The following is a 140,929-nucleotide window of genomic DNA, read 5'->3' on the forward strand; positions in this document are numbered from 1 at the left end:
TTCCTAACTAACAGTGTGGTGTAGCATGCACTATGCTTCATGGTAGAAGGACTACTGAAGATCGATGAATTGAAGTTAGTTCTAGATTGCATTTGTTTAATTGTATTCATTAATTTAATTTGTTTAATTACGGTGTATAATGCATGGCTAATTGCTTGAAAAAGGGCTAGGAAATCCTAGCTTTTTCAGTTAATTAGTTGATCATACCAATTGTTCTAATGGTGGATGTTGGAATCCCCACTTATTTGTTTGAATTTACATGTGTGTTTTGTTTTCTTTAATTAATGTGTTTATCATTGTATTCACATCTCTTCATGATGGTACTACAAAAATATTTTGTTTTGGTCACTAATGTGGCAAACTGATCGCAAAATTATGGAGAATACTACTTATTACGAAATGAATAGTAAGAAATTTGGCTTGGATTACTATTAGGGGTGTAATCGGATCGGATTAGGTTCGGACTGAACCAATTAAACATGTTCAATTTAGATTGGTTCAAATTTTTTGACTTTTGTTTCTAGACCCGAACGAAACCAACCTGATTTCAGTTGAATTGGTTTGGTTTGGTTAGGATCATCAAATTCGGAATAAAAAATTACTTCTTTGAAATTTGTACGAAATTTATTCAAAAAATGTGAAAAAGTAAAAAAAAAATAGAAACTCCATATAATTAAAAGATAAAAAATACATTTAATAATCCATGTAATATAACACAAACAAGGAAAAAGTAAATATGCAAATGTGTTAGGGTGTAAAACCTAAATGAATAAATCTATTTTTTTTCTATGATTGGAGCGGGCTTAGCAGCCCAAACAAAGTGCACCCGAACCTTACAAGCCCCTAAAGAAACTTGTGGAGGCACTTTCGCTACAAAAGCAACTGAACAAAAGCTAGGAAGCGACTCAAAAACACAAAAGTCGAACCCCAAACTCATACCATGCTTCGCCAATGCATCATCAACCGAATTTGCCTCACGAAAGACATGACCCTAACCATCTTGAGCGAAATCTTGCAGCACACCACAAATCTAAATTATGTAATGGACTGGAGCTCTTGGGGCTGAATGGTATAAAAATTTATTTGCAAATTATTGGGTTAGTTCGGGTTCATCAGATATTCAATCTTTAAATCTGATACCCGAACCGATGGTAATCGAATTCAGTAAAAAAATATGAACCGAACCAATGACCAAAATGAGATGTACCAAAGGTATTGTTTGGTGCTTAAAGAAAGTAACTTCATTGAAGTAATTACCGGTGAAGCATTAAAATAAAGTAAAATAAAACTATCTAACGATTTTTTTTTTGGTCCTATCTAACGTACATGTTTATTATTATCTTTTAAACTTGGTAAAAAGTAATTTAAAAAAAAAAAAAAAAACTTGATAAAAAGTAGCATGTAAACCATCAGCTCGACTTGATTGGCATTTTACCTCATGTGTGAGGCTAGAAAAGAAAAATACTCAATCAGAATGCTTATTTATTTCAACTTTTCACTTTTTCTTAAAAAAAATACAAGTCTTAACTTTTCTTTAGAAGGTAGTAGCTTCGTACAAGAATATTCTGTCGGAGTGGAAAAAACTTCTTTGAACACCTAAGGCTGAAACATCAAACATGTAATCATTTTCTATTTACTCGATAGTGCATTAAACAGGTGGTAAAAACTGAGAATATGTCAGGATAACATCATGTTAAAGTGAAACTAAATTATTAAGGAATATTGAAATAATAATGACAATCGATTGTTACTTAAGTACAAATTTTTGGTACTCATAATGGGGAAAAAAAATGAATACCAAGTAGCATAGAAATTTTGTAAAAAATGACTGCTACACAAGCACAATCTGGGGATTGTAAAAAATTACAACCATTCAGAAAGCGTTCAATTGATATAGTCACTCACTAGAATAATATGAAGCATCTCAAGAAAATCTGTAAATAACATGTTTTATATTTTCCTAGTGGTTCAACAGCAATTTTATGACAACTTAATCTTGGACAAGCTAACAATAACAACTACATCTTTTCATTGAAGTATTTGACTACCATAATCAGCATTAAACTTGTCATATTTGTGGGCATGAAGATGAGCTGATGGCCTTGTGTTCTTCAAAGCTGCCTGTATATCCTCAGGTCTGATTGGCCCAACTTTTGGTAGCTCTGCAATCCAACAAAATACTTTTATTTCATAAGGAGTAAAATTTAAATTAGTATGTAAATAGCCAGCACATTGTTTCAAATGCAATGAGAATTTTGCTCATATTTGAAAATCAACTTAAAAGAAACAGCTATAAGTGTTCCAATGTAGACAGGGTAGATTCTATAATCGAGATACTTACCTTCTTCAGGCACCAAATCTTCTCTCTGTTCAAGTTGTGACATCAAACGTCTTAAAGGCTGCATTGCTACCTCTTTACAAAGCAATCGGATATCCGAGCCAGAATACCCCTCGGTCTGGTTGACCAGCAAATCATAGGGGATTGATTCCTCATCAGGCTGCGGGGGAAGGAGTTCCTCAAACATTGCTACTCTCGCCTCTGGTTCAGGAAGTGGTACAAGGATCTTTCAAATATAGTCAAAGGACAACCATTAACAAGGGTTAACAGAGCTTTCAATTGCAAGATCAGATAGCTTATTGGGCATCATCTAAATAAGCTTTGAACTATGATCTACTCTCTACAGTAGTTGGCAATGAACGGGTTTTAAAATGAAGCAGCAACATTTTCATCTTACAAAATGGATATAAGATAGTAAATTCCTGCATGTCCTGAATATCGTGGATAAGCAAAAAGATTAAGAGCATGTTTGGATACATACTGTAAACCCACAGTGAGCCAAAATCACAGTGCATAAAAGCAACTTGCCTTAACTCTCGTGGTTATCCACCATGATATTGGCTTCACCATGGTTTTCAACCGGTGTATCCAAACATGCACTAAAAAAACAGATACAGTGAGTTTCATGCAAACCAAGTTTACAAAGACTTCTCTATCAATGGGTGCCTGCCTACACACAGTCAAATTAAAATGGAAATTGAAATTTGAACCGTCAAACCAAGCAACCTAGGTAGAATGCCAGGTTCATTTGTAAAGAATAGAAGTTCAAATTCTATAGTCTATAAAGCATAAGCAATGAGGTAAGAGAGGAAACGCCGAATAATTTATTCCATTCTCTGAAAAAGAAAATGAAACCTTAAGATAGATCATACATGTTTCTTCCCCAAGATGAATTTCCAAATGCATGAAGATGAAGTAAAATGTAATTTGAGGACTAGAACAATTTGACCTATTCAATTATCATTAACACTAAGCATAAGCTTATATTTGAAGGATACTCGCTTCTCAAGACGTCGAAGCATGGCTGCATCCAATTCCCAGGGAAGATTTGTTGCAGCCAAAACAAAAACAAGTTCATCTGTCCGTGTTAAGCCGTCCATCTGCAATCTAATCGAAATGATTAATGTCCAACAAAGCACAGCAGAAAACATATGCCGTTCCATTGTAAATAAATTCATATTAACTTATTAAGATGAACTGAGACTGAATTTTCAGAGGGTACAAAGCTCCCGAATTAAAAGAATGATCTTTCAGTTTCAAATGCCAACCACCAAGGGAAGCTTATATCTCAGCTAATAGAACAAAGAATGAAAGCTAGGTTCCAAAGCAATTTTTTTTCAATCTATTTGGATATTTTTCTTAAAAAACCTATCCAAAATAGTTGTTTGCTGTTCAAAGTACGTGAGAGAGGTTTAAGGACCATCCTACATCCTGCAAGGAAGCTACAAGAAATGCATGATTTTGAGATTACTACCATCTAATTAGTAACTCAATGACTATGAAAGGATGCTTCGACATAGGAAACAAGCATCACCTGAATGAGTAGCTCAGTTTTCAATCGTCTACTTGCTTCATGTTCACTGCGTGCTTCACCACGTTGACTAATGATTGCATCAATTTCATCAAGAAATATTGTTGAGGGTGCATGATGCCTGGCAAGCTGAAATAACACCTTCACTAATTTCTCTGAATCGCCTGAAATCTAAAATAAGTTTTGTAAATGGAAATGTTGGCAAACCACAATAAATAGATAGAAGAATGAGGAGCACTTTAAAGTTCTCTTTTATCAAGAAAAAGAAATGGTGGCAGACAAGCGAGCAACTAAAATGAAGTAGCCAAGAAAACACATCTTTACAAAACAGATTAATGATTTAATGGTTTTGGGGAAATACAGGGATTTAGACAGTGGACATATTTTGCAGTGAGAACACGAATGATTTCACTTCCATGAATTTTTTTCTTTTTCATGTGAACATGATGTTGGAAATATAAAATGGACAACTTAATTAAGTTCTAATTCAAAGTCTCTTCGTAAAAAAATTAATGTCAGAGTTTTATATAAGTAGCTGCACCATAATCTACAAAATTCAAAATAAAATTCTAATGACATAAAAATAATATTACAACATTTTATCTTTTTGCATTGTAATTTCAGAAAAAATTAGTATTGAATTAGCTCTCAACATCTTGTATGCGCCAAATATAATGTCATTAAAAAACCATGATATTATTCAAAGAGATTAATTTTTTAAGGCTATTATTAAATGTTAAAGTAGTGTCATCTATAAACACAGACTCTTTTCTGACAAATCATCTGTACACAATGAGATGTAGAGAAGAGGAACAAGTGGTCCAGGTTAAACAGTGCCTAAAGAGTTGTGAAAGCAGCTCTTTTCAAAACCATCAATGCTATTCAAAGTTGTGTGAGCAGCTCTTTTCAAGACCAGTGTTTTAATATGATACATTGTGTGTGCGCCTGTCTGTATCTATTGCGCTAAGTAAAACAGAGGATGAGGGTATTAAGCAAATGACATTTAGTGCTATCATCAACAGCTGAAAAATATTATTTTATTTACTCTCAAAAATAAATTTATACTACCGTTATCTCATACTGATGCATCAGCAAGAGGTTTAAGTCACTTTCTCCAAAAAGTGAACACTTTCGAGTTTCATACCTAGATTAAGATTTGCATAACATAAATACTCTAAAAGAGGGGGAAATGTTGTTAGTAACTTGCCTCGCCATTTGCTGACAACAGATGATGCTGAAATATTAAAAAATGTAGTCTTGCACTCTGTTGCAACTGCCTTTGCAAGCATTGTCTGCAACATTTGAATGAACAGTACAGTTATGCATTATTCGAAATATAAAAACTTACATTCACAATCATCAAAATATAAAAATAGAAAAGCTATATATTATTATCTGCAACAGAATTTATTTAAAAACATGTAATTTTATTCATGCACAAAAATAACATTCTGTTACAATTTTTACAATGACACTGAGGAGACAACAATATAAAATTTTCTGAGGGAATATTAATACAAACCTTTCCTGTCCCTGGGGGGCCAAAAAGGAGAATTCCCTTCCATGGTGATAACAAACCAGTAAAGTACCTACACAAATGAGAAAGATCAGCTTGACCATGAGAAAAGATTCCACTTTGTATCTGAGGCAAATTTTTTATCTGCAGATATGCAAGTGTAGCGTAGGAATCAGTCAATTGTCCGTCTAAGGACAATATCTTAAATCTTGCAAAACTATTTTTAGCATTACTATATGCTTGAAATCCAGCTCACAAATTTTTTTTTCTGAAACCGGTGATGCTTGTGGTTAAAATTGTGAAACACCAAATTTTGAGGCCATAAGTTGCTTTCCTATCTTCAGACAAGCAGCATTGATAACATGAGTCTGAATACAAATGCATTTGCTCATAAGAGCTGTACAATCCATTTGTAAATCGCACAGTTGAAGAAACCATGAGATAAAAGACTAAAACCCATAAGTTAAGAAGATGAGAAAACTACTCTATCCCCGAAAAGGTGTGAAGGGAGAAGCATCTGATCATGACTCGGGTATTTTACTCAGTAGAGGTACCAGACCCCACTAAGATAGAAAAATTCCAAAAACCCTTGCTTGCATGCTGCAAGTGCAACCTACTATAGGTTCAATCTGAGGTAAAGTTGCAATAGAGAGGCCATTATACTATTGTCTAAGGACTCATTCAAACCAATATTTTGATGCTGCAAAAAGCCATATAAATGCTTGAGCTTGACAAATTAAAATATGTATGATTTATTCACTAGAGATAGTAAAGGAGGATAGACATATAAGTGACCCAAAATACAGGAACTTCCATCTGTTTGTATATCGAATCTAGTTCCAGACCATATAACATCATGAAATATATAATGAAATTTATTTCTTGGCAAGTTCGTGTAAAATATTGGTTCATGTAGTAGAATAAAACACATAAGACACTGCTTACAAAATTAAAGCAGTATGAAAGCCATCACAGTTAAATTAAAATGAGAAAAAGTCAATCTGATTTCTCAATGTTTGTAATATCACTTCTTTCATCTGAATACATTAAAAGAAAGGGGAGTCTATTTATTTATCAGCGTAGATGAACCACTGCATCAAACAAAAAGGTCTCATTTGTAGCATATACAAGAATATCTTGACAAGTAGTGAAACAAAGTGAATTCCCATAGCCCTAAGGAAGATTGCGCGTAGTTAGTTTTCAATTAATACTTACTTGGGATATTTAATTGGCATTACAACAGCTTCTTTAAGTAAGCGTTTTGCATTCTCCAGCCCCTTTATGCTTTCCCACTTCACATCTGGACTCCCACGAATGATATCCCTGCCCATGATATGATGTGCAATGATGAACATGCATGAAAGTAGAACTTACAATATAGAATCACAAGTGAAAAAACTTGATAAAAACAGAACGTCCACGTATCCAACAGCTGTCTCAAGGGGGTGTCAAAGACCGAGAGGAGAACATTTACCTACTTAAGCTCTCTGCTAAAGTACGCATTTCTGCAGATTCAAAAGGTGGAAGCAAAGACTTCTGCCTGAAAATGTTAAGGATAATTATCAGTTGTTTAGAGAATGAAGAATTAATCTGTCTTCCAAATAGTCCCTTAGAGTCACAGAAATCATAAGATGCTGCTATCGATGGTTACAATTATGAGCAAAGATCAAAGGAACAATATCAGTTGTGGCTGCTTAAAGATGCACATATGTATGACATTTATCTGTTTCTTCCCTTTAGAGTCAGAGAACTCATGAAATGATACTACTAACGGTTACAATAACGAGTTAATATCAAAGTACCAGTTTCAGTAGTGGCTGTTCGAATATACACAACTATATGTTTTGGGTTCATGCACACATTATCACTTTGGTGAACGATCATAGTGCAGAGAACAGAGAATATAGTATTATCTTGAGCAATATTTATTTGCATTGTTAGCATGAACAGTTACATGGCTTTGGAAATATACTACAGAGAACAGAGCGATACAAAAAAATAGTACACCACTACCAGTCCATTACCAAATTAACAAACTTCCAAGGGCTAATTAATTAACAAAACAACGGCTTTTTAATAGTTGGTCAACTAGCTATTGAATATCCAATCATAAACCTGATTCACAACTCAAGTATGCTAATACTGTTCCTTTGATTTGATTTGATTAATTCTCACAGCAGAACAGAAGTATCCACTAACTACAAGCCCCAAGAATACAAAGTAGTGGATCGAAGATACTTACGGCCTCTCATCCATATTGTTTGGTGAAACATCATTTGTGTGGATCCCATTCTGCCCCTGAAACACAGAAAATTGAAGCATGATAAATCACATATCAGTGAAATTTGAAGTAATATCATCAGTGACAGTTGATGATGTATGACACACGGTAGTACTACCTGGCTCCGAAGCTGCTCGTAAATTGCCATATCCGATGACCTTTTGGAATGCACATTACCATTCGATACTACGCTCATCGAACTTCCATTACCAACAGCTTTATCAGCATTCTCACCATTCTGCACAACCTTCTTCCTCCCAAACTTCGAATCATAGTACAATTTGAAGTCCTGGAGATCAAAATTGAGAACGAACAACGTAAATTCTCGGTAAAAAACTAAAATCCAGTCCATCAGATCAAGATTATTTAAGATCACATCAAATCAACAAAACTGAAAACGAACGAAACAAATCTAGATATTACAAAGCAAGTATAATTTCAACTAAATTTCACAAGCTAGTAAGAAAAACAAGCGAAAATCGATCGGAAAAACTAGAACAGTTCTAATTGAAAAGTAAAATCACCATTCCATTGCTGAACAGAGATTCAATTTAGTGTAGCAAGTAATTCTAGTAGAATCGTCGGTTGTAGTAATTGAATGAGAAAAGAAGTAATTGAGAATCGCGTTTGGAAATTTTCTCGGGAAACAAACGGAAAAGGAGAGGGAAATTGAACCTGGAAAGACCAGCGAGTAGGCATTGGTTCTTCATCGGCCATTTTAGAGAGAGAGAGAGAGCGCGAGCGTTGAGAAAGTGTTTCTCTCTCTAGAAACACTTTCGCGTCTGTGAAGAGTGAGGACAGCGAAGAAATGATTGTCAGCAAATATATTACTCCGCAATAGTGGAGGCTGAATCACGTGTGGCGCCACGTGAGTTAGACAGCTATTTGCTCCATTCCAACTCATTCGGAAAATTGCACTCAAATATTTTGAGGATTATTATTATTGTACTGACTTTCTTTCGATCTAGTTTGAAATATGTATTGACCCCCTCCCTCGTATTATTAAATAATAGATAAATGTTAATTGTTGTAATGATAAATCTTAGGAAAGATCGGTATAATAATAATAAATTTTAGTGTCTTGTTATATAATATCGGGAATTTCGGTACAATAATGTTAAATTTAAGGGAGGTTTGTATAATGTACGCTTATTTCTAATGTAGTATTTCATACAAGTTTCATTAAATACCAAGTTATGAATGGTTAATATTAAAACATTAAATCATATGCTTATTACATCTAAGGGGTGAAGCAATTCCAACCTGCAATTGGCCCGTCAAAATAAGAGTTGGGTTGTGTTGACCAACTTTTGACATTTGAGTTCAAAGTCTCAATCCAACTCATATTTGGCGGGTCACCCTGAAAATGTGGTGAAATAAAAAAAATTTGTGTTATGACCAATTTTAAGAAGCCCTTCATTTTTTGTATGTTGACACATCATCACAATGATTATGAGCTCCACAAGAAAGCTACACTAATAACATTTTCACACAAATATTTGATATGCCTTGTTATTAAAATTGTAGATGTAACTTCAATAGAAATCATCAAGTGTAAGTGATAATAACCTTCACCAAATTATTGGTAAATATCAATTTTTATTTGATATGCATTCACTTAATCTTCTTAACATTAGTAGATGTTATCTACAATCATTCGTAAGATTTACTTCAGCCAATAATAGTCAACCAACAATTATAAACGATTATGCCATGCAATCATGAAAGTTTTATACAAAGAGTAACTTACAAATAGGGGTGAGAAAATATGGGCTGACGAGTTGGCCCAACCCAACCTGCCATTAATCCGTCAAAATGCGGGTTGAGTTAGGTTGACACACTTATAGGATTAGGGTTCAAATTCTCAATCCAACCCTCCAAGAAATGTAGCTTAAGCGGGCTGGCCCAGCCGGCCAAATCCATTTTGTCACTCCTAATAATCTAATAGTGTCATTGTCATATGACCACTTAAAAAATGTATGTAATGTGATTTTTTTTTTAAAGTTACATCACTTAAATTTCAATATTAACCATTACAATTGTGAGTTACTATAATGCTCAATTCTACTTAAACTTGCATAAAATATATTTTGTAGTCAAAATTTTAAAAATTACTATAATTTTTCATATAGGAGACAAAAGCATCACTCTCAATGGCATCTCATATATCTAGATATTAAGACTCTATGAAAATCTTCATTCTATTCTTTCTATAGATCTTGTAGTGTTATTGCAATGCAACTAACTCCAGTAGATGTATAAAAAGTAGGGGTGGCAATATGGATTAGCGGGTCGGGCCGGGCCTAACCCGCCGAAATGCAGGTTGGGTTGGGCTGACTCACTTTTGACATATGGGTTCAAAGTATCAACCCAACCCATATTTTGGCGGGTTGGCGGGTTAGCCCACTTAGAAAATGAAGTGAAATAAAAAAAGATGTGCAATGAGGAATTTTAAGAAATCTTTCACTTTTCATATGTTGACACATGAAAAAAATTAGAATTATACTTGTTCTTTATATTTAAAGGTTATGCGTTCAACTAGAAAGTCTCACCAATAGCAATACCAAAAAAGTATTTATCATTCGTTGTTATTAAAAGTTGAAACTGTAACCTCAGTAGCAACTATCAAATGTAATTGTGTAAGTGTTAATAACTTTCACCAAATCATTTGTAAATGTAATTTTTTCTTTGATACACACTCACTTGATATTACTTATTAACATCACTAGATGTGTTTTACAATCATCAAAAGAATTTACTTCAGCCAATAATAATCAACCAACAACAATTATAAACGATAATGTCAAGCAGTCATGAAGGTTTTAGACAAAACATAACCTACAAATAAGAGTCACAGCTTATCTAGGTGAATTCATGAAAAGTCATCATTGACTAGATTTCAAAATAGTTTTTTTCTTTAGTTTAGGTTTGTCGTGATATATGCGCATCATACAATAATCTACTTAAATAATAAAAATTGAAAGAAATTTTCAAAATTTTAAAAAAAATGAAAAATGGGGCTGACCCAACCCAACCCATCATTAACCCGCCAAAATACGGGTTGGGTTGGGCTGACCCAACGGGCCGAGCCCATTTTGCCACCCCTAATAAAAAGCATTACAAATGTTAACAGAAAAGTTTCTACCTGATTAGGGCTCTCATCTATATCTATCTATCTATATATATATATATATATATATATATATATATATATATATATATAGATATATAGCACACTTGAACTTTTGCATTGATTACTTTACATTTGTATTAAATACATTAGATAACTAAATACAAAACTAAAGAAAACTACATCTACTTTATTATTCATTATATTAATTAGTAATTCTTAAAATTTTCAATTTCCCATATTTAAAAAAAAACTTTTAATATTGATTAATTTTTCATTATTATTATAACTTGAGGAATTTTTTTAATAATAATAATAATTTAAATTGACTACCTTTACATTAATAAAAATATATAGTAAAAATAAATTTTACATTTATAACTAATTGTAAAAAAATTCAAATTTTTATATGTTAAAATAAAAATTATTATTTTAATTTTAATTATTAATCATAAGTTGATGAATTTTAAAAATTAACCAATAAAACTCATTACTACTTTTTACGTATAAATAACAAATTAAAAACTAAAGTTAGATTGATTAATTTAGATTTCAGAATATATTTAACAATATATTTGACTTGAGTTCTACATTACTGGCAAGACTAATTAACTTTTTATTTACATTTTTATTTTAACTAATTTTCAACCTAAGGTTGAAAACAAATAAAAGATACAAAAATAGCACAAAACAATATCTTTTATATAAAATTGACATGTTAAATATTGAAATTAGTTAATTTTAAATGATTTTTGTAAATATTTTCTTTTGAAATTTACTTTTAAAATATGAAATGATTTTGTATGTTGTTTAAATTAACTATAATGTAGTTTCGTGTTATTTAAAAAAAATTAAATTTACTTATGATTTGTCTTAATAATGATATAATAGTGAAATTAGTCCATGCGTTTATAAGCGAGTTTGATTTTAGTTTCTCTGAGGATAAATGACGTTTAGTGGTAGTAAAAAACTGTCAATGATTGTAAAAATGATTACCACTAAACGTAATTTTTCTTCAGAGGTACCAAAATCAAACTCGCTTATAAACTTATGAACTAATTTGATCATTAACCCAAAAATTTATTAAATTTCACTAATATCATTGATTTACATAAAGAGAACTCTAATACAAGTAATTTAATGCATAAAAAAACTTTAATACTCTCTATTTAGATGTCTAAACACAATGTTTTTTTTATTATATTTATATTGAAGAAATATTTTAATATTTATTATTTATATAATACTAAAAAATATTGTAAATAAATCTGTGCAACGCACGAGTATAATAACTAGTATAGTCGTATTTGTAACTCCCTACAATTTTACATTTGCCATTCATGCCGAATCACCACCTTGTTGAGAGAATATAAAAAGTTATTTTGATATATTGTAGGCGTGGCTTATAATTTGATGCAAACGGGCTTGAATTTCGGCCACAATTGGATAGAGGAATAGATTTACAATTTAAATCCAGGTATTTTGAAGGTTGGATTCATCACGACGAGCAAGCTTGGACTTCAAAATTAGAATTCCACATTGTCAAATTTTAGAAAGGTGTTTACCAACTTGATTATTTCATACGATCAATCTAATAAGCAGATTGAATATGAAAAAGATCTAGACTACGCAACTGGAATGATAGAGGTGCGCGCTAAGCTGTTTATAAGCTCAAGAATGTACCTTTGCATCTTTAAATTGTATCTTTGAAAAGTGCTATATATGGTGGTCAAGTGACAAAAAATTCAGTGATAAGAAAGATCTCTTAGGTCATGTTTGTTCTTTGTCATAAACTATTTTCAAAACAATTTTTATTTTTATTTTCACAACTAAAATCTCAAAACGAGTTAAAAAATGTTTCTGTCTCGATTTGTAATTTTTAAATTATATATAGTTTTTTAAACATTGTAAAAACTCTTATTCAAACGGGGTTTTTCTTTTAAAAAACACATTTAAAAAATTGTTTTAAAAAACCAAACAAGCTCGTTTGCAAGCATGCATGGGAAGAGTACATGTTCAATGAATTGAACTTGGCAACCAAGGTCAAAAGCAACATGATATTGATGAAGAATTAATCATCAATATTGTCCATGCATGCTTTCTCATCTGTTAATGGCAAGGGATGGTGAGCAAAATCCTTACATATTAATATCCCAATTGAAGTAATAATTAGTAACCTACTAACATGATTAGCCCTTGAAAGCTATATAATCTGCTTATACACGCAGTAACCACTTGGTGAATTAAGATGTTGTCGTTGAAAATAATCACCGACCATATAATTGAAGTTCATTAAACGCGCAAATTCGTGTATTCTTGATTCATGTTAGAACTTTCACCAACATCACTCCCTAGTCCCTACCATTTCATGTGAGGAATGGAAAATCATAAGACGAAGTTTCCCCGTTCACATTTCTGAAGAATCAGCAAACCGGCCACTCTTTGGAAGAGGGCACTTGATTCTTAATATTCATTAATAAATTTTCAATCATATCATCAATATCATATTCTTTTTTATTCTCATTCTTCAACTTCTCTCTTTCTCAACATGCAAATAGATTAGACAGGAGCACGTTGATCACCAGGAGTTCATGTACCCAGAAGCCTCTTATTCTTCGTCCATTACTACTGTACGTGCTATCCCCGTGGTGGTCTGCACCGCCATTGGGTTGTGTCACCTTGAATGTTTATAGATCCTCCTTTAGTGCGACTAGCCATGAAATGTGCATAAGAGGTTTGATTTGGGATAGTAATGGAGATTGGAACTGCAACCGATGTTAAGGGTGGAGATTTTGTTTGTGCCGAAATTGGTATCTTAATTAAGGTGTGGTCTTGATTTTTTATGGGACGTGAAATTTAGGCACGCTGTGTGAAACAGACTGTTTGGAAATTGTTGATTATCTAGATAAAAGGATACTTTCATGCTCCACACTTATGTTAGGACCTTCTTGAGATTCATCACATTTTAGCCTGAAATTATGAAGTTCGCCCTCGTCATGTTCATAGAGAAGTTAATGTCCCCGCTAATTGTCTTGTTGGAATTGGATCGACGTTGTAATGTGTCATCACTATTATTTTGGATACACCTTCAATTTATAGGTTGTAGTAGTTTCGTTTTTTTTTTTTATTTTCCCATTCACAACAAAATGTACATATTTGATATATTCACATCATTCATGACACTCTACATTCGCATTTGTTAGAATATAAAATAAAATCATTCATGTAACCCTTACCTAAAAGCTTAAGCTTTTTGGATAATCAGTCGGTTGCTTGACATGGTATCAAAGCCTATATGACTAAGTGGTCTATGATAAGTGTCAAATCTACTTAATTTTCATATCATTCTTGGGCACTTATTTAGGTTAGAAATGTTAAATAGCTATCAAATTTACCCTCAATTGTGAAGATATGGTTTACTAGAATTCCATGTAGAATTTAAGTGTTATTTATCAAATTTTGGTGTAGGAATGAATTGGGAATGAAGATTTGCTTCAAAGAGGCTTGAATCATAAGAAAGCATCAAAGAATAGTGCTTTGCTCAAAAGTTCGCTCAAGCCATCTTGCAACAGAAGGTTTTGAGTGCTTGGCTCAGAAGTTTGCTCAAGCCATCTAGCAACAGAAGGTTTTAAGTGTTTGGCCCTGAAGTTGGCTCAAGCGAACATTTGGTCGCTTGAGCGGTTGAAAGGCGGTTCCTAGTTCTTCCTTCACGTTGAAGAAAGAGTTCGCTTGAGCGAACTTTGGACCGCTTGAGCGAACAAATCTGTTATAAAAAGAACATACCATCGTATTTTGCAGGGGGCGGAAAAATTAGGGAAACAAAACAGAGAACTCATAGAGCTGAGGAGAAGAAGATATTTTTGGACTTCTTTGATCATCCATCGAGGTGGGAACGCTCGGCGGACGTCACGGATCGTCATCATCTTCTTGTTTCTCTTTGTAAGCCTTAAAGCATCCATGAAAATGGATTGCTAAACCCTTTTTGTTGGATTTGGATGTAGCCTTTAACTATGATGTGTTTCTCTTGATTTCTATATGAAAATATCGTTTCTATTACATGATTCAATGATTTTCTCTTGTTCTTAATGTTATGTTTTAGTTGCGCACCTAGAACATATCGCTTGATTCGGCGTAAGAGCGGAAGCTACGACGTCTAGAGTCTGACATAGAGTTAATCATCTAGTAATCCTAATGTCTAGGAATGGAATTAGGCGTTGCTAGTCACTGAAACACCTAAGCTTAAAGATAACTTAACTTTGCTATGCATGTGAGGATTCAATGTTTAGGAAAGTAAGTTATAGATATCCAGTCATGTGAGGAATCAATGAAGTAGGGTAGAATTGGTGTAGATGAATCATAAATAGGAATGAATTTCCATATAGAATCATAGGACACTAGTAGTTAAACGGTGAAGTCCAATTCCAACAGCTTTCTCATCTTGATATCCAATCGTTTTACTCTTGCTTTGTTTAATTTGAATGTGTTTTGGTCACCGAAACAATTATCAACCTTTTGAAAATCTATTGCTTGGGTAATTTTACTAGAGAACGACATTTGTATTAGCAATTCTCTGCGGATACGACAATAACCCTATGCTATACTACAATTGAATCTTGAAGGATTTTAAAAGTAGTATCGGTGTAGAAAAATCTTTCAACAAAATGGCGCCGTTGCCGGGGAATTGCGTCAATACAAAAGCATTGCTTTAGTTTTCTTATCTTGAGCAATTGTGAATATAATATATAGTTTTATTTTATCTTTTTATTATCTTGTTGATTGACTTTCTTGGCTAGGTTGTATTTTCACTTTGTTTATGCGAGGTAAAACTCTAGCTGATCAACTATTGTTCGATCCAGAGATCGAAGCTACAGCTAGGAGAAACAATAGCAAGACAAGGAGGAGAAAACAATTAGCTGAGCAAAGGAGGGAGCAAGAAGCATCGTCTTCCTCAATCTCTTTAGTAAGACAACAGAAAGAGACCATGGCTGCAGAACCAGCTGGTGGTGGAAATGAGGATACAAATGTAGGATTTGTGAACTTCACTCCAAGGAACATAACCAGGATTGGTAGGCCTGCAGGTGCTGCTAGGCCACCTGAAGTGAAGACTGGATTGGTGCAGCTGATGTATGCTAATCCTTTCGCTGGCTTGGATCATGAGAATCCTTACACTCATCTGACAAAGTTTTATGAACTTTGTTGTACTGCTGGAATTAGCCAAGCTGAGGAAGAAGCTGTATTTCTGAGGCTCTTCCCTTTAACTCTGATTGGGCAAGCTAAAGACTAGTTCTTGGATCAACCACAGACAACTTTAGCTGATTGGAATGAATTGGAAAAGAAATTCATGACCAGGTACTTCTCTGAATCAAAATATATGGATTGTAGAACTGCTATTTCTACTTTTTCCCAAAGTACAGGTGAAAGTTTGCGTGAAGCTTGGGAAAGATACAAATCCATGCTGAGAAGGTGCCCGAATCATGACTTTGATGCCAAGACGCAAATCCATCTTTTCAGAAAAGGTCTTCAACAACAGAGCAGGATAATGGTGGATGCAACTTCAGGAGGTTCTTTGATGACAAAGTCTCCAACTGAGGCCATTCAGATCATTGAGGCTATGGCTCTAAATGACCACCAAGATCAACATATTAGAGGACCACCAAGGAGAGGAGGCGTTCTGGAATTGGGATCAAGTGATGCTATCTTGGCCCAAAACAAGCAACTGCAGCAACAATTGGATGAAGTGAAAAAGACTCTGAGTGATCTTCCCAAACAACTTCGGGAGATGCAAGATTCTTCTTCCAGGAAGAAGGTGAACAGGTGTGATGTGTGTACTAAGGATCATCCAACAGAATCCTGTCAATTACAGGAAGAGGAGGTTCACTACCTAGGAAACCAGCAGAGGCAAGGGTACCAGAACAACTATCCCAGGGGAGGTAATCAACAATACAACCAACCTTGGAGGCAAGACACAGGACCATCTTCCAACAGGGTACCACCAGCACCGTACCAAAATCAACAATACCAGCATAATCAACCATTTCAACAACCATCGCAAGATAGGACTTCCAAACTGGAGGATACACTAACTCAATTTATGCAGGTTTCGATATCCAACCAGAAAAATACGGATGCATCCATTAAAAACTTGGAAGTACAGGTTGGACAGATGGCTAAACAATTGAGTCAGTTGACTACTGAGCAGAAAGGGAAGTTCCATGCCAATACAGAAGACAATCCCAGGGAGCATTGCAATGCAATATTCACAAGAAATGGGAGAGTAGTTGGTGGAGAGATTGATGTGGATGAAGAGAAAAATGAAAGCCATGATCCAAAAGAGAGTGAAAAAGAGGAAGGGGTTGAAAAAGAAGAAGAAAAGAATAAAAGAGAGGTTGTAGATAGAGAGGAAAAGAAAAAGAGTGAAAACCATGAGAAAAAGAAAGAGAGTGAGGAAGTCAAGTGGAGTCCGCCTATCCAACGCTTGTCATATCCTCCGAATTCTAAAAAGATTGATCATGAGAGGCAAAAGAGGAGATTTCTAGATATTTTCAGGCATTTGAACATCACAATGCCATTTTCTGAGGCATTGGAGCAAATTCCATCATATGGCAAGTACACGAAAGAGCTTTTGAAGAAAAAGGACAGGTTGAAAGCACTGCATGAAGATGAGGTGATCCAGCTCAATGGACGTTGTAGTGCAATTCTACAACGCTTACCACCTCCAAAGCATAGAAGTTCAAGGAGTCTTGTCTTGCCGGTTAAACTTGACAACAATCAATCATGTAATGCACTGATAGACTCTGGGGCTACCATCAATTTAATGCCTCTTTCCTTGTTGAAAAGGTTGGGAGATGTGGAAATAGAGCCTACAGGGATGACACTGCAACTAGCTGACAAATCAATCAAATTACCTCAAGGAGTTGCAGAGAATGTGGCTGTGATGGTTGAGTAGTTGAACTTCCCCATAGACTTCGTGGTTGTAGATGTGCCTGAAGACAAAGAGGTCCCAATCATTTTAGGAATGCCATTCATTATCACTGCCAGGACTGCGTTTGATGTGGATACTGGGATCCTGAAGGTGAGACAAGGAGAAGAAGAGGTACATTTTAAATTTAATGGTAATCATCATCAACAAGGCAAAGGTATGGTTTCACTTGTAAAATATGTTGATTTTGATCTTAAAAGGCTGTTTGATGAATATGATCCATCATCATCTTCAATCGATGCATTGAGTCATTTGTTTGAGCTTGAAAATGCAAAATCTAAACTTCCTGAAAATAAAAAATGTGATTTTGATGCTAAAGAGGATGTGAAGGACGGATTAGGGAAGAAAAGAAGGATAAGAAAGAAGAAAAAGTTTTCTAAGATATGGAAGGTTGTTACTACTTGTGAAAAGTGCTTCAAAGAACTTCTGAAAAAAGAGAAGGAACCAAAGAGGAAGAAGGGAACCATTCTCTCCTCTTGTCTTTGGTCTTCTTGACAAATTTAATTTCAAAGCGTCAAGCTATTGACGTTAAAGAAGCGCTTCCTGGGAGGCAACCCAGTGTTTTGATGTGATTTTCTTGTTTTTAAGTGTTTTAGTAAGTTTTTGTGTAAATCTTTGAAGTTGTGCTTAAATATCTGTATTTGTGTTCTTCACAAGTTTAATATAGTGTGTTGAGTGTGCTCAAAGGCTTTGGAACCAATGAAATTGATGAATTTTGAATTCAAGGAAGTGACTTGTGAAAATGCATGAAATTTGAGTGAAATTTGGGTCTTGAGAGATTTCTGTGAATAATCTGCATTTGAGAATTGTAACAGGTCCTAATAGTGATTTGACATGCATATGAATGATTGGTTTGTATGATTTGAGCGTTTTGCAAAATTTGGGGTATGAGGTTGTAAGCTTCAGGTGAAAAACTAGTCCTTTTGAGCCATATTCTGCATAAACAGTAGAGAATTTCATTTCAACCCATTGATCAAGCTCAATTGTGCACCTAAATGATTATATTTTAGGCATTGGGACAGTTTTAAAATGAACTTGGTGATTTTGAGATGCAATGGATTGGTAATTTTTCAAAGTGAACAAGTTTTCAAATCCTAAGAAAAGTGAGAATGATTTTTACTCATCTGTGTATTTCAAAGGTTTCCACAAATTTTAAATGGTCTAACTAGAGGGTAGGAGTGTTTAGAGAGCAGGAAAAGTGAGAGATACAAAATCTAAGGTGTTGAGTTGTGGAAAAAGCTGTTAAAAGAACATGTAAAGTGAGTTTTGCAGAAATTGTGATCTTTTGCATGATTGTTGGATCTATACAAGTTTCTTACAAGTATATAAAGTGGTTTGATCATGAGAAAGATATTCAACATCATTGAAATTGAATTGGAGGCATGCACTTGTTGAAAATGCACAGTTGCTTATGAATTAAGCTTTTTCCTTGTGAATCTCATGATTTTGGTTAGTAACTAATTGAAATTGAGTGTGTAACAGGTCTGAATTGAAGGGTGCAACATTGAGAGATTCATGGAAAATAGTCAAGGTAAGTATTATGAATTTTAGTTGTGAAAGTTTGGAAAAAGAAATAAAAAATTGGCAAAATTCTGAGTTCCAGTGAAAATCTGTTTCTGTTTTAAAACTGTAAAGTGTTTGCTTGGGCGAAGCTTTGAGCGAACTCTACCAAAGAAATTGCATTTTCTACTGGAAAAGGATTGCTTAAGCCAAGGTCTGGGCCAAGCAAAGTTCGCTTGAGCGAACTAACGACGGCTTAAGCAAACATAACACCTATAAAAAGAAAAAAAAGAGAGACACAATACAGTAGCACCGATTACGTTTCATCTCTCAACCCTCGTTCTCACTTTCTCACTCTCTTACCCTCTCTGAACCCTCGTGCTTCATCTCTCACCCACGTCCCACCCTCACCAAGAACAACAAGTAAGTTCTCTTTTTTCCTTTGTTTCTCCATCAATTTTAGGTTTCAATTTGGAATCAATTTTGGGAATCAATTCATGTTGGTTGGATTGGTAAGAAATTATTCAGAAAATTGGACCCTTCTATCTTTGTTTCATGCTGGTTCCATTCTAGTTATTGTTGCTTCTTGAACCAAAAGAACCAACATTTTGTTTGTGTATCAACATGTTCGTACATGGTAAGGCTCTTTGATATTGTTGTGTATGATTGTGGGGTCTTGAAATTTGTTTTGAATGGATTGATTGATTGTCATGCTTCATGAAATTGAATGTGCATATGAGATTAATTGTATGAAATATGATGAAGTTACGTGAATGAAACATGAAGTTTAGAATTTTTGCACACCACATGTTTGAAAAAAAGGTCTCAATGATATTGTGAATTATAAAAGCATGTGTAGAATGAAAAGCTAGGCTGGTTGGGGCTGATTCTAAAATTAAATCAAAGATCAGTGGAATTAACTACTTGCTCATAAATTTGTGCAAAATGAACATGTGAATTGAAAATGCTCATTTGTTTTGAACTTAAACTCACATGAATATTGAATGTCAATTTTCAGGATGGCACCTCGAACAAGAAATTTGAATGTCAACTTGAATAACAAGAAGAGAAAGCGAGCTCAACCACCACCTGAACCATCATCTGAATCTGAAACTGAGTATGAAGCTGAATCAGTTGCGTAGTGCTATGCACGATCAGTTATATGTCAGATGGCCTGAGGACAGTCCACGTCAAGGGGAGGGAGAGAGGCATGGTGCTGATAGAGCTGGTGCTGGTTTAGCTGATGGAGATGGAGCTGATGCAGCTCATGGATGATTGATAGAGCTGATGCACGCCATACAGTGTTCATTTTATAATTCTGTCATTTTATTTCAGTTTTAGTACTTTATCTTAGTTTGATGTTGGTTTTAGTAGTTGTTTTAGAATATGCTACTTTTTGGTTTGATGGTACTTGGTTTAGTTCTTTTGGTGTGTTGATACTTGGGTTTTGAGTTTTATTTTCTTTCTGTGTTTGTCCAATGATGAAATTGCTAGTGCTGGTTTGGTTTATAAATGAGCATGGGATCTGAATTTTTTTTCAAGTTGAGCATGATTTTGTGTTTTAAATCCATGATCATTGTGTTTTGCACTCACATGATGCCATGACATGATATTAATGCATCATTCACATGAGGTCATAGGCTCAATTTGTTTGAAAATGCTTGAAATCAGGGATATATACCTAAGCCATGAGAGGGAGTGTGACTAAACACTAGTGAGATGAGATGAAGAGAGAATCATCATTGTTTTACAAAGTTAAACTTGCTTGAGTCTCTAATTGTTTGGAATTGCATGGGAATGAAAGAAAATGATCAAGGCATTTTGTTCTTTAGTGTAAATAACTACTAAGCCATATAGCCTACCCTTATTTAGGAAATCACTTGTTTACCCCATTTGAGCCAAAAATTTAAAAAAAATATTCTTGTTTCTTGTATATGATCCCAAGCTTAAAAGAAAAAAAAACAATGTCTCTTCCTTACTTTCTAAGTTGAGAGAGCATGCATGATTAGATTGTATATAAGTGTGCAAGTTGAGGGGAGTGGAGGCTATTAACATCTTGGTTTGAAATTATCAATTTCTCAATCTTGTGTGTTTAAAAAAAAAGAGGAAAAGAAAAGAAAAAGAAAAAAAAGTGTATATACAAAAAATTGAAAAAGCAAAAAGAAAGATTGAGAGGTTGAAAGGGAATGAAAAGGGGTAAAGTGTGATACAAATGAAAATAAAATAGTGTCAAAAGAGAAAGTTGGTTGAGGAGAGAATGGAAGGTTATTAGTTGCGATACATGTCATTTTGTGCTCTCTTGGCTAGAAAGTGTTTGATTATCCAGAAAAACCAATGTTCTTTTGAAACCATGCCCCATTACAACCCTAGAAAGACCTCTGTGATTCTGGATTAACCATGCAGTTTAATGATTACTGAGACAGGTACCAAGTTTGATTTATGTGATTCATTGATAGATTTGAGTGAAACACTTGCCCTTGATCTCTTGAGTTGTTCAGCTGATAAAAAGTTGAGTAAATCCTTGATTGAAAGTAGGAAATTCAAATTGTTCTTAGAATCTCATGTTGAATATGCTCTTGTATCATGATCTTGGTAAATTGTTGTGGGCATCACATGATGTTGTCTTTGAGAAATTTGTTTTCATAAATTGGGAAATCATGTCGTGTGTAGAGTTTTGAAACCATGCTTGTTGAATGAACCTTGTCTATAGCTTTTTGATAATCAGTACCATTTGTTTGAGGACAAACAAAGTTTCAAGTTGGGGGGAGTTGATAAGTGTCAAATCTACTTAATTTTCATATCATTCTTGGGCACTTATTTAGGTTAGAAATGTGAAATAGCTATCAAATTTACCCTCAATTGTGAAGATATGGTTTACTAGAATTCTATGTAGAATTTAAGTGTTATTTATCAAATTTTGGTGTAGGAATGAATTGGGAATGAAGATTTGCTTCAAAGAGGTTTGAATCATAAGAAAGCATCAAAGAATAGTGCTTTGCTCAAAAGTTCGCTCAAGCCATCTTGCAACAGAAGGTTTTGAGTGCTTGGCTCAGAAGTTTGCTCAAGCCATCTAGCAACAGAAGGTTTTAAGTGTTTGGCCCTGAAGTTGGCTCAAGCGAACATTTGGTCGCTTGAGCGGTTGAAAGGCGGTTCCTAGTTCTTCCTTCACGTTGAAGAAAGAGTTCGCTTGAGCGAACTTTGGACCGCTTGAGCGAACAAATCTGTTATAAAAAGAACATACCATCGTATTTTGCAGGGGGGCGGAAAAATTAGGGAAACAAAACAGAGAACTCATAGAGCTGAGGAGAAGAAGATATTTTTGGACTTCTTTGATCATCCATCGAGGTGGGAACGCTCGGCGGACGTCACGGATCGTCATCATCTTCTTGTTTCTCTCTTTGTAAGCCTTAAAGCATCCATGAAAATGGATTGCTAAACCCTTTTTGTTGGATTTGATGTAGTCTTTAACTATGATGTGTTTCTCTTGATTTCTATATGAAAATATCGTTTCTATTACATGATTCAATGATTTTCTCTTGTTCTTAATGTTATGTTTTAGTTGCGCACCTAGAACATATCGCTTGATTCGGCGTAAGAGCGGAAGCTACGACGTCTAGAGTCTGACATAGAGTTAATCATCTAGTAATCCTAATGTCTAGGAATGGAATTAGGCGTTGCTAGTCACTGAAACACCTAAGCTTAAAGATAACTTAACTTTGCTATGCATGTGAGGAATCAATGTTTAGGAAAGTAAGTTATAGATATCCACTCATGTGATGAATCAATGAAGTAGGGTAGAATTGGTGTAGATGAATCATAAATAGGAATGAATTTCCATATAGAATCATAGGACACTAGTAGTTAAACGGTGAAGTCCAATTCCAACAGCTTTCTCATCTTGATATCCAATCGTTTTACTCTTGCTTTGTTTAATTTGAATGTGTTTTGGTCACCGAAACAATTATCAACATTTTGAAAATCTATTGCTTGGGTAATTTTACTAGAGAACGGCATTTGTATTAGCAATTCTCTGCGGATACGACAATAACCCTATGCTATACTACAATTGAATCTTGAAGGATTTTAAAAGTAGTATCGGTGTAAAAAAATCTTTCAACAGTCTATAGTTTGATCTTTGTTGCCTCCAATTATTCTAATAAACAGTTAAATTTTACCACATACATGGTATAAATGTACATGTGCATTGTCCATGCTTCAAGCCTAAATGGGTTCTTACATGAAAGGCGTTTAGAGAATAATATAAAATCATTCATCATGAAATACATCATCGTGATTTATGAAACATCTTTTTGGCTTTAGAGTTATTAGACATTCTTCTTTTTACAACAAGTTTTACTTTCATTCCCTCTAGTCACTAGTAGAGGGCTAGAACAAGAGCTCCCATAACAAGAAGATTTTATTATCCGCTAATATTCTCTATAATTGTTGTAGTGTTGTTTACTACTAAGAATTTTAATTCTCGCATACATATATGATAGGAAAATGCGAAATTCATCATCTAAATAATAGACAAAGAGAATGTTGACTAATTAATAACTATGAGTTCATTGAAAGATAGAAGAGAGTGATATCCACGTTCTCCAATTAGAGACACAAATTAAATTAATGTAATAGTGTTGAATTCAAATGCAATCAATACTCATATCACACAAAATACAGAACTAACTGAATATATTCAATCTCCAGGTATTTGAACTCAATTTTTTTAAGGAACAGAAATAGAAAAAATTATTAACATTCCTTGAATTGTTTGAGCTTTAATTTGTCTAAGAAGCTTGGCTGCTGACTTCTATGCGCAGCCATACATGAGCATATCTGTCTTGTTCAATCACAATCGAAAGGAACATATCTATAGCAGGTGGATCATTTGGTAAGTGATAAATTGATGAGGTTGTTGTATTGTATTTGTACATGAATTTTGTAGATAAAACAGCAATGTTTTTCTCTGTCTTTGCCATATATGCCATTAATATTAAGTGCGCTGCACCTCCAGGTGCCAAATTAAGCCCAACAGGATAGGAATCACTGAAGTAGAAGACTTTTTTTGGTGAATAATATTAGTGCTATATCTACATGTTGGGATTTAAAATGAAAACATGGCAGGGTGTAAGCATGTCGAGTTAAATACGGTTTTTGTTTTTGTTTTTGTTTTTTTTAACCAATGGGTTACAATACGGTTTCAGAACGAAAATAAATCTGAATCAATTTTAATTTGGGCATTATTGATGGCAGTTCTTTTGAAAACTTCTGTTTTTAAAAATTGTTTTAAAAAATAATACTTATTTTTAATTTTCAAAATTAAGATACTAGAGAAAAAAAATTGTTTAATAAGAGGCTGGCCAAGTAGTATTTCTCGTCCATAAAAACTGAGAATTGAATCTTCAGCCCTTTTGTTTCAATGATGAGTTATATTGTTTCAGTGATGAATTATATTGTTGAAGTACATCAAACCCAATTTGATTAAAGAACTAAAATGTAACTTCTTTCTAAAAAAAAAAATTAACCCAAACACTAAACCACTACAAAAAAAGCTAATTCTAGTGGCATACGGTTTGTGGCGGTCTTTTGCAGACCGCCAGAAATTGCGCAATCTTTTCAAAAAAATTAGTTGAAATCTTTTTTTGTCACACGATCCTTGCCTCTTCTCATTCTGATATCTGCGATTCTTTCCTCCACCGACGAAATTCTCTTCCATCGATGAGTCTTCTCCTCCATCGATGACCTTGCGCGAGTTTTCTCCCTCCATTGCCACAACCCGACTCTGATGATTTCACTCTCACGCTCTCACTCTCGCATGCGCAAGTTTTCTCTCAACCTGGTTCTTACTCGCACTCTCGTCTCTGTTCTTGCTCTCGCTCTTGCGCTCTGAAGGATTTTTCTTTCTTTCTTCGCTCTAGGTCTTCCACATTCTCCACGGTAAGTTCCATTTCATCAACTTAATTTCCCAATTTCATGTGATTTACCGATTCCATTCAGAAATCATTTTGAATGATTGAGGAATTGTCAATTTTATTGTGTTTAAATCTCGATTTTGTTGGTTTAGGGTTCATTTCTTAAGACATTTGTTTAGTTCTTCTATGAAGGAAATTCTCTGATTCTATATCCTTGTAAGAACGAGTAGTCAAAAGAGGTGTTAATATTCTTGCTAGGTTTCTCTTTGTTTGATTCTCTGCTTTCGTATTCCTCCCTGTTTTCCTGATTTCCGCAAACAATTAGGGTTTATCAGGAGCTGGAACCATGAGATTGTTAGGAGCTGGAACCCTGGTAAGCTTATCTCCTTATTGTTCATCAGTAATTGCAAGCTGGAATCCCAGTAGTTAGTATTAGTAAGAATTAAGAAAGGAACCTCAGAATCAATTAGGGTTTATGAGGTGCTTGTAATTAAGAATCTGCCCTGTATCAATGTCCATTCCTCTCTAGTATATGAATAATTGAATATGTATATATCCATTTCAATTTTACAACTAATTTCAAACTAATTTATTGTTCTAATCTGTGTCTCTTTGTCTTTGATTGTGCTTGGTGTAGGGTGATATAAGTGATCATGAAAGTCTGGTTAAGACATGAAGCAAGTTGATGTTTTTATCTGCAAAACAGGTAAACTGCTAATAGAAGCTCAGGTCCAGATCTAATTATCTACTTCTAATGTTAACTAATTTTGTCAAATCCTGGTGTATATATTGGACAGAAGGTTAAGTTTTGATGCTATGTGAACTATGTCGTTCCACTGTTTGCTAGTATGTCACGTGCTCATAATTATATTTAGGTGGTTTATTAAACTATGTTATTGAATACATCCTTATGGGTCTTTTTAATTATTGTTATTTGATATTTGGACTTTGTTCGGTCTCACAAACATATGCGTAGGAAATATTTGGACTTATTGTTATTAATTAAATCACTGTGTGGCACATATTGAGATGGAAAAGGGTTGTGACTGGTGTTGATGGCCCTGTTGTCTTGTATGTCAGTGGTGGCAACACTCAAGTTATTGCTTACAATGAGGGGTTGTACCGTATCTTTGGGGATACCATTGATATTTGCTGTGAGGAATTGCTTGGACCGCTTTGCAAGGGTGTTGACGCTTTCCAATGATCCTAGTCCTGGATATAACATTGAGCAGGTGCTTCACCAACTATCGATTTTACATAGATTATGCTGCTTGACTAAAGGATACCCCTTTCTTGATTTCTATTATGAGGTGTTTACATAGTTTATGCTGCTTGACTAAAGGATACCCCTTTCTTGATTTCTATTGTTAGGTGGGTGAACCAAGTTTGACCTTTTTTAGTTTCTAAGTTGGCATTCTTTGTGAAAGCTTTTGGTGGCTAAGTTATGAGCTAGCATGTAGAAAACTTGTTGTTTTGTGCAGTTGTATTTCTCCCAAGTCTTTAGCTCCTGTCTTTTAACTTGTTATTTATGTAGTCTTTAGCTCCTTTTGATAGGCAAATGTAAACTAATATTGATTCTTCTCTTCAGCATACTGATTTTACTCTTTTTTTACACTTGTACAGATGTGCATCCTATGGCTTCAGCTCCACCATCTAGTACACAACGAGAGTCCAGTCGATTATGAACTTTACAAGCTATAGGTAGTACTTGTTTTCAATTTTAATTTTTAATTTATGTTTTTCCTATATATTCATGCGTTCTGACATTAACATATTTTTAATAGATGAACAAGGAAACCAAAAGAAGATCCAATTGTCAATAACAGATGTCTTTGATAAGCCTAAAGGCCAGTTCATAGTTGTATTGTTTGATAGGCAATTGCAAGCTTGTGGAGAAGCTGCAGCACTCATATAGAATATGGAAGCTCTAGAATCCACATCTATTAAGGTTTGTTTCACAATTAAAAAGGATATGACCAGCATGTACATTTAGTTTTGAACTTCAGACTCTATATTCTATCTTCTATTTGAAGACTGATCTTTATTTATACAATATATGAGCTGATTTTGTTTTCTTTCTTTGTATTGATTTTACTGATTCTGTTTAACTTAGATTGATTCCGTGCTTCTTCTCTTTGTATGAGATGAATCTACTTGTGCTTTGAATCCTTGTTAGAGATGATCTGTTTTGATGTGGCATTGGTTATGTTTTACTTTCTTTTTTCTTGAAAGTGTTCCTTATTGTTTGACCTGTTGTATTTGTAGAGGGGGAGGTCTTCGTGTTTGGTCTCTTAGGGGTGTTGGGTTCTGGTTTGGATTCCCTTGTACCCGTGAATAACCTTGCTTGTGCGATTGCTCCTTTTTAATTCTTTTCCAACACCAACTAGTGATTTCTTCCATCTGCTGATTTTGCAATTTCTAAAGTATGACACTCTGAATTGAGCAACTGTACTTTAATGTCATTAATTTTAAATATATGCAGGTGTTGGTTGAGTAAGAGCTAAGCCAAACACTTGATTCCTCTTAGGTTTCAAAATATGACGCCCTTGCCAAAGTTTTGGGGCCAGATCATTCTGCATGTGTGCGAGGACTAGGTGTAGGAGCTCTTCATAGTTTTGAGTTTTAAACTTGTATAGAACATAGTACCTATGTATCTGTAGTTCATACTTAGAAAAAACTATGAACAAGGTGTTCTTAACATTTTGTGGTAACATTTTGTATTATAAAGAATTTAATTGTGACTTCTTTGACTTTTATATAAGTTTATCATATGAAATTTATAAAGAATAAAATTTCCTCTTTTTAAGGTGATTAATATGATTCAAGAACATGAATTTCAGCTCAAAAGTATCCATTTGTAGTTAAAATATTTTGTGGCGGTCTGGTGGCGGTCTGCAACCGCCACAAATGGTTGTGGCATGTAAAACCAGCGGTCGAGTGAAAACCGCCACAAGTACGTTTGTGGCATCTGGGAAAGTGGCGGGCAAGTGACCGCCACGTAATCAATTAGTGGCGGTTAAAAACCGCCATAAATTGCACAAAAGACCGCCACTAAAAAATACGTTTTTTGTATAGAACAACTGACCGTTAAACCTTGGTAAATTAATCATTGCAAGTTATAAACCTATTTTTGAGCCCACAGAGAACTCTAAACCTTGTACCAAAAGGGAGAACTCTGAACCAACAGATCTTCCTCTTGTCATTCTCAAACGAATTATTAAACTACGAAGCTCATCAGCTAAGCCCCCACCACATGCAATCTTTAATAAGATATCACTTTCTCGTGTTGGAAGTATTTTTTAATTATCTCATCACAGTAAGTTTTAGGATCACCAACTATAAACGCTATGTTTGGTATATTTAATCGATAAACTAGCGGAAAGCTTATTAGTTAGATGATGCCTAAAAGTTACTTAATTGAAAACAAGTGTTTGATAAAATCACATGTTGAACAATCTGAAATTGTAAAATGACATATTGTATAATTTTTTTTATATTTAAATTTTACATATCACAACCTATATGCTATTAAAATAATTGACACTTTAAATATTATAATTTAATTCAAATTATTTATCATTTCAAAATTATAATATAAATTTTTAATTTTATTTTTTTCATTCTTATATTTTTATTAATTTAAATAGAATAAAAAACATAATTTCATTTTTTTTATGGAACACATAATTTTATACTTTAATTTAATAAAGTAAACTTATATTTGTCTAAATTACCAAAATATTTTTTGAAATTTTTATATTAACATATGAATAGTAATTATTTCAAAATAAAAATAATTAGGGTTTAGTGTTTTTATTAATATAAAAAAGGTAATGATAGAGTTTTATTAAAGTCATTAGGTAAAAATGAGAATAAATTCAATATGTTTAAGTTATAAGCAACTTCACGTAACTTATTGAATAAGCTTTTAGCCACTAAAATATGTTCATTTACAAAGCACTTAAGAGTTCTTAAGCTAGTCAAATAAGTTTTAAATTAGCTGAAATTATATGTCAAACATAGTCAAAATGTATTTGTTTTTAAAAAGTTTAAGGTGAGTAGGGGATGATACTCTCAGAGATGGTAGAAAAATTTAATATATAGAGGAGTATCTAATGAGAGGATGGTTTTTTATATGAGAGTAAGAGAGGCAATTTCTATCCTTTGGACTCAAATATGAGATTTATTTTATTTTTTTAACCCTAAACTCCTGTTTTCGTGCACCCGTTTTTCTTCGGGATGGTGGTGGATGGCCTTTGCAATGGAGCAAAGCGAGAAAAAGGCAAACAGTAAGAGGCTATTTTTTAATTTTTCTTTTTAATTGTTATTTAATTTATTATTGATAATAACATTTTTATTGATAGATAATCTAATACATTAAAATATTATATTAATATATCTTGTGGTAAAAAAAATCAAAAATTTATATTGTGGGCCACCATTGACCGCTAGAGAACATGGTGGACCAAGACCACCATAGAATTCGTCGAAAAGTTACATGTGACACCTAAATGACTTGATGACTCATCTTTGGCTCCAATACTCTTTTACTCTTACAAGACGTTTGGTTTGAGAAAACATTTCTATTTTCATTTTCTTTAAATAGTTTTAATTTTCAAAATTTATAAAATGTTTCTTTATACTTAATGTTTTTATTTTCACTGTCGCTACCATCACCAACCTTCCCCACTCTGTTGTCATCGTTATAACTGCCACCACCCTTACCACCGCCACCGCCATCACCATTGCCGATCTATGTCACTACTACCACCAACCTCCACCACCACCGCTTTTCATCTTACTACTTTCAATCGTGCAAATCAAAGTGTCTTTCTTTAGGTTTTTTATTTCGATTATATCTTAGAAATTATTTTAATTTTTTTTACTAAATATCTGTCAAACATATTTTTTATTTTATTTTTTCTCTTTAAACATGTAAATAGAAAATGAGCATATCAAACATACCCTTATTTTTATATTTCACTCCGGATATTTATACATATGGATTTTTATTCAACACTTTGCGTTTGTGACTCAGAGTGGCCTCATTGACCAGCAGATTTCTCGAAGGGAGTGAGCCTGTTATCAGCCAGCCTCAACTTGTACGCAGCTTTCTTATATTCTCCCCATGTGAATTCTTTATACAAACTATCTTCTTCCTTTGACACGAGTGAAGGCAAAGGTGCTAATTTTTCAGTCAAGGGTGCTCCTCCAAAGTAGATCATTGAAACTCTTGACATGGCCGTGTCACTCAACACTCTGTGCTTTACACTTCTGAAGCTCCCATTGGTCATCACCTGTAGTTCAGAAATTCAATAAAACAAGAAGATAGAACAATTAATAGTGAACATCCTTTGATGAAAATATTGATATGCCTTTTTCTTAACCGTAGATGAGAATATTAACTTTTGACATATAGTCAGAGATCAACTCATACAGGAGATAAGGATCATCAAGCCAAAATGAAATAATGTGTATCTCTATTTACTAATATTCAAAAGGTCTCATTTATTTAACAGACTCTATTTATTTCAAAATAATTGTTCATTTAGTGAGATAGAATTTGTTTCATAATAATTATTTATTTAGAATTGTAATATAGTATTAGTTAATGTTTTTTCATATAATATCCGTATGAGAAAAATAAATAAATAGAGATAAAAATACATTTTAAAAAGTAAAATAAAAAATATATTATTTTAAAAAGTTAATAATATTAATTAAAATTTTTAATATTTGTATTTTTTCTTTTTATATACCGTTATTTTGAAGCGGATAAATAAAGTATATGTGAACCTATAAATATAAGCAAGTTTCTATTTGTATTTTTTTCTTGTCTTCTTTTTCTTTGTATTGGGTTGAAGTACCCTTTATCTTTCTTTTCAACATATTTTGGCTTATAAAAAAACTATATGAAGTTTTTATTGGTGAGGAAGTGAGAGAGAATGGGAGAAAAACAACAAAATTAATTGCTGGCAGGTTATGAGGAAGAAGATTGACTTTTAGGAGATACTAATAAAGAAAGTGAATTGTTTTCTTGTGAAATGTGAAGTGATATTTATGTGTACCTGCAAGGAGTCACCAACATTGATGAAGAAAGAAGTCTGATCAGGTGGGATTGAAACCCAAGTACCATCTCTGAGACAGATTTGCAGTCCTGAAGTGTTGTTGGATCTCAGGACAGAAATCATCTGTGGGTCTGTGTGCTCCCCAAACCCAATCAAATTTCTTCCACCAATTGCTTGAAGCTCAAGCTCTCCACATGCAGGATAGTGATTCAGCCTGAAGATACAATCACTTTTCTCATCCCTTATCAGCCTGCTGAACACATTCCTCTGTTCAATCCCCAACCCATCAGCCATTAATTCCAATATTTCACAGCTCAAGTTCTTAACTGCCAGCGTGTAGTCATTCACAGCAGAGCTTCAAAATATAAAAAATTACATGTAAAATATGTCAAAATTGCATCTTTTATTTGTTTAGGTTGATGGGTACATAAAAGAAGACAAGGGTTATTAAAAACAGGGGACTCTGTTTTTGTTGAAAGCAGGGGAATCTGTTTTATTGGAATCTTACCTGAAAACATTCTGGTTTTGCTCTAGAAGAAGAAGTGGGTTAGGGGAGATGACATCAGGGTTAGTGTTGAAGAGGAGATACTCAACCCAACCCACATCACCATTTTTGCCAATTCTCTTGCTTCCATAGCCAAAAGGATCATCAAGACTTGCCTTCTCTTTTTCAGACTGTGGTTGCATGAAAAAACTGAGGGCTTCATTTTCCAAATTGGATATCAGCTCCATTGGAATGTCATGGTTGATGATCTTGAAGAAGCCAAACTCTTTGCAGGCATTGACTATGAGTGTTTTGGCCTCAGGGTGTGAGAGGTCAACCTCTGGAACCTCTGTGAACAAGTTTGTGGGCTTGCATGTCTTGATGAGGAATAACTCGTTTAATGCACCTTGCTGGGAATGAACAACCATCTTTGTTCAATTGTTCTTACTAGCTATTATTACCACCACAAAATGCAAAACAAAGAGAAGAAATGTGTGAGAGAGAGGAACGAGACAGAGAAGGAGAGAAGATTGATGAGATAGATGAGAGTGTGTTGATCACTTGGGGGTTTAGGGGGTTTATATAGAGAAATGAGTTATAAGTTGTATGGTGACCCCTAATGTGGACCACTTTTAAAATTGTCTAATTTTAGACCACTTTTTTAATCCGCTATAACAGGTCAACACATCTTTTTTTAAAGAAATTTAATATATGACAAATTTTTTATGATATTTTTTCTTAAAAAAAATAATGTGTTGACCTGCTATACTCGGTCAAAGTAGGTGGTGTAAAATTACACCACCTAAAAATGGTGCATATTAGGTTCTCCCTATAGTATTCTATGACGACGTGGAAACTTCTTCCCATTAAATTCGTGTTTATCTCTTTTCACATGTATTAAATAAGTGACATAATTTTAATATATATAAAAAGAAAAGTAAATATAACATTTTGTGTTTCACTTGACATTACCATATAATAAACAATCTCAATGTGAAAACTTAGTCACATTAAATTTGTGTTCATCTCTTTTCATGCGTATTAAAAAATAATTATTTTTCATAATTATAAAAAAAATAAGCATAATGTTTAACTTGATATTGTTATATGACATGAGATGATCTTAATTCCACAATGAGAGTGTAATCGATGGAGGTTCTATGATAGAAAATTAGTTACAAGCTATAAACTATAAAGGTACCCATCAAACTCTTATCATCCTCTTGCATTTAAACCATCAAGTGAGCTGGATAACTATTGGCACCAAAGTAAATGGATATCAGACCAAAATCTTAGGTTCTCTTTTGATGTGTCTTACACATCTTAGTCTCATATACTAATATAATTATATCATGTCAATTAAAAAGAGTTTAATTAATATGAACTGACAGTATAAAAAAAATATATATAATCATCCAATTAAAATTCATCAATTTGTCATGTCATAAATTTTTTTTGAAGTTCAAATATATTAATAAATATGTAGGAGACTAAGCTCGGGAAAAAGGATAATGGGATAACAAAAATCTCAACAATTCTTAAGAATACACAAAAGCTTAATCACCCTATAAACAACATGAACTTCTAATAAAAAGGAAAAACCAAAGGAACCAAAGAAGAATATATAAACCAATGCCAAAAGCCAACACCAAGAGCAACCTCAACACTTAGGGCCGCCACCAATGTCATAATTAAATTTAAATTTAAAATTATTTAAAATAAAAAATAAAGAAATGTGATTTGATGCATGTGTAAAATTCTTTACGGTGTCGGTGCATACAAATTAAATCTATTGAAAATGACACAATCATGATGTGTGTTTTTTAATTAGGATGATAAAACACGAAGGTGGACACTAATTCAGGACAAAAGATTTCAAGCCTAACACTTCCTTTGAAATAAAAAGTAAACAATTTTGTTTGTCTTAAATTGAAATAAAATTTTATTCACGTCTTTTTCTCTTGTAACAAAAAATAATAATTTATTCACGCTGCACTCAATTAGATAAAAACATTCTAACACTTATAATTATCTATAGTTTTTGTAATATAAAAAAATGTATTTGTTTTAATTTCTTCTTAATGTTATGAAAAAAAATACTATTCAAAAAGCAACTTCAATGAACTTGGACTGCTTTTGCTGATCCAACTCCAGCCTCACTATAGTTTCAATGAGGAAGTAACTGATAACCTTCATAACTTCATTTTTCAACGAGAGCATTGATATCATTACTGAGCTTTTTTTGGGGTGTTAATGATATCATTATTGAGTTGATGTCCATGTTCATATTACAAATTTAGTATCTCAATATAGTACCATTTTAGGACATGTTTAGAAGTGACTAGTGAGCCACTTATTCACTTTACTTTTTCTGACCATACTTTTTCTCTAATTAACTTCACACAATTCTCATGAACTTGATGTTTTTTTTTATAAATCAATATTATCCAAATCTAAATATTTTTAAATTTTATAATTTATAGTCTTTCTTTTTTGAATTTTGAATTCAAAATATTATTCTATTTTTTCTGAGTCTTATTTTAATACAAATTCTTATCATATAAAAATTTAAATCTTTATCATTAATTATTATTTTAATTTGTTTAAACATATGTGTACAACTATTTTTTTGTCTTTGATAATTGTCGTCACTTGTTTTGGAAGTCCCTTCCGACTAATGTCTTTCTCAGAATTCAAAGTGCTCATTTTTAAGGTCTAACCGGGTTATTACTAGAATAACATCTTATTGGTAAAATTAAATTCTAATTATCTTAAACTATATATAAATATTATCTTTAATATATTTTTATGATATAGTTAATTCAAATTATCATCTTCATCTTATTTTTCCTATTTTGATCCTTTTTTTTAATTTCATTTTCTAATTCTTTTCTTAATTTTTCATTACTATGATAATATATTTTGTGTATGTATATGTGAAAAGAACTCCTTACCTAATGGGATTTTATATTAGAGCATTATGCATGTATCAATCACAAATGGAAAAGTTTTTGATTCGTTTTTAATCTGAATGTCACCCTTGATTAAATTAATATTTCTTTGATATATAGATTCCAATGAAATCTCTTATTCATACTAGTAATTTTTTCATATATATATGTTAAGTTAAAAATAATTATATTTAAATATATAAACAGAAAATTATGTTTATTAATACAATTAATCAAATACAAAACATAAGTATATATTTAAAGAATAAAATTATTTTGTTAAAATTTAATTTTACTTGATATAAAAATAAAAATGCTTGTACTATGTGTGGGTAAATGCTGAACTGGAGTGAGTAATTTTGGGAATTCAGAATCTCGAATTCTAAAGGCTTAATGTGGAAGAGTAAACCAAATGTACTTAACCGTAGTTCAAATAACATTTGGGATCTTAGATTATTAATTTGATAATTTCCCTTTCATTGTGATGTTGGAAAAGGATGGTGGAAGAAGCTATACGTGACTAGTAAGTAGAAACCGTGATATGGGGAATCGTCCTCGACGTGTTTTTCTATATATTGACTTTGCTCTGATGTGTTCCAGCCACATTGTGCAATTAAATCTAGTCACCCTTTGAAAGGATTGATGCACCACGTTTGTCTTCTTTTTTTTTTCTTTTTTACTACTAGTACCGATTATATACTGCCGACATTAGACATTAATGATTAATTCATTGTTTTACTGTGAGTACTTAGAGCATCTACATCCATCATACTTATTAAAATATCTATATTTCATTTTTTACAATTTCTCATCATGACATATCATCTACACCATTTTACTAACTTTTTACTCTAACCCAACAACTCTTAAAAGTTTTTATAGTGGATTCTATCATCAACATCACATTTGTTTATTTTATTATTTATCTTCATTTTAATCTAATTATATTAATTGTAAGTGCTTGTAATAGCTCACTTTTCAAGTCTAGTGTAGAATATCTATTTTCACATACTCATCTTTGTCATTTGGAATTGAATATGTATTCCAATAGTAATAGATATTCATATGAGTATGTATTTAACATTAGATACTACCATTGAAAGTTCATCTTGGTTCTTAGTAAGGGGTACTCTTTTTCCTTCACTAGGTTTTCCTAGTGGGGCTTTTCCTAGTAAGGTTTTAATGAAGCATTTTCCTTAGATCCTTCTTCCAAGGACGGGGAGGGGGTGGTTTCATTTAGCTTTTTTTCTGCTCTTTGTATTTTTTTCCTCTTATTTCTTCATTTGTATTGGGTTGAAATGCCCCTTGTACTTCTCTTCAATATATTTAATCCATTGCCTATCAAAAAAGAAAAGATACTACCATTGAAGATGCTCTTACATTAAGTGATAATTAATAATCTTAATTTGCATTCCATTTTTATGAATAAGAATCGGACTTCCAACCTAAATATAATTAAGAAACGAAGTGATTTTCACATTTTTCTTTAAGAGATAATGAGGTGTAAAAATACATGTAATTTCAAGAGGCAAATATATTAATTTGGGAATATCTATATTATGCTAAAATCAGCTCTTTAAGTCAAAAATATTATTTACAAAACTCGAATATGATCATATTATTTGAGAGAAATGAAATATGTATTCTAAAACCTTTTCCTTGTTTATAGCTATTTTTTTTTATCTTTTTCCTCTTATATTGGGTTTAAATATTCCTTCTATTTCATTTCAATATATATATATATATATATTATTGCTTGTAAAAAAGTCGTACTACCTCCGTTCCTTATTAATTGTCAACTTTGAAGAAAAATATTTATTCATATATATATGTTCACTTAGAGTTTAAAAAAACATTAAATGATGAATTTTCAAGAAATGTCATTGCAGGAATAATAAATGAGGGAAAATAAAATACATTTTAAAGAATGAAATAAGAAAATAAATAATACTCCCTCTGTTCCTTAATATAAGGCACATTTTTTGAAAAAAAATTTGTTCCTAAATATAAGTCACTTTCTAATATCTATGAAGCATTAAATAATTTTTTCCAAATTTACCCTCATATTTAATATGAAAGAGATTATGAACTTTTTGAATATTAACTTGAAGAGAAAAAATAATAGGAAAGTAAATAAGGGTAGTCTAGGAAAGCTAATCATTTCCTTTACAAATTTATTGTTACTAACTACTTTTCTTAATCTAAGAGAATTAGTTATTTGTGACTTATAAATAGAAACAGAGGGAGTATTTTCATAAAAATAATAAAATTAATTACATTCTTTAATATGTGTGTTTTTTCTCTTCCTGTTCAGTTATATAAAAACGGAGGTAGTATCCTAAAACCAATCATCACTAGTGTGAAACATTTATTGAAAAGAATAGACCACTTGAGTTTGCTAATTAAAATGATAAATAGTCAATTCAAGAAAGATTCCTTAGACCGTCTTAATTAGTAAAAAGCATATTTGTAGATGGGGAAGTCAAATTTGAACTGCAATTGCGAGAGGACCATGTGGCTACTGAATACTGATATCTGCATTCTGCAATTGCAAAGAGCACATATGGGCTATGGCTACCAGCCTACTACTCTATGCAGCTGCAAAACCAATGACCTCTCTCAATTCATATGTTCCTTTCTTGTTCTTCTTTTCTAATATTGCGGCTTTTATATATTTTCATTTTTGTTAATAAAAGAGAGTAAATAAATAAATAAAGAGATGAGAGTGACAAAACAATGTATATTTCATTAATATTTATCAGCATACATATCTCAATTACAATCAATATATATGGAAAATGGTTTGGACTGGAATGTGCACTTCCACTTGGTCTGATTACCATTAAATGCTTATAATCTGATTACCATTAGATGCTCCACCCTTCATCGTTGTGCTGATCTGAGCAATTTTCTGTTAAAGCTGGTTTGGACTGGGATATGCATTTCCACTTGGTCTTTAGAGAAGCAAATAAATGTGTTGATCATTTGGCTGATCTTGGGCATAATGTGCAGCGTGCGTTTGATTTTAGTAGTGAATGTGTTCCTCATTCAATGTTTTCTCTATTAAGAGATGATGTGAATGAGGTCTCTTACCCTAGGCTTATGTAATTTGTTTTTCTGGCTTGGCCTCTTAATATATCAAAAAAATATATATATGTAAAATGAGTTTAATTTCTATGCAATAATGATGTAAAGTTTTTTTACACCGTTAACCACACAGATTTCAAGGATGTGAAAAAATTTATTTTTTCTTTAATTTCATTAGTTGACGTGGTACATCCTTACAATCTGGTCCGTTGATGGTGTAAAAAAAATTACACAGTCAGTGCATCAACCTTTTTCTCATGTAAAATATACTTGAACTATTGCATTAAATAATTGAGCAATAAAGTTTCGTTTGTGTTAAGTAAATTAAATAGTAAATAAAAAATTGAAAAATACCTCCAAAATATGATTTATTATATTACTTTTTAATTTTTAATAATTTCAACTTTTCATATTTAAAATTAGATTTTAATATTGTTTAAATTTTACTTATTAATCAGAACTTGAGGAAATGTTTTAAATAATAATAAATAAAATTAACTACCTTTACATTAATAACAATATTTATTAGCTATTAATAATTATAAATGACTACCTTTACATTGATAACAATATTGATTACTTATAAATAATTTTATATTTTTAAATAATTATAAAATTTCCTATATTTTATATATTAAATTTGAATTATTAATTACAAGTTGAGAAATTAAAAAAATAATTATTAATATATTTATTTGATAAAATATATATTAATTATTTATTTTATAAAAATATATCCTAGTTCACCACTTTTTTTTAGAACAAAAGAGAGATTATTCATTAATAATCAAAAGACGAAACAACCAAAAAAAAGGGCAAAGAAAACCGCCAAGCCTAACAAGAAGCAAAAAAGACAACCACCCAACAAATAAAAGAAACAACCACCCTGACCCTTAGAGGGAAAATTTTCTTTAATAACTGCTGCCAACCCTCGCACAACCTCTTCATCACTACCCGGGAAGGACATGCCTAGGCTGCATCCATTTCTTGGTCTCTTACCAAGATTATCCACTAACTCAAAGAGGTATTCTATAGGACTTCTCCTCTTACAAGTGTTCTCAGTGACTTATTTTTTACAAGTATTCCTTTACAAATTTAAGGTGAGTTTCTACTTTGAGTTATCCTGAGAGATGATAGTAAAAAATGTAAGTTAAAATATTCTTGCGGATAGATTTAGTGTTTAAGCTTGAAGGACACACAAAGAGTGAAAGACTTGAGAATATTCAATAGCTCGTAGGAAATGTGAAAAGTAAGAACTTAAGGAATGGTCTTTAAACTTTCTCCAAGATCTCTTTATATACCTATATTAAAATATGAGTGTTGGGGAATTTGAGTTTTAGGACTAATTTTTGGATTTCGGGTCAATTTTATGGTTTAGAGTCGATTTTAAGTCTTAGGACTGATTTATTAGGATTTCAAGCAAACTTTAGGGTTTAGAATCAATTTTTAGGGTTTCAGGTTGATTTTAAAGTTTACGACCAATTTTAGGGTTTTGAGTCGATTTTAGGATTTACATACGATTTTAGGGTTTTGTGTCGATTTTAAGGTTTAGACATAATATGATTTTCCCCTTGTTCTACTAGATTCTCATTCATGAATCCCAACTTATATTTTCGTGATCAAGGCTCATGTACGTTCATCGCTCGTAACCAACTGTTATAGTTCCCTTTTGAAAGATGAAGGAAAACAAGAGGATGGGTGCAACATAGCTTTTTTTAGAGGAGCTCTGACAAAAAGCTCAAACAAAATTGAAAAAGAGAACTCAATTCACCGATTCAATTAATTATAAGTTACAATATGTAATTATACAATGTTGATTAAGTGCTAATTGATATAACTAACCAAAACATTTGATACTTGCATGGCTTAATTGCACTTTTCATCCCTTATGTTAGGCCTTTGTGCAATTTCAATCCCCTTTGTTTAAAAGGAACAATTTTGGTACACAGAAGATTAATTTGTGACAATTGGGTCCTTCTGTCAGATTCCAGTTAGTTTCAAACGGATTTTACATAGGTGTCACTCATTAATGACGTGGCCTGACACATTTTACCACTTAGATGCCACTGGACTCCACGTAATTAAAAATAAAATAAGTTTTTTTTACGTTAAAAATAAAATAAGTTAAAATTTTAAAAGTAAAAAAATTATAATTTATTTAACTTCATTGCTAATCAAATCATTTATCTCTATCTGGAAATAAAATACAGAAGCAACAAAAACTTCAGAAACAATAAGAAGCTAAATAAATTCCAGAAACAAAAATCATCTTTTCTCTTTCCTTCACCCAAATCCAAAACAACAAAAAAGAATAATCCAGAAAGAACAACAAATCTAATATCAATCATGATCTTCATCTTCATCCCCAAAACACCAAAAACCTCTTCCCTTTACCCAGAAACCAACCTGATATACCGCTGCCCTTTACTCAGATGGCAACAACTCAAACAAAACAAGCATAGATGTCCAGTAAGGCAAAGAGGAAAAGAAAAAGAAAAAATGCACACGCAGGTGCTTAGGGGAGACTAGAAGAACAAATCCAGTTCTACCATTAGGAGAATCATCAAGTTGGAGCCATAAATTACCGCTCCACTCCGCCGTCACACGACCTCCGAAGCCCTGTTCGCATCAATCGCTCTGCATCCATACCATTTCCCCTCTTCTTGTTATCTTTCTTCGATCTAGCTTTCTCTCAATCTGGAGACGCGCCACCGTTCCAAAGACAACATGGATCTGTCTTTCTCTCGATCTGGAGGCGCATCACCGTTCCAAAGATAACCTCGATCTAAAATTCTCTCGATCTGGATTCCTTTCTTCGTGTGTGAAGATGAAGGGGAGGAAGATGATGGTGCGCAAAGGAAAATATCAGTGTGGATTATGGTGAGCATGAGAGGTCATGTCCGGTGTGGTTTGATGTGTTGGGTTGAGGATTCAGGAGAGTTTGGACGGATGGTGGCTGTAGCCTGTAGGCTGCCATGAAGGTTCAGATGTGAGATGTTAAAAATTTGGGATTAGGGTTCAATTGGTTTTAATTTCATTTTTTAATTAAATTGTTTTATTTTTCATTTTTCTTTTATTTATTTATTTACTGATGTGTCATCCATGGTGGTGTAATTAGTAAAAAAGAATCTAAATAAGAATATTATGTTTGAAATTTAACGGCAACTAACGGAAAGACCTAATTGCCACAAATTGATCTTTTATGTACCAAAATTGCTCCTTTTAAACAAAGGGGATTCAAATTGCACAAGGACCTAACATCAGGGATGAAAAGTGCAATTAAGCCTATTTGCATGCATGTTAGCTCAGAACTAACATCCAATTTTGTTAGTATAACAAAATGAGTTTTTTTTATAACTACTAACAAACTATTTACATTGGATTGCTATTTGAGAAAAAAAAATATTCACAAGACTAATATCAAATTTAAAGATGGTGACCTCTTGGGAAGTCCTCCTTTGCATTCCATTTTAAAAAAAATTCGATGTACTATAAAAACAATTTGAAGATTTTATTTCAGAGAAGTCTATTATAATTTCTATAATAACCTCATAATCATATTTCAACCAGAAATTCATCCCTTCCCCTGAAATTTCCCCAGAAAATCATTCAAATCCCAAAATCATATTTCAACCAGATATTCATCTTTTTTATTTATTTATAATAGAAATGTACTACCACCATTAACAAAAAGGAAAATTCTTCCTGCTTTAATTACATTCCTAAAAATAAGCCGTCTTCTCTCTCAAATTAATGGTACCATTTATTGTATGACCATAATGACTGTGAAACAGATAGAACAAAATGAAAAGAAAAAAAAAAGGAAGTGAGAAATTAAACTCCATGTTTCAGACATATGTTAAAGGGACCAGCAACTGTACATTGAGCCTAGATCGAAATAGAAACCAACAAGCGCTGCAATTCCCACAATAGTTGCAATAGGAAGTGCCCTCCCAATTGCTTGATCTTCATCCAAACTCAACCCCAAACCCAGAAATAAATCCAACCCAAACAACATACCCAGCAAGCCCAACCCCCTCCCCGCCCATTTTATCCCTCTCAATCTCCCTCCACACCTCCCACAACCAACCATAGCAGAAACTCAAACCACAACCCAACCCTTTTTCATAAGAAAGTGGAAACTGCCATAGACCTGTCTTACTTCTGAAGCAAAATCAGAAACCAAACCCAACAATCACCAAAAAGAAATTCCCATCATGCTCAAATACATGCAAAGGAACGACAACGACAGCGAGCAAGGCAAAGGACCAAAACCTCAAACCCACAGAACAACAGATCCGATCGATTAATGCTAGTGGTGCGAGGGAGATGGTGGCGGATGATCCAGGGGGATGAAGATGCAACACTTGTCCTTGCGGTGCAGGAAATTGGCGAAGCGAAGAGCTTCGAGTGTTCCTCAGCCTCACGCGGTGGTGAGGGAAGTAGCCCAAGAAGCAGAGGGAGGATCCGAGGATCTGAGCGAACTCTTGAGAGAGTGTGGGATCCGGAGATTGGGCTTTTCTTCCACCATGAATGCAAATGCAGAAGGTTTTGGAGAGAGTGAGAGAGAGTGTGTGAGGTAAATAGATTGAGGTGAGAGGTAATGGGATGAAGGTTTGGATAATTTTTTGGATGAAGAGTCCAGATGATGTTTTAGAAAAGGGAGAGTGGAAGAACAGGGTCATAACAAAAATTAGAAACCTTCATGATCAACTTTGAATTATCTGAAATATTGCTTGAGGTCATACTAGAATTTACAGTAGATATGGGCCAAAAGTGTAAAAAAAAAAATGACCTGCTAAAAACCTACACTAGCAAGTAAAATTAGGTTTGTGCAACCTTATACAAGGAAATCCTTGTGTACAGTAAATGAACCCGAAGTCTAACACATATTACTTGAAACAAAAGTAGATGATGTTCAATTCAAAAAAAAGTAGATGAAGTTTGCAGGGTTTAGATATATATGCATGTTGTATGCAACTTTTTACATAAGCTGACAATGGTCATATCATTTTATCATAGCGTACTGACAGTAGATATATAAAGTGAAAGCAATTGACCTCTTAAGAAGGTTCTATACAATCATGTGACATTTATCGTTACACAATTAATTAAACTAACCACTAAAATCACATTATTTAAAGTTCAATACAAACTAAATATTTAATCAACTACATGGCAAGGTTGGAGGTCTTTTGCTTTTCTCCTATAAATTTGCATAGATTCTATGAACAATGATAAAATGAAGAATGTTTCAGAACTCTACTTAGGCTGCTAATGGTCCATGATTGACGACAAAAGTATAAGAGTCATGCCTTTGTGGGGTTTCCAGAAAAGTTTTGTCCACCTTTGAAGACAAGCAACGTGGGAGAAGATTTCAGCCATGGCACAGCTGATCAAGATTAATTAAGTGGAGAGAAAGGAAGTGACAGGAAAAAAGAGCATACTTCAATACTTCATAAAGTTTCTTAAATATTATCAAGTACTTTTAAGGGGAGGAAACTATGGTTAATCTCCTTGCAAGTATATTTACAACTTTGATAGTTTTAAGGGGAATAAAATATTGCTTTCATCTCATTAATTCACTGTTGACCCGGGGATATAAGGGTATTTTTGTGGGTCTTTTATTTTATTTTTAATTTATATTTTGAGTTTTAATTAGCTTTTATGGTATTTTTAAGTAATTTTCGTATTTTTAATTATTTTAGGATTTTAGGAGTTTTTATTTTGATTTGTTAGATTTTAGTAGTTTTTATCTTATCATTAATTAGTACTTTTTAAATTATAGATTTAGTTAGGATTTAAGTTTTTATTTTTGAATTATTATCTTTCTAGAATTTTATTTTGAGCTATCTTGTTATTTTATTTAGGATTTTCGGAATAAAAAGAAAAGAGAAAATCAGGAAAAAGGAGCAGATCCTGCACTGAGGATCCACACAGCTATCATGCACCCGCAGGAGATCCAACGACTGCTGCTTTGTTCTCTGACACGTGGCTTAATCTTGCCTGGGGTCTACCATAAGACCGTGACCCGTGAAGTATTGGAGTCCACACTTAAAGCTTGGTCCAATTGGCAACTGACACGTGGCAACTTTTAGTTAATTTTGATTTCACCTTTTGTGATAAAGGGGTCACGTGAAGGAACATCAGATTTTGGGAATAAAATATACTAGGTTTCTTTGCTAGATTGAAAAGATTTGGGATGACAATTTTGCCCAAATGCATGGGTACCCGTCCGAACTTGATCCGATTTGACGGGCAAAATCTAAGTTGACTGGATTTGGGTTTGGGTTTGGGTTTTGCTCGTTACTATAGCCATTTATGGGTTTGGGTTTGGTATTAGTTAAATTCGTGCCTATACCCGCCCAAATCCGAACCCAAAGATACCCGAAACATAAAATTACAAAAAAACCCTCATACATATATATATATATTTATAAACTTTGTTCTTAGTGTTTGATGATTAATTGTACTTTTGTATGTTTGAGAAAGTAAACTCTAAACTATTGTTGTCTCACTTTAGTGATGGATGAGGATGATGAATAGTATTTGTTTTTTTTTCTTTCTATGAATTTCACTTTATTTTTATATGAAAGTAAGTTATGGATTGAGTTGCTACGTAACTAATGGGTATGATGGGTTTGAGTTTCGGGTAAATCCGAAACTCAATGGATTTAGGCATGGATTTCATTTTATCGCCCATAAGGTTAGTGTTTGGGTTTGGGTTTGGGTTCTGGGATTTGGGTTTGGGTTTGGTAATTGTAAAACCCGTGCCCGATCCTACCCGTTGCCATCCCTAGAAGAGATATATATATATATATATATATGGGACCGGTACGCATAGAAGAAAAGAGAAAAAAACGGAACAGAGGCAGGAGAACGACGTGAATAGGGAAGGAAGAAAAGCTTCAATTCACCATTGAGTTATTAGGTTCTTCCTTTATTTCTTGGTAATTTTCATGCCCATGTTTGGCTAAACTTTTTTTAGTACTTGGGTGTGGAACCTTTTTAGGATTATGTTTTGATTCGAATCTTTGCTTCATATGAATTTTATTTATTAATCTACGTAGTTGTTTCAATTTATCTTGATTATACTTGAATGCATGCGAGTAATTTACTGATTCTTATGAGAACAGAAGTTGATTAGGAATTAGAGAAACAAGGAAACAATTAGATTAGGCGTTCCCTACTGCTTGATTCAAGAGTAGAACCTAATTGCGTTGGCTAGTTTAAATAGAACTTAATCTTCAATTCCCTGGTCTAGGTGCTCGTAAAACAGACTTAGTAATTGAATTGAAAGTCTAGGGCGTGTGAGTTATCAACATCTTAGAACATAGGCTAAATCGCCGTAGAGGAGTTTATTAAATTCATATGAACATTGTTAGAATAAAGGCATAAGCCGAATAGGTGAAACAGGACCCAAGTACTATCTTTCTCATCTGATTTCTTAAACTATTTGATTTTCGCTTTTACTTTTTATTAGTAATTGATACAATCTTCAAAATTCTTAAAATTGGTTTTTATTTTCATAATCTAAATACTAGAAGTTAATATAATTAGTATTGAATCACAATCCTCGAGGGATCGATAATTTATTGCTACGGGCAACTTTGTACACTTGCAAAGTAGCTATCAAGTTTTTGGCGCCGTTGCCGGGGCATGTCTTTCCAATACTAGTTTTAATTAATATATTTTGTCTAGATTTTTTGTCTTTCAATTTTTTTTTTGTTATTTCATCTTTATTGAACGGGTGCATCTAATTAGTGTGTTCAGTGTATGCGAGGTACAGTTGATTTAGAGGCATTGCTTTTTGATCCAGAAATCGACCGCACCTTTCATTACCGGTTAGCACAACAAAGAAGAGCCCTTGCATCTGCAATGGCAGCTGAAACAAATGCTGAATTGGAAGCGCGACTTCGAGCGGAGTTCGCAAGGACTCAAGAGGAACGGGTGCAGGAAGCCGTGCGCCGAATCCAGCAAGAAAGAGAATTAGAGGAGGCCAACCGCCCCCTCAGGGATCTGAATGTGCCTGTCATGAGTTATGATTACCCAGGAAGTATAGCCCCTCAGAATGCCGAGGCTCAGAACTTTGAACTCAGACCTGCACTCATCAACCTGATCAGTCAACATCAATATGGAGGATCTGCCACTGAAGATGCACATGCTCATCTAGAGCGGTTCATCAGAAACTACAGTACTACATGTCTTCCCAACCCCGAGCTTGTTCGTTTGCAACTTTTTCCTTTTTCACTAAGGGACACAACTGAGGAGTGGCTCAACTCCCAACCTCAAGGCAGCATAACAACTTGGGAAGATTTAGCTAAGAAATTCATTAAAAAGTTCTTCCCTCGTACCTTGCTGTGGAAGCTGAAGAACGACATCCTGGTTTTTAAACAGGAAGATACTGAGAATCTCCACGAAGCTCTAGAGAGGTTCAAGAAACTGTTAAGGAAGTGCCCTCAGCACAACCTCACATTGGGAGCACAGGTGGAGAGGTTTTATGACGGCTTGACTGATTCTGCCAGATCAAACTTGGAAGCAGCAGCTAGTGCCGAATTTGATGCTCTTTCAGCTCAAGCAGGTTGGGACTTAATCAATAAAATGGCTGAAAGTGCAGTGAACTCTACCAATGACCGCCAAAACAGAAGGGGTGTACTGGAAATAGAAGCGTATGATAGGATGATTGCTTCAAACAAGCAATTATCTCAACAAATGACAGCTATGCAACGACAGTTCCAGGCGGCCAAGATATCTAATGTGGATAGTATCCATTGTGGAACATGCGGTGGTCCTCATGCCAGTGAAGATTGCGGTGCAGATTTTGACGAGGAAGTCAAGGCTTTGAGAAATTCCCAAAATAATCCTTATTCCAACACCTACAATCCGGGGTGGAGGAATCATCCTAACTTTTCCTGGAGGGAACAGAACAACTTCAATCAAGGAGGAAATAATCAGAGGCAATATTCAAATCAAAGATTCCAGTCTCAGAATTCAGGACCTCAACAGAATCAGGATCAAGGCAGTGGCAATGGGAAGAAGAGCTTAGAAGAATTGATGGAGAATTTCATTAACAAAGCATATACTAGTTTCAAAAATCATGAAGCTGCTATAAAAAAATTGGAGACTCAGGTGGGACAGATGGCCAAGCAAATGTCAGAAAGACCCCAGGTATGTTTCCTTCAGATACTGTCATTAATCCTAAAGAAAATTGCTCTGCCATAACTCTTAGGAGTGGTGCTACCTTGAGTGAGCCTAAACAGAAAATTGTAGAAAACAATAATGTCAATGATGAGTTTGTAGGAGATATTGAACCTTTAGGAGAAAATAAGAAAAAACAGAAAGAAAAAGAAGAGGAAAAGAGAAAAGTAGAATTAGAAAAAAAGTTTACAAAAGTCCCTTTTCCCCCTTTCCCCACTAACATAGCAAAGAGGAGGTTGGAGAAGCAATTCTCCAAGTTTATATCTATGTTCAAAAAGTTGCGTGTAGAGCTCCCATTCTCTGAAGTTCTGGAAAAGATGCCTCAATATGCTAAATTCATCAAGGAGATACTCTCAAAGAAAAGGAGGTTGAGTGAAGAGAATGAGATCGTTGAGCTTACTGAGGAGTGTAGCGTTATTCTACAAAGGAAGCTTCCACCCAAACGAAAGGATCCAGGTAGTTTCACCCTACCTGTTAATTTTGGGGCTTCAAAGCAAGTGAGAGCCTTATGTGATTTAGGGTCAAGCGTCAACTTAATGCCCCTATCAATGTTTGAGCGACTTAATGTTGGAGAACTGAAGCCGACAATGATGATGCTTCAATTAGCGGATCGCTCCATAGTGACTCCATGGGGAGTTGTTGAAGATGTGCTAGTAAGAGTAGGAGAGTTCGAGTTCCCGGTGGACTTCGTGATAATTGATATGGATGAGGACTCTAAAATACCATTGATTCTGGGAAGACCGTTCCTAGCCACTTCACAAGCGAAAATAAATGTGGGGAAAGGAACAATATCTTTAAGGGTAGCTGATGAGAAGATCGGTTTCAACATATTTGACCTGAAGCCAAAACCAGTTGAGAAGAATGATGTATTTTTGGTGAAAATGATGGAAGAGTGGAGTGATGAGAAGCTGAAGCAGTTCTTCCTTAAAGAAAAAGCTGGAGCATCAAATAAGAAGAAAAAAGAGGACACACAGATCAATCAAACTGAACAAGTCTACTCAATGAGCATGGTTGTCAACTCCGAGCTGAAGGAGAAGATCAATACCAAGCAGAAGGAGGAAATGAAGTCAGAGCAAAAGGAGAAGATCTACTTAGAGGAAAAGGTAAAAGGTGGGTGCTTCCAATGGAAGCCAAAGCGTAAGAAAGAAGAGAAATCTTTGATCCCTCTTAACTCTAAATTTAATGATTGTGTTTTAGCTCTTGAGGTTGCATGTAAAAATCTGACTAAGGTGTGTACTCAACTGAAAGATCCTGAAAGTGCAATGCACTATGGGATAAACCCTGGATGACATTCTGAGTCCAGGGGAGTCTAGCAAAGACTATAAAATTGTGTTTCTTGGGAGACAACCCAAGTGATATTTTTAGTTTTATTTCATTAGTTCTAATTTCATTTTTATTTTCCCTTCTTAGTTTCAATATTTTTCTGCATTTGTTTCTTTATTTATCCTTAATGTTAGTATCAATTTAAAGAAAAAAAAACAAAAAAAAAAGAGGAACTGGCAGATGCAAGCCAACGGGCTAAGCATTGCCACTGGAATTTCCAGCACTAATTTGGCGCTATTCCTGTGATGAATTGGTGTGACAGCACCAAGTCTGAAACTTTAAAAATAAAAGATTTTGTTTTCCTTTACACTTATCTTTTCACCTTATTATTATTTTTAAAAAAAAAAAACAAAACAAAACACAATCTTTTAATGTTTCACGTGATTGATAAAGCAAAAGTTGATTTTTAGAATCTTGCCGAGGTAAGTTTTCAAGTTCTGTTATTATGGAGTGATTTTTAGTTGAAACTATATGCTTAAATGTTATGCTCACCAAGTATTTTATTTGATGTAATGTTACAACAACAAAAATATGAACTGGGTATACATCTTTTTGGTTGATATCACTCCTTGATTGTGTTTTAAGGTGTTTTTATAGGATGAGCGTGGATAGAGAAGACCTGAGCATTGGAGCTGGAAAGCATTATGACGATGAGTCTCGGAGTTCAGATTGAGGGAGTTCTTTCCCTTTCCCTTTCCTTTTACTGTTTTATTTTAGCTTTCGTTGTTTCTTATTTAGTTGAGTCTTGCATGCTAGTTAGTTTGTGTTTTGTGGAGTCAGTGTACCCTTATATGCTTGTGTTGTGCACCATGTTACTTGCATGTCTCAAGCGGTTTCACCCTAAATTTAGATGCTTGTTTTGTTTGTGAAAATTGCTGAAAATAAGTTATTTGGGGCGATTCACATGTGGGGAACTGTTTGTGTTAAGAGAATGAGAGCTGGGTAGCTTTGGGAACCTGAGTTGAGTTGCTTGGAAACACTGTTTCGAATTCTGATTATGGGTACACTTACCCTTTTGTTTCTGAGTGTTGAGTGAATATTCTGACATACTTGTACCTGCTTGAACCTGTCTTGATTTGCATCTCGGTTGAATATGTGTAGTTTTGTGATTCAGAGAGAGACTTATAGGAATTTTTGTTGGCTTTCAGAATTTGCTTTCATATTTCCCTTAGTGGCCCCTTTGAGCCTTAATGATTATTTATTTGGTGCCTTGCTTTGGTGATTTTTTTGGTTGTTAAGTGATCTTAGTTACTTAAAAATTGGAAAGATCTTAAAAATGGCAGGCTTCTATTCTCCAAAAAAAAAATAATAATAATAAAAAAATAATGAAAAAATTTGAGGTATGTGCCTCGAACAAAGGAAAAAAAAAAGATAAAATAAGTGAGTAAGGTTATGGGGGTGGTCATCCCACTTTCTAAATTCCTCAATCACTTCATTGCTTTGTTCCAAATGAAAAAAAGAATTAAGAGAGAGAGAGCCTAAATGTATTGAATCTATTGCTCTTATGTGCTTCATGAAGAATGATCACTTAACTAAATTGGGTAGCCCTTTGAGTTGTCAATTCTTTAACTTCCATACCTACATTGCACCCTTGGCCACGTAACAACCTGATGAGATCTCTCCTGATTGCTTTGCTGTCTTATTTGATTTTGAGTTGAAAGATAGCCAGGTTTGATGCACTGTACTTGTTTGTTCATGAGCTGAGAGATGTGTGAGCCTAATTGTGTATGGACTCTTGACTTTGTTCCCCAGCTGCTTGTAATTCTCACTTACTGAAGTTTATTCACTTTCCTATTTTAGCACTTGCATGAACTACTGTGATGAACTCTTGGTTTTTAGACTTAAAATTTGGCATCTGATTTAGGGGTGATTAGTTATGAGCTTGAGGACAAGCTATTTGAGTTTACGCTTGAGGACAAGCTGTCGTTGAGTATAGTGGTGTGTTGACCCGGGGATATAAGGGTATTTTTGTGGGTCTTTTATTTTATTTTTAATTTATATTTTGAGTTTTAATTAGCTTTTATGGTATTTTTAAGTAATTTTCGTATTTTTAATTATTTTAGGATTTTAGGAGTTTTTATTTTGATTTGTTAGATTTTAGTAGTTTTTATCTTATCATTAATTACTACTTTTTAAATTATAGATTTAGTTAGGATTTAAGTTTTTATTTTTGAATTATTATCTTTCTAGAATTTTATTTTGAGTTATCTTGTTATTTTATTTAGGATTTTCGGAATAAAAAGAAAAGAGAAAATCAGGAAAAAGGAGCAGATCCTGCGCTGAGGATCCACACAGCTATCATGCACCCGCAGGAGATCCAACGGCTGCTGCTTTGTTCTCTGACACGTGGCTTAATCTTGCTAGGGGTCTACCATAAGACCGTGACCCGTGAAGTATTGGATTCCACACTTAAAGCTTGGTCCAATTGGCAACTGACACGTGGCAACTTTTAGTTAATTTTGATTTCACCTTTTGTGATAAAGGGGTCACGTGAAGGAACATCAGATTTTGGGAATAAAATATATTAGGTTTCTTTGCTAGATTGAAGAGATATATATAATATATATATGGGACCAGTACGCATAGAAGAAAAGAGAAAAAAACGGAACAGAGGCAGGAGAACGACGTGAATAGGGAAGGAAGAAAAGCTTCAATTCACCATTGAGTTATTAGGTTCTTCCTTTATTTCTTGGTAATTTTCATGGCCATGTTTAGCTAAACTTCTTTTAGTACTTGGGTGTGGAACCTTTTTAGGATTATGTTTTGATTCGAATCTTTGCTTCATATGAATTTTATTTATTAATCTACGTAGTTGTTTCAATTTATCTTGATTATACTTGAATGCATGCGAGTAATTTACTGATTCTTATGAGAACGGAAGTTGATTAGGAATTAGAGAAATAAAGAAACAATTAGATTAGGCGTTCCCTACTGCTTGATTCAAGAGTAGAACCTAATTGCGTTGACTAGTTTAAATAGAACTTAATCTTCAATTCCCTGGTCTAGGTGCTCGTAAAACAGACTTAGTAATTGAATTGAAAGTCTAGGGCGTATGAGTTATCAACATCTTAGGCTAAATCGCCGTAGAGGAGCTTATTAAATTCATATGAACATTGTTAAAATAAAGGCATAAGCCGAATAGGTGAAACATGACCCAAGTACTATCTTTCTCATCTGATTTCTTAAACTATTTGATTTTCGCTTTTACTTTTTATTAGTAATTGATACAATCTTCAAAATTCTTAAAATTGGTTTTTATTTTCATAATCTAAATACTAGAAGTTAATATAATTAGTATTGAATCACAATCCTCGAGGGATCGATAATTTATTATTACGGACAACTTTGTACACTTGCAAAGTAGCAATCATTCACCTTCCTTTATTCCGAAGCATTCCTGTTGGCTATGTGCACTATAATTTCAAAACATAGTTTTGAGTTTTAAATTTTTAACTTTAAAATATCAATAAAGGTGATTTTTTTCCACAACTGATATTTATGAGACTAATCTTCCTTAAGACTCAAATGATTTTACTCTTTTACAACACTGATCACCGTATTACCAAAAAATTACATGATACATTGAATATTTTTACCAAAGCTGATCTAAGAGTTCTCCATTTTTGTTTTTTTTATAGAGATGCCTTGTAATTCTCCATATTTGTTTGTATTTTCAAATGTTTGTATAGATTACAATAGTGCAAACAACATTTTATATTACAAATAATAAACGAATATTTTTTTTATTAAAATAATAGAATTATTCTTGACTTATTCAAGTTTGTTATGGAACCAGCTAGCAAAAAGGTCCCATGAATGGATGTTTGTGGGTTTTAATAGAAGAATGAAGATCATCATGTCACTTCTCTATCCTTGTTCCATGGATAAAGTGAAATGCAAATCAAATCTAAGGAACAGAAATCAAAGCTAAGCATTACTATATGGGGAAGCTAATAACAATCTCAAAACCTCTCATTATCCAATCAAAGCTCCTCTGTTTTTCCCTGTTCTACCTCTTCACATCTCTGTTCCTTGCTCTTTACACTATTTCCTTCCAATCCAAATGCCTCTTCAGATCATCCCCATTTGATCCCATTCAAACCTCTCTCATCAGTTATCCTTCTTCCTATGGAGAGCACAAGTATGCTGTCTCAACCACACGCTCTTCCTGCTCTTCCCCTGTTTTATTTTCAGGTATTGGCCAGAAAAAAGTTGTTGAATTTTCTTCGCCTTTGGATAAATATCGTATCTTTTGGCTAATGGGTGTTGGTTTTTGTGTTTAGATTACCGGGATGTTTTGAAAGAGATAAAGAATTTCCGCAAGAGCTCTACATCTTCCACAAAGATGTTGGGGTATATGCACGGGAATGCTGATAGTTTTGGTGGGAATCTCAGCACCCACTTGAGATTTTCTTATTTTGATCATCAAAATGATAGCACAGAAGTTCCATGTGGGTTTTTTAAAAAATTTCCAATTAGTGATTCAGGTTTGTTCTGCTTCTTCTTTATGTGTGCATGAATGAGAGAGGGTGTGTGAATGATTGTGTAAATATTTGATCGAACAATGCCGGTCAAATCACCTGTGAAGGTGTTGATTGAGGAGGAAGCGGTGAAGCCTTGTTGTGGAGAGCTTTGCTTGGCGGGAGTGACGAGGAGGGGTTGGAGTTCCGAGCACCGTGTCTGAGCCCGAGAGGGTCCCTAAGAAGGCACTCTGATGCCTAAGTAAGTGGCTGAGCCATTTAGGGAAATCTCTAAGTTACGAAGATTAGACAATGTACCTAACTCCTCTTATAAGAGAGCTTTATATGCAATGTTCGTAGGCCGAAGTAGCCCAGGGGTATCATGAGTGCCTATAATTTGGGTGCACCTACTCAATAACCTTAACCACCAGCTGTCCGCAATGATCAAACGACGAACGGTTTTTTGTTAGTGAGGACTAGACCTTGAGCCTCACACCTACTCCCCTACCGCTAGGTCATAGAGTCTGTGATTAGATGGGGATCTTACCCTTGCGGGTGACCGGTTAGTATGGTCAAGTCAAGCCCGAGCTTAGTTGGTAGAAGATAATCGACTTTATGTATGATCGGGAGGGGACGCAGCTCAGTCGACCATGGGAGCGATGGGCTATGGAGCCTCCCGGAATAGAGTAGCCTTTCGAATTACCTATTTTGTTGGTTATATGTTCCCACTGAAAGTAATGGATATTGAAAAACCGTGTTTCCAGAATTACTGATATTATGAAGATCAAAAATATTATTTGATGGCTGAGTGAATAGACATTTTGTCCCTTGAAAGATATGCGGTTGATGAACTCAATCTCCGAAAAGATGAAAAAATAGGTAAAATAGTTTGTGAAAGATAAAATGCAATCCATTTGGTTATTGAAAAATAAAATTTTTAATGTAAATTTTAAAACATGAAAAAAATGATTCGTTTTAGTTCCCGCAACACTAAATTAAAATTCAGTTTCATCGTGCAGAGACTATTTTAACAATTTTCTTAGTAGGAGATGATAGTGGCCGAACCTATATTGTTAAAGACTAAAATGACTATTCACTCTTCCGAATAAGATCAATCGTAATATTTTTCCTGTTCTTTTATATTTGATTTGTATCTTTTATTGCTGGATGCAGATCGAATTGCCATGGAAAAGTGTAAAAATGTAGTTGTTGTTTCAGCAATCTTCAATGACCATGATAAAATCCGGCAACCGAAGGGCCTTGGATCCAAAACATTAGAAAATGTGTGTTTCTTCATATTCATAGATGATATTACACTCAAACGGCTTGAGCATCATGATTTGATTTCCAGAAAATCAAGTGAATACAAGATTGGTGTATGGAGGGTTGTGAAGGTCTCAAAGGAGTATTTGTATCTGAACCCAGCAATGAATGGGGTTATACCAAAATATTTAGTTCATAGACTTTTCCCAAATTCCCAATTCAGTATTTGGATAGATGCAAAGTTGAAGCTAATGGTTGATCCATTGCTATTGATTCATTCATTAGTTATATCAGAGAATGCAGATATGGCTATATCAAAACACCCATTTTATGTTCATACCATGGAAGAAGCAATGGCAACTGCAAGGTGGAAGAAATGGTGGGATATCAATGCCTTGAAGATGCAAATGGAGACATACTGTGAAAATGGATTGCAACCATGGAATCCTAGCAAGTTGCCTTATGTCTCAGGTAACCAAGCAACACGAATCATTATCCTCTCATGTAAAAATTTCACATGACACGGTGAAATTTTGTATTTATCTATATCTTTACATGTGTTAAACATGTAGAATCCTCTTAATATTTATAAAGATATAGATTGACACGGTTTCACTTTATAATCTCATGTGACATGAAATAATTGTTATTCATAAATTGAGTGCTTATATTTAAGGCTATGCTTGGATTGATTAAACATAACAAAACGTACAAAATGAAATATAATGGAACTAGTGGAATAGGACGGAGCGGAATAAAAATCACTTTATATTGTTTGGATATTCTATTATGGAACAAAACATATTTGTCCACCTATTGTTTAGATAATGGATGGAATTGAATGAATTATATTTTTTTTATCCATATATTACCTTTATTTTAAAAACACTAGTATTAAATATATAATATATATAGGGATTGAAAAATAATTTTATAAATTTAGTATTATGAGTGTTTAGTTCCACCCCTTTCTATCCAAAGTATGGGCTGTAGGACAGCTCAAGTGGTAGGAGGCTCGGAGCAGGGTGACATATGGGTTGACTAGGGGAGGTCCAAGGATCGATTCTTGGCGGGTGCAATTTATCTTTTCGATGTACCAAAAAAAATATGGGTGCACAAAAATTGATGGGAGTAATGGAATGTAATGGAAAGATTTCATCACCTTTCAATTCTTTCAATCTCTCATCAATCCTTCCATTCTGTCCTATTACACTCTCTCATCAATCCAACCATAACATAAGAATGTAATTATGTTAATTTTCAGGTAGGTTTACTGATCCAACCCAAACTTACAATGTTAACTTCAGAAAAGCTTTTATACCATATGATATATAATTGACTTTCTTTTATAGATGTTTATTGAGGATATATGATTTGCAGATGTGCCAGACAGTGCTCTGATCCTAAGGAAACATGGACTGGGTAGTAATCTCTTCTCATGTCTTGTATTCAATGAGTTGGAGGCTTTTAACCCAAGAGACCAATTGGCCTTTGCATTTGTCAGAGACAACATGAACCCCAAACTGAAGCTGAACATGTTTGAGGTTGAAGTTTTTGAACAAGTAACAATGGAATTCAGACACAATCTCGGGCTAAGTAATGGGTCCACTGCTAAGAAATTGTCAAGGACAGGAAAAACTAAAAGGGCAGAACCAAATTTGATGTATGTAAATGGTAGCTGTTGCAGCAAGTGCCAACAATATCTTTCCATGATGTGGGGTGAATCTCATTAATGTTGCCCCAGAAGTAAAGAAATGATAATAACCATCTCAAAAGGGAGGCCATAAAACAATCAAAGATAAAATTGGAACATCTAGGTTGGATTTGTTTTTAAGACAAAAAAAAACTCAAGGACACTAGCAATTAAAAATGTGGAATCAATCATCATTTTGATCTAAAGATAGTTCTGTTCACTCTAATTCCTTAAATATGAAAACTATTTTTTATCCCTCTCAAAGATGAAGGACTAAATTGATGTTGCAAGGACACTGTAACATAAGTATATAGTATGTACATAATTAAAGATCCTCAAAATACACAGTAAGAGGAAAATAAACTAATTAATGACTTGGGTTGCCCCACCTGGGAACCCAAAATAAAGTCTGCACAAACTAGTACACCGCCAGCTGTAGAAACTCTAAGAATTGGGACCTGATAAACACTGCTTGAGTTAGTTGAAACTTAGTGAATATAATAACCAGGATTCATTTCCGGCATCAAGCTAAGGCATAAGACGCGTAAGGGAGTTGGATAAGACCTTGTCTTGGTACAAACTATATAAGTAGTCCGTTAAGATGACGGAAAACATATTACTGTTGCTCATGTGTTACTAAATGCATACTTGAATTATGATAGTTGATTGTATGAATGTGAGAAGTTGATGTGCCTAATATTAATATCTGATGTTGGAATCATTGTGCATGATTGTCGTGTTGCACTATTAGAAAGGGTTAAAAGTACACTATGAGATATAGTGGTACTATGAATAATAGTCTTGTGGCTTGGTATCACAATTGTCACGAGGCATTAATACATATGCATCTGGTAAGAAGGGAAGAGGGAAATGATCACCCGACATAATGAGTTACTGATACACGTTTTGTGAAATAGCCTACCAATAACTCACTAAGAATCAATTCCTAGGGTTTTACACGAGGGTACTACCTCTATGTTGGTCACAGCAGGATCCCTGAGGTCGACGATGACATGAAGTTTAAGACTAAGAGTTGAGTTGTATATTTCTGTCTGAGAAGCTAATGAGCGATCATATCCGATAAAGAGTGGACTGTTATGAATGTCCATGTTGCTGAGATGGTTTTTCGAAGAATGTGGAGCTAATGCTTCGGGCCCTAAAAACACAATGCATATTTAATGGCTTAAAAATGCCAAGTGAATACCCTCTTTTTCAATGAAGTAGGAGAAGTCTGACACAAAAGGAGTAATAAGGCAGAAAACACTCATGACAGTCACTTAACAGATTCGAGATTTAGTCATAATTAAAACTCATCATCTCTCATCCAGAGTATATTGTGTCAGGATCGAACCTGAAAGCTCTTCTCACGCACTCAGTTTGAGTTGTCAATGAGCTACCCCATCCTGGGTCAGATTGAAAAACCTTTAAAATTGGTTTCAATTTTCAATTTTTTTTATAAAATTAAAAAGTTCCTAATATTAATATATATATATATATATATATGGACCCTTCATTTAATCCAACGGCCAGGATCCAAGGATTCAGAGTGATTAAAACTGTGTCGTTTCAGGTCAAGTTTTGTACCCTTTTATACTTCTTTCATTCACGCTTGACACTCCTTTCCTCTCTACCAGTATTCCGCCGCCGTATCCTCTGCCCTGTGACCATCCTCCTCCGCCGTTCACAACGCCGCCTCTTTCACCGCAGCAGCTTCTGTCCGCCATAAGTTCCCCGTGCTCTTTCACAATGGGGTCGGGAAACGCAGACATGAAGAAGAAGAACAAGGGAAAGGGGAAGAAGAAGAAGGGTAACGATGATTCAAACTCAGAACCTTCGCCACCACCCAGTCATGGCAAGGCGGTTATCGATGACCCTCGATTCTCACGGGTGCACACCGACCCTCGGTTTCGCGATGCTCCGAAGCGCAAAACCAAGGTCGCCATTGATTCTCGCTTCGACCGCATGTTCACTGAGAAGAATTTCTTACCTTCTTCTGCACCAATCGACAAGAGGGGCAAGCCCAAGAACAACACCAACGCTGCCTCACAACTCCACCATTACTACAAAAGGGAAGAAGAAGATGAAGAAGAGAAAGAAGACCATGCTTGTAGTCATGACGAGGACGACGAAGACGGCGAAGAAGAAGAAGAAGAAGAGGGATTGATTGGAGTTAATAATGATACAGAAGATGAGTCAGAAGATGAGAGCAATGAATCAGAATCTGCTGTAGATACAGATACTGATACTGGTTCTGATACAGACATTGATGAAGAAGAGGAAGTAGATGAAATGCAGGTACTGTTATCTATGTGCTTTATTTGGAGTTTTTCTCATTGTTAATTGTTTGATGTGATGCTGTTTATTTTTTTTGATTGATTGGGTGGTGATTTTATTGGATTATTATTATGGGCAGGAAGAGGTAGCTGAGATTGAGAATGAAACTCATAGGCTTGCTGTGGTTAACATGGACTGGAGATATGTCAAGGTGGGTATTTCAACTCTAATGTGGAGCTGAATGATGTGATTGATAAAATTTTAATTTAAGTGCTTGGAGTTGGAATGTTATGTTAGGTGAAGAGAAAATGGTGTCTGTGTCATTCTTATTTTCTTGTATTTTGGGTTGCAGGCTGTTGACTTGTATGTATTGTTAAGTTCATTTGTTCCGCCTAATGGAATGATTAAATCGGTGACTGTCTATCCTTCTGAGTTTGGCATTCAACGGATGAAAGAGGAGGAAGTTCATGGGCCCGTTGGTCTATTTGATGATGAAAATGAAAATAGTGATGAAGATAGTGGCGATGAGGATGTTGTCAATGAGAAGCTGCGTGCATATGAGAAGAGCAGGATGCGGTAAATTACTGCTACCTTAATGATGTATTGACAATGATATTCTTAATTTTTTGTTTCCTCCTACCTTTATTGCCCCCTTTTGTTTCAACGCATGTATGACACCAAAATATTGTTGAACACACTGATCCCGCACTAGATTATAAGCCCCTTTTCTTATAATCTAGTGTGGGATCAGTATTTTCAACAATATTTTGGTGTGCATTTTGATGGAGACCACACTTCCCAAAATACATGGGAACACATTGTTGTTCACTTGTATTGTATGTCAAGGGTCATGAACCATGTCTCACGTCCTATTCATGTCATTATATCTTTTATGTGATGAGTGGGTTTGTTAACTGTTCTGCTGATAGATACATGTATCCATAATGTATAACAAAGAAAAGTTTTTTAGGATTCCAATATTTTAACAGATGTGTGTTAACTATGTGATATACTCCTCATTTTTTCCTCTTTTATCACTCTGCATTTTGATTCTTTCTGTGGCTCTCCAGGTACTATTTTGCTGTGGTGGAATGTGAATCAAGTACCACAGCAGGTTACATTTACAAAGAATGTGATGGTCTTGAGTTTCTACATTCATCTAATCCACTTGATTTAAGATTTATTCCAGACGATATGGAATTCAAACAGCCACCTCGGGATGTTGTGACGGAGGTATTTAACATTTATATATGATTTTATTTGTGCAGTATAATGATAATTGGCAGATATTGACTCTTTTTTCTCTGCTTAGGCACCTGCAAACTATGAGTGCAAAGATTTTTATTCTCGAGCGCTTCAGCACAGTAAAGTTCATCTTTCTTGGGATGAGGATGAACCTCTTCGAGCAAAGACCTTGAAGCGGAAATTCACTGATGAACAGGTCAGCATGCTTTGTCATAAACTTCTATTATCTTTGTGGATCAAATCATTTTCTTGACAAAAATCTTGTGTAGGCTAAGTTTGTGACTTTGAGTATTCACAGCTTCTGTCGCTGTTTGGTCATTTCCATGTAACATGCATGTCTTGCACATACATATATGCTCATGAACTATGCTGTTATGCATTAATTAACATACTTGCATGCCTTAATAACATGCAGTACCTATGTATCCTGCACATGTGTCTATTTTTTCCCTTGTTATGTATTTAGGAATCAGAAGAACTTGACAAGCATGGATAGTCTTGTTGTACTCTTGTATGTCGTTTTTTATTTATTGCAATTTTCTTCATACTTAACTGTACTTTTTTCTTCTCTTCCCTTCTTCTCTACTAGCTTGCACAAATGGAATTGAAAGAATTCTTGACTTCTGATGAGAGTGAAAGTGATGGTGGTGAGGATAACAATGAGACGGATGATCAGCCTGATAAAAAGGAGAAAAAGAGAGATAAGTATCGTGCTTTGCTCCTTTCAGGCGATGGTTCAGATGAAGATGGTGAACACGATGATGTCCAGGATATGGAGGTGACCTTCAATACAGGTTTGGAAGATTTAAGCAGACATATTATGGAAAAGAAGGATAAAAAAGCAGAAACAGTTTGGGATGCATATCTGAAGAAAAAACGTGAGAAAAAGAAGGCCAGGAAAAACAAATCAAAGTTTTCATCAGATGATGATGATGGCGATGATACAGATCAAGAAGCTGCTGAAGATGCCGATGATTTCTTCATTGATGAACCTGTAGTTGAGAAGAGGAAGAAAAGTAAAATTGACAAAGATCATGACCTTGAGGATATGGATGGGGTAAACGAAGCAAGTAAAGAAGAGCTTGAACTATTGCTTGCTGATGACAAAGGGACAGATACTGGTCTCAAGGGTTTTAACCTAAAACATAAAAAAGGAAAGGGCAAAAATACGGAGAATGCTATTGATGAAGGGAAAATACCAAACAGTGCGTATGAGGATCCACGTTTTGCTGCTCTTTATAGACCTGACTTTGCAATTGATCCCACCAGCCCACAGTTTAAATGGTATGTTCTGTTATATACTGCTTGTTATTCTAATAAACAGTTCATTGTAAATAGCAGAGAAACAGTGAGAAAGTGCTTCAATTTTTCATCCTGACTATTTCTCTCCCATTGGGTAAACCTGGATAGTTTTGTCTTATATTTAAAATGTTTTTCTTGGCATAATAAATCTACCATCTATTGGTAGGTTCCAAAATATATTGAATAATAATCACCCAACCAAATTACAGAACTTCTTCAATGGATATTAACTGCCTGACATCAACCTATTTATAAAAACTGTACTTTTTTCCATTAAAGAAGCCTGTATATGCTGTTTTTCATGTATTGTAGCCAGTTAGTTTTATTTTTTTATAAATATAATTGTGGATTCTTGCAGGAGTGCATCATATGCGAGGCAGCTAGCACAGAAGCAGCAGAAGGGTCATATGGAACCGCCAGCAGAAAGGGAACCTACAAAGCTTCCCAAAGGAACACAGTTGCCTTCTGATGATTCTGGCATGATGCAGAAGGGTGAGGAAGGATTAGATGTTTCGAAATCAAAGAAAGATGAGTATGAGTTATCATCTTTGGTTAAATCCATTAAGATGAAGTCAAAGCAAGTTCACTTATCATCTGATGGTAAGACAAGGAAAGATGGAAAATCACATCGTAAAGCTATGGAGAAAAAGAGGCACTAGTTCTCAACCTCGTGGTTCAATCCACACCCTTGAATGCTGGAAACCAACGAAATGCTGGTTATTATGAATGAAAAGTTAGATAGAAAATGTGATAGAAGATTGAGATTAAATTAATAGAGGTTCGGCTAGTTTGAGTTTTTTGTTATGAACTTTCTTGAGTGTCTCTTATTTGCGACCTAATTATTCATTTGAAATTTTGAATCCATATAATGCTTATTTTTTTGTTATAAAGTAGGTGGATATTTATCAGGCACAGTTGAAATTTGGAACTCCTTTTGGTTTGTACCATTGGAGTCATTTGTGATAGGTTCTGATGAAGCTAACAGGTAATTTTAGAGATGATAAAGACTGAAATACACTTGTATTGATTGATAAGCAGCAATTACAGTAAGGAAAAAATAGAATGTGCTGTTAGAATACTCTAACAACCCAGAGCAGCTCAAATGGCTATCTCCCTCAGAAAGATTCCTATCTCTCTCTCTATAACAGAATTGTAATCCTCCCTTCTCTCACCCCCACACCTCATTATTCTATATACTAACTAACTAACTCGCTCCTTTCTTCTGGAACTTAGACACCTCAGCACCTTTCCCTTTCTTTCTCACATAAACCTTCCATATCTTGGGCTTGCCTAGGCCCATTCCCCATTTAGTATTCGAGTCTCTATCAATTCCCCCCTCTTTAGAAACAGCCTTGTCCTCAAGGCAGAATTCAGGGAATTGACCAGCTAAGACCTCATTATCTTCCCAAGTAACATCATCTATAGATCTGTTCTTCCACTTGATTAAACTTTGATGGACCTCGCTGTCACCTTGTCTGATGATCCTGGTACCTAGTATTGCCTCAGGATAAATGTCAGTAGCTTCCTCAATACCCAAATCAGTAGGTAGCTGTCCCTGCACCTGATAGTTGCCTATGGCCCTTTTTAGAAGGGAGACATGGAAGACAGGATGAATCCTTGATTCCACTGGTAATTTCAGTTTATAGGCTACAGTTCCAATTTTGTCTTCAATTTGGAAAGGTCCATAGAACCTAGCAGCCAGCTTCTGATTGATTCTCTTGACCACTGAATGTTGCCTGTGGGGTCTGAGCTTGAGGAATACCCATTCTCCTATGTCAAAACTCAAGTCTCGTCTCTTCTTATTAGCGTAGCTAGCCATCTGTTCCTGAGCTCTTTGTAAATGTGTCCTGAGTTGCTTTAGGGCCTCATCCCTCTCACTTAACTCCAAAGCAACAGCAGCTACCTTTGTCTCATTGGTAAGAAACCTGATGATGGGTGGTGCTTTTCTGCCATAGACCACTTCAAAGGGGGTTTGGCCAATTGAGCAATGGAATGTAGAATTGTACCAGAACTCAGCCCAAGGAACCCAAAAGGACCAAGTTTTAGGATGATCTGAAGCAAAACATCTTAAATAACTTTCCAAACATCTGTTTATGACTTCTGTCTGACCATCAGTCTCAGGATGATATGATGAACTCATTTTCAGTTTGGTCCCCTGTAACTTGAAAAGCTCAGACCAGAAATGACTCACAAAGATGGGGTCTCTGTCACTTATGACAGTATTTGGAATGCCATGAAGTCTTACTATTTCTCTGACAAAAACCTCAGCAATAGACTTAGCAGTGTAAGGGTGTTTAAGTAAGATGAAGTGGCTGTACTTGGATAGCCTATCCACTACCACCAAAATAGCTTCATAACCCTTAGACTTGGGTAGGCCAATGATAAAGTCTAAGGATAGATCCTCCCAAACAGCATTGGGGACAGGAAAAGGTTGGAGTAACCCTCCTGGTGACATTGCACTGTACTTCTGCCTCTGACAGGTATCGCAAGCCCTGACAAAATCTCTCACTGTCCTTTGCATTCCCACCCAGTATAGAGACTCAGCCAACCTTCTATAAGTCCTTAAGAACCCTGAATGACCCCCAGTAGGAGAGCCATGATATTCCTGCAGTAACCAAGGAATTGAAGGTGATGTAGGGGATAGAACTAGCCTGCCTTGATATAGTAGCACCCCTTGCAGGACAGAGAAACCCGGTTTGGATTGTGGGTCTTGCTGTACGTCCTGTAGCAGATTCTTGATGTAAGGGTCAGAGGCTATCTCTTCCAGTAGCTTCTTCCTATCATCCCACAAGGGAAAAGACACTAGGCTAAAGAAATCACTCTCATCACCGCGTCTAGAGAGAGCATCTGCAGCCTTATTTTCCTGGCCTGGTTTGTACTTTACTTCAAACTGATAGCCAAGGAGTTTTGCCAACCAACATTGTTGATCAGGAGATGATATTTTTTGTTGCAAGAAATGTTTCAGGCTTTTGTGGTCAGTGTACACAGTGAAAGCTTTCCCCAACAAATAGTGTCTCCAGTGTTGTATGCATAGAACCAAAGCCATAAGCTCCTTCTCATATACAGACTTGGTTAAATTGCCATTGGATAGGGCCTTGCTGAAGTAGGCTATTGGCTGTCTTTGTTGCATCAACACAGCCCCAATGCCTCTCCCAGCTGCATCACATTCCACTTCAAAAGATTTGTCAAAATCAGGAAGAGCCAACACAGGTGAGCTTGTCATGACAGTCTTCAATTTGTGAAAAGCTTGCTTTGCCTCTTCTCCCCAAGTGAAATTGTCTTTTTTTGTCAACTCTGTGAGGGGTTTTGCCATCTTACCATAATTCTTAATAAACTTCCTATAGTACCCTGTTAAGCCCAAGAAACCCCTTACTCCTTTTACATTTTTGGGCTCTGGCCACTCCACAATGCATTGGACTTTCTCAGGATCTACTGAAACACCAGCCCCTGAGATGATATGGCCCAAATAATCTATTTGTGCACACCCAAATTTGCACTTAGATTGGTTGGCTACAAAACTGTTGGACAATAACACTGTCAAGACTAGCTTCAAATGATCTCGGTGCTCCAACAAACTCTTACTGTAAATCAAGATGTCATCGAAGAAGACTAACACAAACTTCCTCAGATATGGCCTAAAGATGTCATTCATGATGGCCTGAAAGGTTGTTGGGGCATTCATCAACCCAAAAGGCATAACAAGGTACTCATAGTGACCATTATGAGTCCTAAATGTCGTTTTAGGTATGTCTTCCTCATGAACTCTAATCTGATGGTAACCAGATTTCAGGTCAATTTTTGAAAAAATGACTGCTCCATTTAACTCATCTAATAGTTCATCAACAATAGGGATTGGGTACTTATCTGGAATTGTGGCCTTGTTCAAAGCTCTGTAGTCCACACACATCCTCCAGCTCTTGTCTTTCTTCTTTACTAAAATGACAGGGCTTGAGAAAGAACTCATGCTAGGTCTTATGATTCCTGCCTCCAGTAATTCAGTCACTTGCCTCTCAATTTCCTCTTTCTGATGATGAGGGTATCTGTAGGGTCTGACATTAATTGGTCCATGTTCAGGATTTAGAGTAATCTGATGAACTCTGGACCTAACAGGGGGCAGTTGGATTTTCTTTGTGAACACTTCATGGAAATCTGCTAGCACAGCTCTCAGTTCCTGAGGAATTTCATGGCCTTTCTTGGTTGCTTCCACAACTTGGAGTTGTGGCCCCCACCACTCCATTTGCTCCCTGCCATGAGTGTCACTCAAGAAAGAGTGGAGATTACTCTGATAGCTGTCTTTTCCCCTCATACCCTGCAATTGAACCACCTGCTCTCCATACACAAACTGCATGGTCAAGAGCTTCCAGTCCATGATTACCTTCCCCAGTGTACTGAGCCAAGACACCCCCAGTACCAAGTCCAGTCCTCCTAATTCCAGTACCAGAGCATCTATTGTGATCTCAATGCTTCCCAATTTTGCTTTGATTCCCCGACATATTCCCCTGGTTACCACTTTGTGCCCATCCCCAAGCTTGATGCTCCTAGTGGTGATCGGAGTGATTACCAAACCCAGAGCAGAAGTTATCTTTGGGGAAATGAAGTTGTGGCTTGCCCCGCTGTCAATGAGGATGAGAAGTTCCACATTGGCCACCTGCCCAGCTAGCTTCATCGTCTGAGTCTGATGCTCTCCCATACACCCCAAAACTCCCATCAATTTGCATTCTACAGTCTCTTCTTCTTCGATCTCCTCAGCTTCTTCTTCTAACATCACTATTTCGCCATCCTCGTCCATGGTTTCCCCATCTCCCAGAATTAAAACTCTCATAGCACGTTCAGGGCACTTGTGCAAGGTGGGTGATATTTTCCCCCACACTTGAAACAGAGCCCCTTAGCCCTTCGTTCAGCGATTTCGTCCACCTGGAAGCGTCTGACCCCATTCCATCGCTCCGACGAGCCAACACGGTGATCGCCGTCGCTCTTCCTCGCCGTCGAACCCATCGATGAAGAGGAATTCGCATGGGACCCAGCAGAGCTTAGGGATCGGGTTTGGTTAGACCCGCTCGGTTTGGTGAATATGGTTATGTCCCTATTGACGAGCCCACTCTTGTAATCTTGTTTGAGGCTGACCCGGCCCAATCCTTGACCCGAATGTTCATACCCGCTCTTCCTTATCACCCGCTTCCCTTCGTCTTCGTCTTCTTCCTTGAGTTCTTCCTCAACATCCTTGGCGATTCTCATCATCTCCATACGGGTACTGGGATTCAACGTTCGCACCCGTCGCCGGATCGGTGGTTTCAACCCACTCATGAAATACCCCAAATACTGATCTTCTGGTAACCTTCCTACCTGAGAAGACAGCAACTCGAAAGCCTCCACAAATTCCTCCACACTTCCGCGCTGCCTCAGCGTCGACAGTTCTTCGAATGGGTTTTCTAGTCGTCGTCCTCCATAGCGTGCGATCAACGCTCGCTTGAGTTTTTCCCAGGAAAGTTCATCCTCTGTTTCCATCAACAGATTGAACCAATGGATCGTTGATCCTTCCATACTCAAGCGTGCGAGCTTCACCCGAAGTTCATCGGGGGTTCCTTGCACATCAAAATAGATCTCCGCTCTCGTGATCCAAGCTACTGGGTCGTCTCCTTCGAACACTGGCAGCTTCACTTTCTTCCCGGCGAGACGTGATTCACTCACATTGGATTCACCCGTCGAGACCTCGCCTTCGTGGACTACTTTCTTGCCCATCTGCTTACTCAGTTCGGTCAAAACTAAGCTCTGTTGCTGCATCTGGAGTGCAAGCTCTTGCAGCGTCGCGGTCACCGTACCCATCTGAGTCTCCAGCGCTTCCATGCGATCAGTCATCTTGGGTGGCATCTACTAACACTGGTTCCTGAGGAGCGTATTGATCCGGCAGGTCGGACCAATTGATAGGTTCCGATGAAGCTAACAGGTAATTTTAGAGATGATAAAGACTGAAATACACTTGTATTGATTGATAAGCAACAATTACAGTAAGGAAAAAATAGAATGTGCTGTTAGAATACTCTAACAACCCAGAGCAGCTCAAATGGCTATCTCCCTCAGAAAGATTCCTATCTCTCTCTCTGTAACAGAATTGTAATCCTCCCTTCTCTCACCCCCACACCTCATTATTCTATATACTAACTAACTAACTCGCTCCTTTCTTCTGGAACTTGGACACCTCAGCACCTTTCCCTTTCTTTCTCACATAAACCTTCCATATCTTGGGCTTGCCTAGGCCCATTCCCCATTTAGTATTCGAGTCTCTATCAATTTGAAAAGCTTTGTAATCAGCAGATGAGAGATTTCCAATTTGGGTTGTAGAAGAGTGTTTTCAGGTTAGCTTTTGCACAGATCAATATTAGGTGGTTCTTTTGGGGGATAATTTTAAGATGGTGGTATTAGTGGGAGTCGCTGAGAGTTGGCATTTCTTATCAATATCATTCTTAGATGATCCAGACTATTATAATTCACACCTGTTATCATATCATATTATACTGTGACATTGATGAGCTATGTTAGCCATATCAACTCCTAACAGAACAAGACTAACAGGAAGAACTAAAATGGTGTCATTTTGTGAAAAAGGGCTAAAGCCGTTAGAACTTTATGCGAGAGACTAATAGTAAAGGACTCGATATTTTTAAGAATAAAAAACTAGAATAGGACTATGAAATGGTGAATGTAAAATCTAAACAAGTGGAAAACAAAATTATAAACAATATATATATTGCATCACAGGACACAGGTGACCCAACCGAGTTTCCTTCAAGTGATAGTGAAATAGCATTAAGAATAAAATTGTGGAGTTTGATTTATGTTTTATAAATGACAAGTGAAAAATATTTAGTTTACTTCAAGTGATAGCATTCAGAAATTAAGGGTGCAAACTACGCAGCAGGATCAATAAGATTGTGTATACATTGTCTGAGGAACTAATCGAGCATGCATATACCACGAATCAAAGGACATTCTCTTTGAGTGAAAAGAATTCATTGCAACCCTAAGTACAACTTAAATACAACATCCTACCACCAAGCACATAAAGTTTAATCAATAGTCTTCTGAGTATGCAATTGACTTAAATACTTTAATCGAGAGCTGTATCGCTCATAATAATCTTGTTGAGTCAAACAATGTTGCATGATACCAAACAAAAAACAATAGGCCATATCTTTTTCTTTTGTAACAAAACCAGCGGTGGTCAAAAAACAAAGGTGTTGTCCAAGGATAAAGATACTAGAGATTTTTTTTATTTTTTTTTTTGTCAAAGGTAAACATTTCATTGATAACATGGGCCAGCCCTTAACCCAAAAGGGTAGTACAACTGGTTAGGCAAGCCCACATAGAATTACAGGTCAGTTTCTTACACTTGAGCACATGACTCCTATACACCTAACTCAAAGTTAGAACTAGGAGGTTAATAACAAAACAAACAGGCCCAATTGCACTGAGCCCATGAAGACTGGGCCAGACAAACCCCAGCCTTCAGGGTCTCCAAACCTATCCAGGGTAGCGGAACAGTAGCGGTGGTGGAGGGGATCAGCGGCAGCTCCATGGCTCAATTCCAAAGTAGATCTGCTGCAAACAGAAGTGGAAATTTGATATGTACAGCTTTAAATGCCACTTCTTATACCTTGCCGGCTCTGCCGTCAGCAATCTCTGCTACAAGGCTATCATCAACACAGGTGTTCAACACCTTTAAGACAGGGTCAAGCCCCGCAACAAACCAGATCTAGAGGAAAGAAAGGATGAGACCAAGATACTGTCATGAACGATGGAATCCGCAGTTGGTGGATGGTGGTGGAGGTTACAGAGCATTGAGACTTGGTAACTTCAAGGCATAAGTGGTAGTGGAGGTGGCCATGATGGAGGAAGGGGCGGCGGGGGCGGAGGAACATGGTGGCCAGAGGAACATGAAGCCCCAAACACAAAAAACCCACTTATTTAGGGATTAAATCCACCTACTGTGGAAGAAAATCCACCTATTGTGGAAGAAAACCCACCTATTGTGGGGAAAACCTACCAAGCAGGAGATGAAAACACCCTAGAGGAGGAGAAAAGGCTCCCCAAGGGGGAGGAGCCCCCAAGGAGAGAAGACCGCACTGTGTTCTCTGAAACCCTAGCAGAGGATATTTTTGGTTCACAGTTTCCTATACTAGAGATTTTGTTGTTAAGATACCCACATGTTGGATATGGAAAAATTAAAAAGGATGCTACACATAAAATTCAAGCTGAGTGGTTAAAGTGGAGAAAAACATCAGTCACATGTGACCGCATAGTACCTACAAAGCTTAAAGGAAAGTTTTACCGAATCACGATAAGATCTACTATACTTTATGGTAGTAAATGTTGAGCTTTAACGAGACAACATGAGAAAAAAAAGTTAGAGTAGCAGAAATAAGAATGTTAAAATGGATGAGTAGGCACACTAGAAATAATAAGATATGCAATGAGTGGATTAGATAAAATATTAGAGTGGTGCCTATTGTAGAGATGGTGGAAAACCGACTAAAGTGGTATAGACATGTACAAAGAAAACTCATTGAAGCACCATGAGAAAGAGTTGGTAACATGATTTTCAATCCTGCAGAGAGAGGTAAGGACTAAGCAGAACATAAAATAACATGAGAAGATATTGTCAAAGATAATTTCATTACCAATAGTTTTTCTCATAATTTGGTTTTCTATCGAGCTCAATGATATAGTGTGTTTCATAAAATCAACATTATTAAGTAGGAAAAAACTTTTGTTGTTGCAATTGTTGTTAAGATACGTTTCTTTTATTAATTGGAAGTCTAGCATCACTTAGGCCATGAGAGTACTTCATCAATCTTAAGATCGTGATTTTTATAGGTAAAAACAAATATTAAAAATTTGAAATGTATTGTACACATTTTTCACTTTCATCTAACCATTATACAGCTCCAGTATATTAAACTTCCTTGGGATTGCAAGAAACAGCGAAATAATAATTTCATAACTAAAATAGCAAATTTCCTTTCTCTAGCTATACAAATTCAGAGCAAGATTTCTTAACAATCTCAAATCTTGGTATAAATTGAAACGAAAAAAACTCTTTTTAAGACTTAAGTTGAAGTAAATATAATCTCAATGACTTTAAAATATATTCATTCTATAATGATAATAATCCTCCTAATCACTTATTCTATTTCGTGACTATTCCGTAAGTACCATAGTTTCAAATAGTGTTTCACCAAGTTGTGATCTTTTCTTACTTTAGCAGCTATTGCAATACTAAGACAGATTTTCCTCATGCAGTTACTACTCCTACTCCTACTAAATACCATTGCAAAAATATTTAATGGCAAGACGAATGAAGATTTATAGGAAATCTCGAAGCAACACGAGTAATTGTCTGACTATAATAATATCTAGATGAATTCAAGAGTTGGGAGTTGGCTAACACAAAAGTCGTTCAAAAAAGTTGCAAAATCCAACTTCGACTAGATTTCAATTTCAACATGTCATAATACAGCCCGGAAAAAGAAACAAAACAGTGACAAAAAAAGTAGCTCCAGCCATACTCCAGTAGCAAACTCCAGTAGCAAACTCAGAGCCTCCTACCCCTTCTACCACTCTTTCTACGAGTGCTATCTGAAGGAATTGGGGTCACATCCTCTGAAAATAAAAATAAAAAATTTACTCAACAAAAGTCATAAAAATTAAATCAAATAAGAGAACCAAACTCTAAAATGCAGTGACAAATGTAAAGTTTCAGGAAAAATCAAGGAAAACAGGAAACTAACACTTCATACAAATAAATCATGCAAGATTTACATACACAACATAGATTTAAAAGAGAAGTGAAGACTATAACAGAGTGCATAACAGCTGTTTAACAAAGGAGGGAATTCAAGTTCACAGAGTATCCATAAAACAGCATACCTATGCGACCGATTTTCATTCCAGACCGAGCCAAAGCACGGAGAGCAGCTTGAGCACCTGGACCAGGTGTTTTGGTCTTGTTTCCGCCAGTTGCGCGGAGCCTGATATGAAGAGCTGTTATGCCCAACTCCTGCACAAGAACGCACAGAATTCAAAACAACAAAATTTGACAGTAAAGAAGAAAATAAACCATGAGAAAAGGAAATTGATACTAGGACTAGGACAATAAACTTTCTGGTATTCTACCTAATTTATAAACACAAGCAGCATCTTATCATGAGCTATGAAAAACTAGGTTAGAATAAATCCAAATACCTTGCATCTGGTAGCAACATCTTGAGCAGCAAGCATAGCAGCATATGGAGATGACTCATCTCTGTCAGCCTTGACCTTCATTCCACCTGAACATAGACAAAGTTGAAGTTACATAAGAGAATGCCAAACACTACACACTAATAAAAAAAATCAGACTCTTGAAAATGTTATCTTCCCATATATAAGTGAAAACTAAGTTTTTGCAAATATGGAATATCAAAATATCAAAATCCTCAAGACAACGTAAAACTAAATTTGTAACTGCAAGTCTTCACATCTAAGATAATCAGCATGTGTCAATAAGTTGAAAGTCAAAAAAGTTTATACATCTAAAAATCTGGCAAACAAGAGATATATTGTTAGGAAGGAAAAGCAAAGGGGAAAAAATGAAAAAAAGAAAATTTTCATATAAATTATGGCATTGCACTCATCACATCAAACAACTTTTCAAGTAAAAACTTCAAAATTTGATTCCTTAAACTGTGCCCTTAGGTCAAAGGTTAGCCAATTCCTATTTCAATATGCAAAACAAAAAACTAAAAACATAAAAAGTGGAAAACAAAAGGTAGACAGTCAATGAAAATAATCAATGGACTATTTCCTGTTCCACCAACAAGGTTAAGATAAACACACTTACCGGTAATGCGGACAAGTGTTTCTCTCCCAGACAAATCAGTCACATGCTGCACTCAAACAAACAATCCAATTAAAACAAGAATTCCAAAAACACTAAGCCACAATCAGGGATACAAGGAAAACAGGTTTTACTCACAATGAAGGTATCATTGAATGATGCAAAAATGCGTGCCACGCCAAAAACATGCTCTCCATCTCTAACAGCAGGACCAAGAGTCACGTTATCCTCCTTAGGCTCTCTAACCTTTCTCTTCGACTAAAGTAGGTAAAAACCAGAACATGTCAGCAATTGAATTCGTATACCACCTAAAACTACACAAATCCAAAGCTAAACTCTTAACAAAACAGATCACCATTGTTTCACTCTGAACTATTTCACAAGACCCATTAATCAGAACATGAAAATAACAACAAATAGAGAAAAAAAATTCTGAAATCGAAGCAAGTTAGGTTATCATAACGGAAAATTAAGATCAAAAGCAAGGAGCGATTCGAATGTAAGCAGAATCGGCGTACCATGTTGTTGGTTGGAAGCTAGGTTTTGGAGGTCAGATCGGAGCAGCTGGACAGAGACTCTGAATTAGGGTTCTATAGTAGAGTGAAATTTATGACTAACTTTTTCTGTATATGGGCTTTGAAGACTTGTTGGGCCATATGAAACCAAGAGATGAAGCTACAGATTCAAATGTTAGAAAAAACATGTTTGTCCAAAAAAAAATGTTAGAAAAAAAAGACAAAAAAAAGTTTAATAACTTAGTAACTTATGCACAAAATTTACTTTTCCGATGTACCAAAAAAATAATACATTTAAAAAAAAATTGTCAAGCGATCCAATTCGATTCGTCTTATAAAGTCAAAGACTTAAAACATAGTTAAGCCATTTGATAATGCTATCAAATGGTTTTAAAAGTTCATTATTTGATAAAGTTTTTTTAAATGATATAATAAGCTATAAGCTATATCATGCATGGCCAAACATTGGATATTATTAAAATTTATCATTTTTTTCCTATCAGACCTAATACATAAAACTATTATACCAAACTTTATACTAAGGAAATGTTGAGAAAAAAAAATGAAAGATATGTTTAATTAATCGTAAACAAGATAAGATATATAACTAATAAGGGTTGGTAAATTCAAGGGGTATATAAGAGTTCGTTTGGTCCATTTGGGTAAAATAACTTAATTAAGCGCTTATGTCCATAAGTTTTTTATCGCACAAGCACATAATTATAATCTAATTTGAAAAAATTATTGAAATGAGCTTAAAATAAGTTATAGGCAAGTATATATACACATTTATTCATAAGGTAATATGAACAATTTATGAAAATAAGCTCAAATTTGTTTATAGGTAGGTGATAAGCTATTTACATAAGTTCTTCCACCACTCGCATATGTTTTTATACTATAAAGATCAGTTATGTTAAGTTTAAATGTTTATTCATATCATTTCTCATATTTTGAACGATAATAATTTTAAGGGCATAAGTAGAACACTAAAAATTTCATATTTCAAGAACACTATGACTCATCGTATATGCCTACTTGGTTCTGTCTAAGCCAAAGAATATATATCAAAGATAATTCAATCCCTGAGAAGAAGCTACAATTGACTGGTCAAAGTTTATCGCCTTACTCAAAATGACCAATAGAAGGAAAAAGAAGAAGACTGTCTAAGGGAATATGAACATCAGAAGAAAGAAGACTATCAAACAAAGCAAGTTGCAGTGTCTGAAGAATGAGCGCCACCTTCAAATTAGAAAAATATCTCAGATAAACTTGGAGAAGAAGTCTTGATAGAAGATCGTCTGATCTTACAAAGAACAATAGACAAAGCTGAAGTACAACGTTGTCACTATCAAGTTGTCATATTTTCTCACCAACGGATAGAAGCAAAGAACAATGCTACCTACCAGCTGACTAACTACATTTTTTTGGCAAAAGGTCTTCATCAAACAGTGTCATGCATTTAATGCACCAGACAAAAGCATTGTTTGATCCAACGGCTAGAATCTCAGTGATGTACAAGCTCCAACGGCTATTATCTTTCTCACAGAAGATCATGAAATATAAAAGTGAGACTTCCGTTAAACTCATTCCAACGGTCGAAGTCAACAAGAGAAAAAGTAATAAATCAACATAAGCCTATGAGTCAAATCTTTTGGCATCGTCTGCTTCAAGAAGGAGAGAACCTTACCCCAAGAGTCAAATCATCTTATCTAACTCTCTCTAGAATTAGAACATAAAGTATATCCTCAAAGTCAAATCTCATATCAAGTTTTTTTTTAGTGCTGAGCTTGAAAGCATCTACTATCACTCTTGTAAGAAGAAAATATTGTAGAAGAAAATCATCTTGAAAAAAATCATTTAGGAAAATTCCTTGATAATACTCGTAGGAGAAGTCATGGAGAATACTTATAGGAGAAGTTCTTGATAATACTTGTGGGAGAAGTCCTAGAGAATACTTGTAGGAGAAGTCTTTGATAATACTTGTAGGAGAAGTCCTTGATACATGCATAGTGAAATCTAGCCAAGGACTAGACGTAACCTCATCGTTTAGGGGTGAACCAGGATACAAAGCATGTGTGTTTATCATTTACTATTTTGCTCTTTTATCCGATGCACTAAACGAATGCGAAAAAGTTTCTACAACTAATAATCTCTTGAAAAACCAAAGTTTTAGAACAACACAGTTCAACCCCCCCCCCCCCATTCTTGTGTTATTTCATTACATCTCAAGTTCACATAAGCTCGTCTAAACGCTACTAATTTCTCGTCATTTTTACTCTTTGGTTTGGCATTCTTATTTTTGAAAAATTCGTCCCATATTTACGCATTGTTTTGTTTGATATTTGGTGTCAAAATAACTTTTTATCTCATCTTGCACCTCTTTAAAACCTAATCTCATAACGATGGGTCAACGCTCTCTCCTAGGGTTTTTGACACTTGGCGGCGACAACGCATAGATTTTTGAAATCGGCGGCGACGACGGGTTTCTTTGTTGTTATCGTGTTGCTGTTTGTACGTATCATGCAGTGATTTCTCTGGTTGTTTTTTCCTTCACGTCTGAGGTGCCTTTCTAAGTTTGGAGATCATTGTTTCGATTCATATTTTCTACCAAGACCTATCTGCGTTCCTTTTTGGGCGTTTGTAGGGATGGATAGGGGAAAGAAAATTGCTCTGTCAGGTTCCGAGGCTCAGGTTCTCAACGTTGGACAACTTTCAGTGAACCCTAAGTTGGGCAAAGACTGCCACTAGAAAAGAAAGAAAAACAATCTAGAAGTTCAAACAAAATGCAAACACTATGATCAATACCACCAACCAAAGCACATGTTGATTTAATGTCAAAGACCAGGACCAATCCCCACCAAAGCCCATCCACCAAACATGATCGAACCCAATAAGGAGAACTGCAGAAGCTCCCCAAGAGATCACCGAATCCGCAAGACAAATTTGCCAACCCACCAGACACAATTGCTAAGAAACCAAATCATAAGCAATCAGGCGAAGAAGGCAGCAAAATTACAGGCTAGAGAGGCAAGTAACTGGATTTGTTTTCCATTCAAACAAAGAATTATGTAAATCCTACCTTTTCCTTGATCCAATGTCAAGAGCGGGTCTGGATTAAAGCATTGTCCTCGTCCTTAAATATGAAATTATAGGTTAGAGAGGCATGACTCTGGATTTGTTTTCCATTCAAACAAAGAATTATGTAAATCCCACCTTTTCCTTGATCCAATGTCAAGAGCGGGTCTGGATTAAAAGCCTCTATTGCTTGTCAAAAATTCAATGATTTGATGTAACATAAACTCACTACGAATGTAAGCGTATACAGAATCGGTGTACCATGTTGGTTGGGTGCTAGGTTTTTGGATGAGGCTTCAGTCAGATCGGAGCAGCTGAACAGAGACTCTGAATTAGGGTTCTATATACTATAGAGTGAAATTTATGACTTAACTTTCTGGTGTTGGATATGGGCCTTTGAAGACTTGTTGGGGCATATGAAACCAAGTGAACCAAAAATAAAAGTTTAATAACTTATGCACAAAATTTATGTATATGCAATAGTATGTTTTTACAAAAAAAATTATGATGGACAACATTTAAATGATTTTTTTTCCAGAGACTAAATTGGATTCATCTTAGCTAGAGTTCCGTTTGGTCGGTTTGGGTAAACAATTTAATTAAGCGCTTATAATTAACCATAAGTTTATACTAAAGAATTACTTATTCATAAGCTAATTTGAAAAAAGTTATTGAAATAAGCTTAAAATAAGTTATAGGCATGTATACGCGTTTATTCATAAGTTAATCAAAACAGTTTATGAAAATAAGCTCAAATTTTCTTATAGGTAGGTAGTAAGCTATTTACATAAGTTTTTCCACCACTCGCATAAGTGTTTATACTATAAAGATCAACTAAAATAAGCTCTTATAAAGGGGGTCAATTTCTCGTTTAGGTAAATAAGGTTAATTTGAGAAAACTATAGAAATAAGTTCAAAATAAGTTATGCATATTCGGTTTATTCATAAGCTATCTGAATAGTTTGAGAAAATAAGCTCAAATATGCTTATAGATAGGTAATAAGATATTTACATAAGCTCTTCCACCACTCGCATAAGTGTTTGTACTAGATAAGTTCAAATAAACTCCGAGATCTTAATTTTCCTTAAGCAAATGAACTATGTCAAAAGAATTAGCCCTCATTATGATGTTAATATTCACGATAAGGACGGTCTCAGCGAGGACATAGGGTTGCTATTAATATGAGCGGGGTGCTGGATGTTAATAACGACCTTGGTAAGGATATATGTAATAAGACCAAAAGAAAAAGAAGACATTAATTAGACACATATAATCTTTGATTATTTCTGGTATGACCGGAAATGCAACAAATTGAAGTAAGCACATAATGATTAATTATTGAAGTAAAGAATACAATGGTTATGGATGATCTGTCTCTTACTTTTATCCACTTTTATTACTTTAACAAACTGTCGACCTCAAATCAAGAGCATCTTTATCATAGGATTTTGACATCTTTGTTTCTCGATTCAACTCGTCCATGACATAGTATGGGAATGTCAACAACCAACCCCACTATTGAAAGTGAGAAAGCAGCATATATCTCAACTTTTCTATTATACTTTCTTCTCAATACATGCTAATATTTACATTCAACATACTCATATAGTCATATAGCATACTAAAATGATTTGTACCGCATAGTGCAAACATCCAATAACACTTAGAGTGAAAAAAGAAAGAGAAGTAATTCAAAAAAAAGAGAGAAAGAGAAAATTGAGGTGTCTGTTGGGTGTTTGCACAATTTGTATATATGTTCAAATATCATTACTTCTTGATCATCCCTTTCTAAAGCTTCTTTACACAAAAAGCAGAAGTCCCTTCCCCACACTTTAAAACCTCTCTATTTGCCATACCAAAAACAATCATATCCTAAAGCATCTTTAGCTTCAAAACTCAGGGAGAGACACACTGAGAAGCTATAGCCTATAGGGTAGTGTGGCTAGTAGGTTTTATTTTGCTATCTTGCAGTGCTGGGAGAATGCATCTTTCTTGCAGGAGAGTGTACTTTGTTATGGTTTCATTTTATATTTCTGTTCTTCCATTCACTGAATGCACAGCCTTTGAGGAGGTGAATCTGCTTGGTAACCAGAAGAACATAAATAACAAGGTATACCAATTTAAGTCCCTATGTAATTTCTTGGCACATGTTCATCTGCTTCTTCTTTCTAAATGCTGGTGCATATGTAGGCATCCTTATATAATTGATTTTGAACCCAAAATTAATTTTGGGAAGAAATTTCTGCATATCAGAGGAAACAGAAGTTCATTCAAATATACTAAAACTGTTCAAGCAGTCAACAATTATGACAACCCATCTCTATCTCTCTCTTTTATTTTCTTATGTACTTTTATTGGCTAATGTAGCAGATAAATCATCAGAAGACATCTGATATTGCAGTTCATGGATTGCTCTTGTGGGCATCAATGGGGTTCTTAATGCCTCTTGGGATACTAACCATCAGAGGGTCCAATAAAGCTGAACCTGGATCAAGAAGGGGTAGAGTTTTGTTCTATCTCCATGTTGTTTTCCAGGTCATATATATCTCTTACTAGTTCTTGTGAAAATTATGCATGCATTTCTATTTTATTTTTTCTTTGGTGGATGTCTTTATCCGTTCAGGAAACTGTAGCTGCTCCTCTAACAAATGACTTTATCGGGGTTCAAACTTGGGTGCTATAAATACATACATACACAACACACACTCCGGAAGTGAGGGGAGGAATAACTCTTAACTATTATGTCTTATAAATTATAATACATGAATGATCTAGACTAAAAGATAAACTCATCATACTAATAGTATCTATGTATGTTTATATGGTTAACATTTACTCATTTTACTCTCATTAGTCTCATATATGTGTCTGAGTGTGTGATTAGCTGAACCATTGATTATTTTGTTAAAAACTTGAAAGTTGGAGTAGTGGCAAATTATCATAGTGGAGCATAAGAGCTGCTTGAAAGTTACATTTTGTAATGATTGAAGTTTTGATCTTTGTTTTGCAACATAATCATAGCTTACTTTAACTTTATAGTGGTGTGTCGTAAGCTTTTTCTAATTATATATTTTCTTTCAGACCAAGGATTTTCTTTAACTAACAGCAATTATATCATTACCATTTTTACTAACCTAATTGGAAGTTATATTATACATTAAAAGTGGCTGTGAATTTTCTGTTCTTTCAGATGCAAAGCATACCTACAATTTTTTGCTTTCCTATCCTCATACTGCACACTCTAACATTTCATCTAACAGATGCTCTCAGTGCTTCTTGCCACAGTTGGAGCTGCAATGTCCTTGAAGAAGTTTGAGAATTCATTTGATAACAACCATCAAAGATTAGGCCTAGCACTTTATGCTGCTATATTGGCACAAGCCTTTATTGGATTTTTCCGACCACACAGGTTAACTAATCAATGTTTTCACTTCATTTTACAAAGCTTCTCATCAATCAAATGGAAATTTGTGCCAAGCAGCAATGCACATTTTTTCTGTATTTTCTGAATGCAATTTAGTGCGTGTTTGGAAACTCTTCTCCAATTGACGCTAAAGTCAAAATCAATTATAAGAAGAAGCTTTTGTAAGCTGCTTCTCAGTGTCAGAATTTGCTGAGACAACTTATGTTCATGTTCTAAAGTTTGTAACTGAATTTGCAGGGGAAAGAAAGAGAGGAGTTATTGGTACTTAATACACTGGATATTAGGGACAATAGTTTCCCTTGTGGGGATCATCAACATTTACACAGGATTAAAAGCCTACCATCAGAGAACCTTAAAAAGCACAACACTTTGGACTATTCTTTTCACAGTGGAAGTCACTTTCATTGGATTGATTTACCTGTTCCAAGACAAATTGGAGTATATGAAAAAGCAAGGAGTGATTGGAGGAAGTGAGTCAATTTTGTCATCTCACCAAGATATTATTCCTAATAGGCAAAATCAAAAAGAGTTGTTGCCAGTTGCATGTGGAATAAAGAAAAATGCACTTGGGAATTTGTTTGACTAATTGGCACTCTTCTAGGTTTTTTTCTAGAGTATTGGCTTGTTTTTCACTTTAGTTTTTGGTGCCTGCACTTTATGCAAGTGAGAGATGGTTTTATATAAGGGAAGTTGATAGAGACATAAAGTGCATTCATCAAAAATTGAAGTTTGTTTGGTGTAAGTAACATGTTACTCATTTCTCTTCTTCTTCCTCCCCATTTGATTAAAGCACATTCTTTCACATGTATAGACATCATAAAGTGTGCTTGTGGATACTGGATAAAGAATGTGTATATGATTGTGTAAGCAGTTTGTGTCCCTGTAAGTTATGAAGTTATGGAGAAAATTTAGTTTGATTGGGAAACAATTGATTAGCTTAGCAGAATCTACTTATACATACATGTAACATACATAATAGAGGGTGCCAGAATTGCAAACTTCAAATGAAAGCTTATGTGGTGTTATAAATCTATCTACTTGCTTTATTTGCTTATTCAGGAGTAAGCAATCATTAATACTTTCATCTCAAGCAGTCTATTTGCAATATTATACTAGTGCTGAAGCTTATATGATATATAACTCAGATAGAGGCTATGATTCTCATGGACTGAACCCCGAATTCATCATTGAAAGACACAGTATCCGACAAGTTTGTCCATGAAAGAATGAAAAACTTTCAAAAGTCCCTGAATGTCTCAATCGTCACTCAAGTTTCTCCTCTGTCAGTTCATAAATTCCTGAATGTTAGTTGACCAAGAGTGAAAGATGAACCAACTTGACTGGTTTACACAATTGGCTATATGTAGAAGAGTGTTACAGAGACACAAACTGCTTACACAATTATCTATATACGATTCTCATGTATCAAGAAAATGGATGGTACTTGGTAGAGTTGGCTATGACCCTAAGAGGACAATATCATTGTTATGTATCAAAACAATGTCACGGTAAGTTAAGTCCACATGTGGCAGAAGTAGAACCTGTGATAAACAATCATAATGGGATTTCATGATAATAACCAAATCTGTTAAAAAGCAATAAAAAGTGTGAGCTTGTTCACATTGGTTACGGTACCTTAGTGAGTTAGCTGGTGCATGTGCACACCTAACTCACTGAGATACCACAACATTCACCGACACCGCATAGTTATACTTTCAACCTTCAATTATATGATATCCAAACCCACCTTCACTTGCTACCCACAAGGGTCCCCCCCCCCCACATACACGTACCTTTACACAAATTTCAAACTATTGTGGACTACAGTATTGTGTCTATAAGGGTTTTATTACTTTGACAGTATAGTTATAAATATAATTTAGTTATTAGAATAAACAAGTTGCGGGGATAGCTCAGTTGGGAGAGCGTCAGACTGAAGATCTGAAGGTCGCGTGTTCGATCCACGCTCACCGCATTTTTTTGCCTAAACTGCTATTTTTTTCCCTTCTCAATTTTATCCAAAAAAAAAAAGAACATGGGCTAGGCTTCAGACAGTGAGTAAATTGAAAATGTAAATTATATGGCTCTCCCTAGTACCGGTGGTGCAATTTTATTACGAGGATAATTATATCTTTCAATAATTTTCACCAAAAAATAATTGCCTTTTCTATTATCAGTTTGAGTTTCAAAAAAAAAAAATCATCAGTTTGGAATATGCTTATAAAAAAAAAATCAGTTTGGAATATAACTTTTTACATAATTATGTAATATAAAATTTATATGCTACATAATATTTATTTTATAAATGTATTAGTTACAAAGTTTTAATTGTACAAGCATAACTTTCAAAAATATATATATATATATATATATATATATATATATTGTACAAGCATAAATATGTATGATCATGAATATTCGCATATTTTCCATAAAAAAATGAATATACGCATATTTATTTACTAATAATGATAGACATTTATATATATACATTTTTGTGCTATATATGTAAATTTTCTTTTAGTTATTATTATTATTATTATTATTATTATTATTATTATTATTATTATTATTATTATTATTTTGAACGATAGTTGCTATTATTATTGAAAGATAACTTTGAATTTACAGCTTTTATATTTTAAAATGAAAATTTATGTGGTATTAGTTATACAAAAATGAATTAATTGCATTTTTTATATCTCATCTAAAGCAAATGTGAAATTTGAATCCCTAATACTTAAAATGAACGATTTTAATCCTAGAATTTTTTATTTTTGCAAACTAGGTTCTTATTCACGATTTCTTTCGATGGGGAGAGCTTATGTGGCTCTCATGAGTCGATGTTACTAGTGATGCAGGTAGAACTTTGGGTTTGGTGGGGCTAACTGTAATGATAAAGGTGGTGCAGTTTTAGATTTGAGGGCACAATTATTAGCCTAGAATATAATATAAAATCATTCATGTGACTCTTACCTAATAACTTAAGCTTTTGAGATAATTTGTTGCTTAACATGATATAATAGTCTCTATGATCAAACGGTTTTGACTCTTGAGTTTAATATATGTCGCCCTCAATTCTTCTAATAAAAACTTGAATTGAAAAGTACATGATAGGTGGGTCTGTGAATTGTCCATGATTCAACCTCAAAAGGCTCTTACATAAGGGAGTGTGTTAAAATATAATATAAATAATTCATGATTTCCATGAACAGTGAATCACCTAAAAAATCCAAATGTCTTAAACTTCAGAAGTGTAATCACTCTTTCTTTCCAAAAGACAAAAGTTATGAGTGCACTTTAAATAAAAATAAGAAACCACAACAATTTGTATACCAAAAGAAACAAGCAGCGGGGATAGCTCAGTTGGGAGAGCGTCAGACTGAAGATCTGAAGGTCGCGTGTTCGATCCACGCTCACCGCATTCTTTTGCCAGTTCTTATTATTTTCTGGGTCAAAGCCTAATTTGCTTTTTCTTTTTTGCAAAGTGGGAGCAAGAGCATGGGCTAGCTGACCCCAAATAAGGACATGGGCTTGGGTTCAATCATCAATGAGTAAATTAAAAATGTGAATTATTTTGGAGGAGGACAATTATACCCTTTAATGTTTATCACTATTTAATTAGTTTTTCAATTTTTTTTATCATACTAACTTCTAAGTTATTCTCTCATAAACATAAAAATAAAAATAATAGTATTTTGAAAATATAATAACTATTTTCTACTTAACTGTTTTTTATCATACTATGATTTTATTTAATTACTTTTCTAGTTAATTGTTAGTTTCTTTGGAAGTGACTCAAATTAGTGGATGTTCAAGAAGCATTTCAATTTTAGCAGGGTATAATGGGTATGTCATGATAGCTAAGCGTGAATCCAAAATACTTAACAAAGAAATTACAATAATCATATTAGATTTTTTTTTTTGGTCAATTATAATCATATTAGATTCAGATGCTACTAGTTGCTTTTGCTTAATACAATTTTGTTTCTTCTCAACAAAAAAAACCATAATAGTACAAGTTACAACACCACATAATCTACAGTGTAGTAATTTTTTGTTCATAAAAATTTAGGGTGAGTGGATTGTGCCAGTGTATGAGAGTAAAACTCAATAGTCAATACCAATGTTCAAATTTTAACAACCTTATAATTTATAATATATGTATTTAACACTTATACTTTTTCCTTTAGTGTGCATACTGCACTTTAGAGAAGCCAAATCCATCATCATACTATTTGCAACGCAAGTTAAAACAAGCTACAAATTGTGACAATTCGTGAAACAACTCTCATAACTTATAAAATTATTATGCCAAGGGAGTTTACCATAACAATATAGAAAAGAAAGCTCTTACAAACTGATAAGGTCCAAGTAGTAACATGTTCCTGGCGTTGTTAATGAAACATGCAAATAGACACTACACAAGAGCTCAGGCTCCAAGTAGAGAACACGATGTTGCTGAAGTACTTAAAATGCGTGTAAAGAGATAACGTGTGATGATGACACCGTATTTCGAAGAAATGTCAATGACGTTTCTTCCCTGTAGCTGCCTCCCATGCCTGTATGACATGATTCACAATTTCTTCTACCCCGACCTTATGCTTCACCTGCACATTGATACGGAAATCAAGTTAAGAAGAGGAGTACAAAATTGAAGAATCATGGTCATCCATACTACAGGACCAGAATAGAAAAATGTGGTTTGGATGTTAAAAATTGGAAAGCTGGAAAAAGACTCGGCATGTTTTGATCAGTTTTCTTTTCTCAGAATCAATTATGACACCGAGAAGCTACTCACAGAAGCTTCTTCCCATTATTGATTTTGCTGTGAAATTAATTGTAGAAGTGTTTCTAAACATGCACTCAGATGCTATCAGGTGCGCGGTTGGTTGAATAAGGCATACCTCCCAACAAGCTATGTTAGGAACATTGCCTTAAAGATGATACAAGGAAGTGACTGTTAGGAACTTGGTATTGCATTATAAAGAAATAGAGAAAATCTCACCACTTTACAGAAAGATTTGCAGAACTTCGTGGGTTTGCATGCCCATTAGCCCAAGGCCTCAATCCTTTTCTCAAATGACCAGAAGTTTATCCTCTATTCTTTTTTTATTATTTGTATACATTGATATATCCTACCATTTCTAAATACCTCAGGTTATAAACTAACTCATGGGTTATCTAACAGTGAACTGCACAAGCTTCTGCATACTCAAACACATATGTACAAGGAAGGAGCATATCAGGTGAGAGGAATTAATGTTGACCATCCATGTGCGGTCGAATGGTCTAGATTTGTTTTTCTTACTTTTCTCGCTTTCCCCTTCTTATATGCTATGTGTGTGAGGATAGCAGACAATTGAGGGACTCACTTGAAATGGAAATAGAAAAGGAATTTGAGGAGTAAGTTGAGGGCTTGTTGGATTTGTGAAGAGAGACAGGACTCTAGAATGTTCTGGTGTGACAGAGAACTCTCTTAATTGTCATTGTTGGATGTTAATCTCTTCAGCTTTGGCCTTGTCTCACATTGTTGGAGGCTCTCAGAGCCACAGCAGAGGGAATGTCAGCAATGATGTTTCATTTTCTTTCATATTATGAACCAGCTCTAATAAATAGTTATGGAAAAAGAAGTGAAATTTGAGTTGGAAAAAAATGATTCATTTAAGTATAACCTTGATGCCCTTTTATAAATCAAACAAGATACAGATAGAAAAGTTCAATATGTTATTGTGATCCTGCTGGGTACAGATTATGTATTATGCAGTTGGACTCTCAAATAGCTCTGCTACACAACTTGTGCATGTTTGGATACACGTTTGCAATTCATGTTTAGATCCTAAAATCACGTTAACTCATAAGCTACAATATGGAGCTTCTTCCCTAACGTGTTTTGGAGTGTGTCTAACACACATCAAACATACAGTTAATGTACTTTCTGAATCTAGATCTGTATATTTCGTCCAGCGGCTATCAATCACAAAATATGCCAGTACAGGCTCTTCTTTTCAAGTCTAGCCCTCAATCCCTCTCAAATATTCAAATTGTTTTGTTTTCTATAATGAAAAAATGAAATTAAGGGTTGAAGTTTTTTTGTTTTTTTTTTTGAAATTGGGTTGAAGTTAACATGACCTGGCTGTATTGTTAACATGATGCTAGTGGTTGTTTAAATATTGAAAATCTTGAATGTATTATGTATGCATAGTAGGGCAAAAGTATGGAAAGAATAAACACAGCAGGCCTAGTGAAAAACTGAAACTTGAATGTATGCAGAGTAGGCCCTTATACCAAAACACTTGTAACCCAGTAAATAATGTACTCAACTTACCTGTGCAAAGACAAATGGCCCCCCATCTCTCATCCGAAGAGAATCTCGCTCCATGACTCCCAAGTCAGCCCCAATTGCTTGTGCAAGGTCAGTCTTGTTTATCACCTGGAATTAAGTCCAAAAAGTTCTGCTGTCGTATTTAAAATTAACATGGCAAGAATTGTACAAATGTGTCATGAACCCATTATCCCCAAAGGTAAAGGAAAAACATAGATGATTTTATATTATATTATATTATATTATATTTCTAACTCCCCCTCACACAAGAGTCCATTGCGCTTGAAGCGTGGACAATGCACAGGTCCACATACCATGTGCTGAAATTCAACTTTTTTTATTAGAAAAATGGTGGCAATAAAAGTTGAACTCTAAACCACTTGGTTATAGAGATTCTGATACCATGTCATGAACAAGATGAATGAATTAATGAAAGACACGCTGCAAAAGCTATACAAACAGCACGTACAAGGAGATCAGCTTGCGTGATTCCAGGACCACCTTTCCGAGGAATTTTATCACCACCAGACACATCTATTATGTAAATAATATAGTCAGCCAGTTCCCTGCTAAAATTGGCAGCCAGGTTATCTGCAGAAGAACTCAAGTCAATATCCAAAGTTTTTGGGATCAAGCATAATTTCAAAAGCAATGACATAATGTAATAACATATTATAAGCAATTTTACTAGAGAAAACATTTAACTCAATTTAAAAAACAATAGCTAATTATTGAAGTAATAATACCTCCCCCAGATTCACAAAGAAGTATATCTGTTTTGTACAAGTTTGAAAGCTCTTCCAATGGTCCAAGATTAATACTGATGTCCTCTCGAATCGCAGCATGTGGACAGCCCCCAGTTTCTACAGCACGTATCCTTTCCTCCGGAAGTGCTTTATTTCTCACCAAGAACTCGCCATCTTCTTTTGTGAATATATCATTTGTCACCTGAAATGATATTCCAATTTTAGAATGTGCACAGATGAAGTTAGGATCAAAATAGTCTCCGCTTCTTTCTAGTGGATAAAGATGTCCATCATTCACACCTCGGGACATATTTAAACTGCTAGTTGCTTCATATCTCTGCCTTAAACCGCAAACCATTAAGAGACTTTGTAATCCTACCATAAACCATCACAGCAAGAAGAAAAATGCAGTATAGGATCTAAGCTTGGACAAGATATTCTTAAAAAGTGATGCATAACTTAGAAGTTTCCAAAAACCAATAAGTTATTTTTTACCATCCCTTTGTTGTTCTATGGTACAACCTCTTGGTCTCATTGTTTGAGGACAACATTTAAAAACTAAAGCGCATACAGGAAAGAAATAAAGCTGTTTCAAATCCTTTGTCTGCAAAACTCAAACCTCTATGAATTGATAACTAGTAAAAATGACAGCCTGAAGGCCATAACCCACTTCAACATAAGAGCATGGAACAAAATTCAGCAAGGTTTTCACAATTTGCTGCATGATTCAACTGATTTCAACGACTTTACTCCTAAGGTATATTAATTTCTGATTACTCTGAATAAATTTCAAACAATTTTTCTGAACCATCACAACCTACATTCTAGAAGATTCATAAATTGTCATGTTTTCTATGAGAACATGAAAAACTAAACTTAATGGCTGCCGCAGAACAAATCTTTTGATATGGACACTATTTTTGAAATGATTCTGTTTATAAAAAAACCAAGACACCTGCGTCGCTACATAAGTTATCCATTCCAACAACCAGTCACAAACCTAGAATTTGACGAGAACTCCGGGTGTGTTTGGGTAAACAACTTAATTAAGCTAGCGATAAGTGCTAATTCATAAGCTAATTTGACAAGCTTATTGAAATAAGCTCAAAATATGTTATAGGTAGGTATAAGCACTTATTCATTAGGTAATCTAAGCAACTTATGAAAATAAGATCAAGACAACTTATAAGTACATCATAAACTCTTCATATAAGCTCTCCCAAACACTAGCATAAACGTTTGTACTAAAAGATAAACTCAAATAACATCTCCCAAACGGGGCCTTAATCCTAAAATCATTGATAATCTCAAAATGGAAAAATGCAATATTTAGGAAGAAATAAGGTTTATAACGACACTCACCGCAGCAAGACTGTAATTGTCCCGCAAAAATTCACAAAGGGCCAACATCAAAGCAGTTTTCCTGCACAGTTTAACCATGAACCATCAAATAAAAAAAAAAAATCCATTACCTACAAAGAACATTGAAATTGTAGCAAAACTTCACTATGAAATTTCAGCTGATAGCTAGCACAAACAGGACAAACAGAAATTTTTCACCTTTTGCATTCTATACATCATTATATTTCAATAGGAATTGATAAAACAGTTAAACCCAACAAAACTATATCAATCAATGCCCACTTTACTATATTAATTAAAAACTGAGACTTGGCATGAAATATTGTGAAACGAAGCAGCATACCCAGTACCCACTGGTCCACCGATGCCAATGGTGAAAGCTCTTTCATTGAAATCCCTGTTGATAAGAGGTGGAGCTCTTCTGGTGAAGAAGCCAGGAGAGTAAATGGGTTCGTGAGAGTGTGGCGCGAGACCATCGTGGCTGTGGTACACCTTCCCATCAGGACCTACATATGAATCGGATCCTGCTGATGCAACTCCATCGGAGTGAGAGTGGGAGTTATCATGATGATCATGGTCATGGCCATGGTCACTATGATGGTGGTGGTGATGGTGTTCGTGGTTGTGGTCACCTGCAGAAGCCATTGAAATGGAGGTTTGTTACTGAACTGAAACTGTATACTATAGTGGAAGGAAAATGAGAATGTCACACTACACTACAGTTATCACTTAAGCTTATCATGAAAATGTTTTGTTGACTTGAGCTATACTTGGTGCGAAAAAAACGATGATTTGGTTTCAATTAATTAATCTAATTAATGTATACGATTTTTTGGCCATTTTGAAAAATGGGCTTATAATCTAAGCTTTGAGATGTGGACCAAATTAGCAATTGATAGGCACAACGTACGGATTTGTCTTGTTGGTAAAAGACATGACCTTGTTCAGTTCAGTCACGTTCTCACCCTAGAAGTTTGAACACGGCAGGGAACCAAAGCCAACATTAGTCCATTACCCTCCTATGGACAAAGATAAGGGTATAGAAAAACACACAAGCAAGTTTTATATTGGTTCACTCCAATGTTAATAATGATTAATGAGCTGAGCTACGTCCAGTAACTTTACTGCTAATGGATTTTTCACTAGATTATTCAAAGTTGCAAGTATTGATTCTGCCTCTTCAGATTAACTCGAAATCTTTGATCTAGCTTCTAGTTTATTTCAAGTAGTCATTCTTACCCTCTTCAAGTTAACCTTGACTAATTCTTCAATAGTTTCTCTAAACTATCTAAACTATCTCCTCTATCGGAAAATGGTGTAGATACGAACCTCTACCGATTTCAAAACCATCTCAAACTTGCTACTCAACTAATGAGAATTGATTCTTTAAGCTTTAGCTTTGAGTAGTTTTTTAATATTTATTTATAGAGATTAATGGATATGCACTGTCAGTGTAAAGAAGTTTTACACTGACGTCCAATCACATTATGCCACATAAGACTAAGTAGTTACAAATCTTTTTAATTTTAATTAGTAAATTAATAAATTGCTGATGTGGCGGAAATCAATTGGGTGCATGTGTAAAACAAGTTTACACTGTCAGTGCATGTGAAATTATAATATTTTAGTGTAAACAGTTGGAAATTTCAGCAAACTAATGACTGAAACAATAAAATAAGGCTTAATTGCAACTTTAGTCCCTGACGTTTACCAAGTCCACAGTTTTAGTCCCCCACCTAATTTAATTACACAGATGGTCCCTAACATTGCTGCCCGTTTGCAATGTTGGTCTTGTCGTTTATTTGTTAACGGAGGAGGCTTACGTGGATGTCCAATTGAAGAGAGAAAGAAGGACTGAAGAGAAAGGGAAGCACGTGACTTGCACGTGAGACCTGCAACGGTCATCTTCTACCATCTTCCTCCTTAAAAAACAGAGCACCGTGAGGAAGATGTTTCGAAGCTTGAGATTTAGCGAAAAGGGAAGAGATAAAGAACGAACGAGTCCCTAGAGACGAGGAAAAAGGTTGAATCAGTTGCTGGTCTCTTTCTCTCTCCAATTCAACTTCCACATCAGCTAAGTGATCATCCACGTAAACCTCCTCCATTAACAAACAAACGGTAGGACCAACGTTGCAGACTGCCAGCAAAGTCAGGGACCATCTGTGTAATTAAATTAGGTGAGGGACTAAAATCGTGGAATTGGTAAACGTCAAGGACCAAAGTTGCAATTAAGCCATAAAATAATGAACTTTACAAAAAAATGAATAAAAGAATCGGTAGCTCTTCATTCTTCTACCATTTGTTTTTATACCCTAAATCAAGATTCTAGTCTTCGAAAAAAATTAATCGTTGAGAAGCTCTTATCGGTTGAGATCCTTTGTCCGTTGGAGAAGCTTCTTCATCTTGATAGCTTGCTTTAGGTATATTGGTAATCTTCTCGGGGATGATATTGATTGGCATAAAAGGTTTGAATTGTTGTTCCTCTCTTAAAGATTTTATTCGTATCGTCTTATAAAAGTAGCACACAAAAGTGTATTGTTATCCCTTGTATCAAAAAAAAAAAGGAAGACTATCATTCCTATATTGTCCAAATGATAATCAGGATTTTATCTTCTAGAACAACGGTCTTTTCCATTCAACAGTCTTTAGTAGATGATAGATTATGAATGTTGAATGATTAGCAGATCAACACTCTTTAAATGAGATCAACATATTTTGAAACGTCTTTTAAATTTGGAAACCTTTAGCATTTGAATGCGCATCAACAACACATTAGATGTTTAGCATCTTAAAACGACTTTCACCATGTCCTCCCTTGACGATATTAGTAATTTTGAATTTCACGAGGATGATTTGCCTTAAACAAGAGTTCCTCCTTAAGAATCAAATGTCATGATCTTTTGTGAACCCATAGATTGAACAATCATTAGTTATATTAAAATGTTGTGGAAAGATATTCTTCTTCTCGCTCGGACTACATATAAACTTTTTAATCGTGGTCCTTCAAATCTATTTTTCGATCTTCCTTGATCATGTTCTAAACTTATTTTGATCAGTAGATGATTTGAACTATATTGGAATCCTCAATAACACTTCTTATTTTTAGTCTTATGAATTCTCCTTCTAAGAATTGACTTTGTCCTCTGATCTGGCCATATATCATAATGCTCTAATTGATGTTTTCTGATCTTTCATTTTTCGAGCTTCTAATGTTCTCCCTTAGCGAATTTTTCTTACAACATCTTGTAATGAGTTTGAAACTTTAAATATTTTTACTCTTAATCACATGGTTGTTCCAAGATTAGGATACCTTAATGTCGACAGTTTCTATCTTCTTTGTCCCAACATCTCCTCATATGTCAACTTTATTGAGATTTCAATATAGTGATATTCGTTTACATATCATTCCTTTAGTTGCTGATTTACCATAAAAACACTAGATATATGAACTTTGGTTGATTCGAATCGATGAACGTGAGAGAAATTTTTTAGTTTACATTATTCTTTGTTAGATTTTTTTTTGTCTTAAACAATATATTATCATGCCGATAGCCATGAGATATTGAGATTAATTCATCGTTACACGTTGAGCAGAAGGGCCTATTCAATAATTTTTTTTTTCAATCACAAGAATTTATTCCAAATTAAATAAATAAAAAATATTTCGAAAATGTGTACCTATTTTCTGAATAAAACTGAAATTTCCTTCCTGAGTCACCCTGCGAACCAAACCGAAGCGTGTAAGGGACGACGAGGAAGAAGGAAGCAAACCCTAACCAACAATCAATCACAGACCAGCGGAACCCTAACAATGGCGACGGGAGAAGACGGCGTTGGGAAGAAGAGGGTAGCGACGGAATCGCTGGGATGGCTTACAGAGTCGACGATTATGCCGAAGAAGCACCGTGCCATCGCCGGCGTCGGTGCATCCTCCATCGTCGAGTTGAAGGCCGAGCTCTACAAGTCTCAAGAAGATTCCAGAAAGTCCAAGGAATTGTCAGGCCCTGACGCCGTTGAGTATCAACGCGCTAAGAGCAAGATCGCTTCCAAAGACCCCTTCTCCAGAAAAAACTCCGGTGTCGATACCCGTGCTCACAAGTAACTACTATCTTCCATTCAATATGCAATGTTTCAATGAATTATGCAGACATTTTAATTTAATTTTGCAATTAATTTGGCTAATTCATGTTTGAATCAATGTTACAAACCTAGGTTTGATGTTTTGTTGTTCTGATTTTGTAAATAATTGCTAATTCATGTTTTTGGCATTGGCTTGTGTTGTTGTACTGAACTTTTGCTGTCAGGGACAAGCTTGAGTTGAAAGCGGTTAATGATGGATCGGTTAGCTATGCAGCTCTGGAGAAGAAGGCTGAGTTGTATGATAAGTTAGTGAGGGGGGAATTGCCTGACGAAGAAGATCAAGAGAAGTATTGTGTGGACTTTTTCCGCAAGGGCGTGGAGGAGGATGAGTCGCCGCAGCAGCCTATCCGTTATGATGTCACACGGGCTGAGCTGCGAGAGGATGAAGAGGAGGAAGGTGATGGTGATGCTTCTGTGTTGTTTAACTTTTTGAAACCTGCTGGGCCGGGGAGGACGGATGGTGTAGTTGACAATGCTGAGCATAAGCGCAATATTAGGTACGTGATTATTCATCATCTTCTATTGGACCGTGTTATTTGCTGAAGATGTAGTGTTCTTATGCTAAATAGAATCAATGCAGTGCTTTTTAGTATGTGTTCAGATTAGCTCTTTAAATTTATTTTGATGGTCGTAAATGTTTTTGGCAAAATTGATTTTGGTTAGATGTCGGTTTAAATCCAACTATTCAAGTGATTTATATTTGAATGTCTTTAAGTGTTTTTGGTAGAATTAATATCGTTTAGATAGTTTTTGATCAAATTCATTTTGTGGTGTACAATTACCAAAATAGTCTTAATAGGTGGGAGTGAAGATATTAGAATACATAAAAACTATTTCATTTCATAACATTTGGGTTTAGTCTTATAGTAATTTAGAATATCATATGTTATCTCTTAGGAACCGGTTTCCATATCTCTTTATATTTCATTATTTAATTAGGATTAGGAGTCTAGTGACTATCATGATTAGTTTTCTTATCTAATTAGGGCTAGGAGTTTAGTGTTAGTATAAGGGTTCGTTCTTAGTCTTTTCTATAATCAAGCTATAATCACAATTCAAAATCTGAATTCTTTCTCTTCTCTCCTTTATGTAAAAGCTTATAGCTTCAATATGGTATTATAGAGGAACCCTTCTCCGTGACCTATTGCACTGCCATTCTGCGGTCGAGTTCCCTCTTTCTGCTCTTTTTCATTTAACACTTTTATGCAGTCTACCTTTAAAACTTCAAATCAATTCATTTTACTGTCATATCCTTCCAGCAACCTTCAGGTATCACAGATAAGCTTTGACCCTGACTATCCCAAATGCAGTCTGGTCTGGCTATCTCAGATTCAGTATGGTTCCTGTTACTCCAAATGAGTGATAAATTAGTTGTGACAAATAGCATCCTTCCATTGTGAATCATACCAATGATCACTTCTCCTATCTCGCTGATGAGTCATGTCGTGATGAATTGTCCATGGCTGTGATTTCACACCAATCTTGGTTTCAATTTCAATTATTTTTTTAATTTTGTGGGGGTATCCTTTATTTCCTCGTGGTTTAAAGCTTCCTAATGTTATTCTTGGTGGATTGTGAGAAGTTTTAGTTCTTGCAATGTATAATTGCTTCTTAGGAAATTTTCGCTGATGATCATCACAAGGAGTCTTGTCTTCCTTGGTTATGCTCCATTCCAACCAGGCTCTTCTTCCTTGGTTATAAGACATTCTAACCAGGTCTTCAGGTTGATGATCATTTCAGCCATTAACCATCTTGCTTATTTTTTTTAGCAATGCTCATCTCTCCGATGTCTCCAACATCCATAAGTTGGCATGTAACGCCCCGATTTCTCAAGCGTCAAGTAATTACCAAAATTTCGCAAATAATTTTCGCCGATTCATTACTGATAAGGGTTTATTTTTCCTTTTTAGAAAACTCTTTATTATCACGTCTCCAGAAAACTTCTTTATCCTAACTCCGACGAAAGAACAATAAATATAAACAGCGGAGTAATAATGATAACTTGAAATAAAGTCATAGTCAACGTCGAGCATTAAATAACATCATCATAAAACAACCGTAGAAAATAATGTCGTGGCCACACCCATGTGTGGAAAAACCCACTGTGAAAGTAATCCGGTTACATAAATTAGCCAATTGCCTCCTCAAGTTTAGCAAAATAAGAAAATAAATGAAGTTCCAAGGACACATATGCGCTCTCACTGGGACCCCCATGCACTCACTGCCCCTCTTGCCCCGCAGAGTCATTCTTCGGAACCTCGACCTCGCCACCCCGTGCTTTCTTCCTCGGCCTTGGACCAATATCCAACGGGCACCACCACCATAAGGACGTCGCTTCGTTCCAGCATCCGCGTTCACTGAAGCGACAGACTCTTCACTATCCTCGTGCTTAACCGGTGTCACTCGTGATTCTTCATCCTTGGGTTGAAGGAACCTCGCTGGCGGGTATGGCATGTCATAGATCCCTCCCCGAATCATCTGACTCTCCACTATGTTGCCGTCCTCGTCCTCCCCAATGATGCACACATCTCCGACATAGATCTTCCGAATCCCAGAGGTGTCGGTCCCCTAGGCTTCGTCATCGTACTGGTCCTCAAGTTTCATGGTCCACCGATGGACATGTGCCATCGTCGTCGTTCTCGTCATCTACCCCCCAAATAAACACATAGCAAACAAGAAAGGGTCAGGTCAAACAGAAAAACAAAAACAAATCACAGTGACCTGACCCTTTCTTGTTTTTGTTTTGGTGGGTTGTGTGAAGTGAGGTTCCGTTCGATGATCTACTAACTATAGGAACCCTAATGTGAAAGAATTAATTATTTAATTTGGAAGTTGAATCATTATATTTATCTTGCTATGTGTTTTTTCTTATAGACCTGACCCTGCTTTTTGTGTTATGTGTTATTTGGGGGGTAGATGACGTCCACGACGACGACGCACGTCCATCATTGGACACTGAGACTTGATAGCCAGCTTGACGATCGGGCCTGGAGAGCCGACTCCTCCGGGACTCGAAAAGTCTATGTCGGGGATGTGAGCTTCATGGGGATGGACAGGGACGGAAACTTGGTGGAGGTCCGAACGATTGAAGGGGGAGTCATTGATATGCCCTATCCGCCTGCTAGATTCCACCAACTTGAGAACGAGGGATTCGGGGAGTCGCCAGCTGAGTTCGTGCTCTGTGACGAGTCTGATGCTTCAGTTACGGGACCACGTCGATATGGTGGAGGCGCACGGTGGATACACAACAACTTGGTTGGACCAAGACCAAGAAAGAGAAGACAGGCTGTTGAGGACGAGAAACCAAAGGACGACCCTGCAGAGCGACCGGGACAGTGATGGCATGACTGGGGGACCCTATGAGAGCGAGCATTCATTTTAGAACCTTACTTTAATTTTGTTAAGCCTTATGGAAACTTTGATTATTTGATGTACACAGTTTACTTTCACCTTGGTTTTTCCACACTTGGGTGTGGACACGACATTTCTTTTATTTACAGTTGGTTTTATGACAGTGATAGATTATGTTCGAATCCGTTCATGAATTTAATTCAAACCGTTTTTCACTGATCCGTCCATAAATTCATGAACGGATTAATGAAAAACAGCGGATTAATGAAAAACAGCGGAAATTAAATTCATGAACGGATTCGAACATAATCTATCACTGTCATAAAACCAACTGTAAATAAAAGAAATGTCGTGTCCACACCCAAGTGTGGAAAAACCACGGTGAAAGTAAACTGTGTACATCAAATAATCAAAGTTTCCATAAGGCTTAACAAAATTAAAGTAAGGTTCTAAAATGAATGCTCGCTCTCATAGGGTCCCCCAGTCATGCCATCACTGTCCCGGTCGCTCTGCAGGGTCGTCCTTTGGTTTCTCGTCCTCAACAGCCTGTCTTCTCTTTCTTGGTCTTGTCCAACCAAGTTGTTGTGTATCCACCGTGCGCCTCCACCATATCGACGTGGTCCCGTAACTGAAGCATCAGACTCGTCACAGAGCACGAACTCAGCTGGCGACTCCCCGAATCCCTCGTTCTCAAGTTGGTGGAATCTAGCAGGCGGATAGGGCATATCAATGACTCCCCCTTCAATCGTTCGGACCTCCACCAAGTTTCCGTCCCTGTCCATCCCCATGAAGCTCACATCCCCGACATAGACTTTTCGAGTCCCGGAGGAGTCGGCTCTCCAGGCCCGATCGTCAAGCTGGCTATCAAGTCTCAGTGTCCAGTGATGGACGTGCGTCGTCGTCGTGGACGTCATCTACCCCCCAAATAACACATAACACAAAAAGCAGGGTCAGGTCTAAAAGAAAAAACACATAGCAAGATAAATATAATGATTCAACTTCCAAATTAAATAATTAATTCTTTCACATTAGGGTTCCTATAGTTAGTAGATCATCGAACGGAACCTCACTTCACACAACCCACCAAAACAAAAACAAGAAAGGGTCAGGTCACTGTGATTTGTTTTTGTTTTTCTGTTTGACCTGACCCTTTCTTGTTTGCTATGTGTTTATTTCGGGGTAGATGACGAGAACGACGACGATGGCACATGTCCATCGGTGGACCATGAAACTTGAGGACCAGTACGATGACGAAGCCTAGGGGACCGACACCTCTGGGATTCGGAAGATCTATGTCGGAGATGTGTGCATCATTGGGGAGGACGAGGACGGCAACATAGTGGAGAGTCAGATGATTCGGGGAGGGATCTATGACATGCCATACCCGCCAGCGAGGTTCCTTCAATCCAAGGATGAAGAATCACGAGTGACACCGGTTAAGCACGAGGATAGTGAAGAGTCTGTCGCTTCAGTGAACGCGGATGCTGGAACGAAGCGACGTCCTTATGGTGGTGGTGCCCGTTGGATATTGGTCCAAGGCCGAGGAAGAAAGCACGGGGTGGCGAGGTCGAGGTTCCGAAGAAGGACTCTGCGGGGCAAGAGGGGCAGTGAGTGCATGGGGGTCCCAGTGAGAGCGCATATGTGTCCTTGGAACTTCATTTATTTTCTTATTTTGCTAAACTTGAGGAGGCAATTGGCTAATTTATGTAACCGGATTACTTTCACAGTGGGTTTTTCCACACATGGGTGTGGCCACGACATTATTTTCTACAGTTGTTTTATGATGATGTTATTTAATGCTCGACGTTGACTATGACTTTATTTCAAGTTATCATTATTACTCCGCTGTTTATATTTATTGTTCTTTCGTCGGAGTTAGGATAAAGAAGTTTTCTGGAGACGTGATAATAAAGAGTTTTCTAAAAAGGAAAAATAAACCCTTATCAGTAATGAATCGGCGAAAATTATTTGCGAAATTTTGGTAATTACTTGACGCTTGAGAAATCGGGGCGTTACATTGTGGTATCAGAGCTCCGGTTGAGAAACCAGAGCACTAAGGGCTTTGGGCACACGAGTTTGAACTCGTTGTTGTTTGTTTTTAAGTTTCCGCGGTGAGGTTGGGTAGACTTGTGTGCTAAGATGATTGCTTGGCTTGAGATTGTCTGAAGTAGTACCATTGCCGTGGTACTTGGGTTAAAGTAGTTAAATTTTACTTTTAAAAGTTTATCATTATTACTCCGCTGTTTATATTTATTGTTCTTTCGTCGGAGTTTGGATAAAGAAGTTTTCTGAAGACGTGATAATAAAGAGTTTTCTAAAAAGGAAAAATGAACCCTTATCAGTAAATAAAGAAGAGTAAATGAATCGGCGAGAATTATTTGCGAAATTTTGGTAATTACTTGACGCTTGAGAAATCGGGGCGTTACATGGCACACCGTCCATGTTTTCTGGAGCCTGTACTACATTCCAGCCAGGTCTTCAGGGAGCGTGTTAGAATATATAAAAAATGTTCCATAATATTTAGTTTATCTTAAAGTAAGTTATAATATCTTAGATTATCTTTTAAGGTTTGTTTTCAATGTCTTTATATTTCATTATTTATTTCTTGTTATTTAATCAGAATTAGTCCAGTAACTATCATGATTATTTTCCTTATTTAATTAGGATTAGTAGTATAGTATTAGTGTAGATATGGGTTGTTAGTGCTTAGTTTTTTGCATATTCGAACCATAATCATTGTTCTCAAAAACTTCATTCTTTCTTTTTAGTCCTTCCTCATCTAAAACCCTATAACTTCTACAGAAAGAAATGCTTTGAAGGTTTGCTTTCAATTTGCTGTGTTAGAAATGCTAAGACTTACGTAATTGCCTTTTTGTTCAACGCGGATATGCTAAATCAGTTTGGCAACCGTGATAAGAATGGTAGTTTTGAGTCTGGCATTTTGAATCAGCTGCGAGAAACTAAAAACTATCGGATGCTGGGTATTATTTGTGAAAATTCTTGCAGGCCTTAGTTTTGGATGCAATTACATCGAGTTGTCCAGTATTGTTTTCTCATGCAGAAATTTTTTATTTTTGATTTTCCTGCGTTTTAATTTATAATTGTTTGGGTTAATTACTTCATTAATATTGTGTGTCTATGACTAATCCAGTTCCATTATTGATTTTGGTTTTCAGGGAAGTTCATGAAGAAGCTAATCGCGCTAGAGAAAAGGCTACTGAAATTAAACATCGCAGGCAGGAGCAAGTGGCGGCTAATCGTGAGAAACTTAAACAGGCATATCTTCGGAAGAAACTAGAGCAACTGAAAGCCACTTCTGTTGGATCTGGATCTGAGATTAAGCACACATGATATCCGCATCAAATGTTGTCTACAATTTATGAAGCCAATGTTTGGGGAACCAAGACTTTCTTAAAAAAAGGCATAAGGAGTTGAAAGATGACCAAAAACTGCGTCGTGATTCAACTAGAGACACAGTATTGGTGGTATATCTGACTGCTTATGATGCAGAAGTAACTGGCTCACCCCTTAAGGGACAAAAATGAAGGAGGGGAAAGGGAGAGAATGGAGGCAAAAGGCACAGTACCTTTTCCTGTTGTAAATAATGTAATTTGGCCATTGCTGTTACATACGGAAGAAGTGTCCTTGTTGATTTAATAGGCGACCATTCTTTTAGAGTCACGTTTTGCAAAATCATGTGTTACGAACGCCCCACACAAAGAACAAACAAGTGAGGGAAAAATGTATCACCTTGTAAAATGCCTAGAGTAGATTGAAAAAAAACTTTGTAAAAGGACTTAGATACACAATTTAAGGGAGCCGAAAAATGTGAAAAAAGAACTCAATACGGGAGCCGAAAAGAGTAAAAAAAATACCTGCCTCTAAGGCTACGTTTGGTTTTTTGATGGGGAGTGCTAATGTTATGTTTCATAGTTTTAAAAGCACATTCACCGGACGTAGTTACACTTATAAATCCACATTCATCTCATCCCAACTCGAAAGTCACTTTTGCAGGGCAAACTCAGTTTGAATTATTTTGTAACACAATTGGCATTCATTGTCTTACAGTATTAAACTTATATTCATATCAACCCAGATTAATTTATCAAACTTACTCATCAAGCATTAAAATGATTATATTTTTTAAAAGAAACTACTTTAGTAGAGTTTCCGCAAAAAGCGACTTTGGTTGCCAACATGGAGAACATATGAGTGAAGAACTTTTCTTGATGAACCGATGCAGATGCTCTAATACAGTGATCATAAATATTTCTCCAAATCTAATTTGATAGCCATATAAAATAGTCTTTCCTTCATAAATGTGTTTTGAGATATATAATAAAGAAAAACTATTCATCAAGTAGTAATTAATGGAAGGAATAGGACTGGATGAGTAGTGAATATGAATGTCAGAATTGCCTAAACTAATAAGTATTTTATTGACGTTTGGCTTTGTGTGTATATACGTGCTCTTTTGAAACTAACTAAGGGAGTGAAAATAAAATAAAAAAATTTGTCAGAAGTGGGATTTGAACCCACGCCCTCTTTCGAAGACCAGAACTTGAGTCTGGCGCCTTAGACCACTCGGCCATCCTGACTTGTTGATGTTTTACGGTGCGTAAAATATTTAACACATAGAATTGATTTATCATTAGGCCACAAAATCCTATTTGTTATCTTGTTAAAAGAATTTAATTTATAGTAGAACTTTTCAATAAGATTTCTTAATAATGGACCTTCATAAGAATTTTCCTCCCTCTAAAAAGGTTATTATTTTTCATTACACGGAAACAACCAGCAACCACCCTTTTTTTTATCTGTTACAAACTTACAATCATAATGCCAGCTAAAGAGGCCCTCATAAGTATGTCATAACCTAACATGGTGTTCCCTCTTCTTAAAAAAGCATATTCTAATCAATAATTTAAAGCGTGGTAGGGACTACACAAGACCACACCAATGTATTTCTAGTTCTTTATTTTTCTTGGTCTAAAAGATGTTCATAGTTTTGGCTGCAGCACTTGCACGAGTTGCATTGCTTTTGTGGGAAATTATCTAATTTGCTTTATCATACTTTTTTCTTCTTTGCACTTTTAGCAATAGACAAATCTTTAATCTAATTCGCATGCTTAATGCCTATGATTCAAATGCTGATAAACAGTGTTGACCAAAAACGCAAACGCAGTATGGATATCGGTATACCGCAAATAGAAATGCTAGCAACATCTTCTTTGACACTTTCTTTTTAACACTCTTCTTAATTGGTTAAAATTCATGTGGAGTCCACTAAATTATGTAGACCTCACTCTCAATGTGGTGGGACGTACATGAATTTTAACCAATCAAAAAGTGTTAGAAATATAGTGTTAAAAGAGAGGGTTACTAGCACTCATCATACCGCAAATTACTTCTTAGTTTATTGTTAGACTTTTTTAAACATGAAACATGTACGTGTACTCGGGTCTGGATTAAGAGGACCTAGTAACAATACATACTATTGATGTATTACAGTGCAGAACCGAAAGAGTTTAAGATGAGGGGAACATAACATTATTATTAACCCCACACTCTAAAATCATTATGTTCACTATTAAAGCTGCATGTTACAGCTCAAAATTGGTCACTTGTCTCAAATCCTAACTATAAGAGAAGTGGCAATTTCCCACTATCATTTTCATCTCAACTATTCAAAGACAAGTGAGCCAACTTTGTAGTTCTTGATCAAGAGCTGGTACCAAAATGAAGACCTGCAATGTTGCCATAGTTTTCACCATCTACATCATTGCTATAATATTGGTTTCTTTTCACTGTGGTTTGGCCAATGGTATAGCTGAAAATTTAGCTGCAATTCCACCCACGCCAATGGAAAGTGCAGGAGTGCATACTGGTGCTCCATCTGCACTTGCACTGGCAGCCATTGCTTTTGTGGTTGCTTGGTTCATCTAAAGTACCTTGTTATCTATTGTGTAGTTGCTGAGAGAGTACACAATGAAATGTTTTAATTCTTTGTCCTCATTGGATTTTGATGTTTGTGCAAACAGGGTATCTATGGGATTTAATACATAAATGAAGAACCTAATCTTATGGTCTGATATATTAGATCACTTTCATATTGTATTTTTAGATTTAATGTATGAAATTTGATACAAATTCCTAAACATATATTATGTTAATTCAATTGCCTCCCTCAGGAGGGAGTCCCAAAAGAGAAAAGTCTCTCTTGCAACTTCTCCATGTCTTTTCAGGTCCAACCTTCTTATTGCCTTATCCACAATCCTGAAGAGTACTGATTTTTCAACTTGCATAGCTTTCTTATAGGGTGTTGAGTTTCACTAATATTTAATTGAAGACAGAAGTGGCTATAATTTCTAGAGTACTTCAAAATGAATTCTCTGCTAGACAGAAGTACTGTAATTTCTAGTCTTCTAGAGTACTTAATAAAGAGCACCACGAAAGGTATCTCAATATGTACACATATTACACTCATTAATGAACAAAACACATGAGAAGAAAGTAAGATACACATTTGCCAACAGAAAGCAAAAATCTGCAATCAAGTCCTAAGTTCAAAATCATCTTTGCCTTATGGAACCAAAAAGATCATGGTACGTGCGTTTAGGAGCATCCGGGCGAGAGACTATCTCCACAACTTTGTAAGACGCCTCAGGACAAGCCAACGCTTCCACAGCTACTTCTGCAACATGATCTCTGGATATGCTACCTTGAGAAAGGGTGTCCTGATATACAGAAAATTGAATCCTTTCACAATTGTTTTATTAGGGAATGAAATTAGAATCAGTTATGGACATGTAGAGGAAAGTCAGAAATGTAGGTAATACCTCTGGCTCCATAACAACGTTTCCGGTGGGAGGGTCATTTCTCAATCCACCAGGTCTTATTATTGTATAATTTATCCCAGATTTCCTTATATGATTCTCAGCTTGTAGTTTTGCTACTAAGGTGAGTCCAAAAACATTGAGAAAGATGTAAGCTGGATTCAGTAGTTGTCCCATAGCTGCTCCATTAACTAAAATGGAACTGACAAGAATGAATCTGTTAATTTTACGTTTTCTGCATGCCTCAACAAGGTTCACCGTGCCAAAATTGTCAACCTGCATTTATATCCCTTTGTTAAATGGTGTTTTTCTTTATTTGTGACTTCTTTTTCTGTAATTTAATTAGTTCTTCTTTTGAACTCATTCTATTTGAAGGACAGATATGTTTCAAATTTGTATTGCAACATTTTATCCCTTCATTGATATAGAATATAAGTTTGGAAAGGCTCAATTCCTGAAAGTAGGTGTAAATGGCTATAAATACAATTTGCAAATCTTACATAGATGAAAATGGCCCTCCATCAACATCTTCAACTCCTACTAATATCCAAAATGATGTAAATTACTAAACTAACCAAAGTTCAAAAGGGGCAACTTTTCTTCTAACCCAATCATGGCTGTTAGATGTAAAATTATTAATCTGCATTCACAGTTTCAATTAAGAAATTAATTTTTTGGAATAGTCGATTCATTAAAGCTCGATTCTAGATTCCCTCATTCTTCTAAATAAAAGTTATTTTTGGCACAAGGATGGGTGGGCTGTCCACACTTCACATCTAAAACTCTTGTATGAATTTAGATGTATAATCATTCATTTACTTCACTTAACAGCTCAACTTTTGGGACAATTGTTTGATGACACGATATCAAACCCTCTATGATCAAGTGGTCTAGGATCCAATCCTTGATGGCCCTATTCTTCCATATAAAAGTTAAAATTTCAGTACAAGGGCTCTTACCTGAGAGTGCATGTTAGATGGAAAACCACTAATGTACATTCACTTAACAGTTTCAACTTTCGGGAGTTGACTCATAACAAAGGCTATTAATCAATGCCAGGTGATATTAAAAGTGAGGCATTACACATTTAAACATTCCAGTATTCTATTAAGCCATTAACAAAAATTTGACAAACCTTCCATGGGGCAAGCAAATCCCACCCTGGCCGAAAGCCTGTGGCACATACAACAGCTTCTGAATCATCACCGATCACTTCAGCTAGCTTGTCAGAGCCCTCCGTGACATCAGCTTTCACCTACACATTAACTCTCTCATATGCACCAAACCACAACACCAGCACATATATACACACAAATTGCACATGAAATCACTCATTTCACATTTACCATGACATAACTAAACAAAATTAGAATATGAAGAAGCCAACCCCAATTGATAATTAGCGCATGTTTGGATCAACGTTTGCCACAGTTGATTTTGGTAAAAGTGAGTAAAAAGTGAAGTGATTTACATTCAAATATATTTATGAAAAAGTGATTTTAGTTGAGTAATATTGTGAAAATCAGCTGTAACCACACAATTGATTATATTCAACGCATCAGCTACTATATGTGGCTTCTACCAGAATTGATTTTGGGTTTGAAGTCAATTCTCCAAAATGACTCTCAAACATCAACATTTTTATCCAGAATTGATTTACTACTCTATCAGAATTGAAAACCAAACACACCCTTAAAATGGATAGAAAAAGCTTACAATTTGAAGAGATGGGTTGGTTGAGGAAAGTGCAGACCTCCCTTTGTCCAAGTCTCTAACCCCAGCCTTAACAGCAAAACCCTTGGCCAGTAACTGCTCAACAATTCTTTTCCCTGTACTCCCAGTGGCTCCAGCAACAAAAATCTTCTTCTTGACACTCAAATCCTCTTCCCCTGATTTCCCAGCTACTTGCTCACTTCCTTCCATCTAACAACACCCAATGACAAAAAAAACAAAGGGCAGGTTACAAAATATGATTTTGACATGCAAAGGATGCTGAAAAAAACCAAAAATTCAACGTGTTTTGTGGTGTAGTTAGTTAGTGATTTGACCTTGGCGAAACTGAGGACGGAGAGAGATTTGGTGGTGATGGAAGAGGTTGCAGTGAAGAGGTTGGTTTGGTGAGTGTGGGATCGCAGTGTGTGGAAACTGGGATTTCTTGTGATAAGAGGAGAAGCCATTTAGACCATGGCACTGTGAAACTGAGTTTTCTTGTAGTTTCCACTTTCCAGTGTCCCAAACTAGACGTTCTAACTCTGCCACGTACTATAATTCCGCTTAAATATGTTTTGGTCCCTAGAAATATAGGATATATTGGGTTTAGTCCCTGAATATAGGATTTACTTCTTGGCCTCTTATATTTCTTTCATTCACGCTTTACATTCTCGCAGCAGCCCTTTTCACCGCCGTCTCCTCTGCCTTGTCACCACCGGTTAGTGTTTGGTTCCTTGCTTGTAAGCTTGTTTTGTTCCGTTCTAATTAGAAGAAGAAAGAAAGTTTTTGGGGAAAACGTGGTTATCAAATCAATGGGTTTTTGTATCTTAGGTTTTGAATGTCAGCTGTTGATTTATTTATTTATCCTTTTCAGTTTCTGCTACATGATTGCTGTCACCGACCGATCATTTTGAACTAGTGATTAGCAAAATTAGAGGCTGAAGCAATGTTTTATGTGAATGTTTATCCTAGGACTTCTTTCATACTTGCCTTTGTTTGATGGTCTGTTCACATATTGTCAGTATCAAAATTCAGTGCCCTTTTTTTTTTGCTCAAAGTGATTTAATGGAATCCCTAGAAGCCACTAGTTTATCCAAAGTGGCTAAATATGAAATTGGATAACATTAATAGCAATAAGAAAGGAATATATGCAGTAGGCTAAAAGAGTCCATAATGAAGGATGATGGCATGCTTCACATAAAACTTTTGCCTTACTATATATTTAAGTTGGTTCTATAAACTATTTTGATGTTTTGTTTTTCTGGTTTTCTTCGAAAACAATTTTGTTTTCAAAACATATAGTTCGCTATGCTGCCCATGAGTAATTATGTAATTGAACTTACCAATATCTCATTGTATTTGGTGTTTCCTCGTACCTATTTTTGTTGTATATTTATATATGGTTTTCATAAGGTTCCACCATGTCTTCCTCGATTTCCACTTTTTGGTTTTAGTTTCTTTCCCATTAATGGAAGATATCTTTTCTATCCATTTCTCCCTGCAAAGTTTTATCAGCTGCTCCTTTCATTGAAAGCAAAGAGTTTGATTACTGATTCCCAATTCATCCTGTGTCTCTTTATTTTATATTTTGCATTGGAACCCACCACTTTTCGTTGATACTTCATTTGTATACATATTTTTGTTTCTCTTGATTTGATGGAAGGTTTATAGAACAAAAGGTTTGTTGCCTTACTTTTCTTATGATATAATATTCATATAACTCCTCACAAGTTACCCTTGCCTCCCAAAAAATGTCAAATTTTATTAATTATGCTAGTGCTAGAAGGAAACAAACCATTTTCAAATTGAATAGATTCCTGAACTACCCTTCAGTGACCCTCACAATTTACACAATTTACACCTAATCCTGTCTCTCAGCGCGTTCCACAATTTACACCTCCATCACCTCATGCTTGGGTCTTTATTTGATGATTTTCTAATTTGGATTTTTCTGAGTTGTTATTCTTCATCTCAGTAAGTGTTCTCTTTCTTTGGTGCTTTGTCCATCACTAACCCAACTTTTGAATTAAAATTCTGTTTGTTTATAAGGTTGATTAAATAGAGGTGCGATGGGAAGTGAAGATTCAAGAGATCCATTCAAAGGGGTGGATTGGAAAGCTGTCGGTGGTGAGATGCAGCAAAACCCTAGCGTTCAACCACCTATCAAGAAACGACTCCCAAAGAAAGTGAGGCAAATACCAGACTACTATTTCCTTCCTCGATGGCCACTATCCTCTGCCATGTTGTTCTGTGGTGCTTGTATTGCCGGTGGAATCGGTGCTGGAATGCTTGTGGAAGCCTGGATTGATAAGAAAGTGAAAGGTAAAATAATTTTGTTCTCTTTTTCATTTCAATTAAACTTGAAAAAATATACTCGGATCATTTAGTTCTTAACAAAATCTGCTCTGACAATGGTCATAACTATGTATGTGTTTATTCCTATTTGTTTAAATTTCATTTCAAATTAGAGATTGTTGTCATGTTCTCTTATTTTGACATTGCAGAGGATGGAGGGGTTATATGGGAATTTGACAAATAAAATCTTGATCTCGGTACAACCAATGTCACATAAACTGCCTTTCCAGCACATCCACCTCCTCATAAAGTGATCTCTTGAGCATCCCTCAAATTTCTCCTGAATTGTAAGTTTAGGGGATTAGTGTAACTCAGAAGTTTTTTTGTTGGTGCTGAGGACTCAATTGATTGGATAGTTGATGGAATTAGGAAAGAAGACTACTTGTTTATAAAGGTTCAAATGTGTTAAACTTTTTCTTCTTCTTCTTCATTGCTTTATTAGTGATATTCCTTGCAACTTAATTGCTTTTAAGAACTCAGACTGCTTTTACGTTGTGTTTGAAATTGATGGAAAGGATGGAATCTAGTGGAATGTAATGATATCAGGTTCTGTTTTGATTATTCAAAATATGATGGTATGGATGAGAACATGGAGAAATACATTCTGTTTCCATTCCATCTATGAGATGGAACTGATATTTCTGTTTTGTATCTATCATAAAAATATTTCACACATTTTTGCTGCACCTATTCAATTTCGTTTACACACTAATTTGACTATTTACTCTTTCATGCCAAATCTGTCTGTCTGGTTTGTGAATGACACAGTTCAATTATTCCGTGAGCTTTCTATCAATTGGTGTATGTAGTTTAAAAAAAAGAGTTAAATGGATGTTCCATGCTATTATTATTATGTGTTTCATTATGGACTTAAAAGTATAGATGTTGACACGTTTATTTAGTCAAAATGTGGTAGATTACAGTGCGGGATGAGGTAATCGAAAGCTCATGATGATTAAAAACCAGGATGAGTTTCTGTTCACTCGTCATACCCACCTACACGAAGGAGAGAAATGTAGAAAAAAGTGATAAATGAGATATATGATAGGCGATGTGATGTGAAAAGAAGAAAGATACAAAGATAAAATGAGTTGAAATGAGATCGATGAGAAATGAGTGTGAATGAATCAAAACTTTAAAAACTAAGATCATGATTTTTCACACATATTGTTTACACACCTTGAAAAAAAATCTTCCTAAAGTATTCTTGTTTTTTTTACTTTGGAACTTTAGAAAGTTTTGACATAGAAAGGTGATAGAAAATAAATATATTTTCGAATGTTCGTTCACAACAACGATTAGCGATAAATGAAAATAACATTATTCAATCTAACGACTTTAGATGTGTTAATGAAAACCTGAGTTGTGGGGGAAAAGTACATAAAAAACCATCATAAATAATGAAAAGATTTAGAGAATATTAGAAAAAATTGAACATAGTGTATAAATAATAATTTTAGGGTTTAATAATGATTATGTTAGTGACAAGTTTGGTGGGTGTGGATTTTTACATTTACATCTTGCTCAACTTAGTAAAATTTTGATTTTTGGGACCCAAAATACCTTTACAACTTCAAGGCTAATATGTATGTATGTATGTATGTATGTATCTATCTATCTATCTATGTAAGACTAAATATCCCCTTCTTAAAGAGTGTACAGTCTGCTATATTTACTAGAATTTCAGTGTAACTAATGTATTGGGTTAAACTTTACTTGAATTGATGTAACCATCCATAAGATGGGGTAAAAGTTTGTGAAATGGAATGGAATTCGTGCTCAGAATTTAGGTTAGTTTGTCTTTGTTTTATTCTTTAAAGGAGATGAATACAAAACAAAATACAAAAAACAGTCATTTAACTAACTCTCTTATCAGAAGTGATAATAGTAAACACAGCAGGAGGATGAGTCTTACTGAACACAAACTCAACATTGTCTTTGAGCCAACTTGGCCAATTTATTTGCCACTGCCTAGCAACTTCTAGATGCATAAATCAACAACACCTCCCAATCCAAGTGAAACAGCTGAGGATTGATGTTATCTCAGCACTATAAATCTGAATTGCAGCCCCCAACCCACCATGACGAAAGAGTTCTACAACCTTCCTGAACCCTCTCTACTAGCAGAGAGACATGTCTTGTTTTATGACCATTATCTCAGCAAGGAGGGCATCTCATCACCCAACTAAGAAGCAAACCCGAAGAGCCATGAGCGTCCCTCACAACGCCACTAGTTGTCATCCCCCACAGGGTAAACCACGTCCTCTCAGGACCCAACCGATTCCAACCACAAGAAAGCTTCTGACTCACAGATGTGGGGCGGGAGCGTTAGTGTGATGTGAAAATAAAAGAGATATAAAGAGAAAATGAGTGGAAATGAGATTGAAGAGAAATGAGTGTGAATGAATCAAAACCCTAAAAACTAAAATCATTATTTTTCACACCCATAGAATATAGTTTACACACTTCAGAAATTATTCTTGTTTTTTTTATTTATTTTATATTTCACTTCGGAACTTTAGAAAGATTGAACATAAAAAGGTGTATTTTGGTTTGCACGGTGTATGATGTAGCATTACAGTTTAGCTATATTAGAGGATTTGCTTATGTTTAATCCTCTGTAATCGCACTGTTGTGCATTAATGGAACTTTCCTTTGACAATGTATCTTGACGAGGGTTTTCTTCATTCTTGGAATTCATGATTTCATGTTCGGTGGAATTATGATTTATAGGAACATGTTAAATTTGTATGATAAACTTAAGATATCTCTAAGATTATTACATAATATTCTCTAAAATTAAGGGAAGGTTAGATTCCCACCACTTTGAGAAGGTTTCGCAAGGAAAGTTATCAAAACATGTCAGACAGCCCCTTAGTTTCCAGGAAATATCTTTTAAGAAATTCATAGCAGCAATCTAAGATTTCTAAACTAAAATTTCTGAAAAACTTACAAATTATATCCTAGCAAACGCACGCTCAAGAAATCTGCCCCAAAACAAATTAAATAACGAAGGTTTGCAGCACTGAAATACATCAAGATATAGGTGGAGACGTGGAGTCAAATTATGGACAGAACTAAGAACTTTCAAAGAGGCCCCCCAAAAACTCAGTAATGACTATGTCCAACACAATCACATAGATTATCTATCTCATTGTTTGCAGTATTAGCAGAAAGCTCCCAGCCAGCAAGTAAATAGATATAAACTCTGAACATTGAAAATCCTTCTCTAAGTCTCCCACCAATGTAAGCTGCATACTACACGGTAGCAAATTCTGTTCCCTGAAATTCATTTAGTTAGTTTAAATGAACAGTTAGACAAGTGCAAACTTGGGAATCTTGCACTAAAATTAAAACGCATGCCCTCATCATTCGCTACAACTTTGTACATACATCTCAACAACGAGGAATAAAACAGTCAATTTGTAAAATCACATACCTGCCTGAATCATCATTCACGAGATTGTGCACTGATCAACCTGATATCATATGCACCATTCCAGCAACTATCATCACTCTATTGTCCTCTTGCAACTTCTGAAATTACAGAAAAGACAAAAGCCACTGTTATCAGAGCTCATGATAGGAGCATGGAACGACATATACATCACGATAAAGACAAAGCTAAAGAGAGAAACGGAGAACAGCTCAAAAGATAGTACCTCTAATAGGACTAATATATCCTCTGAGCTGTATATGGAATCAGATCCTTTGATAACATCCTCAATGTCTGCAATAGATATTTGGTCCAAGCGGTTGGCACGCATATGCTGACCAAATAGAGAGTTAAATGCTTCGATTCTGCATGCCAATGGAAAGTATTTTACATCAGAATCGTGTAGATCAGAGATTTCAATTTAAGAAAGCAAAGTTGTAGGAGGTTTGAGATTGACAGATGAAGGACCTTTCAGGAGTGAGACTGACAGCAGATGGGGCTGCTGAATCATCGTCCACTTCCATGGCATCTGATGTTGACCTGGTAAAAAAAACAAGAGGTTTTGAAAGTTCATTCATGGTTAAATAAGTTTCTGAGAAACATAAAAACTTCAATATTAAGTGGTACCATCATGCTTTCTATTGTAGAAGGATGCCTATTAACCTTCTCTGGATATAATATGGAAATATGTCTAGCTACACCAAAAGAGTTTAAACTACTACTCACCCTCGTGTACGTTTAGGATCACGCTCAGGACCAGCATTATCACCATCAGCAACACGCTTCCTCTCCAATTCTCTCTCCCTCTCTTGCTCACGGTCCTCCATTTCTGTCAGTTCTTTGTGATATATCGCAAAATTAAGAACCTTCAAAGCAGCGTCAACATCAGTCTTTGTAACCTGGCAAGACAGGCAGAAACTCAATCAGAAAGCGTACTGAACAATCAATATGAAAACACACAAGCTGATGAAGTACCGCTTAGTTGTAACTCACAAGCAGAATAACAATTGCAATGAGAAAAAAATAAATATATAGTTAATGAGGATGCGAAGATCATATTTGACCAAAGTATATATTACATACTATGTAAAATTTATTTTAGAAGCATTAGTTTTGGAAGTGATTCAAACATTTGCTTTAAAGTAAATTTAGCTATTTCGTGGCGAGCAATCGTTATTTTATCAAGTCCTAACATTGACCACTCAAACAACAAAGTGACAGTACTACTTCTGAGCAGCAAAATGTTGATCCCCAGAACTAAATATGGAAACGACAAAGAAGTAAATTTGAAATGCCCTCTGGAGTTTGGACACGGTATCAAAATAGACTTGTATCTAATAAATATAATAAGTATACATATCTGAAAGGTGGGGCCAAGTCCAGTACCTGCATGCTCAACCTCAATTTGGCATGAGCAGTTGAGAGACGTATAATGGTTTCTAAAGTTCTCGCAGTTATAGGAAGCGTTCCTCCAGTCTGAGTATAAAACCAGCAAAATACAGAATATATCAATAAAAAACTGTTGATATGATTTAAGCCAACTGCAATTCCCAAAGCTAACCTTAGCATTTGAATTTGAATTTCTGAGCTCAGCATATGCTGTGGCTATCTGGTCAGATGCCTGTGGACAAACTTAGTTGGTATTAGTGCTAGTCACAAGTTAATTTAAGGGATTGGAACAGAAGCATAACAACCACCGAAATAATAAGATTTCATAAGAACCATTTGGTAAATGCAAGTTACATACAGCAGACAAAAAATTGATTAAAATGGATCAATTGCAAAATATTAACGGGAATTCGTCATAAAAGGAGTGCTACAAACTTGCCAACACACTTCATTTGATTAGTTTGTTTTTTTAAAAGTCACCACATTTGTCTCACTTTTTTAAAAATGTTTTGACTTTTCAAAAATGAGTAAATCACATGAAAAGCGTTGGAGATGTGTTGCTAGAATTCCTTTGTCATAAATCAAGAAAAAACGGCATTGTTATTAGTAACAGAAAATGTCCTCACCTCATCAGTCAAATCAGGTTGAACCCTATGCTTAGCATAATGGATATACTTTTTAAGAAACTTTATAGTGAGTGTATCACGTTTGTTTCCTTTTACAGTTTTCTTCCCATGTAACATTCTGTTATATTGGACAAAGATAGATGATTCTGCATCAGCTTCATCTTGTCTTCCATATCCTGAGCTCCCATCTAGTGCTGCCCCACCTGCATTGGTAAAGGTAATTTCAATAAAAGAATCTCAGTATAAGCATGCTTCTAGCATTTTTTTGAAAACTGCTCAACTACCTCCATCCATGGGCGAAAGAAATCGATGCATACGCAGGACATGCTCTGATATTCGACGATCAATATCAGGATCCATTTGATCCAACACAATAAAAAGTAGATCAAATCGAGAAAGCAAGGAGTCTGGTAGTCCAATATTTTTAGTTGGGGTCAACGAACGATCATACTATAAAATCACACAAGGTCAAATTAAAAAAAGTATTAAGATACAACAGGATATTAGTAACTTCTGAAGTTTAAAATGCACAGAAATAAACTCACTGCATTCCACTTACAGTTCCATATATGGGATTCGCAGCAGCCACCACACTGCATCGAGCATTAAGCGATGCATGGATCCCTGCTTTCGCAATTGTCACAGTCTGCTGTTCCATAACTTCGTGTATTGCAACACGATCTTGATCATTCATCTTGTCAAACTCATCAATGCAGACAACACCTCTGTCAGCAAGAACCATTGCCCCAGCTTCTAGTCTTCTTTCCCCTGGCAGAAAGAAATTACAATTTTTCTTTAGAAGACAAATGTTTCAAGAGAATTATGGATAGTTCATGAAGAATGATTTACCAGTTTCTTGATCAGAAGTAACTGCTGCTGTCAAACCAACCCCAGAAGAACCCCGGCCTGTTGTTGATATGGCCAGGGGAGCAATATTCATAATTGCTCGCAAGAGTTGAGACTTGGCAACAGAGGGATCACCGACCATCATCATGTTAATGTCACTAAAAGAACAAGAACAGATCAGCATTACAAGCTTCACTTCAAAACAGTGTTCAGAGAAAAGTATAAATATGTGGAGGTTGAACTTCAATTAAACCAACCATCACCCATCGGTAGAAAATGAAAAAAAAAATGAAACCACTAACCCTCGCAAGTGAGTGCCATTCTTTAAGTTCTTCTCCACTCCACTAAGCATCAACAAAATCACTGCTTTCTTTATCCAAGTATGTCCGTATATAGAAGGTGCAATTGAATTACCAAGCAGGTCAAATATATCATTTCTTTTAGCTAACTTTTTTATGTCACTGAGGTCGGTAGTACTAAAAAATGGAGCATTAGCCTCTTTGTTGAGAAGAGAAACATTGTTCGCTATGAGCACAGTCCTGCGTACAAATCAATCAATCAGGTTTCAGTTCAGGAAAGCAGGAGTAAAGGAATTATATTAGTGTATTTTCAGGAGCTACCTAAATACACCATTCACACTGCCTTGGCTTTTTCCTGGAAGAGCCTTATATATCCCCACAATTGCCACACGATCTCCTGGCTTGCAAGAATCAACAAGGTCATCCTCCACTATGATATCCACTGTTCTTGGGAGCTGACCAGGAGCAGAATTCTCAGGAACTTCTTGCATGGACAAGGTTTGATGATCTTTATATTTGCACAATCCAAACTCAGTGACAAGTAAGTTGCCATTTTCATCCTACAACAATCATTTAGTGAGTAAACATCATCCTCAGGTAATGTAAATGGTGTTAAAAATCAAGGATCTCGAGATTACCCTTGTAGGATAAACAGACCCTGTTGGCAAGCCCAAATTGGATGTAATATCTCGATAATCACGAGTGGTGAAGTTTCCCGTGGTGGGGCAGAAATGAACACTTTTAACAACCTTTGGCCTAACAAGAGAACCTATAAACAAAAACAGGTTATTTTCCTGCATGCTTCAGGCAGAATTGGGGGTTCATAAATTTACTGTATGTAACAGAACAGCAAGAGTAAAATGAGAAAAAAGAAATAGCATAAGATAAAACCTAATTGCTCATTGTAATGGAAAGAGATTGCATGCATTTCCCCAGAAAATGACCATCATATTGCATAACATGACACTCAAGGATCAATCAAGAATATATCTTTAGCACAAATGGCATTAACCTATCAATCAAATAAAATGCTTAAATCATTTATAACTATGAAGTTGAATATTTGATAACGCAAAAATACTATTTCAGAACATTAACCAACAGAACAGAGGTAAAGCTTAAACCCTTGAACATTAAGAGCAATTATAAGGTAAACCAATGACCCACATTGCCTTATAACTTCAAAGTAAGAGTAATTGAAACGAAAAACAAAATCATTCCCAAAATGGACTAAAGATCGAAAGACAGAAAAGAAGCTAGTTCTAGAGTAATGTAATGTTAGGATTCATGAAAAACTAACAGCAATTACAGCATTCTATCATTTAATCAAATAAAGAAGAAGGCAGTCTTACATTTTGTGACAATGCCCTCAACACAGACCATGGAACCAATGAATTGAGACAGAAGTTCCCGGGGAGTGACTCGGCGAGAAACAAAAGGACCTTCAAATCCCACAAGCACCTGTTCCCCTTCCTTCAAAAACTTGGGATCAATAGCACGAACCGCATCCGTGACCGCATCGCAGAAGGATTGCATGTACTCACTAGGATTCCTCAAAATCCTAAAAATCCACAAAAAATAAAAAATAAAAAAAATTGATTTTTGTAAAGGGAAACTAGTGGGTGTGATGAAATGACCTGTTTCCCAAGTCGCGGAAGTTGTGGAGATCGGAGATGTCGACGATGAGGCGGCGACGCTTGAGGTTGATGAGGGATTTCATCTCCTTCATGTAAATGCCTTGTCCAACCTAATTCAACACAAACAAAAATCATTGCAAATTGAACAACAACAATGACTACAAATCCAGCAAAATGCGAATGAATGAATGAATGAATGAATGAATGAAAATTGCGTACATCTTGATCGAGGAAATCGGCGAATTCTCGCTTGTGAGCTGCCCTAACTTCTTCGCTGAGATCCATTTGTGATGACAGTGAGAGTGAACTTCTTCTTCGATTGCGAGGAAAAAAGAGGAATTGGGTGAGTGGTTCCTTTTAAGAACTGATTAGGGTTTTTCATTTTGGCGCGGAAATGAACCCTCTTCCACGCGTTGTGGCGGGAAAATGTTTTTGCGGTCTGGTCTGGTCTGGTCCGGTCCGGTTCACGCATTTTTGTTAATGAACTATGAGCGTATGTGGTGTGAATGAATTTTTAATCACTAGTTAATTTTACACATTTTATAAGGAAAATAGCATGTTCCAATTGTATTTTACCTCCCCCCTTAGATAAATTGAAGTATTGAACTATTTATGTGCTACTAGTGTTTTTTTTACCCGTGCGTTGCACGGGGAATATGTTTATTGTATTTAATACATCGATCATATTTTAAATTATAAAAAAAATTAAGATACTAAAAATGTAAGAAAAATCATAATGAAGCAGATGATAAACACATATTAATCATGGAAAAAAATAGAATGTGTCTATTGTATTTGATACATCGATAAATATTTTAAATTATAAAAAATTTAACATACTAAGAATGTAAGAACAATTATAATAAAGCAGATGATAAACACATATTAATCATGGGAAAAAAAGAATGATATATTAGCACAAATTAGGGTTGTGAAAGATAAATCATAAAATATGACATCATTTTGTTTATTTGAAGTCATAAAATAGCAATATATCAGACTTTGTACAAAATTTACGAACCTTAAACCGACAAAAATAATTTTGCAGAGATTTCAAATTAGTCAACACAGATTTGTTTTGGCAATAAATTTTAGGTGCAGAAATTTCTCCTCTCCATTTTATAACTGAATGCATTCGGTTGGTATCCCATTTGATTTTATTTGAAATTTAACATAATATCAATCAATTAGTTTAGAATATAATGATTGTTTAAAAAAATATAATGATACTTTTTATATAAAACAAAATCTCACGTTACATATACATAAAGAAATCTCTAAAGTTAAAAAGAAGATTTTAATATTTTATGAAAAAGTTTCTCATATTTAAAATTTTTAAATTAGCCAACATAGATTTATTTTGGTAATAAATTTTTGGTGCAGAAATTTCTCATCTCCATTTATAACTGAGTGCATTCGGTTGGTATCTCATTTGATTTTATTTGTAATTTAACACAATATCAATCAATTAGTTTAGAGTATAATGATTGTTTAAAAAAAAATATAATGATATTTTTTATATAAAACAATATGTCACGTTACATATGCATAAAAAAATCTCTAAAGTTAAAAAGAAGATTTTAAAATTTTCATTGTAACACGTGTCAAAATAGGATAAGGATTTACTTATACATAGAGGTTCCCACTAAGGTGCACTAGTTATTTTCTGGTCCATCGGTGGACCAGAGGGTAATTTTGTCTTTCCTCCTTTCCCTTACCTTTTTCCTCTCCCTCCTCCCTTTACCTTTTCCCACCTGGGTTAATCTGAAAGAAAACAAGCTTGGATTTCTCCAATTACAACTGAAATCAACATGAACACAATCACCACTGGTAGAATTTTGAGCGTGGATTTTGGAACCCACGCGAGTGGGGAATTATCAGAGAGGGAGAGTGGTGTGGTATGAGAAAGCGAGATCAATAAAAGCTGATTTCAGAGAAAGGAGAAGAAGGAAAGAGGTGTTTAGTCTTTATTTAGGAGTTTGGGCAATTGAGAGATTACGTATTGAGATGTGATGTGGACCTAGTTCTCATGAAACTACCATGTCTATGGTCAAAAACCATTTGTGGAAAACATGAGGAAACATATATCCAGCAAATGCTTCATCTTGACACAATGGAAAAGCTCCACCGCTGCTACCACGTTTTCAATTCAGGGGGATGATTTTGAGTTGTTCATCTCCAGATTTAGCCATGTATTTTTTGGGTTATTTTCAGTTTTCTGTATGAATTGATTTTTGGAATTGATTTCTGATATATATTGTGGAATTATTTCAGATCTGGTTATTTTAATTTCTGGAATTTATTTTGGGATTGCTTCATTTGTTTCTAGAATTGATTTCTGGAATTAGTAATTTAAATTGCATGAATGATGGATCTGAAATTATTTGAGAATGATGATGAAGAGATTGAAGAAGGCATGGTTTGGATCCGGCCTGTGCGCCCTCCTCTCCCCTTCTGCTACACCGAGTTCGCCGTCGACATGCCTGTCGCCGGCGGCGCCTTCAGCTACCTCTGCGTCACCTTCGCCGGTAGTGAAGGGGCCACTCGGAGAAATGGAGACTCACGGTGCCTTCTTCCCCAGCCACCGACAATACAGTGCTTTCCAGAAGCAAGCAGAGTGAGAGAGAGACTGGGTGTTGGATTAGGTTGAACATCCATTTACATTTATGCCCTTTTAACTTCCATTCAATCTTGACCGTTAATTCAAGGAATATTCTAAGAATCTTAGATCTAATGGTATTTGATCAATGGTCCACCCATGGACCAAAAAAAAAGTTCCCCACCCTAGTGGGAACCATACATAGATGACAACACCATGAAACATCATTACAACAAACATTGATCTTTGCATACTCTTTTTTGCCACCATTTATCAAGAAGTGTGGTCCCTTAGAGCTGTATAGTAGCCAACAACTGTATTTAGAATAACACATTTTATACTATTCTTGGTGTAGAACTCATGCTCCATTTCTTGCAAATCCATCACATATCATCAACCATCGTCATGCTTCTTTGGTAGTTGGGAGCATCAATGTCTTTCTTTTACTCTACATCATTGGGAATGATCTTAAATTGTGCAAGATGATGCATCTGTTATAGAAAAAAAATACAAAACCAAATTGCAAACCAAGCAAGAGCTTACATTGCACATGTGAGATGGACAAAACAGATTGAGATGAACAATGAAATAATGTTTAGGTAGTGGAAAACAATTGAATTACCAAAAAAAAAGGTGAGCAGAAGACATGCAAGTCCATAAAACCCGAATAAGAGTTAATAATCTTTTTATACTAAGCAATCATAATGTGTGAAGACTATAATAAATTTCTTCCCTTACCTAAGATTGGGATGAGAATTGATGTCCATAGAGCTCAGCAAAGTCACTATCCTCATTATATGAACCAAGAACTGTTCATTATGCCACCAATCTTATATCCTAACCCCATTCCACATCAGATCAAGAATTGCATTAAAAAAATGGAGACGAAAAGGAGAATGAACCACATGCTGGAAAAGTTACTTATTTGATCAGATTCATAATTCTAAGATCCAAAATCAACACAAATTAGTAGCTATAAATTTATCAGCAAGAAATGATATAGCAAGAGCAAAGGCCATAAATTGGTGAATGAAAATAAGGAAATTTTATATTCATTCTCCTTACCCACATTCCCTTTCCATTCAGCTCATTAACTGTGTTAAGGCTTGCTTCCAACTAAGCAAAAGTTCAAGTATTAGTTATGAAGCCAAACTAAATGTAACTTATGAGTTATAAAGATACAGCTATGAGTACAACTAATACCCATGGATGTGACAGGTATAAGGATGCAGCTCCCGGACCATAACCCCAAACATTCTTGAGCCAAATAGGAAACTGCCTGAAAATCAAATAGAATCAGACCTTTAGTTAAGCAAATTTAGAATTTTAACCCATGTACTAATTGAAAAAAAGCTTCCACTATTGAGATAGTAAAGCAAAATAAAAGAGACTATAGCTATGTCTAAAAGCGATTTACGATTGACAACAAAAAAAGCTATTAATTAATAAGAAAAATAGAAAAATCTGGAATTGAAAGCAATCATATGAATAAGTATCTTACCTAAATCTCATTTCTTTAACTAGGATCATGGGTCAAATTTGTTGGACGTCCCTTCTTCTGAAAGAGTTTCTCTGCCTTCATGATGCTGACATTGTAGATGAAGTTTTGGCAGCCAAAACTGAAAGTCAATGATGCAATTAATAAATAAACTTGCAATGGGAAGGATAAAAGCATGTAAGTCTGCTATCAATTGACCGATTAAGTACATTCAGAATAAGGGTTGCATAAGAGGAAGCATCACAACATTAGTTTATTTAAGAGATATGGAAGCATAACAGAAACCACCAACAAATACTAAAGCATATATGAAATTAAACAAAACAATCACAAAATAGGGAACAATGAACAAATTAAGAGAAAATTAAAGGTCATGACTTTTAGGAATTGAATCAACACTACCAAATATAGTGCTCACTAATTAGGTCAATCAAATTCAACAACAAAAAATAATCTTTAGGAAGCGAAGCATAAAAAAATTTTCAGATATTAATAATCTATTTAAATCATGATGAAATAAATTTAGTAAGGAGTAATCTAGGTAAATCTTAGATAAATAGGACAAATCTTTTAAATCAAATCTAAAATTTAAAAAGGTACTAAATAAAGATAGATAAAAACTACAGAAATCTAGCAAATCACAATAAAAACTCATAAAATCTTGAATTAATTAAAAATCCGAAAATTCAATAAAAATACCATAAAAATTAATTAATACTCTAAAAATAAACAATAAGATAAATTAAGATAAAGTCATGAAATAAACAACCTAAATCCTAATCAAATATAAAATTTAAAAAGGTACTAAATAAATATAGATAAAAACTATCAAAATCTAGCAAATCACAATAAAAACTCATAAAATCTTGAATTAATTAAAAATCCAAAAATTCAATAAAAATACCATAAAAATTAAGTAATACTCTAAAAATAAATCAAAAATAAATTAAGATAAAATCAAGAAATAAACAACCTAAATCCTAATCAAATCTAAATTTTAAAAATGTATTTTTTTATGCGAATTAAGCTGAAAATGACACGTGGAATTTTTTTTCTGATAATTAACGTGAGAATGACACATCACTATGAATTAACGTGAGAATGACACGTCACTAAATCTGCCTGATAGAAGTTCTTCTTTTCTAATATACTAGTGTTTTTTACCCGCGCGTTGCACGGGAATACATCTATTATATTTGATAGGTCAATTAATACATTGATCATTAAAAATATAATAAACAATAGATAAAATAGAAGACTGTGAAATGATGAACAAAGTGGATAAAAAGTCTTAAATTAAAACCCTTGTTGCATAGATTGAACTTCGTACAATTGAATAACTAATAAAAAAATTGGTTAACCAAATCTCAAATTATGCAAAACATATTAGGGGATGTGGTTTAATGATGGCTAATAAACAATAACTGATTTAATCTACAATGAAAAAAAGAGAAAAGATTTTTTATGTACGTGATAATGCAAGTTCATTTTTTACACAATAAAATAAACTAAGTTTGACTCATATCAACATGAAGTCGTTTCACATTCTTCATGAGCCTAAAGACAATAACACAAATTATAAATATGAAGAATCACCAATAAAGCATTCAGAACACATTTTAATCTTAGCAAAAAAAGAATATACCGCGAAATTTGTTATTGTATTTGATAAATTAATTAATACTTAATGAAGGTACTTTATTGTTAAAATATATTTCTTCCCGTATGAGAATTTAACTCCTATAATAATTTGTACAAAAAAATTAAAGTGGACTATATTATTATGTAGTAAAAAATTAACATCAAACTAAATTATATTATGTTTTTCTTGTAACAAAAAAAAATTCCGATGAAATCTTATTAACATTTATTTTTATGTAGAAGTATTTTCATGTAAAATATTCTTCCTATATATAAAAGCTTTTAGGCTCTTTCTAATACATTTAGATCCAGCTTCTCCTTACTCTCAGGATGCCTGAAAGTCTTTTCTCAAGTCTATCTGGTGGGTAATATCGATGAAGATGATGACACCCACCATACCTTGCTTGCTTCAAGGTCGATCTCTTGTATCCTCCTCCTCCCGAAGACTTTAAGAGTAAACCTTGTCATTCCAACTTTCATCGATCGAGTTTCAGTTGCTTTTTCTGTTGATCCAGGTGAGAAAGCTTACTAAGGCAACCTCTGCTTTTGTCTATCTCCCAATATAAGAAGCATGTTGATTTGCTCTTATAGTAGTACTAATGGGCGTACTTTAGAACAAATTTCTAGCGAAGGTCTTGACAGTTTGGAACTGAAAGGTTTGGTTCTTTAATAATATCTAGTAGTTTCATCATGCTATTCTGCTTTTGAGCTTGTTGTACTTACCGGAGCATTTCTGCGATAAAAAAATTCAGAATAGTAAAGCATTCGTAGTATGCTCCCTTTACTTGCTCTAGTGCTCAAGTGATAGCTGAGTGCATATTGTTTACATCTGAATTATATATAAAAGACTCTTAAAAACAAATACTTAATTCTCCATTACAAAGAATATACATTACATCAGAACCTAATTATTATTTGTCAGTGACATAAGTGTCGAAAATAATAATATTAATAATGGAAATTTCGAATGGTGTGGATAAGGATTAAAAGTCCAATCTCATAAGAAAGAAAAATCTCCATTTACATCAAAATCTCTCTCAGATTTCTCTACCTCACTATCACCACCGCTTTTCTTATAAATTATCCACAAATTCCACACAGTACCTAACATCATATGCAAATTTTGTTTTCACTGCAATCAGAGTCTGTTCTTTGGCATAAAAATGCACTTCATAAAGTAAGAAGGTATCACATTTTGAATTTAAATCATTAAAATATTTATTTCTAATTAAAAAATCAAATGAAACTTGCTTCCAAATCAGTAGCAATCCTAGGTGATATTCCTGATTGTTGTCCAACTTTAACATGAATTAATATGAACTCATGCTAATTCAAATGAAACTTGCTTCCAAATCAGCAGCTTCCAGCCGTATCAGCATTCTAAGTAACAGAAAATCAAGAACTCATGAAGTGAGATTTATAGACATGTTAGAGTAGGATAGACTAAAGACCACCAAACATAATAGCAATATGTGCAACATCAATCTAGCTATGATAGTGCAAAGATAGCAATCAAATTTGCAGACAGATATGAAAGCCAAAGAATGAATTGAAGCCACTTTTTGGCGATGGCCTTCCAGTGGTTTCCATAACCAATCAGATCTATTTGTAAGGGGAAACTAATCACATGCTACTAAAGAAGATGAATGGAAGAAAACCCCCCTAGAAATTTTAGACCCATTATATTTGTTGAACGGCTAAAACAACTCTTTGCTTTATGTAGCACTGTTGTTGAAAGTACAATAACCAAATCAAAAACATATGCTGATACTAAATCGTAATGTGATAATTACACACTCATGCAAGCAAGACTTCCAATCACACTAAAGTTTGATTAATTGAACCATAGTAGAACAATAATTAATTATAAAATCTAATATTGCCTTCGAAAATTGACTTTTAATATATGTAATGATGATAGATAGATGTAGAATTGATGAACTAAGTCAGTAAAACTATATATGCATCACAGTAGTGAAACACCAAACACACATCTCTATCTCTTATCTGGTGAATATATACATATGCATCAAAGTAGTGCAACACCAAACACACATCTTTATCTCTTATCTGGTGAATATAAACATATAATGGACTGAGAAAAACCTCCATGAGTACTGGTCTCACATGTTTCGTGGCTTACTTGAAATGAGAGCAAGATAAGATCTTGAGTCATCAATCATGTTTCATCGTCAGCTAACTAAGAATCAGAGAGTGTAGTCAGAAAGAGGTATGCACCTCATTGCCGTTCTGTACCTACGGATAAATTCATGTCAAATGTTTCCAGCGAAGCCAAGGAAATCAATTTATTGTTAGAACATTGGTTTAAGCGTTTATCATATTAGAAAGGATAGCACCAGTTTTAAAAGCCTAACCTCAATAGTATAGCGTGAGCGAACAAAGATAAGCAGTAAAATCTCATCCAAGATATGTAGTTCTGTAGTTGTAACGGCAAGCACCAACAATAATAATTAATTTCCTCGGTGCAAGAAGCAAGCAAAAAGAAAAAATTACCAAATAAAAAAGTTGAAAGGAAAAAAATCTACAACTTCTCCTTTCTCTCCTCTCAATTCTTTCACTCCCTCAATCCACTTCACTGACAATGATTAGGTTAATCAAAATATACACAGATCAATGTTTCACCTCCTATAACATAGGACACAAATTTTAGATGCAAATTAAGAAAAACGAATAAAATAGAATCACATACAAATGAGAATCAGAAAACATAAAAAACAAATCAAAATATTGCAAAATTTCATATAGAATATAAAATGGACTCACCATCCATGGCTTCTAAAGAATCTCTTTTGGTGGAATATCTATAAAAAAAAAAACATGAAGAAAAGAATTTGAAATTAGCATGACAAGTGATGAACGAAATTGACCTTGAAGTCAAACATGAGTGAATGAAAGTTAAAGGTAAAGTAAAATAAAATTGAAAAAAACCATAACATATTATGCAAGCAAATGAAGAAAATAATTTGAAACCTCCATCTGCAACCTTCCCAATCAGTCAAAGGCAGCAAATCGGAGGGATGCGATTGCAAGTCGATGGCAAAGTGGTTCCGTGGACAGATGAGACAATTTTGGGGGGTGGTTCCGTTCAGTGGAGAGATGGGATGAGAATTGCATGGAGGAGATGAATTCCATGGAGGAGATGGTGGAGGTAGGCAGGGTTTTATGAGGGTTTTTGGTGATGGGATGTATTATTGATTTAAATCACTTATCACAGATTTTATATTAAGATAAAATCATGAAATAAACAACATAAATCCTAATCAAATCTAAAATTTAAAAATGTACAAAATAAATATAGATAAAAACTATCAAAATCTAGCAAATCACAATAAAAACTAATAAAATTCGGAATTAATTAAAAATCCAAAAATTCAATAAAAATACCATAAAAATTAATTAATACTCTAAAAATAAATAATAATATAAATTAAGATAAAATCTAGAAATAAACAACATAAATCCTAATCAAATCTAAAATTTAAAAATGTACTAAATAAATATAGATAAAAACTATCAAAATCTAGCAAATCACAATAAAAACTCATAAAATCCGAAATTAATTATAAATCCGAAAATTCAATAAAAATACAATAAAAATTAATTAATACTCTAAAAATAAATTAAGATAAAGTCAATAAATAAAAAACCTAAATCCTAATCAAATCTAAAATTTAAAAATGTATTTTTTTATTAAGGAGAAATAAGGTAAGGAAAAATCAGGGCACATGTGGCAAGTGGGGCCAAGGAGAAAGAGCTTACATGTAAAATATTAGGTGATAATTAATCTGGGAGCTACACGTCACTAACTTGGCATGTGAGAGCGACACGTCATGCATATGTAATGATGATAGATAGATGTAGAATTGATGAACTAAGTCAGTAAAACTATATATGCATCACAGTAGTGCAACACCAAACACACATCTCTATCTCTTATCTGGTGAATATATACATATGCATCAAAGTAGTGCAACACCAAACACACATCTCTATCTCTTATTTGGTGAATATATACATATAATGGACTGAGAAAAACCTCCATGAGTACTGGTCTCACATGTTTCGTGGCTTACTTGAAAGGCTAAAAAGCATTTTTGGCCCCTGATGTTTCAAGTTTGTGCAAATTCCGCCCATACTATATTTTTGTCGACGTTTATACCCCTCATGTTTTCAAACAGTGCTCCGTCTACCCCTCCGTCAGTCAGGCTTTCTCAGGAGAGGTTCCTGAGTGGATTGGAGAGATGAAGAGGAGTATATGAAGTTGATGATGATCAAGGAAATGATATAAATTAAATTTGCTTGATGTATATATCAATTATGTATGTAACTGAACTGGTTAAATGTATGTTTTGCTACTTATAGGTCTTGAGTTTGAGTCTCTCATGCCCCTTTTTTTTTTCCAATTTCACTTGTAATTTCCACGTGGCAGGTCCAAAAAATATATACAAAAAGCTAAATTAACTCATTTCGTTAGTTTTTTAACGTATGATTGACGGAGTGGTAGACGGTGCACTGTTTGAAAACATGAGGGGTAGAAACATCGACAAAAATAGAGTAGGGACAGGATTTGCACAAACTTGAAACATTAGGGGCCAAAAATGCTTTTTACCCTACTTGAAATGAGAGCAAGATAAGATCTTGAGTCATCAATCATGTTTCATCGTTAGCTAGCTGAGAATCAGAGAGTGTAGTCAGAAAGAGGTATGCACCTCATTGTCGTTCTGTACCTACGGATAAATTAATTTCAAATGTTTCCAGGGAAGCCAAGGAAATCAATTTATTGTTAGAACATTGGTTTAGGCGTTTTGCATATTAGAAAGGATAGCACCAGTTTTAAAAGCCTAACCTCAATAGTATAGCTTGAGCGAACAAAGATAAGTAGTAAAATCTCATCCATGATATGTAGTTCTGTAGTTGTAACGGCAAACACCAACAATAATAATTAATTTCCTCGGTGCAAGAAGCAGGCAAAAAGAAAAAATTACCAAATAAAAAAGTTGCAAGGAAAAAAAATCTACAACTTCTCCTTTCTCTCCTCTCAATTCTTTCACTCCCTTAATCTACTTCACTGACAATGATTAGGTTAATCAAAACATACACAGATCAATGTTTCACCTCCTATAACATAAGACACAAATTTTAGATGCAAATTAAGAAAAACGAATAAAATAGAATCACATACAAAGGAGAATCAGAAAACATAAAAAAACAAATCAAAATATTGCAAAATTTCATATAGAATATAAAATGGACTCACCATCCATGGCTTCCAAAGAATCTCTTTTGGTGGAATATCTATAAAAAAAACCTGAAGAAAAGAATTTGAAATTAGCATGGCAAGTGATGAACGAAATTGACCTTGAAGTCAAACATGAGTGAATGAAAGTTAAAGGTAAAGTAAAATAAAATTGAAAAAAACCATAACATATTATGCAAGCAAAGGAAGAAAATAATTTGAAACCTCCATCTGCAACCTTCCCAATCAGTCCAAGGCAGCAAATCGGAGGGATGCGATTGCAAGTCGATGGCAAAGTGGTTCCGTGGAGAGATGAGACGATTTAGTGGGGGTGGTTCCGTTCAGTGGAGAGATGGGATGAGAATTGCATGGAGGAGATGAATTCCATGGAGGAGATGGTGGAGGTAGGCAGGGTTTTAAGAGGGTTTTTTGTGATGGGATGTATTATTGATTTAAATCACTTATCACAGATTTTATATTAAGATAAAATCATGAAATAAACAACATAAATCCTAATCAAATCTAAAATTTAAAAATGTACGAAATAAATATAGATAAAAACTATCAAAATCTAGCAAATCACAATAAAAACTCATAAAATCCGGAATTAATTAAAAATCCGAAAATTCAATAAAAATACCATAAAAATTAATTAATACTCTAAAAATAAATAATAATATAAATTAAGATAAAATCCAGAAATAAACAACATAAATCCTAATCAAATCTAAAATTTAAAAATGTACTAAATAAATATAGATAAAAACTATCAAAATCTAGCAAATCACAATAAAAACTCATAAAATCCGGAATTAATTAAAAATCCGAAAATTCAATAAAAATACCATAAAAATTAATTAATACTCTAAAAATAAATCAAAAATAAATTAAGATAAAATCAAGAAATAAAAAACCTAAATCCTAATCAAATCTAAAATTTAAAAATGTATTTTTTTTATTAAGGAGAAATAAGGTAAGGAAAAATCAGGGCACATGTGGCAAGTGGGGCCAAGGAGAAAGAGCTTACATGTAAAATATTAGGTGAGAATTAATCTGGGAGCGACACGTCACTAACTTGGCCTGTGAGAGCGACACGTCATGCTAAATAAAAAATAATTAAGATAAAATCAAGAAATAAAAAACATAAATCCTAATCAAATATAAAATTTAAAAATGTATTTTTTTATTAAGGAGAAATAAGGTAAGGAAAAATCAGGGCACATGTGGCAAGTGGGGCCAAGGAGAAAGAGCTTACAGGTAAAATATTAGGTGAGAATTAATCTGGGAGCGACACGTCACTAACTTGGCCTGTGAGAGCGACACGTCATGCTAAAAGTTGTTCTTTTCTAATATATATTGATTGATATTGATATTGATATTGATTCACCTATGTCTTGATTTAAGAGGAGTTGCAAAGGTCATTATTTTGTCTGTAATGTTGTGTTAAGGATGATTTATGGTCTTCCAGGATTCCTGATGCGGTTCTCTAAGATTTCTTTCCATCCGTCAATGGAAGTCAAGCCAAGCTCTGCTACTGTCTGATGGTCATGCCTCAACTGTATCGTGATATCGAAAAATACTCTCAACAACCTAAATTGAATGCTGATCTGTGCTTAAATTTAGTGTATATATATATATATATATATATATATATATATATATATAGTTTTTGAGTGTATTTCACACTCTGAGAGGTAGGATTAGTGAGATTTGAGTATTTATTTATGAAGGGATATTGTTTCTTTTTGTCCTATTTGTCCTGCTGTAGTGGAAATTTAAAATGTCTTTTCTTATTTCAGATGTCTCTAATTTTCTGGCAATGATCTTTGACTGCTTTACTACCTTCATGTTGAGAATAGAGGAAAGAAATAAGTTTCAAAGGACTTTATTTAATCTGGTGTCAAGAGGTATCCGGGGGGTTCCATTTGCACTCCAGAAGGATTGTGTCATTTCAAGTCCATAGTTAACTTTCATGATTATCATGAGTTTAGAGAAGTGAGTAACAATGAGAAAATTTTAAGTTTTCTTAATGATGGTGAATTGACATTACTTGAGTTCAACTTGCACAGGCTGTGACTAAATTCATGTCAACAACCACAAGAAATTGAGGGGGGACAAGCTCAAGTTCTAGGGGGTGTCGATTTTGTTTTCTAATGCTTTTGAACATCATGTTTAGCTTAAACAAATGTTTTTTCGTTTAGGTGTTTTAGCTGATATCTTGACATTTGCATTTCTTCAACTCAAATTCTATGCTTTTAATTGTCATTAAGAAAAAATGCCTATCATGTAGTGTTTGTTGTTCTGTTCAAATTTGGGGGCTTATTTGTTGATGTTAATTTTTTCAAATAAAATGATAATAGTTATCCTCTCTTGATTTTTGTTGCTGCAGAATCTTCTCCTTGAATTGGAGGCTTCAAAGCTGGAAGGTTTCCTCTTCTTTTGACTTTCATCTCCAAGGTTGTTCTTTTAGAAGAGCATTTGAAAGTCAAGTATGATGTTGGTGAACTGAGAACTCACAAGAAATGTTAAAATGAGTATGAGGGCATAGGAGGTTTACACTACGACAATTTTCTTCTGCATTTTTTCTTTATATACAAATGTATTTGTGAAAAAGGAAAACAGGGTCATTCAATTTCATCTTCCTTTTTGCACTTAAATGAGCTTCCTTAGTCATCACTCATCTTTGTTAAAGCCATGAAAAGTAACTTCTGATTTTCTATTCAATAGCACCTAGTAAGGTTTTAATGAGGCATGAATTCCTTAATCTTTCTCCATTAGAGGTGGTGGGTGGTGGGCTAATTTACTAGGGAAAGGATCTTGGTATCGCTTTGTATAAGTTGTTTTGCTATTTTTCCTTCCTCTTATTTTCTTCTTGTATTGGGTTGAAGTACCGCATGTAACTTCATTTCAATATAATTCATTTGCTTATAAAAAAAATAGCATTAATAGGGTAAAAATATGTAAGATTTTCCTATTCAACTTGGCTTTTTCTGTGATTTCTTTTTTGTGGAAACAAAAAGGCCGAGATTCTCCTGTATTTGATTTTTCGTTTCCTTTCTTTTTGTATTGGTTAGTTTTGAATTTAACACCAAAATAAAATATCACAAGAACCTTTCATATTCAACAATCTTATTCATATATGCTTTCTATTATTATAGAAAAAATAAAATGTCTTAAATATGCATTTTGGTTACTAAGCACAAAAATGTGTTAAAAAAATCGGCTTAAATAAGTTTTGGTCCCTCTAAAATCAGGTTTCTTTGGTCTAGGCCCTTCTCAAAAATTTCTTTGGAAAATAATACTAAGTTTTCAGCCCTTGCCGTCACCTTCCGTCCTTAGAGGGACCTAAACTAACGAACCAGGATTTTAGAGGGACCTAAAGCCCATTTTTTGGTTTAGGCCCCTCTAAAGCTTAAAATTTTATAACCGTAAAGAATACAATTAAATCCAACTTCAAACTGCCTAATAATGTGAGTAAAACCTTTCATATTCTACAATCATATTCACTTATGATTTCTATTATTATATCAAAAAAAATTTATAAAAGGAAACTTCATGTACTCATAGAAATGTAATTTAAAAAAAAAATACATAACCAAAAACAAAAAATATGTCACCACAATTCATAGTGTTTATATTTGTAAGATGAAATAATTCCATTAGGCAAAAAATTTACCACTTCTACAATTCAATTAACATGTGCTTACTATTATATTATAAAAAAAATCTAAACATGGCACTACATTTAATTTTTGAATTATAAAGCAGAAAATACAACAACAAAATAAATAGAAAAAATAAAAAGAAAAGTGTAGAATCCCTGAAATTGTTCCCCGTACGAAAATAAGTCCTTGGAAATTTTTTTTCCGATTCCGAATCCTTGGATTTTTTTTTAATCAGAATAGGTCCCTACACGTGTTTCCAGCTTATGTGACTTAATTTTTGCTGAGTCAAATATTCCACGTGGCTTTTATATTTTTTTAAATACACATGGATTAAAAAAATAAAATTAAACATTTAAATTTAAAATTAAAATCTTATTAATCCTAAATCTAATTAACCCTAAATCCCTAAATCTAAGGGTTTAATTTTAAATTTAAATGTTTAATTTCAAATTTTAAATCTAATTATGGATTTAGGTTAATTAGATTAAAGGTTTAATTTTAAATTTAAATGTTTAATTTTATTTTTTTAATCCATGTGTATTTAAAAAAAAAATCTAAAAGCCACGTGGAATCAATAACTCAGCAAAAATTGAGTCACCTAAGCTGGTAACATGAGTAGGAACTTATTCTGATTAAAAAAAATTTCCAGGGACTTATTTTCGTACGGGGAACAATTTCAGGGACCTCTAGAGTATTTAAGCCTTAAAAAATTGATAACAAGTACAAAGGACTTTAAATAAATAGCAACTAAAAAAAATAGAAAACACAGGCATTCAATACAAAAAAACTTACAAATATATGATTTCTTATATTAAAAAAAAATATCTTTTTATCTGTAAAATATCTTTAAAAAAAGTAACACAAAAAAATGAATATCCACGTGTGCATCGCACGGGTAAAAAGTAAAAACACTAGAGGTGAAAGAAACAGATTTACCAAAAACAAAAACAAACATTTAATAAAAAGAAACAGATTTAACAAAAATTTAATAAAAAAATGTATTTAAATAAAAACATATTTAACAAAAAACACACACAAAACCCAAAATTGAATATCCCCGTGCATCGCACGGGTAAAAAGTACTAGTAAACAATAATTAGTTTGAATTAATTTTAATTGTGAAATTTATATTAGGAAAATTAGTGCCAGCATTAATTGAATCATTAAACATTCATTTAATTTTTAAATAATTTATTTAAATTTTCATTCATTTATTTTTAAATATTCATTATTGCAATTTAAATACATTAATTACGTTCATTTATTTTTTAAAATTCATTTTTCAAAAATAGTTTTGATTCCTTAATTCGTTAATTACGTCCATCAATTTTTAAAATTCATGATTTCAAATGACAAAATGACCGTAAAATAAATTAAAAAAACTTATCATCTTTCTATCCATTTTTAAAGAAAAAGTACCTGATGGAAGTATTAATTACCATACAGAAATTAAAGAATTAATAATTAAAAATAATAATCACGTATTAAATGCTTTAATAAGACATTTAATTGAATTTAATTATGAGAATTTATTACCATTAATACTCAGCCAAAATTTAAATTAATTATAAAATTAATACTCAGCAAATGTTAAGCTCATATATCTTTTATGATTAATGATTACAAATTTAATGCATTAATTACGTTCATTTATTGTTATAAATCAATTCCTCCAAATTAGATTCACTACTTTAATTACGTCAATTTATTTTTAATAATTTAATCCAATTACTCCTATTTATTATTCCAGTGCACAATGTGTATGCCGCGATTGAAAAAATTGTAAGCACCGATCAGTGACGGATCTAAGTACACAAGTATGAGGGCAAGTGCCCTCACTTGAATATGAAAAAATATATTAGAAAAAATTTTGAGTAGTAAAAGTATGTGGTTTTTGATGATTTCTTTGATAAAAATTATCCTCACTCATGTCTCACATTGCTAAATGTCCTCACTTGTGTCCCACATTGGTAAATGCTATCACTTGAGTAATAAAAATATGTGGTTTTTGGTGGGCCCTTTGGTAAAAAATGTTTTCACCCGTGTCTCTTTTAGTAAAAAATGTCTTCACTTCTAATAGTATATGTTAATTTTTTTTATTACAAATTTATATGTATATATTGCCCTCATTACATAAAATTTATGGATCCATCACTGGCACCGATGATTGATTTTACCATGACTGTAAATATCACGTGACAACTTCATCTGACGAAGCACTTTATCACTGCTTGAATTGTAACATGCACGTAAATCCTACCACACGGTAAACTCCAATTACCATAATTTAATTAATTTGATTCATATTCATATTCAATTAATTTAATTTTTTATGTTTACATTAAGTACAAGCTGATAGTTAATGTTGCAGATAACATTGAATCAGTAACTTTGACCATTTTTTATCATGATGGTTGTGCTTTGCTCAATAAAAAAAGCAAAGAAATACTAAAAAAAATGGAAAAAGGTGAACATGTACATGTAAATAACACTACTCTTTAATTAAATTTATGTTGATAAGATACTAATTGTTTTTATTTTTATTTAAAATTAATATAGAGCGGCAGCATGGAACACCTCCCTAAAGAAATTGGTGATGTGGTGCATAAGCAAATTCTATTAAAGATAGAAGGAGAAGACAACTTCGATAGGTGAGTTTAAACCATGATTTAACGTCCTCAAAATTTGCACATTCCAGAACATAATTTCAAAGTTCAAATCAAATGTCAAATTTCATATTCTAATTGCTAAATCATGATTGTTTATAACTACATTATTGAATTTATCCACAAATATTACATGACATTAAAATCATTTATCTTTACTGTGAACATTGCAGGATTTAGAACTCGTCGTTGGGAGCTCGAGAATGATGCCCAAATGATGTCATTTAACAATACGGAGTTTTGACAGTTTTAAAGTGTAACCTCACGTTTTTTTCGGCTACATTACATTTACACCGTAGTCGAACATTTACGATTATTCAAAAGTTTTGTCAGTTTAATTTAGATTTTGTTCTATTTTCACATATCGATCTCATAAATTTGCCCCTAAAACATCGTGCTTTGCAGCAACAACTACGCCAACAATGGTCTATTTATTTTCTCAAAAAGCTGTATGCTTCAATAAAAAGAAACAAAAACAAATGTGCAGAAAATACAACAAAGCCAAACCACATCACTTTGATTACCCAATAAAATTAATCTGATCAACAAATTTTAAACTTACATTCAAAATTAGAATCTCTCATGTAAGGCACGGGTCATAAACTAGTTTTAATTAATTCAGATTCTTTGCAGCCTTCTGCAGCCAATCAATCGCCGTTAATTTTTTATATAGACTAATCCTAGCCAGTGACAACTTTGAATGCAGGTCAAAGTACGAGCATCAAGATTTTTTGAAGCCTAGTTTGTGCATTGTGTCAAGGAAAAGGGTCAACACAAAGCAATCGGCAATCAAGTTTCTCCGAAAGGATTATAGATAGTTTTTGAAATACCAAGAGCTCACACATCATGTGACCATAAGTTGATTTGGCATATCAATGTAAACCTGATGAAATTCTTCTATGTTTCAAAAAAAAAATTCTTCTAATCAAAGACGATTCTTCTAATTGAAACGTATGAAAGCAGATCAAAAAGCAGTATGTAGATCTCCTCTTAAGGTTATTGAAACGATAAATAAAGATTGTATGTAATTGGCCAGATATGAATATGAGTTCACAGAATATCATTCAAGAGGTTTTTTAGACAGCTAAGGTTTTTAGCAAGTATTCCCTTATATGTTGCTGATTACGAGTTTAAAAAGAAAACTCTTTTCTTAATATTGAATCCAGTAATGGGTTCACGTGGTGGGGATTTATTGAATTAGAGGAATAGGTCAAACAACACTTGCTTGTGCCTATACAATTGCACTGCCGATCAATTTGAGGGTCTCAGTTTTCTTGCTGATATAGAAAGAAAAAAAAAAATCAATTAAGCATGCGCTATTGATTTTAGCTGGGGAAAAGGATGTTAAGCAGTAGAATGTGGAAAATAAAAGGAATTCCTAAAATTAAAAGTAGTATCTCCCAAAAGAAAAGAAAACTCCTCTGATTTTGGGAGAAAACTATCTGCCCCTTTGATGTCTCAAATCTCAATTCATTTAGAAAGGGAACACAAGAGAAACTTGTGGGCAAAAAAACCTCTATAACAACTAAATTGTCAGTGAAGTTACCAATTGCGGTAGAATGAACTAAAGCATGTAAACAAGATGTTTAGATTAGCTCTAGAGACTCCTGCAAAGGTATTACAGTTTTCGACTCACTGGAGTATGGAACAAATATTGTCAAGATTCGAAATCGTGTAATGTAATGTGTCTAGATATATCTCAGAATAATATCTCCTCAACAAACAGAAATCAATTTAACACGAGAAAAACATTAGTGCAGTCAAAAGATCAGTGCATTGAAATTACAAGTACTATTTTAGTATAGCAACAAGATGAAACCAGTAAACCAGCAAGTAAATTAAGACAAACAAAGTACACAATTTCTCTATATAGAGTTCAAACAACTAACATGGGAAATAACAACTACTGTAATCACCCGAACCTAAAAGTCCTCCAAAAAGAAGCTTTTCTTTTGCCTTCTGAATCTTCAAGACCTTTTTCACAATCTTTTGCTAGCCCAAATAATCCTATAGAACCAGATGCCAGTATGGTTAAGTTACTCCAGCAAATTACAGTATATGTACGGGATAACATACAATTTCCTATAAACTACTTGACTAACAGCAATCTAAAAGAAGGGGAGAAATGACACACCTAGGAGTCTCTGGACCTCTTGCAAGGAAGAAGGAGGCTTCTTCCTTCATCTGGTGCGGGTGCTTCACGCGAGGGGCCCGGCTCCTCGGCAGCTCCAGCAAGGTAAGGAGGCTGAATATGAACCTCCGCCGCCGCCCCACGGCTCACATAAACATTGCCATAGGCGTGCACGTGGGTGTGCACCAAGCCAGCGGGTGCTTCCGCGAGGGGCCCGGCTGCTCGGGAGCTGAAAAAACTTGCCGCCCAAGCTGCTACATCCACAACAACAGCCTCTTCTTCTTCTTCAATCTCTATATGAGCTGCCCCATTAATCACATAAACATTGCCATGGGCGTGCACGTGAGTATGCATGATGCCGCCACTCCCCACCTTGAAAGACCACGTTACCGTGGCCAACTTGGGTGATGGCCCAACCGCCACCGCCCCGCGACCGCCAACACCAACGCCAACGCCAACGCCAACGCCAAGCAACGGGGCCGGAGTCCAAGCATAAGAAACATTAGCATCTTGAAGATGCTGTTGAAAACCTGAATGCGGCGCATATCTCGCATATGGATAATGTGCGAATGCATGTAGCTGAGGCGTTGCACAAGATAAGTGCCAAGGTCAACAATTTCCCCCATGCTCCATATCATGATCCACATTATGTACCGCATGTGGAGAGAAGAACTGTGCTCTACCTTCCGGGTTACAAGGAAGTCCCTGAAATGTTGAAACTGTGGCACACGCATTCAGTTCTTCTCTGTGGCATGCGCGTTTCACAGTTTCAACATTTCAGCGACTTCCTTGTAACCCGGAAGGTAGAGCACAGTTCTTCTCTCCACCTGCGGTACGTAATCAGGATCATGATATGGAACATGGGGGAAATTGTTGACCTTGACACTTATCCTCTGCAACGCCTCAGCTACATGATTATTTTGATGCTTTCGCACATTATCCATGTGCGAGATATGCACCGCATTCAGGTTTGGAAGCCCATCCGGCCACACATGTGGATATGCCACATTAGAGAAAAACCTTACCACTCAGTGAGTATTGGGATTCCTTACCAGGTTAAATCTTCCAGGTATTTGGTTCTGGTTCTGGTTCTGGTTCGGATTCATGGTAAAAAGATGAAGAGAAGAAGAGGATGGAGAAGAGGAAGGTTCTGCTAGGGTTATGTTCGATAAGCTATTTGGTTCTGGTTATGCTCGAGGAGAGGAAGGCTTGGTTTCGTAGGTGGTGACCGGTCGAACCGGTCATCCACCCGTTGGGGACCGATTCCAGACCGGGCCGGTTTTGTTTTATTTTTATTAACGTTGCACATCATCTGTAACCGCTGCTAAAATCTCTTCTTCTTCACCACCTCAACAATCAAAATTTACCGGAGCCTATATTCAAGATTTGGTCTGTTACAAGGCCTGTATTCAATGCGGAGATTTCCTGACAAGGATGTAGTTTCCTGGAACTCCATCATCAAGGCCTGTATTCAATGCGGAGATTTCCTGACCGCCCGGAGCCTGTTTGATGAAATGCCCAGCAGAACCCCTGTGTCGTGGACCACCCTCATTGACGGCCTCTTGCGATTTGGAAAGGTCGAGGATGCTGGGGCATTGTTCTGGGAAATGCCCACTGAGGTCAGGGACGTTCCGGCTACTTTGCCAATGGCAGAGTTGATAATGCTCTACGGTTGTTTGTTTCATCAAATGCCATTGCGTGACGTGATTTCTTGGACTTCCATCATTGCTGGGCTTGATCGCAATGGAAGGAGTGAACAAGCGTTGGTGCTTTTTCAGAGCATGGTGGCTTCTGGGGTTAACCCCTCTTCCACCACCTTGGTTTGTGGATTGTCTGCTGCTGCAAAGATTTCAGCTTTGCATCCGGGTCTTCAAATTCACTGCACTTTGTTTGGAAAACTTCTCATTTTGCTTTGATACCTTAATAGATTTATTGTTACCAGTTACCACATTGAAACTGAACTTCTCTGGTTTAAGTTGATTTCTGATTAAATTGAGATTTATTGTTCAGTGCAACTTACCTAGTAGGCATTTTAACTAATCTGATTGCACCTCTTCTGAACTCTTGGATACATTTTGTCTTTTTTTTTGCAACAGTTCATAGGAATCAAAACTAGTAGATTTCTTCTTATTCTATATTTCTTTTTATAGATAAAGACTTGTTTGTTGTAAATCGCTGGTTGGGTTTACCAATCAAGAATTACTACAATCACTAAAAGGTATACTAACTAGCGAAAGAAAGATAGAACCAGATGCATTCTAAATGAGAAAGTACAGGAGGATATGGAAACCAAATTACTATTTTCCTACTTCAAAGTTCATACTCCTGAAAAAGAGAGTTACTTCTTTATCTTACACTGCTTATGCCTCTCTTAGAGAGATATGTATCTATACTTAATTGCATGTCTTCTTCATTTCAATATATCAATAATTTTTATCGATATGCAGATTATAACTAAAATGTCAGCAGCAAATGGTGCAAGACGTGTTTGGGTTGGTCAAAATGGATTGCTTTCAACTCCTGCAGTATCTGCTGTTATACGTGAAAGAGTCGGGGTTGATGTAAGTCATGTTTTCGGTAATTTGCTTTTCTTTATCTTTGACTCTCTCTTCATGTAGAGTTTCTTTTTACTTCCCCAAAGGTATTCCATGATTTTTCTGAGGTAGCATTTTTATCTCCTGGATTAAAAGAAAGATAATGGATGAAAAAAATGTGTTGTTAGTTCAGGGATCCAAGGCAACAGGAGCATTTATACTGACAGCAAGTCACAACCCTGGTGGCCCTGAGGAGGCAAGCACTTTTACTTTTAATCATTTTTTGAGGAATTAAATTTAATGTGTGGATCTCTCTCACATTCTATATCTGACATCCGAACCGAGTTGCCTAACATTCAGCATGTAGCTTGCCTAATATTCTATTCAAATTCTATTTCCTGTTTATAGTTTATATGGGTCTTGGAATCACTTGATAGCACTTTTGTACTCTTGCTTCTTTTTTAGCTTAGATGGTGAAATTATATGTGATAATTTCTTTTATCTTTTACTTTTCGAAGGCCACTTTAAGCTTCCAAAGCGGGTAAAGGTAACAAGTGGCCTCAGTTGATATTGTTTATTAGGACCTGTTTGGTTTTGATTGGAATGTTAACGACCAAATAACAAGAAATAGTGGGAAAACATGCAGTTACACATTATTCTTTTTTAAAAGTGTGGGAAGCTTTCAGTAGCAAGCTTGATCTAGGTCAACATTTTAGATAATGTGTTTATGTGGCCACAAAAGCAATCCTGAGTGCTCCCCTCCCTAAATAAAGGCAAATAAGCTTTCTGCCCTGGTGAATTGCCTTTCAGTTTTTTATAACCGATAAATGATAGTGGACATAGAAAATAGCAGTTTCTTTAGATATCAATAAGAGACAATATATTCTAATAAGATGGATATTTTCAAAGGTTGTATCAACTAGATGGATGTTAGGCTTGGTTTTTAAAGACAGAATCAATGAATTGATTCCACCGTAAGCTTCATGTATCTTATCACAGTGAACCATGTTGCATATAAAATTATCTTTGAGTGATTTTCATTGTTCTTTTCAATTATGCAGGATTTTGGAATTAAATATAACATGGAAAATGGTGGACCAGCACCTGAGGGAATTACTGACAAGATATATGAAAACACAACAACAATTAAGGAGTACTTTAGTGCTGAAGATCTGCCAGACGTACTGCTTACAACCTAGCTACAAATGTTCCCTTTTTCTTCTAATCTAATAAAAGACTTTTGTTACTTCTACCTAAACCTTGTTCCCAATCCTCAATTCGTTTTCCAAGGTGGATATCACCAAAGTAGGTGTTACAAACTTTACAGGCCCTGAAGGACCATTTGACGTTGAGGTTTTTGATTCAGCAAGTGATTATATAAAATTGATGAAGTAAGATATTTTACCGGATTAGCATTATGTTGCACTCTGCATTCATATGTAGGAGCTTTGTGGTAATTGATTTATTGATGTCATGTCAATGTCATGGTGCCACTTGACCTGCAAAACCGGAGATTGTTAAAGGAAGAAAATGTTTAAAAACTTGTCATGCTGTAAAAGTTTGTTTTGATAAATTTTTGAGCCTTTCCAATTTTTGAGCCTTCAGTTTCGAGTTGCTTATGCGCCAATTGTTCTTGCAATTTGCAATCTTGATTTTCATAAGATGGTCAAACATTCTATCTTCCTATGTGGTTCACTGATTCGATCCTTATCCGTGATTAAAACTGTACAGGTCAATTTTTGATTTTGAATCTATCAGGAAACTGCTGTCATCTCCTAAGTTCACATTCTGGTATATTTTGTGGATGCTTTTTTAAAAGTTTATTATAGAATATTCCTCTTCTTTGCTCTTTTATTCACCCAGAAACATAATGGTAAATTTCTGTAATCTTATTGAAGTTTTGATGGATTACATGGAGTTGCTGGAGCTTATGCAAAGAGTATTTTTGTAGATGAGCTTGGTACACAAGAAAGCTCTTTACTGAACTGTACACTAAAGGTCTCATTCCCTCGTTGATCATTGCCAATGACAAGCTTTTTAAGTATTTTTAATGATATAGTGATGATTTACTTTTAATTTTTTCATGACTTTCTTGGATACAGGAAGACTTTGGAGGCGGACACCCTGACCCCAATTTGACATATGCAAAGGAGTTGGTTGCTCGCATGGGATTGGGCAAATCCGAACCGCAAGATGAGCCCCCAGAGTTTGGTGCTGCTGCTGATGGTGATGCAGATCGCAACATGATACTCGGTAAAAGGTAGTGGATCACTTAATTCATGATAAATTTTAATTGTATGTATAACTTTTTGGTTGTAATTTACGTGTCTGTTTTGTTAGGTTTTTTGTCACTCCTTCAGATTCTGTGGCCATTATTGCTACAAATGCTGTTGAAGCTATACCATACTTTTCTGCTGGCTTAAAGGGAGATTTTAAGTTTTAAGATTCTTTCTCAAAACTTTCATCAGTGTGTAGTTTTGCAAGCAAAGACACATGTCTGTATGCGCAATGCAGTACTGGCAGGCTTATGCTTATATATGCTTGGTAATAAACTGTTTGTAACTATCTAGCTAGTTGCTGCAAAAGGGGCTATTACTTGAGAAGATGATAGGTTGTATTAATGATTTGTTCCTTTGATCATGATTGTGCATCGACTATACTTCTTTTAGACTTTCCAAATTTTGTAGTTGTTAGCAACTTATTTCAAATACTCAAGTCAAACTTTGATTATAAATAAAAGCATGTTTGGCTAGCTGCCTAGCTCCAAATTTTAGTTTTAGTTAAAAAGAATTTTATTACAAATTACACTTTTCCATTAACCCATATTTGTTAGAGTTGTTTGAGAAAGAAGAGAAAGGTGAGAGAGTTAAGGGTTCCATGGTCTTGGCGCTAAATCTTACATCAAATGAGCGGCATCAATGACTACATCTCTTTTTTTTTGGTTATTGGGAGGGACTAAGCCCGAAAACTAAACACGACGCGACCTCGGGTAAACAACACCCGTGAAACCGTGAAATAAAAAAACAACAAGTCTCTACAGGTAGGAAGTGGATCATCAAGAACATGAGTACCCATCTCGAGGGAGTGAGCCATAATGGCTAAACAATCTGCAACTTGATTCGCCTCACGCAGCGTGTGAAGGCACTTGACTTCCCAATCCTTTAGCATCATATTCTTGATCTGCAGGACTAAGGAGGCATAAGGATGAGACCACTCGCAGCTGCCATTGATGAGGTTCACCGCTACAAGGGAGTCGCTTTCCACAATTAGTCTTCGCAAGCCACGGGTCCAAGTCAGATGGATCATGGTAAAGATTCCCCAGAGCTCGCTCCAGAGGACATTAGAGCGCCCCAAGTTCCTACTAAAACCAAACACCCATCTCCCATCCGCGTCCCTACAAACACCCCCACAGCCCGCTGCTCCTGTAATCTGCTTAACAGAACCATCAACATTGCATTTCACTCAGGTTGGAGAGGGAGGAGACCACCCGACGTCAACATCCTGGCAAGGTTGAGCCGCAGTGGCCTGGTGCAAACGAGCCAACGTATCCTGGTCGCAAGAAGCACACTCGACCTGGAACCTCAACGCTGCTTCAACTATCCCTCGCAAATTGAAGGTTCCTCCATTGAAAACAACCTCCACACGAGCTTTCCAGATTGCCCAAAGGAGAAAAGCAAAGTCCATAAGCCTCGATGATCCCATAACATGAAACTGGGCCTGAAGGGAATCATAGATCCAATCACTCAGCTCTGCCTGCATGAAACACGCGAGATAACGCTGACCAACCACTTGAAGCCACAAGGGTTTCACATACGTACAGTCTCTGAAAAGATGGAGCACCGTTTCATTCTCTGAGTTACACAGCTGGCAACGAGGATCACTTGTCATTCTAGACTGCCACCATCTAAAATTCACCCAAATACCATCTCTTTGATACTAGAGTTCTTGGGGTTATGTGCCAGCATGCATATGCTCTTGATCCAATTGCATGTTTTCTCTTTTTAGCTGTCAACATCACATCAATTGTTGTGGAGCTTATGATAATAGAGCAATCTTACTATGTTATTGTGTACAATCACTGAACTTGATATTAATTTCATGGTTTGTTGATTAACTCCTCTCAGATTAACACGTTACAATGAATTTTACAGCAACCAATTCACACCAAAATAGGCTTGTGGAATGAGAATTGAAGTGCATGTTTAATTCCTTTTTCAGCTCTTGGGAAAAGCACTTCTCATCACTAATTCATGCTCCAGAGCTGAGTTCTTTGTATTTCGTATATCATTTTATTGGATTATGACTTGGCATCCTTGTGGATCTACTTCATAGAGTAAATGGCTCCACTTTGTACCACTTCAAATTTAGTTGGGTGTGTGAAAAACTTTACATGAACAATCCATAGAAATTACTCTGTAAAAAAAATCTCTTACCAATCTAATATGTGAGGAAAAATGGATTTTTTTTAAAGAAAAATAGAATGTATATATTTGTGCCATATTGCAGTAACTACAACGGTAGAGTAACCAATCCTGTCAACATAAAACTGACAAAAACCCAGCAACTATAAAAATCCCACAAGCAAACACCCCCTTGCTGCAGTACACTTAATTTCTTTACTTACGGTGTGAAATTCAGATCCGAATGATTATCCTCAATCATGTCTAGCAAGAACATTTCGGAGCCTCATGAAATAAATGTTCAGCTTCCAAATGGATCTTGGAACAAATGAGAAATTCTTTGATACTCCATTGGTGAGATATGAGGCGAAAGACATACCAATTCTGGCCTAAAGGGTGAGGTTTGTTGCCGGTAGTAGGAGGCTTGGAGATACTGTAGCATGACACATGATGCAGTTATGGAGAATGGTCCAGCCAAATAGATATGAGATTCATGTATACAACTTGTATATCTTGAAGAAGTTGTAACTTTGTTCCATCTCTTTTGATTATGTTACTTATACTTTCCCTGATTTGTGGTATTTTGTGTGTTTACATGTTTGCTTGAATGGTAAAACTATCCAAAGGTTGATTATGCATGTGGAACTTGAATTTGTTGTGACTTCGCATGTAATTTAATGGAGAGAAATTATATGATGGAAAACAAAAACGATGTATTTTGGAGGGACGAAAAACTTATTTAAGCCTATTGAAAAAAGGATATAATGCAAAATGCACATTTCTTATACACATTGAAGTTAATAATCAGTTGATTGTCACATATGTATTAGCAAAGTTAATAATAAATTTTGTTGATGTTATATATTCGAAAAAATTACAAATGATAGGTATGTGAATTAATTTATTCACCTTAATAAATTACAAAATTAAATATGTTAAACGGTAGAATCGCTCGTCCGTGCATCGCACAGAAACGGGCTACTATCCTTGTGTTTGTTAATCTACTACTTCTTATTCATGAGTTTAGATTTTACTATTCCTACAAAACAACCAA

General features: G+C 35.0%; 13 protein-coding genes, 2 long non-coding RNA genes and 5 other non-coding genes across 27 annotated transcripts; 10 read left to right on the forward strand and 10 right to left on the reverse strand.

Moving 5' to 3' along the window:
* Nucleotides 1-1,780: 1,780 nt before the first annotated feature.
* Nucleotides 1,781-8,486, reverse strand: LOC130713932 (uncharacterized). The gene is made up of 11 exons (XM_057563761.1): nucleotides 8,342-8,486; nucleotides 7,785-7,955; nucleotides 7,628-7,683; nucleotides 6,860-6,925; nucleotides 6,601-6,708; nucleotides 5,392-5,458; nucleotides 5,077-5,161; nucleotides 3,873-4,033; nucleotides 3,337-3,438; nucleotides 2,342-2,564; nucleotides 1,781-2,162 (listed from the first exon to the last, which is right to left on the reverse strand). The coding sequence occupies exons 1-11, from the start codon at nucleotides 8,381-8,383 to the stop codon at nucleotides 2,029-2,031; spliced, it is 1,215 nt and encodes a 404-aa protein (XP_057419744.1). The 5' UTR covers nucleotides 8,384-8,486; the 3' UTR covers nucleotides 1,781-2,028.
* A 7,651-nt stretch (nucleotides 8,487-16,137) lies between these two features.
* LOC130710783 (uncharacterized) lies at nucleotides 16,138-17,742 on the forward strand. Its single transcript, XM_057560137.1, has one exon. It carries the CDS (start codon nucleotides 16,138-16,140, stop codon nucleotides 17,740-17,742), a length of 1,605 nt encoding a protein of 534 aa, XP_057416120.1.
* On the reverse strand, nucleotides 16,171-16,277 carry LOC130716377 (small nucleolar RNA R71). The gene has a single exon (XR_009011994.1). It is a non-coding gene; the product is annotated as a small nucleolar RNA R71 (small nucleolar RNA).
* A 7,193-nt stretch (nucleotides 17,743-24,935) lies between the features above and the next one.
* On the forward strand, nucleotides 24,936-27,932 carry LOC130716266 (uncharacterized). Its single transcript, XR_009011907.1, has 7 exons — nucleotides 24,936-25,212; nucleotides 25,513-25,560; nucleotides 25,825-25,893; nucleotides 26,268-26,419; nucleotides 26,811-26,888; nucleotides 26,972-27,135; nucleotides 27,670-27,932. It is a non-coding gene; the product is annotated as an uncharacterized LOC130716266 (long non-coding RNA).
* Nucleotides 27,933-30,080: 2,148 nt separating this feature from the next.
* On the reverse strand, nucleotides 30,081-32,291 carry LOC130716209 (gibberellin 2-beta-dioxygenase). The gene is made up of 3 exons (XM_057566410.1): nucleotides 31,764-32,291; nucleotides 31,256-31,610; nucleotides 30,081-30,484 (listed from the first exon to the last, which is right to left on the reverse strand). The coding sequence occupies exons 1-3, from the start codon at nucleotides 32,165-32,167 to the stop codon at nucleotides 30,233-30,235; spliced, it is 1,011 nt and encodes a 336-aa protein (XP_057422393.1). The 5' UTR covers nucleotides 32,168-32,291; the 3' UTR covers nucleotides 30,081-30,232.
* Nucleotides 32,292-46,141: 13,850 nt separating this feature from the next.
* Nucleotides 46,142-46,248, reverse strand: LOC130716381 (small nucleolar RNA R71). The gene has a single exon (XR_009011997.1). It is a non-coding gene; the product is annotated as a small nucleolar RNA R71 (small nucleolar RNA).
* A 5,945-nt stretch (nucleotides 46,249-52,193) lies between these two features.
* Nucleotides 52,194-55,870, forward strand: LOC130713973 (alkaline ceramidase TOD1-like). The gene is made up of 4 exons (XM_057563796.1): nucleotides 52,194-52,492; nucleotides 52,582-52,785; nucleotides 53,932-54,492; nucleotides 55,402-55,870. Exons 1-4 carry the CDS (start codon nucleotides 52,240-52,242, stop codon nucleotides 55,752-55,754), a joined length of 1,371 nt encoding a protein of 456 aa, XP_057419779.1. The 5' UTR covers nucleotides 52,194-52,239; the 3' UTR covers nucleotides 55,755-55,870.
* A 1,441-nt stretch (nucleotides 55,871-57,311) lies between these two features.
* On the forward strand, nucleotides 57,312-61,447 carry LOC130712083 (pre-rRNA-processing protein esf1). Its single transcript, XM_057561916.1, has 7 exons — nucleotides 57,312-58,009; nucleotides 58,128-58,199; nucleotides 58,341-58,564; nucleotides 59,059-59,221; nucleotides 59,301-59,429; nucleotides 59,823-60,517; nucleotides 60,894-61,447. Exons 1-7 carry the CDS (start codon nucleotides 57,461-57,463, stop codon nucleotides 61,192-61,194), a joined length of 2,133 nt encoding a protein of 710 aa, XP_057417899.1. The 5' UTR covers nucleotides 57,312-57,460; the 3' UTR covers nucleotides 61,195-61,447.
* An 8,424-nt stretch (nucleotides 61,448-69,871) lies between these two features.
* LOC130715360 (40S ribosomal protein S14-like) lies at nucleotides 69,872-72,078 on the reverse strand. The gene is made up of 6 exons (XM_057565444.1): nucleotides 71,927-72,078; nucleotides 71,547-71,666; nucleotides 71,412-71,457; nucleotides 70,775-70,860; nucleotides 70,460-70,589; nucleotides 69,872-70,192 (listed from the first exon to the last, which is right to left on the reverse strand). Exons 1-6 carry the CDS (start codon nucleotides 71,927-71,929, stop codon nucleotides 70,125-70,127), a joined length of 453 nt encoding a protein of 150 aa, XP_057421427.1. The 5' UTR covers nucleotides 71,930-72,078; the 3' UTR covers nucleotides 69,872-70,124.
* Nucleotides 72,079-76,809: 4,731 nt separating this feature from the next.
* Nucleotides 76,810-79,354, forward strand: LOC130715802 (cytochrome b561 domain-containing protein At4g18260). Of its 2 annotated transcripts, none has more exons than XM_057565924.1 (4): nucleotides 76,810-77,112; nucleotides 77,370-77,537; nucleotides 78,263-78,411; nucleotides 78,664-79,354. In XM_057565924.1, the coding sequence occupies exons 1-4, from the start codon at nucleotides 76,984-76,986 to the stop codon at nucleotides 79,010-79,012; spliced, it is 795 nt and encodes a 264-aa protein (XP_057421907.1). In that variant the 5' UTR covers nucleotides 76,810-76,983; the 3' UTR covers nucleotides 79,013-79,354. The 2 variants fall into 2 exon arrangements, with proteins under 2 accessions (XP_057421907.1, XP_057421908.1); XM_057565925.1 differs by having other exon boundaries at nucleotides 76,811-77,112; nucleotides 77,373-77,537.
* A 974-nt stretch (nucleotides 79,355-80,328) lies between these two features.
* On the forward strand, nucleotides 80,329-80,401 carry TRNAF-GAA (transfer RNA phenylalanine (anticodon GAA)). The gene has a single exon. It is a non-coding gene; the product is annotated as a tRNA-Phe (tRNA).
* Nucleotides 80,402-81,777: 1,376 nt separating this feature from the next.
* Nucleotides 81,778-81,850, forward strand: TRNAF-GAA (transfer RNA phenylalanine (anticodon GAA)). The gene has a single exon. It is a non-coding gene; the product is annotated as a tRNA-Phe (tRNA).
* Nucleotides 81,851-82,706: 856 nt separating this feature from the next.
* LOC130713708 (urease accessory protein G) lies at nucleotides 82,707-87,678 on the reverse strand. 2 transcript variants are annotated; one of them, XM_057563506.1, is made up of 7 exons: nucleotides 87,580-87,678; nucleotides 87,203-87,491; nucleotides 86,860-86,920; nucleotides 85,498-85,699; nucleotides 85,221-85,342; nucleotides 84,755-84,859; nucleotides 82,707-83,036 (listed from the first exon to the last, which is right to left on the reverse strand). In XM_057563506.1, the coding sequence occupies exons 1-7, from the start codon at nucleotides 87,599-87,601 to the stop codon at nucleotides 82,953-82,955; spliced, it is 885 nt and encodes a 294-aa protein (XP_057419489.1). In that variant the 5' UTR covers nucleotides 87,602-87,678; the 3' UTR covers nucleotides 82,707-82,952. The 2 variants fall into 2 exon arrangements, with proteins under 2 accessions (XP_057419489.1, XP_057419490.1); XM_057563507.1 differs by having other exon boundaries at nucleotides 87,589-87,616.
* Nucleotides 87,679-90,513: 2,835 nt separating this feature from the next.
* On the forward strand, nucleotides 90,514-98,159 carry LOC130714390 (uncharacterized protein At4g18257-like). Its single transcript, XM_057564292.1, has 3 exons — nucleotides 90,514-90,957; nucleotides 91,164-91,496; nucleotides 97,527-98,159. The coding sequence occupies exons 1-3, from the start codon at nucleotides 90,530-90,532 to the stop codon at nucleotides 97,699-97,701; spliced, it is 936 nt and encodes a 311-aa protein (XP_057420275.1). The 5' UTR covers nucleotides 90,514-90,529; the 3' UTR covers nucleotides 97,702-98,159.
* A 705-nt stretch (nucleotides 98,160-98,864) lies between these two features.
* On the reverse strand, nucleotides 98,865-98,948 carry TRNAL-CAA (transfer RNA leucine (anticodon CAA)). The gene has a single exon. It is a non-coding gene; the product is annotated as a tRNA-Leu (tRNA).
* Nucleotides 98,949-100,756: 1,808 nt separating this feature from the next.
* On the reverse strand, nucleotides 100,757-103,419 carry LOC130710913 (uncharacterized protein At2g34460, chloroplastic). Its single transcript, XM_057560306.1, has 5 exons — nucleotides 103,235-103,419; nucleotides 102,903-103,109; nucleotides 102,322-102,441; nucleotides 101,190-101,462; nucleotides 100,757-101,087 (listed from the first exon to the last, which is right to left on the reverse strand). Exons 1-5 carry the CDS (start codon nucleotides 103,361-103,363, stop codon nucleotides 100,923-100,925), a joined length of 894 nt encoding a protein of 297 aa, XP_057416289.1. The 5' UTR covers nucleotides 103,364-103,419; the 3' UTR covers nucleotides 100,757-100,922.
* A 56-nt stretch (nucleotides 103,420-103,475) lies between these two features.
* On the forward strand, nucleotides 103,476-105,851 carry LOC130710915 (uncharacterized). 2 transcript variants are annotated; one of them, XM_057560307.1, is made up of 3 exons: nucleotides 103,476-103,614; nucleotides 104,946-105,218; nucleotides 105,401-105,851. In XM_057560307.1, exons 2-3 carry the CDS (start codon nucleotides 104,966-104,968, stop codon nucleotides 105,433-105,435), a joined length of 288 nt encoding a protein of 95 aa, XP_057416290.1. In that variant the 5' UTR covers nucleotides 103,476-103,614; nucleotides 104,946-104,965; the 3' UTR covers nucleotides 105,436-105,851. The 2 variants fall into 2 exon arrangements, with proteins under 2 accessions (XP_057416290.1, XP_057416291.1); XM_057560308.1 differs by lacking the exon at nucleotides 103,476-103,614 and adding an exon at nucleotides 104,375-104,870.
* A 2,307-nt stretch (nucleotides 105,852-108,158) lies between these two features.
* LOC130714349 (DNA replication licensing factor MCM3-like) lies at nucleotides 108,159-113,851 on the reverse strand. 2 transcript variants are annotated; one of them, XM_057564246.1, is made up of 17 exons: nucleotides 113,704-113,851; nucleotides 113,485-113,594; nucleotides 113,200-113,408; nucleotides 112,486-112,616; nucleotides 112,169-112,407; nucleotides 111,851-112,087; nucleotides 111,552-111,706; nucleotides 111,262-111,470; nucleotides 110,987-111,152; nucleotides 110,703-110,905; nucleotides 110,249-110,308; nucleotides 110,074-110,163; nucleotides 109,414-109,586; nucleotides 109,156-109,227; nucleotides 108,914-109,052; nucleotides 108,695-108,788; nucleotides 108,159-108,533 (listed from the first exon to the last, which is right to left on the reverse strand). In XM_057564246.1, the coding sequence occupies exons 1-16, from the start codon at nucleotides 113,767-113,769 to the stop codon at nucleotides 108,726-108,728; spliced, it is 2,322 nt and encodes a 773-aa protein (XP_057420229.1). In that variant the 5' UTR covers nucleotides 113,770-113,851; the 3' UTR covers nucleotides 108,159-108,533; nucleotides 108,695-108,725. The 2 variants fall into 2 exon arrangements, with proteins under 2 accessions (XP_057420229.1, XP_057420228.1); XM_057564245.1 differs by having other exon boundaries at nucleotides 108,691-108,788.
* Nucleotides 113,852-132,623: 18,772 nt separating this feature from the next.
* On the reverse strand, nucleotides 132,624-133,995 carry LOC130714521 (uncharacterized). Its single transcript, XR_009011308.1, has 2 exons — nucleotides 132,945-133,995; nucleotides 132,624-132,817 (listed from the first exon to the last, which is right to left on the reverse strand). It is a non-coding gene; the product is annotated as an uncharacterized LOC130714521 (long non-coding RNA).
* Nucleotides 133,996-134,216: 221 nt separating this feature from the next.
* On the forward strand, nucleotides 134,217-138,134 carry LOC130714520 (phosphoglucomutase, cytoplasmic-like). Of its 4 annotated transcripts, none has more exons than XM_057564423.1 (9): nucleotides 134,217-134,761; nucleotides 135,389-135,518; nucleotides 135,664-135,731; nucleotides 136,537-136,656; nucleotides 136,766-136,866; nucleotides 137,207-137,266; nucleotides 137,374-137,473; nucleotides 137,578-137,735; nucleotides 137,816-138,134. In XM_057564423.1, exons 1-9 carry the CDS (start codon nucleotides 134,354-134,356, stop codon nucleotides 137,916-137,918), a joined length of 1,248 nt encoding a protein of 415 aa, XP_057420406.1. In that variant the 5' UTR covers nucleotides 134,217-134,353; the 3' UTR covers nucleotides 137,919-138,134. The 4 variants fall into 4 exon arrangements, with proteins under 4 accessions (XP_057420406.1, XP_057420407.1, XP_057420408.1 ...); XM_057564424.1 differs by having other exon boundaries at nucleotides 135,389-135,502; nucleotides 135,669-135,731; XM_057564425.1 differs by having other exon boundaries at nucleotides 134,270-134,807.
* The last annotated feature ends 2,795 nt before the right edge of the window (nucleotides 138,135-140,929 follow it).

This window comes from Lotus japonicus, chromosome 4 (assembly GCF_012489685.1).
Source record: "Lotus japonicus ecotype B-129 chromosome 4, LjGifu_v1.2".
Classification (NCBI taxonomy): domain Eukaryota; kingdom Viridiplantae; phylum Streptophyta; class Magnoliopsida; order Fabales; family Fabaceae; genus Lotus; species Lotus japonicus.

Excerpts from the sequence above, each read along its gene's own strand:
- LOC130715360 (XM_057565444.1), bottom strand. Across the intron at positions 70,861-71,411 it reads AACACTTGTCCGCATTACCG|GTGGAATGAAGGTCAAGGCT; the intron begins GTAAGTGTGTTT and ends GTCTATGTTCAG. Across the intron at positions 70,590-70,774 it reads ATGTTGCTACCAGATGCAAG|GAGTTGGGCATAACAGCTCT; the intron begins GTATTTGGATTT and ends GTTCTTGTGCAG.
- LOC130710783 (XM_057560137.1), top strand. The coding sequence starts at position 16,138 with ATGACCAGGTACTTCTCTGAATCAAAATATATGGATTGTAGAACTGCT.
- LOC130713932 (XM_057563761.1), bottom strand. The coding sequence starts at position 8,383 with ATGGCCGATGAAGAACCAATGCCTACTCGCTGGTCTTTCCAG. Across the intron at positions 5,459-6,600 it reads ATGCCAATTAAATATCCCAA|GTACTTTACTGGTTTGTTAT; the intron begins GTAAGTATTAAT and ends TCATTTGTGTAG. Across the intron at positions 5,162-5,391 it reads GCCCCCCAGGGACAGGAAAG|ACAATGCTTGCAAAGGCAGT; the intron begins GTTTGTATTAAT and ends CAAATGTTGCAG.
- LOC130712083 (XM_057561916.1), top strand. The coding sequence starts at position 57,461 with ATGGGGTCGGGAAACGCAGACATGAAGAAGAAGAACAAGGGAAAGGGG. Across the intron at positions 58,010-58,127 it reads AGGAAGTAGATGAAATGCAG|GAAGAGGTAGCTGAGATTGA; the intron begins GTACTGTTATCT and ends TATTATGGGCAG. Across the intron at positions 59,222-59,300 it reads CTCGGGATGTTGTGACGGAG|GCACCTGCAAACTATGAGTG; the intron begins GTATTTAACATT and ends TTCTCTGCTTAG.
- LOC130714349 (XM_057564246.1), bottom strand. The coding sequence starts at position 113,769 with ATGGATCTCAGCGAAGAAGTTAGGGCAGCTCACAAGCGAGAATTCGCC. Across the intron at positions 109,587-110,073 it reads AATTGAGGTTGAGCATGCAG|GTTACAAAGACTGATGTTGA; the intron begins GTACTGGACTTG and ends CTGTCTTGCCAG. Across the intron at positions 109,228-109,413 it reads GATCCTAAACGTACACGAGG|GTCAACATCAGATGCCATGG; the intron begins GTGAGTAGTAGT and ends TTTTTTTACCAG.
- LOC130710915 (XM_057560307.1), top strand. The coding sequence starts at position 104,966 with ATGGGAAGTGAAGATTCAAGAGATCCATTCAAAGGGGTGGATTGGAAA. Across the intron at positions 105,219-105,400 it reads GATTGATAAGAAAGTGAAAG|AGGATGGAGGGGTTATATGG; the intron begins GTAAAATAATTT and ends TTGACATTGCAG.
- LOC130713708 (XM_057563506.1), bottom strand. The coding sequence starts at position 87,601 with ATGATAAGCTTAAGTGATAACT. Across the intron at positions 85,700-86,859 it reads ACAATTACAGTCTTGCTGCG|GTGACAAATGATATATTCAC; the intron begins GTGAGTGTCGTT and ends ATATCATTTCAG. Across the intron at positions 83,037-84,754 it reads GGCCATTTGTCTTTGCACAG|GTGAAGCATAAGGTCGGGGT; the intron begins GTAAGTTGAGTA and ends ATCAATGTGCAG.
- LOC130710913 (XM_057560306.1), bottom strand. The coding sequence starts at position 103,363 with ATGGCTTCTCCTCTTATCACAAGAAATCCCAGTTTCCACACACTGCGA. Across the intron at positions 101,463-102,321 it reads ATTTGCTTGCCCCATGGAAG|GTTGACAATTTTGGCACGGT; the intron begins GTTTGTCAAATT and ends ATATAAATGCAG. Across the intron at positions 101,088-101,189 it reads ACGTTGTTATGGAGCCAGAG|GACACCCTTTCTCAAGGTAG; the intron begins GTATTACCTACA and ends TCTGTATATCAG.
- LOC130713973 (XM_057563796.1), top strand. The coding sequence starts at position 52,240 with ATGGGGAAGCTAATAACAATCTCAAAACCTCTCATTATCCAATCAAAG. Across the intron at positions 52,786-53,931 it reads ATTTCCAATTAGTGATTCAG|ATCGAATTGCCATGGAAAAG; the intron begins GTTTGTTCTGCT and ends TGCTGGATGCAG. Across the intron at positions 54,493-55,401 it reads CAAGTTGCCTTATGTCTCAG|ATGTGCCAGACAGTGCTCTG; the intron begins GTAACCAAGCAA and ends TATGATTTGCAG.
- LOC130714520 (XM_057564423.1), top strand. The coding sequence starts at position 134,354 with ATGCGGAGATTTCCTGACAAGGATGTAGTTTCCTGGAACTCCATCATC. Across the intron at positions 137,474-137,577 it reads TACTGAACTGTACACTAAAG|GAAGACTTTGGAGGCGGACA; the intron begins GTCTCATTCCCT and ends TCTTGGATACAG. Across the intron at positions 137,736-137,815 it reads AACATGATACTCGGTAAAAG|GTTTTTTGTCACTCCTTCAG; the intron begins GTAGTGGATCAC and ends CTGTTTTGTTAG.
- LOC130714390 (XM_057564292.1), top strand. The coding sequence starts at position 90,530 with ATGTGTACCTATTTTCTGAATAAAACTGAAATTTCCTTCCTGAGTCAC. Across the intron at positions 90,958-91,163 it reads GTCGATACCCGTGCTCACAA|GGACAAGCTTGAGTTGAAAG; the intron begins GTAACTACTATC and ends TTTTGCTGTCAG. Across the intron at positions 91,497-97,526 it reads GAGCATAAGCGCAATATTAG|GGAAGTTCATGAAGAAGCTA; the intron begins GTACGTGATTAT and ends TTTGGTTTTCAG.
- LOC130715802 (XM_057565924.1), top strand. The coding sequence starts at position 76,984 with ATGCATCTTTCTTGCAGGAGAGTGTACTTTGTTATGGTTTCATTTTAT. Across the intron at positions 77,538-78,262 it reads ATCTCCATGTTGTTTTCCAG|ATGCTCTCAGTGCTTCTTGC; the intron begins GTCATATATATC and ends TTCATCTAACAG. Across the intron at positions 78,412-78,663 it reads GGATTTTTCCGACCACACAG|GGGAAAGAAAGAGAGGAGTT; the intron begins GTTAACTAATCA and ends CTGAATTTGCAG.
- LOC130716209 (XM_057566410.1), bottom strand. The coding sequence starts at position 32,167 with ATGGTTGTTCATTCCCAGCAAGGTGCATTAAACGAGTTATTCCTCATC. Across the intron at positions 31,611-31,763 it reads CAAAACCAGAATGTTTTCAG|CTCTGCTGTGAATGACTACA; the intron begins GTAAGATTCCAA and ends TATATTTTGAAG. Across the intron at positions 30,485-31,255 it reads ATGTTGGTGACTCCTTGCAG|GTGATGACCAATGGGAGCTT; the intron begins GTACACATAAAT and ends TCTGAACTACAG.